Raw genomic sequence first — 144,179 nt, forward strand, 5'->3', positions numbered from 1 at the left:
AGTTATGTTTTATTTGGCGGGATGATTCGAGCCGGGATGACAGCCTCTCAGATCTCTCTCAGGGACTGCTCCCAAGTGGTTGAGGAAGAGCTAGGATATATAGGAGCTTTACAACAAAGACCAGGTTGTTGGAACAATAAAAGATTGCTTGTTATCTAAAGAAAGCCAGGTATCTCAAATTCAATAATTTAGTTCTTTTGTATGTATGGGAGGAAGCAAATATTTGGACTCACAGAATTCATTTTTTAGACAAGCACCTAGCTATCTAGGACCAGTATCCTGTCCTTTCTTATTCTGAGACTGCTCAGAGGACACCATTGTGAGTTGCTGCGGGGGCTGGGCTGCAGGCCTGTCCTAGCTGGGGGGTGGCGGCAGCCTTTAATGACTTGGTTTCAGCATTTTTTGTTTACTGACATGGTTGCAGTATTCTCATTCACATTGTGGTATTTTCATTCACAGACTGATTATGGATAATCTGCAACCTTGGAAAGCAACCAAGATGGAATTACTGCAGGCACCTTCTACATTAATAAGTCTTGTGCAAACATAAAGATGGATGAAGCATGCATTTGGATTTGGTGGTGTAAGGAAGGGTTTCTGCACATTACAGGACAACGCAAGGCAGAATTACTTAAGTCCACCTTTCTTTACTGTAGTGGTTTCTGAGAACAGTTTATGGTCATTAACCAACATTGACAAATGGTGGCACACATTGCATTTAAGAGCTGGCCGGCTGCAAACTTGGGTATTGGACAGGTGGAATTCATAGGCAAGTGGTCGGGTGGATGGGAGAGAGATGGAGCCAAGGCTTGGGCCCAGATTCCAGTTTAAATCGCCATTTCCTCACCATAGGGCTTTGGACTAGAATGTAAACTCTCTTAACCTGTTGGAGAATCTGTGAAATGGGCATGATAATATTCATTTCTTCCTGGGATTGTTGTAAGTTCTAAAGAGTATTATAGCACACATGAAGCACTTAACACACTGGCACTTAGCAGTGTTCACTGTGTGGGGCCACCCCGCTTAGCGTGTGTCAGAGCCGTAAAGGCAGCATTTGTCTGTTGAGGATGCACTGGTAGCCCCTTGAATAGGTTGTGAATTTGGTGATTTCTTTTAATCCTTGTAACTCTGTGTGCCATGGGCAGTTATTTTCATGGACAGATGAGGAATCTCAGAGTAAAGAAGACTGTGTAATTTGCCCAAAGTGAGACCATAATTTTGGGTGCAGGGGCCTCGGTTCAGCATGGGCCCCTGGGCCTTCTGCCCTCTCCGTTCAGCACCAGAGCCAGATGTGGGCTCGGCTGTTTCCCTGCCCAGAATATCCGGCAGGCCGCAAGACACACCTGGCCCTGTGCTTCTTGAGCAAAAACTCAGGAGGGGAGGCAGTTACAAAAGGGATAAACATAAAAACAGACGGCAGCAAACCATGATCAGCTCTGAGAAGGAAAGGAACACGTCTCGCCGTGCAGAGCTGGGAGCTTTCCCTTCGGGGCTGCTCTGGGGGCGTTCATCTCAGCTAAACAAACTCTGCTGCTGCACCAAGGCAGGAAGGCAGGGCGCGTGTGGCCTGGTAGACAGGACCTCATTGATCGTACTCATTCCCCCTTAAGCGGCAGCTGTCACGGGCACTTACCTAGTAAACAGGTGTCGGCCATACTCATCACGCACTTTGCTTGGTAATTTTATTGGCCCCAGCTTTGAGATGAGGTCATTGAAGCTGGGGAGTTTGCTGCATGCCCGTGATTTCCTTGGAAATACTCCATTGGTCTTTCAACCTAGACTGGTGTGGCTGTCATATCCCAGCCCTGTGAAAGGCTTCATGTAGCTTCTCCCAAGAGGCCCAAATGACTGACATTGATATTCTTAATTCGTAGAAAATGGTATGTGACAATAAGAGAAAAAAGTAGTAAGAAATTGTTTAGAAAACTAGAAAAAAACATTTCTTCCCCAGCTGGGGGAGCATACCCTGTGTCACTCACCCCACTCACTGCCTGTCACCTCCTCCCTGCCGACTCTATGACTCCACATTCAGAAGCCACTCTGAGCCTTTGAAGAACATTTTGCCTCATGACACTGTTGACTAGGACCTGCGACATCTCTGTCCCTGGTTAATTCTCTCTACAAAGCCATTTAGGTTTTTTCCAGACTCCTCCGCTAAGATGAAGGAATAGCCTCTTTAAACTTCTTGTTGCAGCTCCTTAATGAAGATGTTGCGAAGGAAACCTAGCCAAACCCTGGGAGGTATGCACATAGTGACTGCAACCTCAGCACTTTGTGAAGTTCAGAATCAGAGGGGTGGGTGACTCAGGAAAGGATTTTTTAAGGTAACAAGGGGAAAGTGAAAGGACGCAGGCTGTGTGAGAAAGAAACATCTCAGTCCCAGCCAGCAAGGCACCTGTGTTCAGGATGGTGTGTGGAGAGTGCAGATTTCTCACAAAGAAAGAAGTGGTGGGATGGGAGGGAGGAGAGTTAGGTATTTATTGGGGAGTAAAAAAGTGGGCTGAACATTTCCTGGTTGAACAAGAGGATTGTGACTTGATGTGCTTGTATTTTGGAGAGAAGGGTTTTGTGGGGACAGGCTTAGGAGAACGCTCACTGGCTGGGGAGTCAGCATGAAAGGGAACCACAGAGAACCGGACAGACCCCAAGGCCCTGCTGGGGGAGAGGTTGCCCGCCAATTGGAGCCCAGGAGGCTGCTTCTGTCCCTTAGATGGGGCCTCAGAGCTCCCTTCACAACCCAGTCCTGTTGATACAAGAAAAAAAACATTGGGCATGAGAAGGGCTGTGTCCCAGTCTTTGGTTGAGCCCCTGGGATGTACCCCACCAGATTTTGTTCCTTGGCTTCATGCAGTAAATAATTGAAGAGCAAGTCAGTGTTGAATAAAGGTAGATTTATTCAGAGAGATACATTGAAAGGCAAGAGAAACGTCACGAGGTGTGGGGGTTTGATGCTCAGATTAAAAGTAGGTACACACTCCATAGACAGAGTGTGGGCCTTCTCCGAAGAGGGAGAGTGGCGACCGCGAGGTGGCGCTGTGTTGCTCGTTTTCTTGGACTTGGTGGTTTCATATGCTAATAAGTAGAAGGACCAGCCTTAGGGCAAGGGGCTGGGATTCCCAGGGAGTTGGCCATTTCCCACCCTGTGACCTTTTGTGGCTAGCCTTGGGACTGCAATGTTGCCTGGGGGCATGTTATTCACATTGTTACTATTACAATGGGTGATTAATGAAGCTCAAGATCTGCTAGAAGTTAAATCTCTTCATCCTGAGCCTCAAGGCCTATTGGGGGTTGAATCCTTCACCATTTTGATGTTAATTGCTGTGGACTTCCTTGAATGACTGTGCTCTGCCCCCTTCCATCTTGTCTCACTGTGATGAAACAGAGAGAGCAAAGGCTGGGCCCTGCCTGTGCTCCTGCATTTAACAGCGGGAGGTGTGGGGTGGGCTGAGGATGACTCTGAGTGGTGAGAAGGATGTTTCAGATTTTCCCACGTGAGACATGTGGACCTTCCAGCAGCCACCGCAGATTTATCTTACGGGCATTATCGCTTGTGTTATTACTGAAACAACAGGCCAGCCAAGAAACAAGCACTGAGATTTAATAAGCCGGCTGGCTCAGAGGGGCTCCTGTTCCGAAGCTCTGAGCACCTCCAAGACGTGCACATGTGGTTTTATAGGGTTAATTACAAGTATGGGGCTACTAGCCAATAAAGCTTAAACAAAAACAAGCAAGGAATCAGTACACTGAAGCTTATCAATTTGGAACATATCACGTTACTGACAATTGTTGACCTTGGATTTATGAGTTAGCTTATTAGCCCAGTAAACTGACACTAAACTTCAGGTTTACCACGTAGCCCAGCAAAACTTAGATCAGTAAACTGACACTTATCACACTTAGATTTGTGACTTAGCTTGTTAGCCCAGCTGGGCTTTTCCTTCACAGTGTCACTTAACTTTTCTATTTTTTTTTCTTTTTTTAAGTATTTAATCCAAATTTAATATCAGGGTTTTTTGGGAAAGAAATTTCTCTTTTTCTTTTCTTTGGGGCTCTTTTGGGGGTGTAGGTAATTAGGTGTATTTATCTGTTAATGGAGGCCCTGGGGCTTAAACCCAGGACCCCGTGCACGCTAAGCACTCGCTCTACCACCCGCCCCATCATCTTTTTCTTTTTGCTTTAGCTGCCAAGAATCTTACACCTGAATTTCTAGTCAGCCTTTAACACTTGCCCTGACTTCGTGGAATCCATTTTTATGACTTTATCTTGCCCTGGTTTCATTTAAGTTTTGAATCTCCATTTTCTCTTCACTCTCAATTTTGCCTTTTTGTTGTTATTGTTGTTAAGCTGTGTTTAAAAAAAATTGTTTAAATTCTCTTTTAGCAAGAGGCTGAATGTAAATAAATATGTAAACAAACAGCACAATTAAATGCTTTTATACATTCTAAGCTGTTTAGTAGTTACTTAAAAACCGAATTGAATATTAAAGTGATAACATTTTTAAATTATTTTTAATTTTTTATAAAGACATAGCTGATTTAAAATATGATATAAGATTGAGGTGTACAATAGATGCTCCATTCATAGTTACTGTAAAACATTGGCTGTATTCCCTGTGTTGTAAGATACATCCCTCTAGCGTGTTTACATTACATGTTGCAGTTTGTATAAGAAATTCGGGTAATGCAGAGTCTGGGACGTGGCTGTGGCTGACCCAGATTCACGCTTACCCTGCCTGTCAGAGCTCAGGCCCTCACTCCTGTCTGCAGGGGAGCCAGTGGAGGCAGCTCTCATCAGCGCTGGGACCACCCTCTGAGTGGCAGTGACAGCAGTGACTGTATGTGGAAGTGCAAAATGTTGTTCCAAGAGCTTAACATGCATTTCTGCATTTAATAATTAAAGCCCTCCTGTGAGGAAGAGTTTTATGTTTTTAATGAATAATACATTTTATTTTGATATTGATAGACTTTAAACCTCCGGAAACTTTACTGGAGTAGTACAATAAACGCTTAGATACAGTTCACCTTAAAGGGCACTATTTGGCCTTTTGTGTCTGGCTTATTTTAGCATAAAGTTTCAAGGTTCATCCATATTGTAGCCTGAATCAGTACTTTATTCTTTTTTTTTTTTTTGATAATATCCTTTTTCTTTTTTTTCGTTTTTGGTCTATTTAAAAATATTTTCATTGAAGTCTAGTCAGTTTATAATGTTGTGTCAGTTTCTTGTGTACAGCACAACACTTCAGTTAAATAGGAACATACCTGTATTCATTTTCATACTCTTTTTAGCATAAGTTACTATAAGATATTAAATATACTCTCCTGTGCTATACAGTATAAACTTGCTGTTTATTCTTTACATACTCAGTATCTGCAAATCTTGAACTCCCAATTTATTCCTTCCCACACCCTCTCCTCTCAGGTAACCATAGTTTGGTTTCTATGTCTCTGTGTCTGTTTCTGTTCTGTAGATAAGTTTATCTTTTTGTTTCTTTGTTTTTTGTTTGTTTGTTTGTTTGTTTTTTAAGATTCCACTTGTGAGCGATCTCATATTGTATTTTAATTTCTCTTTCTGTCTTACTTCACTTAGAATAACATTCTCCAGGTCCATTGATGTTGCTGCAAATGGCATTATTTTATTATTATTTTATGGCTGAATAGTAGTCTAGTGGATAAAAATGCTATAACCTTTTTATCCAGTCATCTGTCAGTGGACATTTAGGTTGTTTCCATGTCTTGCTATTTTAAATAGTGCTGCTGCGAACATTGGGGTGAAAGTGTCTTTTTGAATTACGGATCCTTCTGGATATATGCCCAGGAGTGGGATTGCTGGGTCATATGGGTGGTCAATTTTTTGTCTTTAGAGGAACCTCTATAGAGTTTTCTACAATGGCTCCACCAAACTGCATTCCCACCACAGTGTAGGAGTGTTCCCAATTCTCCGCAGCCTCTCCAGTATTTATTGTCTGTGAATTTCTGAATGATGGCTATTCTGACGGGTGAGAGGTAATACTTGATTGCAGTTTTGATTTGCATTTCTCTGATAATGGTATTGAACATTTTTTCATGTGCCTATTGGCCATTAGTATGTCTTCGTTGGAGAAATGTTTCTTTAGGACGTCTGCCCATTTTTGAATTGAATTGTTTGTTTTTCTTTCTTATGGAGTGTAAAAGCTGTTTAAGTATTCTGGGAATTAAGCCCTTATCAGTTTCATTTACTGCAAATATTTTCTCCCATTCCATAGGTTGGTTGTCTTTTTGTTTTGCTTTCTGTTTCCTTAGCTGTGCAGAAGCTTGTAAGTTTAATTAGATCCAACTTGTATATTTTTTGTTGTATTTCTATTGCTTGAGTAGACTGCTCTAGGAAAACATTGCTGAGATATATGTCAGATGTTTTGCCTATGGTTGCTTCTAAAAGGTTTATAGTGTCTTGTCTACATGTCTAAGTCTTTAAGCCATTTTGAATTCATTTTTGTGTATGCTGTGAGGGAGTAGTCTAACTTCAATGACTTACATGCAGCTGTTCAGTTTTCCCTACACCATTTGCTGAAGAGACTGTCTTTACTCCATTGTATGTTCTCACCTCCTTTGTCAAAGATTCAATGACCAAAAGTTTGTCGGACAATTCTTGGTAATTTTGTTTATCCGTTCATTGATGGATGGATATTGTTAGTAACTTTTGGCTACTCTAAATGATACTGCTATGACTATTGATGTGAAAGTTTTTGTGAGAATATGTTTTAATTCTGTTGGCTGTACAGTTGGCCCGCCATATCTGTAGTTTCCACTACATGGATCTAGATGGCTGATTGTAAAGGAACTCGAACATCCTTGGATTATGGTATCCAGGGTGGGGGGTTCCTGAAACCAACCCCCCGAGGATACTGAGGGATGACTCTACATGTAGGAGTAGAATTGCTGAGCAATATAACTCTAAGCTTTTGAGGAAATACCAGACTTCTGCAAAGAAGCTGCACCATTGTCCCTTTCCACTGGCCGCATAAGAGGTTTCTCTGCCTCCTGACTGACACTTGTTATTGTCCATGTTTTGATTATAACCATCCTAGTGGGTGTAAAATGAGATCTCATTTTGATTTTGATTTGGTTAGTGATGCTGAGCATCATTTCATATGCTTATTGGCCATTTCTATATCTATTTAAATTCGTGGTAAATTTAAAAATTGGGTCTATTTTCTTGTATTGTTCAGTTGTAAGCATTTGTTATATATCCTGGATACTACTCTTTTATTAGATACATGCTTTGCAAAATTTTTCTTCTATTCTGCACATTGTCCTTTCACTATAGTTTTTTTAAACATTAAAACAATTTCTTTACAGAGGAGGTAATTAGATGTATTGATTTATTTTATTTTTCTTGCTAAGCACACACTCTCACTTGAGATACCCATTTCCCCTGTCATTTCACTTTCTTGATGATGTCCTTTGTAAGAAAAAGGTTTTAATTTTGATGAATTCCAGGTTATCTGCTTTTTTCTTCTATGTCTTCTTTTAGAAAGTTTATAGGTTTAGTTTTTACGTTTCTGTCTGTGATCCATTTTGAATTAATCTTTATTTGTTATATAAAATACGGGGGTCCAGATTCCAGATTCATTCTTTTGCCTGCAGATACCCAGCTGTCCCTGCCCCATTTGTTGAATAGACTATACTTTCAATGGAGAGTTGTTGGCCCCCTTGTGGAAAACTGTCTGTAAATGTAAGTTTTTTCCCCCTGGGTTTTTATTGTGTCTCATAGATTTATTTATCCAAACTTATGCCAGTACCATACTGACTTGTGTACTATAGCTTTTTAGTACCCTTTAAAGTGAGTCCTCCAACTTTACTCTTCTTTTTCAAGGTTGTTTTGGCTGTCCTGGGTCCCTTGCACGTCCATATTAATTTTGGGATCAGTTTTTCAATTTTTGCAAAGAAGTCAGCTGGAATTTTGATAGGGATTCCACTGAATATGTAGATCACTTTGGGGAGTCTTAACATTTTTAATAATATTGTCTATCATTCCATGAAAATGGGATGTCTTCCATATATGTAGATTTTTAAAATTTATTTTGGTGATACTTCATAATGTTCAATGTACAAATCTTGTAAATTTTTGTTAAATGTATCTCTCATTTTATTTTTAATGCTGTTGTAAATGGAAAGGCTGAGTTTCTTATTGGTGGGAATATATATCAATCTTCTTATTTCTTGAATTCCTTCACAGCAAATACCCTAGGTTTATATTTGCTACATAAATCTATCCACAACTATTCCCCGCCCCGTGTTATAAGAAACCAAGTCCCAAGTTAAGCTACCTGAACACCTATGTGGAAGTGAGAAATGAGACCCTTGGGTGGGGCTTTGTGCAGATGATACTGGAGCTTATTCAGGATGGCTTCATCTTAATTTCTTTTAAACAACCCTTTCAGTGTATTTAGTCAGATACATTAAGAACATGCCCTTTTGATGTGCAGAGGAGCTAAGATTATCATTTTAAAATAATTTCTAGTGAGAGTGTTGTACTTGAAACCTAATTTACATCTATCTTTGAAGATTTATGTTTCAGGAGCTTTGAATAAAGAACACCTGTCTTTATTCAATAATGACAACTAAATGCTCAAGCAACATGTAAGAGTTTGAGCAAACTGCCCCCGCCCCGTAGTGCTGGGTGGCTGCAGCTGTAACTGGAGTCAGCGCTTACCTCCCCCAGTACGCTTGTGGTGATCTGCTCAAAGGGGTTCGTCCAACAGTTTGTCAGTAGTCTGTTGGACAAAGTCATAAAACATTGATTGAAGGTTGCTGGAATGGAATCTATTCTTATTAATATTAAGTAAGCACATATTGAGTGCTTACTGTATGATGGAATTGTCCCTCAGCCTCACATGAATATTATTTCTCTTAAAACCTCACATATTTCCTTGTTATTCTCACTTTACAGATAAGGAGACTGAGAATTAGGTCTTCTCTCTTTTGGAGGGAGCTCATTATCAATGACAGGAAGTTGTAAGGAAAAAGATATTGATTCATCCTGAGAAAACATTTTTCTGAGAGTCAGCAATGAAGAAGATGAACACTGAAGAAGGTGATCATTGTTCGAGTGAGACGAGCCCTGGGTTGTGCAGAGTCAGCATCCCTGTCCTGGACACGGCACGTGAAGCGCTGCGTGGTGGGGGAGGCGGCGCGGCCACGCAGGGAACCCGGATGCCAGGTCATTGGGCTGTGCTCAGGCCCGGTTGGGCTTTCTCCTACGGGCAGTGGACCGTCATTGACAGATTTTAAGTAGGGGAGTGGGATGTCCTAGTAGTTCACTTTTGTCTTGTAGAATGCTTGGAAACATTTAGAAGGCTTGGCAGGAGGTGATGTGATGAGTCAGAGTAGGGTGGCTGCGAGGTGTAGCAGTGTTCAATTTTCAAGTGGTTTTCAGTCCCAGGCTTGTGGCTCAGTTGCCATGTCACTCTGGATGACGCACTGAAGGAAGTGCAACAATTTATCTAATCAATTGAAGCAGTGATGTACCCAATTCCCAGGACTGTTGTGGAGATCCAGTGAGATAACGTGTGCACAGTGTGCAGCATGGTCTCCAGCACAGAATCAGTGCTGAGTGAGTGCCAGTGAGTACTTGGTAGGTCAGGTTTGGGTGGTGGGATTCGGTGACTGAGAATATCTGGGCCCTGAAGGAGGGGTCCATTCACAACTGTGAGTGATGGGACTGAGTTGGGAGAGGCAGGGAGACCTTACCCCCCGACCAGGTGCCCTGGGCAGGACGGCTATGGGAGGAGAACCGTGAAGTCAGCTCTTTGCAGGTGGAGTTGGAGGTGCTCTTGAGACATCTAATTGCAATGTCACGAGCTCAAAGAGGAGGTCTGGGCCCGGGCTGTGCATTTTCCTATAATCTCAACACCTGAGGACGCCGAAGTATTTATCACTGAACGTGAAGGCATACTTTACAGGACAAATGAATAGTAGTATCATCTCTGTCATCAAAGCTCACATCTCTTTATTCATCACTCACTTTGCTAATAGGGTACTTACAGAGCTCACTTCACCGTCCTCCCCTGGGCTCAGGCTCCACAGAAAAGGGCTGGTGAGTCTCCCTCTTTTCCAGAAGAAGACACATTTAGTTGGTAGCTTTCTGTACCTCGCCAGACTTAGGATACTAGTTTGTTGATTTAATTCTATTTTCTGTTGGCCATGTCCTGACAGGAGAGACATTTTACCTCATGGTCATGTTTCAATTAGCTGTTACTGAGAATTGCTGATCTGATACATAGTGTATGTATTATATTAACTTTGTAGAGTAGTTATCATTTTTCTGTCTTTGCCCTTTAATTTTGTTTGCCCCTTCAATGTTCTATCCTATTTGGGGCCTTATTTTTTTTTAATTAAAAAATGTCTGTTAACAGTTAACAAAACAAAAGCAAAGAAAAAATAGACATGATAGCTAAATTTAGAAAATATCTAGTGTGTTTTTTGTCTCGGCAATGGAGGGTTCTAGAAACTCGTGAAAACCTTCATTACACAAGTTTCTTAAAATGCTGATTAAGAAATAAAACCTCCCTTCCTCATCTTTCAAGCTGCACAGCTAATTGTCAAGAAAGTGAGGGGAAATCCTCAGAAGCCAAGATAAACGAGAAAGCAGGGATTCTGGGAGACACACGAGCCTTAGAAGCCCTGGGATGCTGGTTGGCTCCCGAACTGATTTTCAGTTGCCTTGACAAGAGTGCAGAAGATGAGCCCCAGGCCTCTCACACTGGGAGTTGGATGGCTGATCATATTATCGGCCAAGCCCATCCTGAGAATCTTGGTTTACTAAAGGGTGAAATAGGAAAAAAAAAATTCCTCAAGGCAAGAAAGTAAGGAAAGTCAATTTTGTTGGAAGAGGGGAAAAATAACAAATCCAAAGTAAGGATATAGTTTAAAGCTGTTCTGACATGAGAGTGACCACAAACTTCTGGCAGAAACGCACAGCTACTCCTTAATTGAGAAGTTGTGTTATGAATGAATCAGTGAACAGCGATTCCAAAAAAGGCCTCCAGAGTCTTGTGGATCAAGATGCTGAACCGCAAACACCTGTCTTCCAAGGTCTCATTCAAATAACCAGAAAGGTTTTAAAGGAAAGTAGTCACAATCATAGTTTTATTTATTGACATTTCTATATGCTAGGAATTCAGAGGTGACTATGTAGCTGTCTCCTCTTTTATGGACCTTACTTTCTCTTTGGGGAGACAAAATGACATAGTTGGGTAGCTTGGTGGAGGGTGGTGTTAGTCTGTTGCAATTAGCCAGGAGAGGAGATTAAGAAAACAGTGAAGGGTGGGTGACATTTTTAGCTGAGAACAGTCTTGTTCACTTGGTTTTTAATTGCAGGCTCAATGAGCTGTCACTGGAGGGAATAGATATTACGGAGGATGGACTTAGCTCAGGCCTCTTTGGAATGCACAAGTGAACCTGGAGAAAGACAGTCAAATCTGTGCAGACATTAAATTTCACTTGAACGTGCTCCATCCCTGAGCCAAAGATAGGACAAATATGCAGCACTTCTTGAGGACAGAGGAGTGGTTTTAAAGGTTCTCCAAGAATGAATCCCAGGGAACCGAGATGGCCAGTTGTCAAACTGTGACTTTGCTTTTTGGACGGTGTACCCAGCAAGGGTATTGGCCTTTTGTAGGTTTCCATTTCTCTTTAATACATGTCTGTTCATGAGGACGTGGGCACAAGTGTTTGACACCTTGTCGAGGCGACTTTGGGTACCTGCCTAGAAGCGCGGGCACAGCTACGGATGCGTCATATATCTTGCAGCCCATCCCGTTCCCAGGCTCCATGATCACGGCAGAGTGGTTCCTTGTTGACCTGTCCATCTCCTCTGTGACATCATAACCCATGAAAAGACCGGCTTTAACTTGGCTTTGTTAAATTCAAAGGAACAGATCAAATATGGAGTCAGATTTGCTGTTTCCTATTTCAGTAGTGCCATGGAGAAGGCAGTTTGGGCAGCTTTTGTAGTTTCCTGGAGGCTTTCTCTCTCAGTTTCTGGGCTCCTCTATTGAAAACCCTTCATAGCTGTCTGGGCTGCTGGAAAAGCACTCTGCCTGTTTTGCCCTGAAGATGTGTTCTGTTTATAACTCATCTCTACTCCTTGGAAAACAACTCAATAAAAACTCAGTTGGTTTTCCACCAGCCATGGGCAGGGGTGAGGTATACCATGTTATTATTTCATAAAATAATAATAATAATAGTAATAATAGTAAAAATAGTAATAATAGTAGTAATAGTAGTAGTAGTAGTAGTAGTAGTAATAATAATAATAATAATAATAATAATAATAATAATAATAATAATAATAATAATAAAAGAAGTCTTAAAACAGCGTTGAGCACATTGGAGAGAGTCGATAAATGCTTTCTGGCTTAAATCAAAAGTGATGACTCAGTGATTCCATGGCTGCTGTATTTGCTAAGCTAGTTAATCCTTTGCTCCATTACACATTTTTTTAACTGAAAAAGAAATACAAGCAAATGGTTAAAAAAAAAAACTCAAACAGAGCACAAAAATACACAAGTGAAAGAAGTTTTCCCTCATCCTCTGTTCATTCAGCCCTCCCTGGAGATGCCACTGTTTACTATCCTTTGGGTGCTTTTCCAGATATGCTTTGTACATTCCCACCTATGTATGTAAATTCCTTTATCGTTTTAGTTATTTTTAACTAAAGGGATTTAAATCCTCAAATGGTTTCTGCCCGGATAATAGAACAGAACAAGTCTGACTCCATATTAGATCTGTTCCTTTGACTTTAACCATATGCTCTGTCTCCTAGGCTTCATTTTGCTTGTAAAACACTGTTGCTTAGAGCCTGAAATATACAGGAGAGCCTATTCTGAAGGCTCTGACCTTTGAGGATATTTAACACTTTTTGATTCATAAAAAGATAACAAATTGCAGAATAGAAAATAACGTTTGTTTTGTTGGAGGTTTACAAGGATCTGACACAGGCAGATAGCTGCAAGAACAAAGGATTCTAACAAGAAGGAATTCCTACACCAAGATGTTGGCAACAACCAAGCACATAGGAAAGGAGCCTGAATTGTGACTTAGGGAGATGGTTTTCCAGGACATTAGTTTGCCATCTAGGTCTACAGAAACTTACTATTCCATGCCCCAACATCTGGTCTCCCAACTTATTGGCCTGTCCTGCATTGAGGAGAATGAATTTGGAATTGGTAACACTCCTATCTACCTAGAAAGCTTGGCACTGGAGCTGAGTGTTATGGAAACAGGCCAGCCAAGAAACAAGCACCAATCAGAGTGTTGGAGTACTCAGATTTATTATGCTGGCAGGCTCAGAGGGGCTTCTGCTCCGAAGTTCTGAGCACGTCCAAGACGTGCACATGAGGTTTTAAAGGCTTAATTACAAGTAAGGGGGTATTAGCCAATAAGACTCAAAGAACAAAAAGCAAGGAATCAGTACACTGGAGCTTATCAATTTGTAATAGATCACGTTACTGACACTTGTTGAGCTTGGATTTACGAGTTAGCTTGTTATCCCAATAAACTGACACTAAACTTCACATTTACAAGATAGCCCAGCAGAATTTAGATCAGTAAATCGACACTTATCACACTTAGATTTGTGACTTAGCTTGTTAGCCCAGCTGGACTTTTCCTTCACATGAGGACGGCTCTCCCACACCCAGGGAACTACTGTGAGCTCTTGATGTTTACACTAGGGTGGGGTGTGGTTTACCCAGGAGGGATGGGGACTATGCACCAACACTCAGGCAGTCTGCTCTGTCTGGGGCTCTGATCTTGTACCTCCCGCTCCCCGCCAGCCCAACACCTGGGACAGTGGAGCTAAGGCAGAGATCGTGCCTGCCTGTTTCCCGGCGTGTAAAAGGGGAATATATACTCTTCCCAAGGTAGTTCTGAGCGACAACACCTGTGGGTGCTTCGTTCTCAGAGCAACAGAAAACCCAGCTCCGCGTGGGGGCAACGGGTGTGATCCCCGTAGGGTTTCAGCAGAAGCATCGGATGGAGGGCTGGATCAGGGAGGTAAAACTTAAGCTGCAGGCCTTGAAGGGTTACAGAAGGGTACAGAGGCAGGTCTGCCGCCTCCTTCGGGGTGCACCCAGAGGTAAAGCTTTTTCTCTCCATCTCCGCTACGACCCTCCCTTCTCTCTGCTACTCTTGTACATCTGTCTCCCTCCACTTTTCTCCTCCTCTACACCCGCTCCCATCTCCTTCCGTCGCTGCCCCACCTTCTCTCGCAGAACCCAGAGGATCGCTGGCCCTCCTGCGCATGCGCAGTCGGTGCCAGGTGGTCCGCTGGTTGGAAGCTCCGTCTCCGAGCCTGGGATCGGCACAAAGGCTTCTGAGCTCTGTCGTCCAGTAGGCCTTTGGCTCCTGCCTGGGGCCGGGGCCTCTGGCTGTGGAAGTGCAAGGTGGGGGGCTCCCGGGAAAGGGATCAGCCAGCTGCAGGAGGGCGGTCGGCCTGTCACAGCCCCCTAGGGCTCCAGTCAGCGTGTGTTCAGCTGAATTGCTCAGGCCAGACCCCTCTGCCTGCGCCACCTTCCCCGGCGCCCCGGCCACAGCTGCCCAGGGCCAGGTGTGCACCTGCCACCTCTCGCCCCCGCCCGGCTACCCTCAGTCCGCAGCTGGCGTCCCCTTCCCCTCTCCCGCCCGCAAGTCCTCTCCTCCCGGGCTGCCTCTCCTTGGCCGCCGGCCCGTCCCCGCCTCTGGGCGGGCTGTGTCCCGGGCGGGCGGGGTCTGAGGACCCGGACGGGCCGGGCGGCTGGGGCTGGGGCTGGCCTCTGAGCGGGGCTGCAGCCCGCGTCCCCAACCCCCCGCTTTCCCTGCCCCACGACCCCGGGGCTGCGCTGTTCTCCCTTTCCCGCTCCCTGAGGACCAGCTCAGCGGTGTGAGCGCTGCTCTCCCGGCTGAGAACCTCCGGCTGTAACGCCCAGCTTCTCCTGGTGGAGTCCGTAAAAGGGAGCGCCAGTGCTGAGGGAGCTTCTGTCTCCTCCCTCAGTGTTTCTGCCCCAGGTAAGTACCTTGAACACTTTCAGGTGTTATGATGGCGGTGCTTGTTGTCACATGTTTTTATAGTGCGAGGGATTACAGTGGTGAAAGCAAGGCTTGGTTCAGTTAAAAATGAGCTGAAGGCATGAGGCTGTGACATCCTCCTTCCTTCCCTCTCCCAGGGTGAAACGTGTGACCGTCGATTTTAAAAAGATAGTTGCAGTCTCTAACTAGCCCAGCCCAGCTAGTGTGTGTTAACAGGAACAGCACCACCAGAGACGTTGGAGACCCAGAGACATTGCAGTCCTAAAGAGCTCCTGGCACAGTTTGGTTTGTTGTGGTTTTTTGTTTTTCTTAAATTGTGGGGCAGACTAGTTGTATAGAGGGAAAAAATTTGTCAAGAAATATTTTTTCATATAACAGCTTTATTGTGATATTGTTCACACACCATGTAGTCTATCCATTTAAATGGTACAATTCAGCAGCTTTTAGCGTATTCACAGTTGTGCAACCATTATTATTCCAGAACGTTTTCATCACTTCAGAAAGACCAGTGGAAATGAATGACGTATCCAACCCTCCCCAGTGGTGGTTCTAAAGAATTTTCTTGGTTGTTCCTGACCATAAATTAACTTGTTATGTGAAGGAAAACCCCAGCTGGGATAACAAGCTAACTCATAAATCTAAGTGTGATAAGTGTCGGTTTACTGATATAAGTTCTGCCGGGCTTACTCGTAAATCTGAAGTTTAGTGTCAGTTTACTGGGCTAACAAGCTAACACATAAATCCAAGCTCAACAAGCGTCAGTAACGTGATCTGTTCTGAATTGATAAGCTTCAGTGTACTGATTCCTTGCTTTTTGTTTTTTGAGCCTTATTGGCTAATAGCCCATACTTGTAATTAACCCTATAAAACCTCATGTGTACCTCTTGGAGATGCTCAGAGCTTTGGAGCAGAAACCCCTCTGAGCCCTCCGGCCTAATAAATCTGAGTACTCCAACCCCACGAGTGGTGCTTTTTTCTTGGCTGCCCTGTCATTTCTGTAACAGTTACATTCCATGAAAAATCTGGTAGGAATTCTCATCAGAATTCCATTGAATTTGTCTATCAAAGCAGGAAGAATTAATGTCTTTATGGCATAAGCTTCTTCTACCTATGAATATATTTGGCACCCTATCTTTTCATCTGTCCAGAGCCTGGCCCATGGGAAGTCCTCACTAATTTTTGGAATTGTGAATGATGAGATTCTATACATCGCTAGTTGCAACTGTAGCCTTTCATAGAAGAGAAAAGTAACCTCAGTGAAGCCAAGTGACTCTCTGATCATCAGAAAGAGTGACAGTCAATGCTGGAGATATCCAGTGGACTTCATGTTTGCAACCAGAATTCTCCACCACCTAAATATAAGGGGATTAGAGTGTTCTTTTATTTTTTCTTAATGGCATTACTTTTATTTTTACTTACTTTTTTAAATTATTTTTTATTGAAGTGTAGTCAATTTACAATGTTAGTTTCAGGTGTACAGCAGAGATTCAGTTATAAACATATGCATATGTATATACATATGTTTTAGATTGTTTTTAGTACAACTCATTACAAGAAATTGAAAATAGTTCCCTGTGCTATATAGTAGGTCTTGTCATTTATTTTATATTTATTAATGTGTATCCGTTAATCCTCCCTTTCCTGCCTGCTAACCACAGTTTGCTTTCTATGTCCATGAGTCCATTTCTAGGAGCACCGTTTTTCCTAGTAATATATGCTGCTTGGCTGCTTTCAGCTTCAGTAATTCCATCGTATCTGTGGGTGCTTTTCTTCTGATGGCCTTTATGTGGTTTGCACACGTGGTAATAGAGATCTGTATTTGGGAGAACTCCAGGCCTCGTGTAGTCCCTGGAACAGAGCGCCCACTGAGCTGATGCTTGAACTGGGAAAAAAGCACTGTAAATATTGGAATTTCATCTATGGTTGAGACTTTCAGGTTTCTATAACCTGTTTAGCCCACCTTAATATTGGCAGCACCCATACTGGGTAATTTGGTGGAATTTCATGGTATGGTGGTGTAGAGACAGGGCCTTATATGCTTCTTCTCTTTCCTTTTTCTAACATTCATTCTCCTGGGCCTCCCAGATCCTCCCCAAGAAGGGCCGAGGGCTGGCTTGGTGCTGCACTGAGGCAATATTTGTCAATAAGGCCCTTTCCTCCTCTCTTTTGAGCCTCCGTTTCCTTCTCTGCACAATGCGGGCTTAGACTAGATAAATGCTTTTCAGTTTCTTTTAAAGCCATGTTTCCTTTGAGAAACAGAAAATGCAAATCTCTCCTCCCATCCCAACCCTGTAGATTTTGACACATCCTCCAAGGAGTGACATAGCTCTTTGTGGAAAATTGATGTGATTGTGATTTCAGGTGGCACAGAAAAGACTCTTCAGAGATTTATTGCAGCGAGAGGGCAGGAAAGGGGCAGTATGTCACACTTTCTAGTGTGAGCACTGGAGGAGGGGCTTGGGTTTAAATAGGGTGTCTGACGTGACCTCTCTCTAATCTTGCACAATGTGATAAATCTGTCTCCCTCAGTCTCTTAATGTGTCAAGTTGGGGTGATAATATTTTAGGGCTTTTGTGAAACATTATACACATAAGCCATTTGTGTCTCGGTAGAAACAAGACCTGCTAGGGAGTCAGGGATTTCTTTAAAAAAAGAAAAAATCTTGTTCATAGCACTCTGTCTGTGTGTATTTTGAAGTTCCTGGAGGGTGAGGGTTGAGTCTAAAGTCCATCGTGGGACAGGTGGCCCATAGTTCTCTTTGCCCCAGATTGCCCCCTCCTCCCCAGTCCTCTTCATCAGTTCAGGATGAAGTTCCCTAGTAGATTTACACAGAGGTCTTGTGGAAATGGCTTTTCATTTTATTGTTTCAACAAGAAGGGCTGCCATCATGATCTCTGTTGTCAGGTTTTGGTGATTTGAACACTATGCAATTGGGGGTTTCTATTTAATAAAAAGAAAAAATTTACAAATACAAAATTAGACCTAGGGTGGTGACAGGGGCTCTTGGAAGTGGGGACCATTAGCTTTGTTAGCTTCAGGTGCAATGGCCTCTGGCCACGAGGACCCATCCTCATGTTCTGAAGTTGGAGGGAACAGTGGGTTCAGTGGGAATGTTTACTGAGTGTATCTCATGGGCTGGGCATTGTCCTATTTGTACTGTGTGTGCCTTATTTGAGACAGTGAGCCCATTTAACCTCAATAGCCTCTTTAAAAAGTTAGAATTTTTATTTTGAGATGTAATATAGATTCCCATGTAGTTGTAAGAGATAATATGGAGAGGGTCTATGGACTCTTGCCCAATTTTCCTTAATGGTTCCATCTTGCAAAGTTGGGGTACAATTCATTACTGACTCACTAACCCTTTGAGGTTTGTTATTGGCCTCATTTCTATTCATGATTAAGCTGGGGCTTAGAGAAGCACACAGGCCTGCCCAGATCACCCACATGGTTAGTGCAGAATCGGGTGGAACGTGGGCTTGGGATTTCCAGGCAGTACCATTATGATGGTCTGTGGCAGGGAGCAGCATTCACTTTGCTTGTTTATTCATTCATTCAACAAACATTTATTGAGTAACCTCTATGGGTCAGATGCTTTCATAGGGTTACCTGATTCTTCAGCAGTACTGAGAATAAGGTAATGTTTATTTCTTTTTAATCTGAGAAAATTAGCTCTGAGAGGTTATAACCCCCCCAAAGGAAATATAGCTCATAAAGGAGCGATACTAAATTTGCACAGTCCCCCTTTTTATGCAGGTGGTTCCCTAGGCATTTTACATATACAGACTTCTGTAATCCAGATATATTCTTGTAAGGCAAAGATTTTTTTTTTTAATTGAAGTATAGTCAAGTTTACAATGTTGTGTCAATTGCAAGGTGTTTTTTGAATTTTGAATTAAAAAATATTTTTTGAGGAGGGTAATTAGGTTTATTTATTTGTTTCAGTTCTTAAAATGGGGTACTGGGGAATGAACCCAGGACCTCGTACATGCTAAGCACGTGCTCTACCAATGAACTGTACCCTCCTCCCCAAGGCAAGTTTTCTTATCCATTATTCTGCAGCTTAGGAGTTCAAATAAATTGGAGTTGAGATCCAGATCTTTTGATCCCACTGTGGTTCTTTTCTTTATATTCTGCTGAAGGGGGTTGGGGAAAGCAGTTCCTTTGTTCATTTCTTTATTCAGCAGTTTTGAACACTGACTTTGCATCAGTGTCTGGCTAGGTGCTTGGAAACAGAAAACAAGAAATGACCCTTCTCTGCAGGGACAGGAAGCCTAGACCAAAAGCTGAGTAATGTGATCCGACCTACGGTAGCCATGTGGAGACTCTGACTACAAACTGTACCCCGGATTTGCTTTGGCTTCCCTTGCCTTCTGGCTGGTACACACCAGGTCACCGCAACCCAGGTGGGCCCGCAGCACACAGCAGAGTATGTACCTCGATCTCCTCCCCTCTCAGCAGGGCCTGCAACATGACAATCCCTGACTACATGCAGTGTGCTGAGGACCACCAGACTCTCCCCGTTGTGGTCCAACCCGTGGGGATCATCTCAAAGGAGAATTTCTTTTGCATCAATAAGCGAATCTCCTTGGTGAACCAGATCAGCCCGTGCGGCTCCCAGTGGGCACTCTGTATCCACTACAGGCACCACTATGCGCCCGAGAATGGGTGGAGTGGCTTCCAGACCAACCGCAAGGTCATGGGCCTTGTCACCATTACCGACTGCCTCTCTGCAAAGGCCATTGAGAAGCTCCATGTGCAGAGGAGCTGTATGGCACCGCGCTTAATGACTCTCAGCTCTTTGTCTTTGTGCTGCATGAGGAGGTGGCCGAGCAGCCGCGCACCGACGTGTCCTTCAATCTACGAGGACTGCAGGGTGGTGGAGAAGAGGATCGAGGACTTCACTGAGTCACTCTTCATCTTGTTCAAGTCCAAGTGGCTGGATGGGGCCCCCGACAAGTCTGGGGAGAAGATCCCTGTCCTCTGCATCCTGTTTGAGAAGGATGACTTCATGGGACTGGACACAGACAGCAGGTAAGTCTACCTGGATTCCCGTCTGCCCTGGCTCTGTGTCAGGTTGCTTCCCTACATCCAGAAAGGGATCAGCAAGGAAGAGGGCTGTCTTGTAGCCAAGGGGGGAGGGAGGTGCAGCCCGCCAGTTTACAGACATTTCAAAGTGAATCCGCCTTTGTTTCAGAGAGATCCTTTTAGGTTTCTTGTGGACACTTACTCCCGCTTTTGAGCCAGGACCATGGTGGGACCCCTGGATTAGCTGTCCAATAGAGTAGCCACAGCCACTGATGCTAGGAGCGCTGGCGAGGAGGCTGCTCTGAGCTGAGTTGTGCTGTAGGTCAAATGCACATCAGATGCTGAGACTTGTCTAGTAAAAAGAATATAAACTATCCTGTTACTTTATATATTGACTACATGTCATAATGGTAGTATTTTACATACAGTAGATTAAGTAAGATCTGTTCTTAAAGTCAGTTTCTAGTATTTGTTTTTTGTTTGTTGGTTTGTTTCTTTGTTTACAGTTTTAAATGTAGCAACTGGGAAACTTTCTTTACATGGCTCTCATTTCATTTCTGTTGGGCAGCCTGTCCTGGGACAGTCTCATCCCTTTGCTTATAGATGAGATGCTGAATCCAGAGATGCAGAAAAGGTGCTGGTTGAGCTGGGGGTGGAGCCGGTGTCTCCTGCCTCCCAGGCCCAGCACCTGTTCGGCTCAGGCCCTCTCTTCCTGCCCAACAGCCACCATGCCAAGGTAGGACATCAGAAACACCGCCAGGGAATTCCGAATGAACTCCTTATGCAGGGAAAGGCGTATCACGGAGTATGGGACAGAGCAGGGAAATGGTCATCCTCACGTTGTCCCTGCGATTAGGTCAACGGCCCCACTTTGCCTCAAAAGTACAGACGAGCTCTTCTGCGCTGCCTACCCCCCCAACTTCTGCTGTGTTTCCCCTTGTATCCATCGTGCTGTCCCTCGGGCAGAAGAGGGTGAGATGCCTTTGCTGAGAGTTGGTCCCTCTTTACTGGGGAGAGTGAGGGAATCTGTGTCCCCCTGGCCTATGGCCTCGGGCCTTGAGTCTGGAGAGCGCTGATGGCGGTCCCACAGGTGACGGTCAGAGGACATGGCATGTGCTGCCAGGCCCGCTGTGGAGGCGGTGCTCTGTGATTCTTGAACTTACCTAAGATCAGATCCTACTTTCTGGTTGTTGGTAAGTTGGAGTAGAAGATGCCAGAGAATTGATAAAAAGAAAGTCCAGAGCAGTCCTGTGAGTGACAGGCACAGGGGACCCGAGTCCCACCTGCGTGTGGTGCCTGGCGGGCTCTGGATGAATTTTCAGTTCCTCCCCATTCATGCCTCTATGGCTTAAGGAAGTGGCAAGTCATGTCATGGTCATGATCTGTACTTGTCCTCACAGGGCCCTGTGATCTAACTCCCACACTCCCCTTCATCTCCTTAGAGATGAGGTGGCAGTTTTAGGAGCCTGGGCACTGCTGAGGGCACAGCTGCCAGCACAGTGCTACACCGAGGCTGGCTCCATTCACCTCACCTGTCACCTCCTGCTGAGCCCGCAGGCATTAGTCAAGGTAGGAGCATCAGTTCAACGTAAACAGGGACCAACTTCTCCCCCTGGACAGACTGGTGGGTGAGCAGTGGAAGCCTGGAGCCCTGCCCCAGCCCCAGGCCAGTGCTTCCTCTTTTGTCATAGGAGGCACTGGTGAAATTTTTGCTCAGCAACTGCTTGGCTCTGAGTCTGCAGACCCACCAGAGAATGCCAACTTGTTTTTGCCTTTTGAAGTCTGTCCTTGGGATTTGGCGGAGTAGCTGGATGTGTGCTTAGCCCATAGTGGTTGACACTGTCACCATTATTTACCCAGAACCTCGTGTACCAGGCTTGGCTCCCGGCATCAAAATACAGCAGCGTATTAAACCTCCCTCCTGGTGGGTCTCTCTGTTCTGGTACCATAAGGGCTCAGCCAGCATCTGAACGTCAGTTAGATAATGTGGCCAGTGAGCTCGGGTCAAGCACGTTCTCCTCCAGTCACTTTTACTCCATTGTTGCTTTTACAATTCCACAGTCATTAATTTTTAAAACAATGCTTTGGTGCAGGAGCGGAGGCTAATTCTCCCCTGTTTCTCTTGGTGGGAGTGAGTAAAATTGTCCAGCTTGAAATGCGACCACATTTTGTAGCTCAAAAGCTGTTTACACGCATCTAGGTGAAGTTTTGGTTTGGGGCGCTGACCACGTTGGGGTTCCCCGGCATCGCCGCTCCCCTCAGGCCCCTGCCTTCCCTGGAGCAGGAGATGAGGGTGTGTCTCACCGTCCCCGCGTCCCTGCCTCAATCACACACACGTAAATTCTTGTAAATACTGTCACATATTGTTGTTCTCGTGTGTTTCTAATTTTTGCTGTTCCTCTTTTTCTTATTCTATTTCCCTTTTTCTCTTGTACCGCCCTGTGAGCATGTTGTTGGGTCTGAAAAGGTGGGCTTTGCACACCCTGCATTGGAAATAGCTAGATCGCCCTCCGTGCTGTCTCCATCGCTTTAAAAAGCAAAAACTTAACAGCTGACTTGATCCATATATTATCTTAGTCATCTTTTTATTTTCTAGTTTTTTTGGAATTTTTGCTGTTAGCACATCATCCACTGGTGTTTGATACCTGTTAAAATCCTTGCTTTGAGGAACCTGTTTGGTCCTCCTTATAGTTGGTGACAAATGCGCCCTTATTAATTTTGTGTATTTGTTTTGAGGAGTGAGATGCGAATTGATTTCGGCGGCTGCTGATTGATTTTTTTCATGGGGTATTTAAACTTCGAAAGTCAAAATCTGCAGCACCTTGCTTGATTCTGGCTTTTACACAAACGTGCTCGGTACGCGGTTCCTGGCTGTCGCTGTGTGACGTGCGTGACGGCGCTTCCTGGCCGGCGGTCACTGGTGAGGACGTGGCCGGCTCGGGGGTGAGCAGCTGCAGGGGACGATGTTGGAGGAAGCAGTCACCGGTTTTTTGTTTTTTGTTTTTTGTTTTGCATTCACCATTCCGGTGCCATTTACTTTACTTTGCATTCATAGAGGGGCAGGAGCGGGTCTAAAATCCATGCCACTCATTTTTTCCCTTTACTACGCTGGATTTTCTGAGTATCAGGACAAAATGACCTCCTCCTAAGTTGCTGGCTCACCTGGATATGGTGGACACAGGGACCGCTAAAGGGGACCGTAGTTTCCTCTCTGCTTCAGCCAGTGGGCATTCAGAGCCGGGTATGTGATTTGCCTCAGCAGCCGTGCAGGCCTCCCTGCACCGGCTTTTTCTTTTAACCCACATTGGCAGTAAATCGCCGACTCTTTGTCTGTTGCAGCGGACGTCCAACACTGACGGCCGTGTCGTTAGTTTGCGGTAGTGAGTCTCCAACACCCCTGTCAGCCGTGAAGGGACCTTGCATTTTCACCCCCACCCTGGTTCATCTCACCCAGGGGAAGGGTTTGGCCACCACCGTCATTCTGGCCATGAGACCTTGTTTCTCCATTCATGCTCTGGTCCAAATGTGAACACTTCATCTTTCACTGACATGGTCTCGCTTGAGACAGGCCAGAATTTCTGAAACAGTCCATCACGTTCTGGGAGGGGATCAGAACATAAGTAAGCGTCGCAAGTAGGAGTCTACGCTATCTGGGTTGGCAAATGCAGGCTGAGATCTGTGATGGCCGGGCTTTCCCGCAGACCCAGAGAGACCAGGGGTTGGAGTGAAAACAGCCTTGCCTGGGTTCCTCCATCCTCATCTGCTCACTGGCAGTTGTGTCTGCTAACTAGAAGCTCCCCCAGACCTCGAGCCCTTTAAAGTTCATACCACGGGAGAATCTTGAGTCCCTTCTCCTGGTCCTTCTTTGTGAGAATCCAGTGCCTTATGAGGTGACCAGCGGCAGGAGATGCCTCCCCCTCCAGAGAGCTCTCTTCGGAGGACAGTGACTCACTGCACCTTGCTGTGAGCTTGTGGGGTTTCGCCCGTGGTCCTTGCAGAACCAGACTTGAGACTGGCTTAGCTACAGAAATTTCAAGACTGATTCCAGGGCAGGGATGGAGGGAGGGATCAGGGGAAATTGAATGTGACCTCAAATACCTAGGTGTGTGCTTGGTATGTTACTAAAATGGGGAGCCTGGGAGGTGCCTACCAGGAATCGAACTCTAGAGTAAATAGTGGACATTAGGCATTTTTAAGATGCCATTTGTCATCCAAGTTAGGACTTCAAAGAGGCACCAGGTTCTATGACCCTGGGGCTCAGGTGAAGGAGCCGGACTACAGATACACGTTGGGAGTCGTCATTCTTAGGTGGTGTTCACAGCCGTGCAGGTGGATGAGCTCATCTCGAGAGCTGTAGACTGAGGCTGAGGGAGGGCAGGGCTGTGCCTGTGTTGGAGGAAAGCCCAGACCGTGCAGCTTTGGTGTGTCAGTCAGCGGCGTTTGCGATTTTCAGAGCAATGGCATTTATCCTTAAGGGTCTTGCGGGTGGGCAGGGCTAGCCAGGAAGAAATCTGAAGGGAGGGTTGTGGCCACGTGTGAGCATCTTGGGATGATGCAGAGGCTGCAGGGTCTGGGAGGGGAACCTCCTCAGAAGCTGGAGTCGGAGTGGGGAGTGGGGAGAAGGTAGTCACACTCACCTGTGAGGGTGGGAGGGAGGCCTAGGGAGTTCGCACCCTAGCGGACTCAATTTCCCAAGAACAAAAGGCTATCAGACAGAAGATTTGATGTGAGAAGGGATGGGCGCTGGGAGAGGAGCCAAAGTGGAGAATGGTGGTTGGACAGTTCTGAAATAGTCTCCCTGCAACATAGTTTAAAAAACCCAGACTCTTAAGAACATTGATAGTGACTGGGGAGGAGATAGTTCTTTTTCTGGCCTCCTAAGGGTAAGGCATGTATCCGGGGATACACAGAAGAATCGGGCAGTCTGGTCCGGGGGCTTGACCCTTACCAGGGGGAACAGTGCAAGTTTAAAGGGGGAGAAGGGCAGCGGAGGGAAACTAGCCAGGCCTCGTTTCAGGTACCTGTCAGCCGCCCTACTTGCGTGTTGTATTCACATCCATGACTCCCAGGTGGGCGGTGGCAGCCCCGTTTTGCGTATTGCGAAGCCTTCTCAGAGGGGTTAAGGAATTGGTCGGTTTAGCGGCTAGTAGATGCTGTAGCAGTATGCAAGCAGGGCCTTGTCAGACTTCACGGGCATGTTCACTCTACTAATTCCGGTACCTCCCTGTTGTACCTGGAATGGTGAAATGGGTCAATTTTGGAGCCTTTCAGAAAAAGTGCGATTTATGTACCTCAGGACTGTTTCACAAAGCTCAGTGTTCTTTGATGGTTCGGAAGCAACGCAGTGCTTTTCGTCCCACAGCTGTTAGGTCTTACTCCTTTGACGATGACGTGGTTGTAGATGACATACAGTTGCAAAACCAGACTTAGCAGCTTCTGAAGGGAAACTCTCCAGTTCTCCCTTGATGGGCTTTCTTCCGCGGGATGTAACCTGCTGCAGTGTAGGCCTGAGGTTTCCCTATGGAGTGAGGGTTTGATATCCAAAGTTAGCAAAGAAGGGTCAGATGGAGAAAATCGATGTAACAATTTATTTTGGGGTTTCATTAGACAAGATGCACTATCGCTTAATGGCCCATATAACGTATGAAATTGAGTGCAGAACATTGCATTTCTTAATTTCTACTGAGAGCTGTCTTGCAACGTAAGGTTGTCTGCTTTGAAACTTCAGCTCAGCCACAGCACAGCCACTAGGGCGCCTGTCAGTGTGTTGGTGTGATTGTATTTACACAGTGCATGTAATTTTGGCTTCCTCAGCCCCAAACACTCCAGTGCAGAATCATAGGCTGTAGCCATCACTTAGTTATACAAATATTTCTAAAACTATATGATACCCAAAAAAATAAATAAAAATAAAAAGAGGGAGATTGCCTTTATCAAAGTTCCTTTGGATTTTAACTGCAAACCGTTGTTGAGCAGCTCTGTTTTCCTTTGGAAATGAATATATACATTTCTTAGCATGTAACTTGGAATATAGACTAGAACACCAAGCTCTTGCTTTCCATGAGCCACAAAAATCATAGCCAAATGACATACGTATTAAACATTTTATTCTTTTCTTCTGAGACAATATCCTTGAATTTGGGACTTGGGCTATGATTTTACTTTTTGCTCTTCCCACGCCTCTTGTCATCTCAATCCTTTTTCCCACGTGGCCTCCAAGAGGTCATGGTCTCATAGGAGCAGGTGGACAAACACCAGTTGGTTGCCAAGCAGTCTTGCTGTAGATGGAGCCCAGCCAAGAGCTAAAGGACATCATCAGAGAGGACTTCCTGGAAGAAATTGGCTCTACATTCAGTTCTGAGGACAGAGTAAGAGTCAGCCAGGAGAAGGGATCAAGAGGGTGACTCAGGTGGCAGGAGCAGCACAGGCAGAGGCCTGGAGGCTTGTGGGGTGGGGACTTGGGGAGAGTGACATGTGTGGTCCAGGGTGGTGGGTGCCCCTGCTGGGAAGGACACTGGAGAGGGCCTGGTGTGGAGGGCTTTGGAGGAGCTTGGTTTTTACTAGAACTGACTCAGAGGAGGCAGTGAAGTGTGTCAGCAGGAAGTGACCCTCAGGAGAGGTTCTCCTGGTTATGCTCCTGATGTTCTACAGAAACAAGGGGTCGGGATGGGGGAGAGCAACTCTGCCTGTCCCTTTGAGACCCATCCCATCATTCGTTTATTCATAACACATGCAATTCTGAGTGTCTAGGGGAAAGGGTGTTGACTCACAGTAGTAAGAAAATGTACTTGCTTCTTGAGAGCTTAGCAGTGTCAGAAGTTGTCTTAGCGTAGAATGTTCTAGGAACACAGCAGTGGCACCTAACCCAAAGTGCGGAGGTTGGAAGGAAGGAAAGCTTCCTTACAAATAGTCAAAATGAGCCTGGAGGCAAGTGGGAAGTAGCAGCATGTCAGGGGGCGCCTGAGGTCACTGGGGACCTGGGTACTGAGGTAATGCTGGGTGAGCCGGGTCGGGGGTGGGGCTAGAAATCTACCAGGGAGCCCCTGAAGGGTTTGAAGTGGGTTGATGTTATCAAATTTGTGCTTAGGGAAGGCGCTGCCCTGGCTCCGTGTGCGTGTGTTTAGCAGGGAAGAGGGGGAGGTTGCCACCAACTGGGAGGGTCATTAGAAGACCATTCACAGGTTGGGAGGCCACCAGTGGGAGAGGGGCGTCGGGGCTGCTTGGGGACTGCAGGGGCAGTGTGGATGCCGAATTTCCTTATGGGGAGGGCTTGTTAGCGAGGTCGCTCTAGCAGCGCCTTGTGGCTGGAAGAAAACAGATGCAGCCAGGTGGACTTTCCTCTTCTCTCCTTCCCTGCCTTGTGTGATGATCTTAGCTCAGCCAACATTCGGAACAGAAAAGCTAAGTTCCAGGGTAGCCCAGCACTTTGTTGAGCTCCTTCGAGTGAGATCTGATAGGATTTAGGCTTGTGTTGAGATCTGCATGTTCACTTAGCTAGAAACGTCCCGTATTTTGGATTTCCATAGGGGTATTTATTCTTCATAAACATTGCTTCCTTGGTGAGAGGAAATTTAATACAGCTGTTGTCTTTCTAAAAAAAAAATCTTATCTCTTAAGAAATTTAATATTCAAAAGAATAGGAAAATTTAAAAAGATAAAGTTAGACTTTGGTGTAGTTTCTTTGGTTTCTGAGTTAATGTAGAGTAAGAACCTTTGCATTACTTAATAGCACATCCTTGTCAGTATTTAAAGAGCTGTTAGTGAGCACCCCAGGCCCCACTTCTCAAAGCATCATTAAAGCTTGCACTGAAATAGTGAAGTCATAAAGGTCTTGTTTGCAGAATCCAAACAGTTGGTTTATAATCTGCAGCATAGCTCCCTTTATAAAATAATGGTTCAAAATTAAGAAAGTGGAAGATAATTGATCTTTTTTAAGCTGAAACGTAAACTTTCTTGTGCTAATGTTGCAACTGGAAATTTCGAAGAGAAAAATCCTACTGTAATATCATCTACGTGAAATACATATAGGTCTATCACGTTTGAAATGTAACTGCGCAGTGTTTTTTGAAGTCAGGACCATTCCAGCTGAAATACTGGCAGTGATGGTGGCTGGTTTTCAGTAGAAGACCCTAAATTTGCCTTCTTAGCTTTATTCTTTTCTTTTCTGTTCCCTCTCTCTCCCTTTTTTTTTTTCTTCTTTTTTGTAATGAGAGGGCTGAGTAGTGCTTTGCTGCCATCATGATTTTGGGGCAGTTTTGTGGCAGATATCATGCACCAGCAGTGAGATATTTCCATGCATTTTACTTTCCGGACATCACCAGGGCACATGTGTGTTTTGTGCCTGCAGGCTGGGATGCTGCAGGACTCCCTGGTCCATCACCATTATGTCTTGGAGCTGCTCCAGTCAGTGAATGACTTTCTGTGGCTTGGAGGTAAGGTGATCTGATGCAGATGATCAGATGTGTAACTAAAGTACTGTTACTTGAAATAAGAGAAAACCTAGCAAAAATGGCTTTAAAATACAGGATGAGGGAGGAGAATTGGCTGAGCTGCTTGCAGTGGGGAATATTCTCAGGTGACTCCCTCACTGTGTCTCCTGTCACTCTCCCCCACAGCCATGCAAGGCAGTCATGCTGAAGCAAGCATGCACTTTCTCAGAAATGCGCTGAATTTCCTTGTGCCTCTGTTTGTTGGCTTTTTTTTTTTTTGAAAGCACATCATGCACTTTGCTTAAATGACATCCCTGCCTAGTCACCTCTTACACTCATTCTTCTGGACCTCGTCCATACATAGCTGCTGAATGGATGAACAGAATGTAGTATCTCCATGTAGTGGAATATTATTCAGACATAAGAGTGAATAAAAAAGAAAAAATAAATAATGGGGAATATGGAAAAGGCCACCTGCTCTGGGAAGTCCACCCTGACTGCTCAACCGCACTTTTCCCTTTGAAACCCCACCACTTATGCTCCACTCTATTTGATAGTACTTACCAGCTTCTAATAAACTTTAACGTTTAAAAAAAAAAAAAAGAAACAGAGATGCTGATACCACTTCAAAATGGACAAGCCTTGATAACATCATGTTAAGTGAAAGGAAGCAGACACAAATGGCCACATATTGTTGATTTCAGTTATCTGAAATGCACAGAATAGGCTCATGTAGAGGCAGAGAGCAGGTGATGGTTGGAAGGGGCTGGGTGGAGGGGGATTAGGGAGTGACTGCTAGTGACATAGGGATTCTTTTGGGGTGATGAACTGTTCTGGAAATAGATGGTGGTGAGGGCTGCACAACCGTGAGTGTGCAGAAGACTGCTGAGCGCTGTCTCTGGGAGGGCCTGTTGTTGGGGCGGCTTTATTTTGTTCTCATCCTGCAATGTGAAGAGTCATCTTCTGCTGTGGCCGTTCTACTCCTGTGAGTGGTGAGGGTCAGAGACTTTGCAGAGTCATGTGTTATTTTCCCCCATGCTGAGTGTAGGCAAAAAAGGTTTAAGCCTGAGAAAGTGCTCCATCTGCAGAAATGTTTTTTAGTTTTGCATGGTGTAAAAATCTTGAGAGCTTTTTAATCGTTGAGGGCAGTCTGTGGGGGGAAACAGCCCGTGAAGCCTGGGTGAGACCTGGAAGAGCCGCGCTTCCCTCCCAGACACGGGTGGGGATTTCACCCCCGTTCAGGCAGTGAAGGGCCCAGACCCGTGAGCGGATTTGACACTCGTGAGTATTTACGTGTATCCACTGCTTCATCTTGGATATTAATTTCAAGCTGAGTCAGTTTGTGGTGGCAGCCTCATCCTACATCAGGAATTTATAGTATCTGCTCTTTGAGGTGAATACCAGACAGACTTGATTATTTAACAGTCTGTCTTCAATTGATGTCTCAGATTCCTTTGTCAATAATAAAACAGCAGAAAAACAGATGTCCTTTAATGCCGATGTGACCTGGGGCATGTTTAGTCTCTGTGCCTCAGTGGCCTTATCTGTGGGTGGGGAAGATGATAACAGTGCTTTCCTCAGAGGGGCTGGTGAGGGGAGAGTGAGAAGCACAATGGGAGGACTTACACGAGATGCTCATGAATGACAAAATTTAGTGCTGTCAGCCTGGTGAGGCCTCAGGGGCAGAGATGTCAGAACAGAGCAGTCCTAGCCGGAGCTCGATCGTGTAGGCAGCTATTATGATCAGTATCACCACTGTGGGTTATCAGGCAGTTTTAAGACTTGGTAATATGAATTCATAAATAATGTTAAAAGACTAGACAACTCAGATCCGGTTTACATAGTTTTCAAGATTTCCTCTGAGAAATGGATGTTTTATTCCCCATCTTAAATCTGAGTTGATTCTCTGAAAACTTTCTGTATTCCTCCATCTTTTAACTTTAATTCTCCATTTCTTAAAAAAAAGTTTTTAAATGGAGTTACTGGGGTCTCAAGTGAGGGCCTCATGCATGCTGAGCACATACTCTCACAAGTGACGTAAAATCTCCCCCCTGATTTTTTTTTTAAATTTAGTTTCTTAGTATTCAGAGGTTAGAGGTCTCTAATTCTTTTTCTGGAGACTTGTCCATGAACCTGTAAATCTATAATTAGTGGACAAAATTTGGTTTATTAAAAAAATCAATAGAACATTCTGCAATCTATTCAAAAGTAAAACTTCATTGACATAAAATGTTTCTCCTTTATGGTGATTTCTAATTTTTGGTATGGCTTAACTTATTAACAGTCATCCTCATCATCATAATTACAAAACTCGCTCTGAGTGGACACCTACCTAAGGCTGAAATGCTTTCCTCATGTTTTACTTCATAGCAGGTGTTTGAGGGTAGGTATCAGTGTCTCCTTTTTTGCAGCTGAGGGACTAAGAGATGGGGCAGCTGGTCCCAAATCTCATGCAGCTTGCGGGTGCAGGCTCAGGGCTGGAACCCAGGCTGCACAGGATGCATTCTCAATTGCTCCTCTGATCAGCCCCCATTGAGTGGTTTCCCGAACTCCTGTGACTCCATAAATGGCCAATTTTAGGGATCTCAGGCTGATGAACCCTTCAAAGGAGAGACACCAGTGAGAATGTGAGACAGTGGCATTAATTAAAATTGTACAGGACTTCCGGGCAAGATGGTGGAGTAGAAGGACGCTTGTAAGTCACCCTCTCCCACAAATACACCAAGACCCACATCTACAGACCCACTTACCCAACCAGAGCACCTGCGGAACTCCAACAGATCATCGCCCTCTTCAAAAGATAAAGACGCCAAAAATCTGGTAGGAGAAAAGGAAAAAAGAAAGAACAAAAGGCAAAGCAGCACGGGACGGATCCCGCGGGGAGGGAGCGGCAAAGGAGGACTGGCGCTTGCTCGCTGGGTCTCCCCTCTCCAATTGAGAGGCCAGCGGGACGGAGGGGGAGCCTCCAAGGCTCAGATCTGTACAGAGCAGCCCTTGTCTGACAGAACTAAGTTAAACGGGCACAGAGCGTCCCCCCGACACCGAGCCTGAGACGCGGGCCGGCAGCGGCAGGCAGGGCCAGGCTGTATAAGCCGGGCGGAGGACGGGGGCGGCTGCACGGAGGCAGCCCCGGGGGACTGCAAGCCGGGGCTGTGGGTGTACAGGACAGAACAACCTGGGCCCTCCATAAAACAGCAAGGTTGATGTGCTCTTGGGGGAAGGGTGCATACCCCCATCTCTGAAAACCCACGGAAACTTTTCATGGGAAGAGGGGCGGGGCCCAGGCAGAGCCGCCATATTCTCCGGCGCTTAACACCCAGGCGGGGGCAGAGGCGAAACCTGCGTCCGCACCGAAGGGCTTAGCAGCCTCAAGGGCCAGACTGAGACGGGCCTACATCCCTGGGCAGATAGGATCCTTCCATTCTGGTCCCCCAGAGAACTTGCTCCACAAAGACAAACAAGCAGCTGGGTCTTGGCTCGGAGCAGGGCCGAGGCTGCCCCTAGGTCTTCCCCAAGCCCACCCGCGGAGCGCTACCAGGGCGGAGCACGCAGCCGCACAGAGCAGCGGAGCTACCGGCGGCGCAGGAAGGGGGAGAGCGGCCCCCCGCCTGTCGGGCAGGAACACAACCCCTGACCGAGGTGCTGGGAGGGGGCACGACCCGCCCTCCTGCCTGGCCAGTCTGCAACATCTGACTGCAGCATCCGGAGGGGCAGTGACCCGCCCGCCCGCAGCAGAGGAGAGCTGCATCTGACCCCGTGTTAGGAGAAGGCGCGATCTGCTTGCCGACAGGTGCTGGGAGCAGCACAGAAGAGGGCGCCAACGGAGGGCCTATGAAAACAAGCTGAGCTTCCAAAACAGGATGAAGACAGAAGGACATCACATTAAAAGCACACAGACTCCAGGAGAACACCGACAACCCCCTTTTTTTTTTTTTTGGTTTTGGTTTTGCTTTGTTTTGTTTTTTTGTTTTCTGTTTTTGTTTTTGTTTTGTTTTGTTTTAATCTGTTTTTACCTGTTCTATTTTCAATTACTCTTTTAATTTTTACTTCTTAATTCATTTCTATTTCTCTTGGGTTTTGATGTCCTGTTATTGATTAGACACAGGCTTCAAACACATATATTCATCTCCCCACCCCCTTTATTTTTTTTAAGGGTTTTAAAAGGACGTCTCCACCCGATTAATACTCTGCTTCAACCCGCTCTTCTATTATTCATTATACATTGTTTTCAAACCCTCTTTCTCCCTTCTTTTAAAAATCTTTCTCTCTCTCTCTTATTCTTTTCTCTTTTTTCTTTTTTCTTTTTTCTTTTTTTTCCTAAGTTCTATTCCTAAATAGGCATTAGATAGATAAAATCCTTAAGATCCAAAATAGACAACTGATACTCCATAAACCACAGTGCCAGAGAGGTATGAGCAAGATGAAGAAGCAGAGAAACCTTTCCCAATTAAAAGAACAAGAGGAATCCCCTGAAAGAAAGCTCAATGAAATAGACATCGATAGCCTACTAGATCAAGATTTCAAAAAAGGAGTGATCAAATTGCTGAAGGAATTAAAATAATGCTTAGAGAAATAAAATATGTCAAAAATGAAATTGAAGCTATAAAGAAGAGCCAAGCAAAATGGGAAAACTCAATGACAGAGATGAGGAATGATCTAACAGCTGTGCAAAACCGACTAGTTAATGCAGAGGAACGAATTAGTGATCTAGAAGACAGGGCAACAGAAAGCACCCATTCAGAAGAACTACAAGATAAGCAAATAAAAAATAATGATAATAGCATAAGGGACCTATGGGATAATATAAAGTGTCCCAATATTCACATAATAGGGGTCCCAGAAGGGGAAGAAGGATCAAAGGGAATTGAAAAGGTTTTTGAAGAAATCATGACTGAAAACTTCCCAAACTTAAAGAAGGAATCAGATATACAAGTACAGGAAGCTCAGAGGGTCCCAAACAGGAAGAACCCAAATAGACCCACACCAAGACATATCATAATCAAGATGGCCAGAGTCAAGGATAAAGAAATGATTCTAAAGGCAGCAAGAGAAAAGCAAAGAGTGAACTACAAGGGAACCCCCATAAGGCTCTCAGCTGATTTCTCTACACAAACACTACAGGCCAGAAGGGAGTGGCAAGATATATTCAAAGCCCTGAATGAAAAAAAGATGCAGCCTAGGATACTTTATCCAGCAAGGCTATCCTTTAGGATAGAAGGAGAAATAAAGAGTTTCACAGACAAAAAAAAGCTACAGGAGTTTAGCAACACTAAACCCATGCTAAAAGAAATATTGAAAGGGCTATTCTAAATAGAAAAGCAGCAGGATGCTACAGAAATGAGAAACATACAACTGGAAAGGTGATAACTCATGAATTACAAATAAAGAAAACATGAAATTATAAAAGAAGACATACAAATCACTGAGAGTGGGAGAGGGAGGCAGGGAAATATAGAATTTTTTTCTTTCTTTTTTAAATTTTTTTAACAGTAGGATGGGTTTGAGATCATGTTATTATCAGTTTATTAAAAATGGGTATAGGTTAATAGATTTACAAAAAAGGGTAACCACAAATCAAAAATTTACAAGGGAGTCACAAAAATTAAATAAAATCCATGATAATACAAAGGAAAATTACCAAACCACAAAAGGAAGAAGAAAGGAACAAAGAGGATATACCAATTCAACTGCAAAGATAAGTTCAAAATGGCAATAAACACACATCTATCATTAATTACTGTAAATGTTAATGGACTAAATGCTCCAGTCAATAGACATAGAGTGGCAGAGTGGATAATAAAGCAAGAACCTTCAATATGCTGCATACAAGAGACCCACTTTAGGGAGAAGGACACATATAGATTGAGAGTGAAAGGATGGAAAAGGATATTCCATGCAAATGGAAAAGCCAAAAAAGCAGGTGTTGCAGTACTGATTTCAGACAAAATAGACTTTAAAACAAAGGCCATAAAGAAAGATAAAGAAGGACATTTTATAATGATTAAAGGAGTGATACAAGATGAAGATATTACACTCGTTAATATATATGCACCCAATATAGGAGCACCTAAGTACATACAAGAATTACTAACAGAGATAAAGGGGGATATTGATGGGAATACAATCATAGTTGGAGATTTTAACACTGCATTAACATCACTAGACAGATCTTCCAGACAGAAAATAAACAAGGCAACAGAGAAATTAAATACTACAATAGAAAACTAGATTTGGTGGATATTTTCAGAGCTTTACACCCCCCAAAAATAGAATATACATTCTTTTCAAGTGCACATGGAACATTTTCCAGGATCGATCATGTACTTGGACACAAAAGAAACCTCAACAAATTTAAGAAGATAGAAATTATCTCAAGCATCTTTACTGACCACAATGCCATGGAACTGGAAATCAACAACAGAGAAACAAAGGAGAAAAAAAGAAAAGCATGGAGATTAAACAATATGTTATTGAAAAAACAATGGATCAATGAGGAAATCAAAGCTGAAATTAATCCCACTCCTGGGCTTGTACCCAGAAGGAAATCTACTTCAGGATGACACCTGCACTCCAATGTTCATAGCAGCACTATTTACAATAGCCAAAACATGGAAACAACCTAAATGTCCATCAACAGGTGACTGGATAAAGAAGATGTGGTATATTTATACAATGGAATACTACTCAGCCATAAAAACCAACAACATAGTGCCATTTGCAGCAACATGGATGCTCCTAGAGAATGTCATTCTAAGTGAAGTAAGCCAGAAAGAGAAAGAAAAATACCATATGAGATCGCTCATATGTGGAATCTAAAAAACAAAAACAAACAAACAAAAACAAAGCATAAATACAGGACAGAAATAGACTCATGGACAGAAAATACAGACTTGTGGTTACCGGGGGGGGGGGGGACGGGGTAGAGGGTGGGAAGGGATAGACTGGGATTTCAAAATTGTAGAACAGATAAACAAGATTACACTGTATAGCACAGGGAAATATACACAAAATGTTATGATAAATCACAGAGAAAAAATGTGACAATGAGTGTGTATATGTCCATGTATGACTGAAAAATTGTACTGAACACTGGAATTTGACACAACACTGTAAAATGATTATGAATCAATAAAAATGTAAAAAAAAATTGTACATTTTCACAAATGTTGCATTCTCAGGTAATGACTTAAAAAATTTATATATTTTTATTTTCGTGCTCTGTAAACACTGAAAACAAAACATTAAAAATGATTATAATGCAAAATAGGAGTGGGCTTTGAAAGTCCAACCATTGCTAATGATGTTGCTTGTTTTTCTCTAGTGGTGCTTATTGACAGAAAAACTTACAAAGACTGAATTGGTTTTATGTAGTCTTAGTATGGAGGAAAAGTTTGTCAGTGAATATTGTAAGTAAAATCTTTACTCTTTTCTTTCCTGATGATGAATATGTAAGTTGTTTTCATGGCTCAAGTATATTTCCTCATTTGTGAAATTTGAGTGATGCCGTTTACCTTGTCTGACTGTGAGAGGTAGATGCCTTATATACAAAGCACCCAAGAGCTGCTTAGTAAAACTATGCTATCACAATGACAGATAGTTTAGAAGGATCAAGTCTGAATACTAAAGAGGGTGGCTTGTTTCTGATGCATATTCAATATGGATATACATGAATATATGAATATGGCTTAAATTAACAAGGATTGAGGGATTTGTGTGTGTGTGCAGTATGAAGTTTTAATGAAATCTGTATCATTCTAGTGAGACAGGGCCTAGTAAAATCGCCTTAAGCAGACAGCCTTGAAGATTATTTACACAGAATGTGTATTGTTACAACTCATAATTCATGTTGCCTTGTAACCATCTACTCAGATATTTAAATTCGTAGGAATCTGACCAGAAGCATTAAGTTTAGAAAAATCCACATTGATCATTTTCAGGGAATAAGCTTCTCTCTTTTGTGATTAAAGAAAATTTTGATTTATTTTTCTGCACTCTTAATAGGTTTTAAAATATCAAAACGTTGATTTGACATGTCACTTACTTTAATAGAATAAAGCTCATGCTGTTTTAATGTGCAAATAAATGTTTTTGTATTTCAATACACTTGTATGATTTCCTGGCTCTTTGAGAAGTATTTTGCAAGATACTTAGATTACCTACTGTTGGAAAAATACAGACGGGACTTTTATGAATATAGGCCTAGTACAGGTCTGTTGGTTTTTGCTACAGTGCAAGACATGAGGCCTAGGAGTGCTTTGCTGCCGATGCCAGGAGGACAGATCCCAGATCTCGTTCTCCCCTCCTGTAAAATGAAGTGGCTGGACTGGATTCTTTCCTCTTCTAAGATGAGTTTCCATGAGCCTGTGTCTTTTGTTTATATTCAGGAGTATTAGCAATGTCACATTAAATACTGAATACCCCTCCCTTCCCCGAAGCGAAGTGCAGTATGTGCTACATAAGTTTTTAGTTATATGATTCTCGTTTCTGTTCCTGCAGGCAATTTTTGTGTTGCATCTTTCCCGGCAACCTGGAAGGCCTTTTTAGCCATAGGTGGCGCTGTTGCACCTTCTTACAGTCTTAATATTCCTGTTTGTAAAAGAAGGCTTAAACAACGTTATTTTGTTTTGATTCCTTTGCTTAGTGCTGCAGGATAGCACAATGTCCATTATGTCTGTCTACCTGGAAAAATTATTCTGCTTATATCTTAGTTTAATTCTGTCATCTCTCTGTGAACATTTCAGACGTGCTGTGCAAACAGTGGTAAAATCGGACTTTTCTTCCAGTGTTAGAAACCAGTGAGCCGGAATTTTATAAAACAGCTAGAAGCAGCCTCTGGAGCAACTTAAAGCTAAAAAGTGTGTTGAGTTCCCTGAGTATTGACCCTGCCACTGTGTGTTAATTGTTGGTAGGAGATTTGGTACATATAGGAAGGGGTGTAGTGTTTTGACTTGGGTTTGCTTGCACGCGCTGCCACTGAGCTACGTGAGCCTGAGTCAGTTCGTTCTGAGTTTTTCCCTCGTCTGTGAGATCGGGATGCTCATATCTGCTTTGTAAAATTGTGAGAATTAGAAATTATGTAAAGTGTTTACCGCAGTGGGTATGTCAAGAGGGCTCATAAACTTTAGCTGCTGTTTGGTGTGAAGCCATCATTTTACAGTCTTTGGCAATTACTGATAAACAGGAAAATTAGAAAAGCTGGTTTTATGATGAAAGATATTTGAGTAGGTTCCATAGTTCCTGTGCCCATAATTTAGCATCAGCAGAGTCAGAACTGCTACACAGTCGCCCTGAACCAACGTTAAGCCACAGAATTTTTTGTTACTTCATATATGTTGGGGCCTAAGGGGATCCAATAGTTATACACATGTTGTGTCCAGCAGCCAACTGACAGATGACACAAAAGAGTAGGCAGGCGAAAAATGTCTTCTTTGTTACTGATGAAGCCATGTTCTCCATGAACTTCAGGGCTGTGGGTAAATGAGTGTCATGATACTGTGTCCCAGAAATAGAGACTCACCCTGTCCTAGGTAGCTCTGTGTCACAGTGAGCCTTCCCTTGAGAGAATCTGCCCCATCATGCACAGGGCTGTCCTGCCATGGAGCTAAGCATCCCGGGTGCTTCCCAAGGGTGGCCAACACTGGAGGGAAAGGAAGGATTTCACATGCCCTGCTTGTCTCCCCGGACTCACACCTCACTCTGTTAGTGTGAGGAGGGCTAGCTGTGGGCCAGGTGCCAGGGGTGTGAAGGGAGAAGCACTCTCCATGGCCCAGAGGAGTGGGGAGGAGACATCCCCTCCCTCAGTTTAAACAGGTGGTGGGATGGAACAGAAGGTTGCTCCCCAAGAGTTTATAAAAGGAGAAATAAGGTTTTCCTTGGGGACTTAGTCTAGCCAGGAAACACAGAAGATGATTAGAAAGGAGACTTGTAAACCACTGCAATATTTAGTTCACATTTGTTGAGCACCAAAGATGTGCTACATTCTTTTCTGAGAGTTTTACAGAAATGAATCCTTCAATCTTCTCAACAAGCAAGTAAGGAAGGTTTGATTGTTATCCCAGTTTTATAGTGTGGAAATTGAGGCACACAGAGGGTAAGTTGGCCAAGGTCACAGAACAAGTAAGTGGCAGAGATGGGATTTTAACCCTGGCTGTCTGGTTTTGAGGCTCCCAGAATGGGCTTTGTGTGCTTAGATATATCTGCATCCCTGGATTTCTGTACGTCTTTGCATCAGTTAGCCCAGAAAAGGCAGAGAAAGTAGAATTATACAGGTGCTCACAGTCGTGTCTTGGCCACTATCCATGAAGAGTTCACCGTGATTGGCGTTAATTGTTTTCCAGGCAGTAGATCTGTTGGTATAAAAGAAATTTAGCCCATTGAGTTAATCTAGAAACCCTTCCTGCTCTGCTTCTGTCCACGCTTGCCATGTGACTGCCTGCCCGTGATTGGGCCGTGGAGGAGAACATGTACTCATGGTTAAACTTTGATATTTCAGTCTGGTTCATAGTTTCACGTCTTTTGTTGCATTAAAAAGTTAAATTTCTGGTTTTGTTGCATCAGTGTCTCATGAGTTTGGTTAATGTGAAACCAGTCCATGGGAGCCCAGGGGTAATGACGGTATAATTTCTTAGCATGTTGTGGCACTTCTAGCCGTGCAGACCTGACTGGAGGATGTCCGGCTTCCTCACTGATTTCTCCCAACTGCAGGGTCCTCTCTCACCCCCGGATGTGAGGCTGGGAGCTCTTTGAGTAGGCCAGTCAGAGGCCAAGTCCATCAAACAGAAAATGATGAAGTACCTGGAAGTGGGTTTAATAGATGTAAAGGGCTTCCAGGTAGTCCGATGGGCTGTTCGAGTAATTTGGTGAAAAGCTGTCCACTGTCTGTGGTTGAGCTGCTTCTTTGCTGTTGAAAAGTCTGGATTAGATGAAGGGATTTTAAAAAGCAGAAAGGAGTGATTTCAGGTGGTACAACCACACCGGTGAGAAGTGATGGGTGACTGCCTGTGTGAGGCACAGACAGAGTCTTACAAATGTCATAAAACAGCTTTAAAAGCTCTGCCATCTGAGTGCACTTCATAAGGGGTCCAGTTCATCACTGGTCGCGCTGAGAGGGCAAGTAACTGATGATGGCAGAAAGGACACGGAGGCATCAAAAAGGTCTCAGTCATGTTCCGTATTTAGAAGATGGGGCACAGTGTAATATATTTGAGCTGGTTTTTCACTGAACAATTTTTAGTGTTTTCTGGGACTCCCCAGTGCCCCAAACTTCCGTGCAGCTGGGTGTCCCCTCAGTGCAGCCCTGTCAGCACTTGCCCTGGGCTGACGTGGTGTCAAGGGGAGCAGGACGGTCAGCGTCCCCGGCTCCTCCGAACTCCGTCCCCTCATCCGCAGCGCCTGGTTTCTCATCCGTGTCTTCTTAGTAGGGTTGCTGAGAATCACACGTGATGGTGGTCAGGTGTGATTTGTGGTTGTCTCTGTGATTGGCTTATATTCAATATTTGATAGAAACACTTGGTTTTTTATTGTAATTGTGGCTCCTAGATTGCAGTGGTTTTTAGTCTGCATTTTTTTTTATAACTTTACTCTTAGTTTTAAATATGTACTTATTTGTGTTTATTTTTTTGGAGGTACTGGGGACTGAAGCCAGGACATTGTGCATGCTAAGCAGGTGCTCTACAAATTAGTAACACCCACCTTCCTTGTCTGCACTTAAAAATAAATATTGCAATACACAAGATAGCTCTTAAACACCATCATGGGACCTAGTTTCTGTATAGGCAATAGAACATGTATGGTATTTCAATAAGAATAAATGTTGCTGGGACATACCTTTCTGAATCTGTTAATGTGCTTAAAAACGATCATAGCTAGTGATAAACATGAGACTTGGATCCAGCACTTCTTTGGGTCTGTTTTGCCATCATGGGAAATTACATTCTACAGAGAAGGCTAATTGGGTCTCTTTGATATTTGGATGGGTTAGCAGATGATCAAGGCTTTCAAAAGCTGACAGTTTTGTATTTTAAACTAACTACAAAGTTATCTTCTAGAAGTTTGAATTCCTAAGCTTGTGAAGTGCCCAGTAATCCAGGGGGAATATGTCTGTGTCTCTGTGAACGATTGTGTGTGTGATTTCAGGAAGGTAGAAAGAAGTTCCATATAGACTTCTGATATATTTCTCTTCCAGTTTAAGATGTAGGCATATATTTACACAAATAAATTGATATTCTTTTGTCATTTGGCATATTGGTGAGAATAAGTCGTTCTCATACTTGTTTCAGAAGGGTTGGGAAGCATGAGCTTAGAAAATGGGAGGAGATAGAGGCAGGGAGGCACTTCAAACTTTGTCCAGGTTATGAGAAACAGTAGCTTTTCTTTTCTCTTTTCTTCTAAAGCAAACTGGCACTGAATTGTAACATACTATTACTCAGAATTGCTTTTCTAATCAGATACAATTGGCTCAGATTTTTCAAGGCAACATGAATGATGAAATGTGTTTTAGCAGTTATCTTTAAAAGTAGTTTTATTTTTCAAGTAAAAGGCTGTAGCCTGCTCTTTCTTCCAGCGGTACATGAAGTTCTCATTGATCCAGGTACATAATCTACGTGCTTAGTTTCTTTGGGTTTTTTGGTTTTTTTAAGTGCTTGTTTCATTGTGGTGTGAATGAATGTTTAAATTTCTGGATTTTGATCTTTAGAACATGCTGATTTATCAGAACTGTTTAAAACCTGATTGTTCTTTTGTCTTTGTGTGATGGGGTACCCTATTGATTACTGTTGTCTGTTAAAGAGAGAAATTCTTCCTCTAGCCTGCAGATCATTAAGTGAATGGTTTGCAGTTTGCCTTTAACATTTCATTGAATGCATTGGACATGATTGTCCAGTGAATTTTGAATTGACTCATAGTAATGACTTTGCTTTGTTTCTGTGGCTTTTGTTCCTCTCCACAAGTGTTTGAATTCTGTGTTGCATTTTGTATATGTGTTCTTCACAGGGGAAGAAATTTTGCATTTTTTACACAGGTGGGTTTTCCTAACCCCTCTGAATGCATTCTGTAATTGATACAACAAAGACCTGTTATTGCAGTGCTTAATTATTTCATAAACTAGTTTTTGGCTTAATCAGAAACAATGACAGAGTGATAATAAAAAATAGGAAATCCTTCCTTCCTTTGAAGAATAGAAATCAGGTGGTCAGGCTCACCCATGCTTTGAGCCTGACACACTTACTCTCATGTCATTGTGTATCATGATTCGGAGATGGAGTTGCTTCAGGTTTATACATTTTTGTTTTAACATTTGTGTTGAATTCTTTCTCCAGACTGATGTATCCTGTTGGGTTTGTTGAAAGTGTAGAAGGGAAACAAATGCTTTTCTTTTTTTTTTTTTTTTTTTTTTTTTGGTTTTCCGGAGGCCTGAATTGCTGATGATAAAGAGTTCAGGGTGGGCTAAGGAACAAAGTGACACTCCCTCTACTCCCAGCTGAAATTGATGAAAAATGAAATCAATTAAGTGTATCGGTATTTGACCAATAGAAGTTAGCGAGACCAAACTGGCTAATTATGCCCAAAGAAAGTACTGAATTCACCTGCAGAATTAGGTGCTTTACCAAGAAGTAGCAGCTTAGAGCAATCAGAAAAATCAGTCCTATGATGAGATATAAAATGAATATAATATCTTTTATTTCTGAAACTTTTCTACGTTAAGTTGTGTAGAGCTAAAATTAAGTTTCATGTACCAGGAGTTAAGAGTGTGGGTGGTTCTGTAGGATCGTTATTCAAGGATGTGCCTAGACCCTGCTAGAGTGGCCGAAGCTGGCAGGAAAAGGCCCAGAGCCAGGATTTGTCACCCTAGGGTATCCTCCATAATGGTTCCATGTGGGAGCCCATGATTGGATTAACAAATTGTAACAGACCCCAGCCACCTGTCAACTTTAAGAAGAAAAACTATGCTTAGTAACTGCTTTGCAAGCAAGTGCCTGTGCATCCTCACTCCTGTCTCCTTGCCTTAAAAAGCAGAGACAATGCTTTGCTTGCATAGTTGAGGTTTTAGATAGCACTCTGCTCATTGCAAAGCAATGACCCAGGCCCTCAGCTATAAATGCTGGGCTTGTGTGCTGTTAGATATTCTCTTATCCCCAAAATAAGGACCTAGCTTGTCTGGTGGTCTGCTTTGTAATGAACATATCTAAAGAATGTATCTTGTTCCCCTCACCCCATTACTTCCCTAAAGATACACTAAGCCTTTGTACACATGATGGATTCTACAACCTCTGTCTCATCCCGTCTTTCCCCAAGTTCCTGCTTACTATCACACAACTCTTAAGGACTTTTTCCTTTGATTATACACAGTAAATATGGGAGGATTTGAGAGGCTCGTGGAGTTGGCTCCCTACTCCCTCTCGCTTTCTTGACTTTTTCCACAGAGTCTTGAGTAATTCATTCCCTGTAGGTAAGATTTCTGCCAGCCAGAACCCACAGTTCTGGGTGAGAAGGATGCAGGCTTTATCTCTCCTACCAGAGGGAGAGAGAGAAGAGAATTGAGATATGCTCCTCCGTGGTCCCTTCCTGCCCCAGGGCCACTCCAGTTCACCTGCAGCCTTCTGGCCTCTGCGCTCAAGGCCTCTGTCCCAGGACTGACCGCAGCCTTTTCTTCCTTTGTCAACATTTCCTGTGCCTTTTAGAGGTTGGTCTCTTCTCTGCAGTTCAACCCTGGCAGATGTGATGGTGGTCAGCGTGCTGGTGGGCAGTCACTTGGGGACACCCAGGAGCCATGCTGATTCTCCTGAGTCTCTCATTCGGGGTTACATAGCTGTCAAGAACCGGAGGAAGCCCATTCACGTGAGACCAGCACAGCATTGCATCACTTTCATTTTATTTTTGAATTTTCAGTGGAGAAATTATTTGTAGCTAACTGTTCCTGATTTTCGGCTGCCTGCTTTCCTTATCACCATTTCCTTGTTGGCTCTGGTGCTTGTTTTAAGAACCAGGTTACTTCTCTGGTCATTTGTAGCAGCTGGGCTTGCCGAATCCTTGATCTGCATTTGAAGCAGAATGCTTCTTCATGATGTCAAGCTGATTTTCCTATTTCTGAATATTTCGTGTACACTCAGCAACTGTTTCAAGTGAAATGCTCTTGTCCAATTTCAGTTAACCCACATTTGCTGATCTGCTTTCATGCTCAGGGCAGTTTCTTCTTCCTCTTATAAAAGTTAGCAATTTGCATTTACTATTTGAAGGTACTGGCCCGAGGTGCTTTTGTCCTTAACAGTTTTAATACAATTCACCCAGTAAAATGTACAGCGGTTTTTACTCTATGCCCAGAATTGTGCATCGCAGTCAACCTTAGAATATTTTCATCCCCCAACAGGAAGCCCCGTATGCACAAGCAGTCATTCCCATCTTCCCCATCCTCCCGCAGCCCCAGGCAGCCACTATTCTCTCCCTGTGGATTGGCCTGTGCTGGACATTTCATGTAAAACGAGTCATTTCATGTAAATGGAACCGTCTATTGTGACTGACTTCTTTCACACTGAGAAACGCTTACAGTGTTTGTCCACGTTGTGGCCTGGGTCAGTACTCTATGCTTTGCTATTGCTGAATACTATTCCACTGATGGCTGGGCCCCACTGTTTACCCATTCATCAGGTGATAGGCATTTGGGTTGTTTCTGCTTTTTGGCTGTGATGAGTAGTGTCGCCGTGAATATTCCTGTAGAAGTTTTTATGTGGACATTTGTTTTCAGTTCTCTTACGTGTGTGCCCAGACAGCAGAATTGCTGGGTCATTCAGAAACCAAATGTTCAACTCTCTGAGGACCTGCCAGGCTGTTTTCCAAATTGGCCACCCTGTGTTACGTCCTCACCAGCAAGGGCTGCACGCTCCGCTTCCTCTGTGTCCTCAATAGTGCTTGTTACTCTTTTTTGTACTATAACCTATTGTAGTGAGTGTGAAGCAGTTTCTCCTAGTGGTTTTGACTTCATTTCCCTTACAGCTAATGCTATTGAACATCGTTTCATTGTGCTTATTGGCCATTTGTATATTTTATTTGAAAAATATATTTTCAGATCCTTTATTCACTTTTTAATTGATTTCCCTTTTTATGGTTGAGTTGTAGGAGTTTCTTTTTATTTGGAGATACAAATTCCTAATCAGATAAATGATTTGAAAAAATTTTCTCCTGTCGTTTTTTCACTTTCTGGATGGTGTCCTTTGAAGCAAAGTTTTACATTTCGATGAATTCGAATTTATCACTGTTTTCTTTGTTCCTTGTGCTTTTGGGGTATTATTTAAAATCTGAGGTATTTTATTTAAACTTTTATATATAAAATAACTTAGTTCGTAGGACCGTTCTAGGAGATGGGTGCTGTTGTTGTCCCCAGTCTATGGATCGGAAACTGAGATGCAGAGAATTTGACTGATATATCAGTGTCACAGCTACTCAGTACTGTGGGAGTTCAGACCCTCATGTTTGTCCCCAGCAACTGTGCTCTTCACCACCATGCTCCACTCCTTCCTGGATTCGTTAATGAAAAAGTCTTTCCTTTTTTGATTTCTTGTTAGTTTGTTTTCTCATTGGGGACCTCATCTCCTCATTTTCCTTGCTGAGATCAGTGTGGATTTATTTTAGGTCTCGTGTAGGCAGAAGTATTGCTATTAATTTACTTCTTTATTACTCACTCTCCAGTGATGATTGTTGCTAGTTGACCTAATCATGCTTAAGTCTTTCCTGCTCATGACACTTAAAAGAAAGTCATGACTTACAGAATGCTCAAAGAAGAAAGTACTTGAGTGATTTATTTTTCTAACCAATCAAACCAATCAAAGAAAAACCTCGGTGTTGGCAAAGATTATAAGCCCTCCAGAATAGGGTCACTGTCTCCTTGTGTTACATTTGTTTTGTCACAGTGTCTGGATAGTGTCTTGCTGTCCAGCAGTTTTGTTAAGATAAAGTGTTCGTGAATCATTGTAAGGACAGAATTTTGACAACAGACTGTGTTGTTCATTTCATGAGGGAAAAGATCATATAGAAATACTGCTCAGATCTATTTTAAAATTAAGCTTGGAATTTTGATAAAGTTCAAGAAATCATACAAAGATCTTTTTCACTAATTTTAGATCTATCCTTGGCACATAGCCGAGTAAACTTATCAACTAGATTTGACAAGAGGAGTGTATTATTGATTATTTGTTTTAGTTGAAATTTTCTACCTGGGATAAAGTAATCAGTGCCCATAAGTGAACAAATATGTTTGTATTTCTATGCAACATGGGAGCAGACTTCGTATGTTTCTATATAATATATATGACTGTGTTTTAATCTGACTGTCAGTGTTTTTATAGTTTTTCAGCAATTTTGTAACTTTAGAATTCTTCTAAGAAAATCACCCCCGATTCGAGTGCAGTTTGTACTGTGTATCCTGTCTTATGCATGGGATTCCATTCTCCCCTCAGTGAGGAATTTCCTCTCCTATTGAGTTAGTAGCAGAGTTAAAGGAACTGTGATTTCTAGGCCTTTGCTCTCCATGTGTTTCCAGTTGGCTGTCAATCATGATTTTCCCTTTCTTGAGTTTTCATTTTTCAATTAAAATTTTTGAAAATAACTATTAATATGTTGCATTGGTCTCCTTAGAAACGTGATGTGTTGGTACTTTTCAGTTTTCAATTTATGAAAAATGTAAATGCACTCTTGTTTTTAAGTAGTCCTTTTTCACTAGATATTTGTTTACCTCTTTATAGTTAAAATATTTTTTTCCCAAAAAAATATATTTTTTCCCAATGAATGAATCGGTGTGCATGTTTTAAAAGATATCTTACTATTTATTTTTCTTATTGCAACAGTTATATTCATTGTAGAGAATTTAGAAAATAAGGATAAACACGATAATAACTTAAAAATGGCCTCTAACCTCACCTGGAGATACAGTTGTAAGGTTTGAAATTGAGAATTACAAGTCCTCACAACTTGTTCTTCTTTTTCAAGTACGTTTTGGTTACTGAGACCCTCGAATTCCCTTATGAATTGCAGCAGCAGCTGGTCAGTTTCTGCAGAGGAGCCCGCTGGGATTGTGATCGAGACCACGTTGAGTATACGGATCGCTCTGGGGAGCACTGCCATCCCAAGAGCGCTGTCTTCTGATCCAGGAATGTGCGTGGTGTGTCTGTTCAGGTATTTAGGTCTTCTTTAATTTTTTTCAACAATTCTTTTAGTGTACAGAGTATTATTTTACTTTTTTTTTCTTTGCCTTTATACTGAGGAAAAGTCTGCCGGGTACCGGTATTTGAAATGTATTTGAGCCCCGCCCCTTCCTGCCACCATGGACGCTGCGCTATTGTTTGGCTCTCTGTACAATCTTGCACAAAATAGGACCTCAGTAACTCTCTCTTGAATGAATGATAATATGATTGTTGAATGATGCTTGAGAGTCCTTGTGTTGATGTCTTTTTCCCAGCCTTTCCCCTCTTCTTAACTATGCCCTTTCTCTTCCTTTCCTCCAGCCTGGCTTTCACCCTCCCTGTGGCATTGATTTTCCCTGTCTGTGGACTCTTCCTTTCACTGGTTCACGATAATGTTACATATGGGCTTTGGAAACTTGCTAGATGACAAGAAAGAGCAATTCCATTGCATGCTAGTATTTTTAGAGTGTGGTATTCTTTTATCGATTGAAATTAAATCAGGCTGACCCCCTGAGCCATCCCCTGAGCTCTTTCCGCCTTCCTACAGGTGATACTGCTCTTGTTGCTGTGTGTGCCCTTCCCCCAGCCTTGGTTTTAGAGTTGAGTAAGTCACCATCAATGGAGCCCCCTCTTTAAAAGATGAAGAGAACATTTGCTCCTTCTCCCTGGTTGGGGACTTGGATGAGATGAGGTACCAGATAAAGAATGGAGCCCCACCTCATTCTGAGCCCCGCTCGTTCCGTTCCTTTCTCCAGGGGAAAAGAGTACAATTCAACAATATAAAGATTGTGAGCTAATGAGATAGACAAGACAACCGAACATTTATTAAATATCCTTTCATGCTGGAAACAAATGTATTATACACACAAAAAACACACAAAGCACGGTAGTAATGTGGTTTCAAACGTGGGTCCGAGTTCGAGTCCTGCTCTGGAGTGACCAGTCCTGTGAGATGGAGAACTGGTAGGTCGACTTAGCCTCTCCAGGACTGGTTTTCTGTCCTGCAGAGACGGGGCTCGCTAGGCGTCCCCCCCATAGAGGTGCTGAGGGGTGTAAATGATGCGCGTGGGCAGCCCGAGCACAGCTGCTCGTTCCTCGTAAGTGCAGGATCGCATAGCTTTTGTGGTGACGGTTTTATGACTGCCCCGTGTTGACTCTCTGCTCCGAAGGGATGCGTTGTGGTTTGGAGATGGGATTCTCAGTTCTGTAAGTACCCAATGATTATGTTATTGGGCTCTACTGATTTGAATCTATTCTTTGGAAAGTACATATTGTAGATATATTTTTCAAGCATGTGTGCTTTTTTCTTTTATTATTTATAGTTCTACCCTCTCATCTCTTGGTGTGACTTTTCATGGAATCCAGAAAACAGCCCTAAGCTACCTGACTCTTCACACTTCTCCATGGTGGTTTTCTTCCCTGACTAGAAGAGGATTTTACATAGGAAATTTTCTTTGTTCCCCTTTTCTTGGAGTCTGTCTGTCTGCCCATCTCTCACCTGTCCATCTGTCCATTTCTTTACCCACTCATTCTTCTGATTTGTTCCAAGAAGTACTTCAGTCAGCCTACAGAACAGATACCAAGTAAACAGGTGAGAAAATGGGGCCAAGTTCAGACAGTGAGTCTAGAAGGTAAGCCTGTGTGAGAGTTGCAGGCGTGAGACACAAGCCTCTGCCCTGTGACTTATAAGATTGACAGCAAGAGTGTGCCTGAGGCTCCCAGCAGACACAGGGAGACAGGGTTTGTGGGAGATGCTCACTGGCTGTGAAATAAATAAGTGGCTTAGGAGAAGCCCAGCCTTTCCAGCTACTAAGGCTTAGGAGAATATTTTGAGTGTCTTCCAAAATCAGAGTATTTCATCTTTTATTTTGTCAGAGTTCTACATATACTAGGTTACATTCTATACCTGGAAATTTCTCCAAAACTCCTTCCTACTTGACTCCCATGGCTCGGGAATGGGGTGGTTCTGCTCATTGATGGTGTTTGGACAGAAACAGAAAATGACAGCCTCCAAGGAGCCTGGGATTTCTCAGTTATGTTTTTTCAGTGCTGTAGATTTCAGGGAATGCTTTCACAGTTTCTCTCCATCTGAGGCGGCAGCGTGCTCTCTTAGCAGCATCAGGAGCTCAGTGCCACGGGATGGTGGGGGCTGAATGCACTGCCGTCAAGACAGCTAAGGTAGTCACTGCAGTCGTGGTGCTTTTACGTAGTGCATTTCATATTCTTTAATAGAACGTTTCCACAGGGAGTTAATTAACTGAGTAAATTAACATTTAATAAATATGATGCTTTGTTGAAAAGACAGTTATAGGCAGAATATTGTTTTGAAGGCTTTTAAAACGGTTTCATTAATGAAATTTCAGTAGGGAAGATACACAGTTTACTTATTTATGCCTCTCTTTTAAAGTAACAAAGAAACAAGACAGAAAAAGCAAAGGAAGATTTCTGTTCTTCCTCTCGGCTTGCAGATGCCCCTACCTCCAGTGGCATCCATCCAGACACCAGCACTGACACTGGCCGTGCTCAGAACTGACTCAGCCCTGAAGACACCGCTGACAAATAGAAGGGGGCCACACCCTGTGACAGCAGGTGCTCTCACTTTGTGGGTCCTTATGTAACTGAACGGTGTTAATCAGGATCTCCCGTTCTACATTGTGTGACGCTGCTGCTGTGTCTCCTAATTATTTATTTCTGTCAGTAGTCATATATTTTCTCCAATGTGTGGTACTAGACATCTAAAAATGCTTCTTTCAGATGAAAAATAATGTGTATTTAATATAATAAGTCTGAAAAAAGGGGCAAAAGAGTCTATCCTGGTCCCACTACTCATAATAATTAACACTTTAACATCTATTTTCTGTTCTTTTCATCAATGTGTAATACCTCTGTCATAAAAACCAGCGAGCACTCTGTGCCTGTTTACTGTGTGGAGACCTCCATTTTCCATTCGGCTTTTTATATGTTTTTCTACAATATTCTATCTCCTCTGGCATGATTTTTGATGACCAGTATAGCATTCTGTCTTGTGGAGGCATTGTCCATTTTACTTTGGACTTAAATAAACTTTTAAATTCCAAGTATACTTAACTGAAATACTGAAAAGAGAGCTGCGGTGGTAATGAAAGGCCTCTACCTCCCTTCCCCTTTTGTCCTGAGAGTAAAAGCTGTTGAAAATTTGGTATATATATTTCATGACCTTTATGCCTATGTGTGTGTATGTATGTATGTGTCTGTATATATGCTTTATTGAAAATAAGGCCATATTGTGTGTTTTTGGCAGCTCGCTTTATTCACTCAGGGTTATATCATAGATGTCCTCCCACTCCAGACTCATCCAATCCTTTCAGATAGAGTGGAGGGGTCTCCGGATGTGCAGATATGGTCTCTTGTGCAAGGACACCTTTGGTGGGAGAGTGCTGTGGACAAGGCCCTGGACCACGCCGAAACGCCGGCCCCCTCAGAGCCCACAGCTCGCTGTGATTTACCACTTCATTGTCTTGAAGGTGGACACTTAATTTTTCTCCAATTTGCATTGTCAGAAAGGATGTTTGACTGGCATCTTACTTGTACAAACATTCCTGTGATCTTGTATGAGTATTCCTTTACTTAAGGCTTCTGGAAATTTAGTCCCTGGATGTGATATTTACATACATCACAGGCTCCTTTCAAGTGACTCTAGAAATTCCTTCTCCAGTGGGGAATGAAAAGATGTAGAATAACTTATGTAACCAATTCTCTATCGCTGGATATGATTTCACTTCAGCTTTTCTTCCCACCATTGTAAACAGTGCTGTGTAAATGCTGTGATGAGTACTTCTTTTTGAACTATTTTTTTTTCTAAACAACACGATTCCTAGAAGTGGAGTTCAGTCTGTGTGTACACACGTTTTTTAGAGTTTACATATCCGTTGACATGTCGTTCTCCAAAAAGTTTGCTCACAGTTTGTTCTCTCACAGATGGACACAAGCTAGAATATCTTTTAAAAATATTTGCCAATATGATGAGCAAAAGTGGTTTTTCAATGTTTTAGTTTGCATTTGATGACCAGTGAGGTATTGAGCATTTTTGACTTATTAGTCATCTGACTTTTAAAAAGTGAATGATCCCTTTTGTCCTTTGCACACATTTAAGTGACGGAGCTTCATGTTGCTTTGTGACAGCTCTATGTGTGTTATGAACATTAACCCCTTGTCTTCATCAACATGTATCACAGAGCTTTTTCTTGTCATTTCTTGCCTTTCATTTTGTTCAGTAGGTTTATTTTTGTTGTGGCCCAAAATATTCTTAAGATAGTAAATGTCTTCCTTTTCGGTTTTATCTTTGGTATTATTCTTAGAAATACTTTCTTATAATGATATAAATCTCTTCTGTAGGTTTTTTAATCTCTAAGATGGAGATGATAATGGTACTTGTTATACTGAGGAGAAGTTGAATTTATATGAGCAAAGGGTTGTATTTGCTGTTATTAGTACTTTTTAACATTTACATCACTATCTGTAATTTTTCTTGTGGTCATTATGACTGGAATAGAATTTGTTCTCTCCAGGTGATTCTCTGATTATCCCAGGATAATTATTGAATTCATACTTTGCTCTTTGATTTGAAATCCCACCTGTACAATATACTTACATACACTAGAGTCTCTTTTTGAGCTCATGGTTTATTTCTGTCAATCTTACTTTCTTCCTCCAGTGCTATATCTAACATATTGTAAAAATTTAATGTCTGACAGTGCGATTTTTTGATTCTTTCTTCCATCCCTAATTTCCTTGGCTAGTATTATGTCTTTATTATTCCTGAAGAATTCTAAAATACTTTGTTCAAATTTTAAAAAAAAATTAAGGTAAGTTTTCATGGGATTTTTTAGTAAGTTTTGAATTATCTTTAGGAGAACTTATAACTTTACAAAACTGCTTTCTTCCATGGAATATGTTGATGTCTCTACATTCACACCTCTTACTTTACCCCTCATACTGTCCTGTAGTTTTCTCCATGTAGAACATGGGCATTAATTTTGAGTTTATTCCAGACTATTGATGTTTTTGTTAATTTTGTAAGTGAGAATTTTTTCTATTATATTTTTTAACTGTTTAAACTGACACCTAGGAAGGCAGATTCGGTTTGTAAATACTCACTTTGTAACTTGTCATTTAAAATTGTAAGTATTAAGTACTTGTTCCAGAATCCTTTCTTTTCTGTTTTTAAAAATGTGTTTCCAAGATTCTCAAAATGGTCATTGCTAAGTAGTATAGGTGGGGAGACAGACAGAAAGAGGTAGTGTGGCTCATGTACAAACTCTGAGCAGTTTCATGGCTGCCTTTAGGCTGGAGAAGCCACAGAAGAGCCCCGTTTAGACCAGGGATGGCTTTGTATGCACTTGAAAGCCAGATTTCCTGCCATTATGGTGAAGTCTGTTGGGCGTGGCAGGTAGATGATCAAGGTCCGATGGAGGTTATTGGCTGCACAGAGGGTTGTGTCTGTGAGAACTGGAGACCATCGCCATGGGAAATGCTTGGTGCCAGGAACACTGCAGGGGAGCTGGGGAGCCTGTGTGTTAAGGATTTTCCAGCCCTGGGAGTGGGAAGATCAGACTCTGCATTCAGATCTGAGTTTGAATTAGTCCCCTTTAGTTTACTGGTCCTCTGACTTTTGTCAAGTTATATACACTCTTTGAACTCCTGTTTTCTTGTCTCTCGAAACAGGAGAATTACAGCCTGCTGCTAGAGTGTTTGATCAGGGCAAATGATTTGTGTCTATAAGATGCCACGTACAGTCACAAGCTCAGTGAAAAATGGGCTGTCGCCTCTTCTTCTGCAACTCGGTGCTTGACAAGACATGGGGGAAAGCCAGTCCCTAATTTGTGTGTGATGCAAGTGGGAACAAAATTAATGTCTTGCCTTTCCCTAGCAGTATTCTTACTACTTTGCTTCATTTACTTCTTTCCTCCTTCCCTTTCCCCTTTCCCCTCCTCCACCAAAAGAACCTGAGATTCTCTGAGAACAATAGATACAAATTATTTTAAAGGTTGCCTCATCCTCATGAAATGACAGTAACATAAAAAAAATCTGTACACATCCCAGAATTCATTGTATATGATTTACACACACGCGTGCGCACACGCACACAAACACACACACACAACCAGCCTACCACCCACTTCCTGAGGGAGAAGGACCACTTTTTCTGAGTTTTCATTAACTGAGCGTGAGAGCAAAGTCTCTTATGCAGACTTTCACCTGACTTCCTGCATGGTGTTTTTAATTGTATTTCTGCTTTGTGCCCATAGAAATATTCTCCTAATAGACGAGAGGAATTGGAGACGTAGACATTCTGCTGAGATATTGGTGTCATCATATTTGAGTTGGAAAGGACTGAAGACAGCATTGAGTCGTAACTTTTTATGGGTGAGAATCCATGATAGTGTAACTTGGACAAGAACCTGGGTCTTGTGCCATCGTGTCCACACGTGAAGAGGAAACTGAGCGGGGGATGGCAGAGATCCTTCTTGCTTGAGTTCCAGGGTCTTGTTAGTTTTCATTGCTCAGCTGCCTTTAGTTTATGTCCATGTGGCCTCTCATGGGAAGGTCACTCTGTCTTGATAGACTGAGTTTCTAGTCAGCAAAAAGCTCTGGATGCACTCATATTTCCCAGAGTTTTCTGCTGACCTGCTGACACTTTATTTAAATGAGACCTAAGAAACTACTGGATATAAAATCCTTATTGTTATCATTTGCCCTCGAGTTCCATAGGAATGGGGTGCTGTCTCAGGCTATCTAAGGCTAGATCTGAACAAAGATAGGGTGATAGGCTGTGCTGCTGGACCCTCCCCACTCGAATGGGATTTCCACCTTAGTTTTTAGAATCAGGCAGATGAGCTCAAAGCTTGCCTTTACCAGTTATTAGCTTTGTGACCTTGGGGAAGAAACTGTACATTTTTGTGTCCAACTTTCTTTGTCTGTAAGTAAGTTCAGTATTTATTCTAAGGTTTTTGTTTTAGAATTGAATGAGCTAATTCCCTCATTTATACCTAAAATACTGATCGCGTGGTTCTATGCTGGTTCCTTGATAGTTGATTACTAAGGGACTCGGTAGTGAGAATGGGGGTGGGGGACCCCTGGATCATAGAGCATTTATTACAGGATATGCTTGTAAAAGACTGTATGTGCAGTGGATTTTTTAGTAAATATCCATTCCTTTCCTAATGCACATTGATTGTGCATATATCTGTATACTAATATGTGATCAATTTTTATTACAATTTAAATCTCTTTGTAGTACTTAAATTATGTAGCTATAACAAAAATACGTGAAATAAAATGATTTCACTTTTATTTCCTTTTCAATAAGCAAAACAAAATAAAATAGAAAAGAAAAAAGGTTTTGAAGGAGTAGAAATAATTTTATTTCCGTGGAATCAATTCCCTATGATAGGTTTTTTGGTTGTGTTGTTAAACAGCATATAAAACTGATAGGTTGTGACATACTGGAAATGAGGAAACAGTGGAGACATAGTACCTCCAATGCAGTCATTTTGTTACCAAGTCCAAACTCGTTCTGCTTGCTGAATGACAGGCCAATAAATCAGGAGATGAGATGTTAGAGCAAACAATAGTGACTTTATTTGAAAAGCTGGCAGACCCAGAAGATGGCATACTGCTATCCTGGTGAACCCTCTTCCCCAAGTCAGAATTCAGTCTCCTTTTATACTAAAAAGGGGCGGGGGTGTGGTTGGTTGCTGCAAACTTCTTGCTGTAAGAATTGTTTGTCCTTGGAATCCTTTCTTCTTGTAGCTGTCCATGTGGGTCAAATAATGGTGCCCCTGTAAAACCTCCAAAAAAAAAACAAAGGTTATCCTCTATTTTGCAACTTGCCATCTCTACATAAGTGCAGAAGACCTAACATCTTTAAAGATCAGAGCCCGGAGAATAGGCTCTTCTGGATATTTCAGGCTAAAGGCAACATTCTTTTACAAAAGGTGCAGAGCTAGCAAGTTTGAGACTAGAAAACTGGGCACAGATTTAAACCCAAAGGAACACATCTAACATGGAGTCAAATTTGTTCTTTTGTATTACAATTTTTTTCCACCTCATAAATAGTTTTAGTAAGAAACCTTACCATTTTTTTTTATTTTTGCTTCTTAATAACGGATAAGTGGGCCAACTACAGTACTGTGAGCAGGGATGCTGTGTGTGCCTTGGGGTCACAGCAAACTCTTGTTGGGGGTGGTCGACCCTGCAACATGCCTGATACCCCTTGGGTATTGGTGAGAGTCCCCCTAGCCAGGGGCTCTCTTCAGGAACCAGCATATGGGCATTGACATCCGGAGACCTCTTTTTCAGCTGCAGGAAATTTTTTCAGATATTGTGATTGAAAAATCACTCCAGCTGGGGATAATCAGGGAATAAAGGAAGAGGAAAAGGGCTTGGTGTAGAGTCAAAGAGAAGGACAGAAGATCAGGGAGCCCGGGGGCTTGGCAGCAGGGCCTCTGAAGAGAGAGGAGCAGAGGTATGGAGGGGCTCGGCTCCACAACCAGCTCCTGCACCTGTCCCTGCACCCAAGCCACACAGCTTTTAATTGTCCCAGGACACTCTCCTGTCTGGATGTCACCCTGCACAGAAACTTGAGAATTGAAGGTAAGGCATGGGCAACACTCACCTGGGGGTCACTAAGGACTTTGGTCAAGTCCACAGTGCCTTTTCTGGTCATGTGTCTTCTCTTCCCCTTTATCTTAGGATCTGAGAAGCAGGAGCAAGGAACTCAGGGAGAGATCCAGGAAGACATCTGACTGTGTTAAGAGACGACAGTCACAGCGACACGGGGAGCGAAGACACTTGCAGCAAAGTAAAATAACTTCACAACTGTTGCATCAGAGCTGCAGGTGTGAGAGAGCCTAAGCCTGTCTCAGAGTGCAGGGGATAAGAGGAAAGGAATGGTAAAATTAACACTGACAATAGAAATTTTGTTAAAAAGCCTGCTACTGTTGGTTGTATCACTTGAATGAATGCAGGCATATTTCTGTGGGCATTTATACGTTCACTCAACCCCACCAGACCCTCTTGCCCCCATCGGGGATGGGCTTTCTCAAGCACAGTGCCCCTCCTGCTTGGGGGGGCCACGCTGCGGGTCCTCGCCTGGGGCCGGGCTGCTGCAGGGCACTGAGTCCCCGAGGCTCGGCCTGTGAGACACGACAGGAAAATCTCTGCTCTTGACTGAGAGCCTCCGTTTCCCCCTGCAGTGTAAGAATGCCGGTGACTCAGTTAGAAGCACGATTTGAAGCTGTCCATGTCCTTGCCATCCAGAAGCGGAGCCTGGAAGCTTCCGAATTTCTCCTGAATGCGGTTTACTTTCACCTTCAACAGCTGAGTGTGTGTCTTTTTACAAGTGGAGGAATTAGTGCAGTTTTCCTGGAACTTACTCACCACTAGTCCATCTGATTTTTCTGTGCTAGGATTCAGTATGGCATGATAAAAATTCTGGAGTCAGATCTTGAAACCCTGATGAAGCGGATTATTTATTTTATTTCTTTATATGATAGTATTTTACTTTCAATATTTAGAGTTTCTGGTTCTTTGAGGAATTTTTCCTGGGGTTGGAGAAACAACTTTGCTCTTACCATCTTTGTGACTTGTTGCTATATGCCTCTCACCTGTCTTCTGTCACTTGTGAGGCGGTTCCATTTGTGACCCTGTCCGGGTTGTTCATGTTATAAAACATAAAGTCTGTAAAAGTACAGTCCCTTTTACTCCAAAGACATTCCACAAATACTCCTTAAATTTGGGTGTGGTTTTAAGAAGACAGAATCATTAGAACATGTCCTTGCAGGTTGCTAGTGCAAAATCCCCAAATCAATAGTCTAGCTCAACATCTAAAATCTTTCTAATCTACCTTGGATTTGCATGGATACGTGAAGCAGTTTGCTAAGAACTCAACACTAGGTTTAGAATACAGGCTGGTGTAGCTCAGCAGCTCCTCCCAAGCTGATGCTCTGCCAGAGGGTGGGGCCGAGGGGAGAGGGCGGGTCCTGCCCTCCCTGAGCTGACAGTTTCATGGCAAAGGCCTTCACCACGTGAAGAACTGGGAGTTTCTTCTAAGAACAGTGGGTTTGAAAAGAGTCCAAAAAGCGCGGGAGTGACACAATCCCATTTGTCTCAAGTAGGGGAGAGTGGCTGTGGGGCCACTTGGGAGACTCATGAGTCCAGGCGGGCAGTGTTGGTGGCTTCCACTTGAGCGGTGGGACGGTCAGTGTGTAAAAGCGAACAGATTGAAGGCATGTTAAGATGGTAAAAAGGAAAGAATGAATGCTGTCTCTGAAGGTAGGATGGAGTAAGGCCCAGGTTTCTGTGTGGATTAATGAGGTAAATGATGGTCCTGCTTTGCTGTGAGGAGGGAAAGCTGCAAAGGGAGTTCTGGGGAAAATCTGATGAGTTCAGCTGTGGGTAAAGTGAAAGGCTGTTAGATGTGTGGTCTGGGAGCTCTGGTGAGAGCCAGTAGTGAGTAGGGGGAGGGGAGAGAGACTTTAAAATAATTTTGTCTTGTGAACATACAAATAAGTATGAGTAATGACACACTTAACACCTTTATATTCTGGATTTAAAGCCCTGTAACATTTTGCTATTCTGACTGCAGAGGTTCTTAATTTTTTTAGTAGAAATAAAATAAATAGTAACAAAATAGTGGAGTTAATGAACATCTTAGAGTTTATGTGTGTCCTTGTATGTATTTTGATACCTCATCTGTTTATAACCATAATCTACAAAAAGTTAGCTTGCTTAGCATAAGAGGTAAACAGAGGGACGTGACACACAGTGTTGGGGGTTGAAGCTGATCTTCTTGGGCAAATTATGTCGCCTCTCTGTGCCTTAGTTGCAACTTCTGTGACTGCGGCCAGGCCCCTCATCACAGCTGATTTCCTAGACTAGATATTGGGAGGGAGGCTGCTGAAGGGAGTAAGAAGTGGTAACTGCTAGGGACACAAGAGAGAGACGAAGACAGATTAAAGCCAATAAACTGAGTAGAAATACCCTCAAAAGAGAAGGAATCCTGCAGTGTTTTGAGCCACTTAGCGCAAGGGAAACAAAATCACGTGGACCCAAAGCTCTTGAGCATATGAGTATTGTGGGTGGGAGGGTGTCATCATAAAAGTGTTGAGAAAAGGCCTTTTGGTTTCCCTTGACTTTTCCAGTAAGGATGGGGAGCAGAAGCGAAAACCCCCTGCTTCACATTTGAAGCTGCTGTTTTGTGCAAAACTGACCAAAGTTTGGAAATCAGTCATCAGCGATGCTGGCAAATGAAGAGGCTTCTGGATTGGGTGGGGCACTTGCTGTGACTTCCAGGTGAGCTTCTGGCTGGGGGCTGTGAGGCGGGCAGTAGGTTTACAGGGTGGCCCGTGCATAATCCCTGGCTCTGAGGCTGCTGGTCTGATTAGCAGACCTGGGCACCCGCAGTCCTAATGGGGCAGCTCGGGATGTGGCCTGGGACACCTGCCGTGCTGAGGGCGAGAGGAGGGCTCCCCTGAGGGATTGTCCCTGCGGAGAGTGGAAACGTCCTCCTGCAGGGGAGGAAGAGCCTCTGAGCAGGGGGCCAGATGCACAGGCAAGACCAGCCTGAGCACGGAGTGTTTGGGGAGCTGGAAGTCATACAGTGGCCCGAGCAGCCTTGTTCCTGAGAGACTGGAGGGAAAAGATGCTTAAAAGGCAGGCTAGGGTCACACCCTGTGGTGGGTCATGAGTGATGGGAAAGGACTGTTCAGGCAGGCAAGAGAGAACCCTGTGGGCATCCCAGCTGGGGCGTCATGACAGAGGGAGGAGCAGACTTAGACTTTGCCACTTATTAGCTGTGTGACTTTGAGCAAGATCACCCCACATCTCTCTATATATCTTCATCTGTAAAGTGACAGTGACAAGCTCGTGTCATCAGAAGGCTTAGTTTAGCTCTGATCCTCTTTGTCCAGTCCTGTCAGTGCTGCCCAGCAAGGTTCTGCAGCGGCTGCTCTTACCCTGAGATGAGAGGGCGTAGAGGGACATTGTAGCACCCGAGGGCAGGAAGGGGTTGCTTTAAAAGCAGACATTTAACCGCCTGCAGCTGCAGACCTACAGGCAGTTTGGTTGACAGTCCTTGAGAGGACTTTGTAGGCCTTAGCGTCGTCTTAAGACTTGTTTTCCCTTGGGGACCGGATTTGCCTTTGCAGATGAATGTTGAAGATTTGGGCTTCTGGCAAAGCTGTTTTCAGAGATGGGTATATACGTAACATATCGTATAAAATAAAATGTTTTTATTTAATGTGTGGGACTTTGCAGCTGTTGGGCACAGCTCTGTTGACCTAGTCTCCATGGAGGGCACTAGGGGTTGGCAGAGTGTGCAGGAGGGCAGGCAGCCCGCAGTGCTTCTGCAGGGGGGTTCTCCCCAGCAAGGCAGTCTGTTGAGTTGACTCTTCTCTGTGAAGGAAAAGCCGGGCTGTTCTCACAAGATAACTCACAAGTCTAGGAATGTGAAGGAGAGGCTGGGCTGCGCTAACAAGTTAACTCACAAATCTAAGTGTTGGAATACTGATCTGAGTTCTGCTAGACTAACTTGTAAATCTAAGTTAATTAGTGTTGGTTTGCTGTTTATGTTTTTTGCTAACCAGCTGGGTTTTCAAAGATACATATCTGGCTTTGGAATGTTGGTTTGCTGCCTCCCCGCCTCTACTTTTGTGATGATAATGTTGCTAAAGCTGTTTCATGCCTATTGGCTGAATACCCCAAGCTTGTACTTTACCCTATAAAACCTCATGTGCACGTCTTGGAGGTGCTCAGAGCTTCGGAGCAGAAGCCCCTCTGAGGCCGCTGGTGTAATACATCTGAGTACACCAACCCTCCGAATGGTACTTGTTTCTTGACTGGCCTGTCGTTTCCATAACATAAGCATTACACCAGAATGCAGTGAGCATCTCAGGCAGTCAGCTAAGAGATTGCAAAGGCAAAAAGAAATGTCACTGTTCTATATAGCCAAGCAGATACAACCCATTATATCAAAAAATTTAAAGTAAACAATAACTAGTTTTCAAGTCAGAGGAATTGGCAACACCATTTGTCACACATTATTCATACTAATTTTACCTGGTAACTGTGCGAACCATTTGTGTTAGCTAATTAGCTTTATCTAAAAAATAACAAACTTTTCATTATTACAACAAGAGATAGTTTTGCATCTTGGAGCAAGATGGCCACCAAGAAATTAGGCTCCTACTCTCCCACAAAAACTGAGAGATCAGGAGTCCTATCTCCCTTGATACTAGCATTTCCAGGAGATGGCTCATAGGTTCTTGAGAAAAACTATCCTGGGGCATAAAGCTGACAAAAGGCGAACTAACAAAAGGCATATTTAACCTTCAAAAGGATGATAAGAAACTACTACAATTACAAGCTTCCTGTGAATGAAAATACTGCAACCACATCAGTAAAGACTGCTGAAATCAGGTCATCAGCAGCTGCCACCACCCCCCATCGAGGACAGGCCTGCAGCCCAGCCTCTGCAGCCCAGCCTCTGCAGCCACTCACAATGGTGCCCTCTGAGTGGACTCAGAATAAGAAAGGACAAAATAAAACACCCTAGATAGCTAGAGGCTTGTCAGAGGAATGAATACAATGAGCCCAAATATTTGCTTCCTCCCATACACAGAAAAGCACTCCATTCTTGAAATTGGGATGCCTGGCTTTCTTTAGATAACAAGCAATCTTTTATCATTCCCACTACCTGGCCTTTGTTGTAAAGCACCTGTATATCCTAGCTTCTCCCTTACCTCTTCGGAGCAGCCCTTCAGAGTTTTTCTGCCAGATGAAACAGAACTCTCAACTTTCAGGCTGTGCATTTATTTCAGTCAACAACACCAATTAGGTCTCAGAGATCCTGGACTTAATAGGATTCCCAGGATTGGATGTTTCCCAGTTTAGTATGCCTTGCTGATCAAAGTGGGATCAAAGGGTAAACTTTCCATCACTAATCAGATCTGAAGAAATATTAGATATTGACACGTTATTTCCATTCACATTATTGATAAAATGGTAACTCAGGTTATTTAATTGACTTTCCCACAGATTAGAACATGACTAGTAACTTTTTTTTTTAAGTAACTGTCTTTTTAGCTGACCAGTGATTCCCTATTATGGTGCATGGCACATTCATAAAATCCCACTCCTAATAATTTATCTTTGTCTTTACCCCTTATATACCCTAAAATGAAACCAAAAGTTTAAGGCTCAATATGATTAATATGATTCTGTAAAGCTGAATACTGTCTTTGTATCTTCTGATAGAATTGTCTAAGAATTTCAACACTTTTCCTTTTCTTAGAATTCCACAGTAGCCATAACTCAATTCCTAGAATTTCCCTCAAGAATATATTATTCTTTTGGGGTTTTTTTTTTTAATAATTTATAATGAAGTCAGAATCCATGGCCTCTTAATGTATATGCAGACTGTCTAGCACTCTGATTTTAGGTATATTTAAAATTATATCATTATATATGCATATATATAATATATAGGCATGTGTGTATTTATATAAAGTATCACTGGAAATAACAGAATATCAGTGGTGATTTATGTGGCTAAGAAGAGAGCTGAAAGGATAAAAAAAGATAGGAAAAAATTAAAATGTTCAATGTAACATTATTCCTCAGAGTCTTGTAATAAATAGTGCACCCGTGGGCCATAGCTGGTCATGGTGCCTAAGTGAGGGCACAATATGGACTTGCTAAGTGTGCTTTACTTTGAAATGGAGGCTCTTCATTCCCTGGTTATTGATGGTATCTTTTGTAACATTATTTTTATTCAACCATGAACAATGGAAAATTAAAACGACTTTGATCACTTTGGAAATTCTCGGCATGGCTTTTCATTTGTAACTATCAATTATTTAAAGAATAGTTTTAAATGGCTCTTAGAGCCCTTTTGGGGGGAAAATTACAGTATTTTAGGTAGCAAATGTAAATGGTCTAAGTTTTTAGTTCCATATGGAATGAAAATGCCTTATAAAAGAGTCAAACTGCCACCTACTGACAACTTTTTGTAAAAGAACCAGCATTTTCTCATTAGCCTAACTGTGCACTATTTAATGATCTATTACTTGGCATGTGGCTGTATGAAAAAAGGGGTAAAAAAGTGTATCCATTGCTCAGTGCATCTACTTGAAATAATCTCACCATTCACAGAGGGCGTTACAAGCTATTCAGTTTTTAACTTTTACATACTGCAATTAGATACTTTTTTTCAGATACATTTATTAACGGCATTACTGCATAGTATTTCATAACTGATAAAACTGTTTTCAGGAAAGTGACTGCAGAGTGTATGTTAATAAATCTGCCCTGCATGTATAGTACGTAGAGATTTGCTGATAGGATTTTCATAATAACAGCATTCATCTCCCAGCATATTGTATAGTACCAACCACTATGTAACAGTAGTGTTGTTATTACATTATGTGAAAAATAGGATTTGTTCTAAGGACATGTGTTATAACCTGAACCACGAAAGTACAATGGTAGTTGAAGCACCTATGCACTAAACCATTTTCATTCCTATCCTTTTCTACCTTTGCCAGAGTTGATATAAGAAAAACATCCATTGCTATTATAAATAGATCAAAGATTCATATCAGTATTTCCCATGAACTAGGAGCTCAGGAGTGTAGCATCCTGCTGTACAGTGACTATGATGCTGCAGATAGCAAGAATCAACTCCTCCCAATTAGTAGCAATCATCATCAAATTGAATGTATTCCTCAGCTGATTTCCATGGAATCATGTTACTGATTTCTCTTTCTGCCATGTTCCAAGATGTGGAATTTCTCTCCAAGTTAAAGTTTAAATTCAAAGCATTATTTTTCACAAGGGAGAATTCATGAGTACTTTTATCAGTTTTTCAGATAACCACATGCTGTGCATATTTTAAAACAAATGCAAAAGAAAAACAATGCAAGCTTGGCCAAACTCATAATCCCTTACAAAATAATTCATACACAAAACCCGAGCTCTGAGCCCCATGTAACAATAGCCAAGTACTTCAGTTGTTCATAATCCTCACAAACAAAAAGAAACAATTTTCAACCTAAAACTGCTTAAAATAGCTTAAATGTAGATAAAAATCAATCAGAGGACATACCATCATCCTACTGTTTTACATGTTTGTTGCCTGAAGTCAATGAAAGGAGAATACACAATACTGCAGAGCTGAAAGCCATGCACTATTCAGGTAGAGCACATGATTGCATATATTGTCTTAACTGGCTTTCCTAAGATTTATTATGAAACACAGTGAATTAAAGGCTCTCTTGAATGGGGACCCAACAAAGCATAACATTCTGCTCTCAGAACTCCAGCTCAGTTTGAATAAGAAATCACTCAAGAAGATATGAAAGGCCTAGATTTTCATGCCACCTTTTAACTAGGTATAAATAAATGTTAAAGATTCTTGCTACATTTTTTTGCTTTACAAAATAGAGCATTTGCAAATGATAATCCAGTTATAGCCACTATAAAGAGTATCATGACTGAAAGATATCTACGTTTTCTTTTCCCTCAACAAAACACATTTAAAAGACTACAGAAAAATGCATATAGAATATGGAACATTTCCATTAATAGCACTGTTATTTTATAGAAACTTGACAATGAAATATTTATAGTTGAACTATTTTTCACTTTATTTTGCTTGTTTCAGATCATTTTGCGCCACATAGTAAATTAGGATTTATATTTATCTTCAGCTCTGTCTTTTGATTTTTTGTTTTAAATTAGCTGGATACTCTAATAATGGCTGAACCCTTATTAATTCTAGAATTCTAGAATCATAACGCTGAATCAGAAAGACCTTAGAGTTTCAACCCTCTCCCTTAACAGGCAAAGAAAATGCTCCTGGGGTTACAGGGATAATGCCAGCTGAAAATATTCTGGGGAAAATGCAAATTAGAAATGTTAGAGTAATCTACCACACTGCAAAAAAGAAATTTCTTTTTGCTGAATTTAGATCTGATATAGAAATGAGATTTACATCTACGGAAACCCCTTGTGGTGAATTTCAACTTTAAAGTCAAAACAAAGCCAAGATGTTTTATATGGAAAGAGAGGAGGAAGGCATTTTCTGTCTTTTTAATTGCAGAAACATATCTAGCCGGCTAGTACAGAGGATATTTAGAAGATTGAACAGTCATGGTTCAGCCCTGGATCTCAGATCCCTGAGAAAGTTTAAGCCACTAATTATGACCCTTTTTAATGGTAAAGTGTCCAGTGTTTATTTTCCTCAAAATGACCCTTCCACCCCCAAATCTGCAGTTTTGTTTTTATTGATTCTGAGCCAAATACTCCAATGTGTGCTGATCTAAGGGAACAGTGTCTACATGTCCTGGGTTGCCCTGACAATCCCAAATTCTGCTTGTTACCCAGAAGTAGATAATAATAGTGGCTCTTTTATGGTTGATAAGTTCCATTTTAAGTTATTCACGCCAATTCTAATCCAAGTGCATCTGTGACTGCCAGCTTTTGCCTCCTCAGTGGAATTTTGTGGGTGGTCTTATTGTGAGTTGGTGGTCTTACTGTGAGTGGGTGATCTTATTGTGAGTGGGTGGGTATAGCCTGAAACATCAGTGGACCCTCAGGCTCTAGCTCCATCCCCCCAGGAGGGCTTCAGGGCTTTTAGGCAGAAGGAACAGCGTGTTTGGAATGACTGTCAGTCCTGGTCTTTTCCAACACGTTTTCCTGAAACAAGGTGGATGCATGTGGGTAGGAGGAAGCGTCCAGGGAAGAAGAAAATAGTACAGCTCATGCTGAAAGAAACTCAAGACTCATTATTTTCTTCTGTATTTGTTTGGAGAACATTTAATGAGGATGTGTGTTAGATACTGGGAAAGTAGGATGACATAGTCCCTACTATGAGGGACTCTGTTCAGAGAGAGAAAAGGTCAAGTCAAGTAACAGTGGATACACAGGGACATTTAATCACTCAGCTTGAGGATCTGGGGACATGAGTCACAGAGAGATTTAGGGAGGGCAGTCACTTTAACTACAATTTGGAGGACATAATATGAGTTAACCAGGCTGGGGTGGAAGGGATGGGAAAGGACCTCTGGGTAGAGGGAATAGGACCTGCAGAGGCATAGTGTATGTTTTGTACCAGTTAACTTTTGCTGTGTAACAAGCCATCCCCCTCAATTAAATAAAAAAACACCATTATTTAGTTTACCCTTCTGTGGGCTGGCTGTGTTGCCAGAGAGTAGGTTCTTGCACAGGAAAGGATTCAAGAGTGAGCCATAGTAAAGTGAAAGCAAGCTGACTTAGAGAGGTACACATTCGATAAGCAGAATGTGTCCATCTCAGAAGAGATACTGACCACGAGGTCTGGGGGTTGTTGGTGTTTATGGGCTGGGTAATTTCATATGCTAACAAGTGGGAGGATTATTCCAACTATTTGGGGGAAAGAGTAGGGATTCCCAGGAATTGGGCCATCACCCTCTTTTTGACCTTTTATGGTCAGCCTTGAAACTGTCATGGCACCTGTGGGAGTGCCATCTAGCGTGCTAACATATTACAGTGAGCATATAATGAGGCTCAGGGTCTACTGGAAGTTGAATCTTCTGCCATCTTGGTGCTAATTGGGTCTAACCAGTTTATGTCCTATCTTCAATGGCTGTGTCATTCTTTTAGTGGTTGCACCCTGTCCTCTTCCCTCTTGTCTCAACCTGAGGTCCTTCTTGCAGAGCCAGCTTGGTTGATATCTTCTGGGCTGGGTTGTGTGTCTACAGATAACTAATTTGATTTTCTTCTCCTTCACCTTGAAAGGATGCCACATGGATTTGTCTGTAGGAATTGATGTCTCCACCCCCAGGAGGCAAATTCAGCAGTCACTTGAAGGGTTACTGCCAGAGCTGATGCAAGAGCTAGCCTTGCTTTCCAACATCAGCTGTAGCCTTCCTGGTCAGACCAACGTGATGTTCTGCTACGTGGTTCCTGGCTCAAGTGGCCAGCTCATCTTTGACTCAGGTTTTGAAAAGTACAGTGATGGGAGAATTCAGAATTTCTTGATTCTGCAGGCTGCCAATAGCAACCACATGGATGTGGATATTTTGCAGTCCCTGGGATATAGTGCTCTCCGTCTCTCTTCTGCTAAAGTGAAGGTAACAAATGCTGAGAACCCACATTATCGAAACCTTAGGCATGGGGAGGGATAAGGCTTTTGGGACTAAGGACAAATAAACTGTTCTTCACTAAGGATCTTGCATAGAGGAAAACTAGTCTTATTCAGTCAAGATTGACAAGAGATGTGTTTTCATTCAATCAACAAGTATTTACTAAGTGCTAGAGGCTCTTTGCTGAATGTCATTAGAGGTAAAAGGTTAAAGTCACTGCCCTTGGGTTGCCCACAGCTTAGCGATCCAGGTTTTCCATGACATAAATTCCTTCCAAAGACAGCTTGGAAGATGTTAGCTCCTCATGGTCACTCATTGTAAGAACCCATTATTTCTCTCTTTCTTTCACACTCTCTCTTTCATGATTTTATTTATTTATTTGTTTGTTTATTTATTTATTTATTTTAATTGACATATAGTCAGTTTCCAATGTTGGGTCAGTTTCTGGTGTACAGCATCATGTTTCATATGCATACATCTATTCCTTTTCATATTCTTTTTTTGTCATCAGTTACTACAAGATATTTAATACAGCTTCCTATGCTATATAGTAGAACCATGTTGTTTGTCTTTTTTATATATAGCAGTTAGTATCTGCTGATCTCAAACTCCCAATTTATCCCTTCTCAACCCCTTCCCTACTCTGGTAACCATAAGTTTGTAGGACACATTGTTTTTGTAATCAGCCCCCTGAACCATCTTTAGTGACAGTTAATGGCTTGTTAGCATAACCCCCCTCCTCCCTTTTCTGCTGCCCCAGAACCATGCACCCACAGAAGTCACAGGGGTAAAAAGATCTCATATGACATCTATTAGGAAAAGACCTCTCCAAACTTTGAAAGTTACATTGATTTTTTCCTTCCATCATGCATCCGATGGATTTATTTCTTTAAAAATGTAATTCACTTTTTAAATTCAATTTTTCTATGAGTAAAGGTAACAGAGGTAAAGAACATTGTAAGACAATTTTTGGACGATATCTTTAAGTGAACACATTAAGCTGCTTCAAATTCTTTTTCAGCGGTGGGGGTGTGTGTGGGAGGACATGGAGGACAAGTGAGTGTGTAATAAAGTAATAAATGAATGGGTAAAATGGAATAGAACAGGGTGAAAGGCTGGTTATAGCTTACCCTTGCATTTTTTAAGAAATGTGCAATTTACAGCATCCATCTTTTCCATTGCCCCTCCCCTCTGTCCTCCCTTCTTCTTCCTTCTCCCTGGTCCCTCTGTTCCGGCATCTCCCATACCCCCCTCTCATAAACAACAGGTCCTTTTAGTGTTTACAGATGTATTGGATGATGATTTAGAGAGACTGAAGGAAACGTCCCAGCTTCTCCGGAGCAAAGGTAAGTGCATGATGTTGTTCCTCCCACAGGGGCAGAGACGGTCTTTCAGATTCCGGAGGGCCCAGGGATCTCTGAGCCCCTGAAGGCTAAGCCAGGTAATTGGAGATCAGTGCCCACGAGGCTGCTGCCCAGTTTCTGGCTTAGTATGAATCAGGGGGCTATTGAGGGCTGAGAGACCCCTGGGTCTCTCTGACTGAGACAGGGCTGACCAGTTACCAGTCCAGCATCTGGTTCAGAAGGTTGTGGGTGCAACCCCTGCTTCGTGGGAAGTGGGTGCTCTCTGCTCTTTTCAGCTACCCAGGGGTCCAACCGTCTCTCTTTCCTAAACTCTAAAATCACCCTAAAGCTGCGTCTTACTTTTTCTACTGTCCTTCCTCCCTGATTCTTCTTTACCCATCTCCAAGGGCTGCTGCATACATACGTGTATATGTACATATATATGTATATAATCAAAGTATAGTTGGTTTGCATTATTGTATTAGTTTCAGGTGTCCAACATAGTGATTTGATATTTTTGCAAATTATACTCCATTTAAATTTATTATAAAATATTGGTTATATTCCCTGTGCTGTACAATATATCCATGTAGCCTATTTATTTTATACATAATAGTTTGTATTTCTTAATTCCCTCCCCCAATTTGCCACTCCCCTCTTTCTCTCCGCACTGGTAACCACTAGTGTGTTCTCTTTATGTTAGTCTCTTTCTGTTTTGTTATATTCATTTGTTTGTTTTATTTTTTAGGTTCCCCACATAAGTGATAAATAACATAGTCTTATCTTTATCTGATTTATTTCACTAAAAGTGATTCCCTCCAGGTCCGACTATGTTGTTGCAAATGGCAAGATTTCATTCTTTCTATGACTGAGTAGTATACCTTTGAAAATACAGTTGACCCTTGAACAACCGGGGGTTAGGGGCACCAACCCTGAGTACAGTTGAAGACTCATGTATAACTATATTATTGCAGAAAAATGTGTGACAGCTCAGTGGTACAGCTCAGTGTTATGGCTCAGTGCTACAGCTCAGTTGTGACAGCAGCCTGGATCCGGGTGAGAGACCAAGCAGCACTCGGAGAGTAGGAGAACTCAGGTTATGCCAGCGGGCCCAGAGGAGTTAACACTCCAAGCTCTGGACCCCGTCTGTAGGTTTACACAGGCTTTTAATAGGCTGCCAGTTTACACTTTGCAACATCACATGCAAATAAGATATAACAATAGTTGTCTAATTAGGACCAATCAGGAGGGAGAGAAATAACCAATCAGGTGTAAGCTCCATGCAAATGAAGTACTACAAATGGACCAATCAGAAGTTAGGGAAATGGACCAATCAGGAATGAAGGAAATAACCAATCAGGAGTGAGCTCAGGGAACAAATAGAATTTTAGGGGTAAGTTCCACTTTCCTAGAAGTAAGCTGTTTCAGAGGCAAAAAGTGAGATAGAGCCACTGGGCCAGGGAACTGGATGGTGCTGGCAGGAGAGTAGTGGCCGTGCCTGGGGGTCCTGCCGGTTTTTTTATGGGGCTTCCCACCTCAATATAACCTCTGTATCCACAATTCATCCATAGTTGAATCCACAGATTCAATCAGCCACGCATCATGTAGGACTATAGTGGTTATATATTGAAAAAAATCCGCATGTTAGTGGACCCACGCAGTTCAAAGCCATGTTGTTCATAGGTCAACTGTATATACCACATCTTCTTTATCCATTCCTCTATTGATGGACATTTAGGTTGCTTCCATATCTTGGCTATTTAAAAAACTGCTTCTATGAACACTGGGTGCATGTATCTTTTTGAGTTAGTGCCTTCATTTTTGTTGGAAACATACCGAGGAGTGGAATTTCTGGATCATTTGTTAGTTCTGTATCTAGTTTTTTGAGAAACCTCCATATTATTTTCCATTGTGGCTGCATCAATTTACACTTCCACCAACAGTGTACAAAAGTTTCATTTTCTCTACATCCTTGCCAGTATGTTGTTTGTAGACTTTTTGATGATAGCCATTCTGACAGGTGTGAGGTTTTATTTTACTGTCATTTTCATTTGCATTTCTCTGATGATTAAGGATATTGAGCATCTTTCCCTGTGCCTGTTGGCCATCTGTATGTCTTCTTCGTAAAAAGGTCTATTCAAGTCTTCTGCCCATTTTTTGATTGAGTTGTATGTTTTTTCAATATTGAGTTTATGAGATGCTTATATATTTTGAGTATTGACCCTTTATTGGTCATATCATTTGCAAATATTTCTCCCATTCAGTAGATTGCCTTGGTTTTGTTGATGGTTTCATTGATGGTTTCCTTTGCTGTGCAAAGCTTTTAAATTTAATTAGATCATATTGTTTTTGCTTTTGTTTTCTTGCCAGATCCAAAAAATTATTGCTACAATTTATGTCAAAGAGTGTTTTGCCTGTTGTTTTTTGAAGTGTTTTATGGTTTTTGGTCTTACATTTAGGTCTTTAATCCATTTTGAGTTTATTTTTGAGGTTTATATGATGTGAGAAAATGTTCTAATTTCATTGTTTTACATGTAGCTGTTCAGTTTTCCCAGCACCACTTATTGAAGAGACTGTCTTTTCTCCATTGTATGTTTTTGCCTCCTTTGTCATAGATTAGTTGACCTTAGGTGTGTGGGTTTATTTATAATCTCTGTATTCTGTTTCATTGATCTCTGTGTCTGCTTTTGTGCCAGTATGTGTCTGTTTTGATTACTGTAGCTTTGTAATATAGTCTGAAGTCAGGGAGCATGTTACCTCCAGCTTTGTTATTTTTCTCTTAAGATTGCTTTAGCAAATCAGGGTCTTTCATGGTTCCATATAAATTTTAGGATCATTTGTTCTAGTTCTGTGAAAACTGTCATGGGTACTTTACTAAGGATTGCATTAAGTGGAATATTTTCTGACAATTTGCTTTCAACTAAATTTACTGCATAGATTTCCACTGAAAGTTTAAAACATTGCAACTTTTCTGGAAGGGAACTGGGAGTTCATGACAAAGGACTGCAAACTTTGCCTACGAGCTAGATCAGCAATTCCATTTCCAAGAATTTATTTTGAGGAGTAATTAAGAATTTGTATACAACTTTTAACCACAGGATTTTAAAGCAGTTTGTTTACCATAGCCAAGAGCTGATGTGTGTGCATGTGTGTGTGAATTTACTGTTTAAGTATTAACGGTAATATTTGTTTGGAAATTCTTCTTGACTTCTGGCCAGATTTGAGAAATGTTCTTGTCACTATGTTTTCTGTTACATGGAAAAACCCAGATGATCTCTCAGGGTCTGCATCAGTAGGAGACAGTTTTTATTCTGCAATGACCACCTTCAAATCTCAGTGGCTTAAACTAGCAAGATTGTCTCCATCTTGTACTTCGTGCCCTTTCATCCATGCCTCTTTCTCATCAGTTGAGGACCCAGGCTGAAGGAGGGATCTGTTTCTGTGGGAGGGGAAAGAAAATGGGCTGAAGTGTGCACTTCTCTTAAAATTTCTGCCAGGGAGTGACCAGTGTCACCTCTGCTCATATTTCATTGGTCAGAGCCAGCCGTGCGGACAGTTGTAAATTTCATGAGATAATATTTTTGCAGGTAAAGAATTGGGGCTTAATGAGAGCTTATAATTTCCCCCAAAAAGTGAAGTCTTACCTCGTCCTCTTCAGTAGAGGAACCAGAATATTTGTGAACAGCCCGCAAGATGGTCACAGAGTAAACCACAAGTCTACTTCAAGCATGGGGTTAAAGGATGTAACTTCATACTGTAACAGAGGAAAACTCTCTTTCAAATAGAAAACTGGGGCTATAAGAGCCCTGAGGGTCCTTTGTGGTTCCATCTAACTGTTTGACTTTCAGCTGCAGGGATTGAAAGATGTCAGACCAATTCTTCAAGAAGGCATGTCATGAGCTAGCTTTGATTTTAAAAGAAATGCAGTTTGAGACAAGATTGATGAGGCTGTAGGAGCAGTGATGGAAAATGGGGCCCAAAGACAGACCATTCAAAAGATGTGCAAGGAAATCCCCCACCTGTTGGTGTTTTGAAGGATTCTCTGGACTCCTTACTATTGGCCTGGAAGGTGTGTATAAATTGGAAGAGGTCCAGGAGCTAGAATTTGGCAGAGGATTTGTGTATCATCAACCTCTCAGCATCACACTGCCATCCCTCCTGAGCATCTTACAGAAGCAACTTGTAAGTTGTTTTTAGATTTTAAATTAATTAATTACTTTTTTATTGAAGTATAGTCAGTTTACAATGTTGTGTCAATTTCTGGTGGGTGGTTGTTTTGACACCATCCTTCACCAGATCTGTACATTCTAATAACTTTAAAAACCTTGAGGGAATTTTGTTTCTTTAGTGTGTCATGTGACATAGGTTCATACAGATGAAAAAAAAAATTGTACATGATGTGGATTCTGTTTTCAGGACGCAATTGTAGAAAGAACGTGCTGCAATACATGTGCAAAGTGTTTTGGAGACGACAGGCACAGAGGTGATGGTTGGAGCCCTGGGAGGAAGGTGAGGATTTGTTGGGGGGGTGTGTGGGAGAGAGATGACATTTCGTATCCACTGCACACCAGCCTGTGTTATGCCTTTAACATGCCTTTTTTAGTTCTGTGCTCTTTACAACCTATTTTACAGGTGTGAAATCGAGACTCAGAGAGGGAACACCACTTTCCCCAAAGTTGCATGGTTGCCAAGAGATATTTTGGGATTTAAGCCCCTATGTCTCCCTGACTTCAAGGCGTACTTCCTGTCCACCCTATTGTGCTGTCTACTTATATTTATTTTACAGACACTTTCCCTAACTGTAGGACTGAGTGGTAGGAAAAAGATCACTTCATGCTTTTCAGGGAGAATCTTGTTAGAAATTGTCCTCAGCTATCCAGGGACACAGGTTTCCATTCTCACGGGACAACAGCTTTAAGATGGGGGTATAATCACCAATTCACATGTAAGGTTGAATCACACCCATGGGCTTTCATGTTCTCTTGTTGTAAGGTTTCCCATGAGGTGGTTGAAATGAGCTCTTCCTGCCTTTGCAGATCAATCTTAATTTTGAACACTGTGTAATTACTTTTTGAAAAATAAATTATAATTATGCCCCAGCACTAGAATCTTCTTCCCTCTTGTTTTTCTTAAATATGGGATTGGAGGTTCAGAAAATCAAGCCTGGGAATCTCTTGACATGTTTTTTGGCAACTTGAGGACCATGCCTCAAAGGCCAAAGACGGGAGTGTCCTGAATTCTTGACTTCTCTGCTCAGAATTCAGTGCTTGGTCATGTTACTTTCATATCTTTGTTAATTACAAGGAGACTATGGCTCCCACATCTTGTTGACCAGGTTTTAGACTAAATAAACACCTCTGGCTATAAAATGTTAAGCCAAACTTCCTTGACAGGAAATGGTTTGTGGGTTTAGTTATCTAAGAAGAGTAAAAAAAAAGAGAGGCTAAACAGTTTAGTCACACAGAAATAAGCAACCATTTCTCACAAGTAATGCAGGCTGTAACACCTTTGTTTACTGATGTTTTGTAAAACCAGCTCAAAGCCCCCTTTAAAGTAATAGTCTTCCTGAAATGTTTAATTAGAAACTAGTTTTGGCTTTGGTTTTCACAATAGCATGGCTTAAAAGATATTTTAGAAAAATAAAAATAGGCTGGGGTCCCGGACTATAAAGACAAACAGGTATGCAAGTTTCACTCTAAGACAGGCCAACAGTGTCTCTACGTCTCTGTGTGTTACACTCCACATTTAGTAGAATCTCAGTAAAACGTCAACTCAGTGAAACAAGGGTATCTATTAGTAACCATTTTTATTTCACATAGATTTGAGAAATGAAGGATTAGTAGTCCAAAATATTTATTTTGATTTTTTCTCAGGGAGAGAGGGGTTTTGATGGATTACCTGGTCACCCTGGTGAAGAAGGTGGTCCTGTAAGTACTGAATCTGCTTTACTCTTTGAGGGAATATGGTAAATGGGTCATCTATTAGGAATACTTTATTGCATTAAGCCATCAAAGTTTTTCACATCCATGCCATTTAAGATGGATTTAAAATATCTATATAAAAATAATCATCTGTTACAACAAATGTTTGGTGGACTGAGTTTGTAAAGATATAATCTCCAGAAGGTGTTTGGTGATGAAGTATGGTCATTTTGGTTTTCAGTCAGTGATTCTTGGACAACTGAAAATGTGCTCTGTGTCTGAAAGGCATACATTGAAGAGCAGTTCTTAATCATGAGCTGAATAACAGGTAGCTTGTTACCATTAAGGAGACAGCCATGCTTGTAAGTGGTTTAACAGAATCAATTAAAGAACTAAGGCTGTTCTTACAACAAGATCACTCAGATGCCTTCCTGAGTGACTGAAAAGGTGATGGAGTTGTCATCACCTGCTGACAATTTGTATGTAACCTTGGATACATCCCTGGGCAAAGAAAAGTTACCAGGTGATTGGCTGTGGAGAACAATGCGTGTTACAGAGACAGTTGTTAGCTTGGGGACTGGAATGTGGTTGGGACCATCTTTATTACATCATATAAATACTGAAAGGAATTTAAAACCCCATCATTTTCAGTTAATTTTAAATAATGGGAAACCACTCACCCACAGGGGTCAATTTTAAAGCTGACTTGTATATACTACTGATTCTTACACTTTTTGGTCTCAAGATAGCTTTGCATTCTAAAAGATTATGGAGCTCAAAGAGCTTTTGTTGGTGTGGTTTCTAGCTAATGATATTTACCATTTTAGAAATTAAAATCAAAGTAATATAAAATCATTTATTTTCTTTCAAAATAATAAAAATAAACCCATAACATAAATCACATATTCCTTTATGAAAAACAACTATTTTCCCAAACAAAATACATTAGTGAGAAGAGTGGCATTGTTTTATGTGTTTTCAAATGTCTTTAATGTCTAGCTTTTTAGAAGGCAGCTGGATTGGTATATCTGCTTCTGTATTGAGTCTGTTGTGATATCGCTTGCTTTGTGATCTCTTAAAAACTACTGTACACAGACATAGAGAACAAACTTATGGTTACCAAGGGGTAGAAGGGGTGGGAAGGGATAAATTTGTAGTTCAAAAATTGCATCTCTTGGGGAGCGATGGAAGTGTTAGCTGTCTTGATTGTGGTGATGGTTTCATGGGTGTACACATCTATCAAAATTCATCAAATTGTACATCTGAAATATGTGTAGTTTACTGTACAGAAATTATACCACAATAAAGTTTTTTTAAAACTCTGCTGCACATTTGGGAAAGAATATGAATGAAAAAGGAAAAGATAGCATTTTAGTGTAATTGGGAAAAAAGGTTTAACTTTGTGAGCATCCCCTCTGAAAGGGTCTTGGGGGCCTGGGGGGGTCTTTGGGCCAAACTTTTCACACTCCTGGTATACACAAGCATTAGTGTTTTAATTGCCCCAGTTAGAGTAGTCTGTTGATTATTAGAATCTTTAGGTTGCCTGAGCTTGGAAAGGAAGCAGAAATTAGAGAAAAATACAGCCACTGAGATTTGTGTAAGGCCACCCTTTTCTTTGGTGTTGTTTGTGGGAGAATCGCTCCACTTTCCTCTTTATTTTGCTTCAGTAAGGGTAGTCTCAGATGTTAGAAATACGTTCAGAAATGTGAATTGTGAGCTTCCATGATTTTGCTGAGCAGTAGTGAAATTATTTCTTCCTGTTTTTACGATGTTTTAAAATGTCTTTTAAGTGTTATTTTTTCTGCTTGGCCTCTGGTTTCATAATATGCCCGATCAAAGTTAAGAGAATAACTTAAGGTCTGACCAGCCCATTAGGACCACTGACGCCAATTTCAGACAACTTGGATAAGCCAGCAATGCCTGTCTAGGGTGGAGGATGATTTTGTCCCCTTTCTCTGCTGTGTCAACATCTCAAAACCAACATATTTTATAAAGACCGTCTAGTACAGAGCTAGAAATAGAATGTGAGTGACCTATGTAATTTTATATAATGAAAAAGTTTTTAGTAGCGAACTTAAAGTTAAAAAAGAAACAGACAAAGTTAACTTTATTAGCATATTTTATTTAACCCAGTATATCCAAGATGTAATCATTTCAACATGTAATTAATATAAATATTGATGAGATAATTAACTTTTAAAAATATGCTACTTTGTAATCCAGTGTGTATCTGCATTTAGAGCTCAATTGGACTAGACACATTTTAAGGTCTCAGCAGCCACCTGTGGTTACTGATTGTGACACTGCCTTCTGTAGGACTCATTCTCTTTTTCATTTCTCACAAGAGAGGTGACTTCAAACTACATCACCCTCTGAGTGGCTTTTTTTTAAAAATTGAAGTATAGTCAGTTACATTGTGTCAATTTCTGGTGTACAGCATGTTTCAGTCATACATATACATACATATATTCATTTTCATACTCTTTTTCATTATAGGTTACCACAAGATAGTAACTACAGTTCCCTGTGCTGTCAGTAGAAACTTGTTGCTTATTTTATATATAGTATCTACAAATTTTGAACTCCCAATGAATAGCTTTTTAAAAAATTGCAGTATAATAGGTTTACAATGTTGTGTTAATTTCTGGTGTATAGCATACTGATTTGGTTATACACATACATATATATTATTTTTCACATTCTTTTTCACTATAGGCTATGACAATGTATTGAATATAGCTCTATGTACTATACAGTAGGACTTTGTTGTTTATCTATTTTATGTATAGTAGTTGGTATCTGCAAATCCTGAACTCCCAATTTATCTGCCCTCACTCCCATTCCCCTGGGTAACCATAAGTTTGTTTTCTGTGCCTGTGAGTCTGCCTCTGTTTTGTAGATAAGTTCATATGTGTCATTTGTAAAAGATTCCACATATAAGTGATATCATGTGGTATTTCTCTTTCTCTTCCAGGCTTACTTCACCTAGTATAACAATGGCTTTTAATGTCACTTCTCCGCAAAGCCGATCAGGCTGGTCTCCTCTATGGCAGAGACAGCTCTTGCTGGTGGACAGGTTTCAGAATCTGCCCAGAATTCGTAGGTTCAAGAACGTTCAAAGTGTAGGAAGACAGATAATAAACTCATTGTTCCTATTATCTTTCCATCCCTGTTCCCACTTCCCAAATAGCAACAACAACAAACCCAGACACAACCCTTAGTGTTGCAGAATGGCAGTCACCCTCTAGGGCTCTGTGGATGGGGAAGCTGAGAGCAGAATGGTGGGCAGTCCTATGCTGGGTTTGTAGGGTCTCAGCTGGGCTGGAGGACCCGAGGTGACTTCCTTTCCCTGCCCTGGTGAGCTTCAGATGCGAAAGGGCAGGTAGAGGTGGTCCTGCAAGGCTGCTGGGTCTCACAGGGAGGGGCGGACTTGAGAGGGAGCAATCAAGGGATCGGCCTGAAGCCACCGGGCTCTGAGCATGCTCAGAAGTCAGGCGGTAAATTGCCGGCCACAGTCTGCTGGGTCCAAGGGCGTCACTAAGTCCCGACCAGATTCAAGAGAAGGTGGGCGATCAGAACCCTCGTCTTGAGACGGGAGTGCAAGGTCACGTGCATGGCAGGAGAGCTCAGAGCTTTTGGTGTGGCCATCCTTGGAAAGCACAGTTGGTCAGAATCACGGATTCAATGTATTTTCAAAATTTACCTACTGTGAGATGGTGGCTTAAATATGAACTGGTCACACATGAAGGCTTCATTAGATAGTACAAAAGTCAGGTTATCTACGGTCACAAAAAATATTTACGTAAGAAAACCGGCATGCCGCGAGGCAAGGCATGCCTTCTCACGAGAAACTGGCACCTGTATCTTGGCATCTGCCCGCCCTTCCACAGGCATTGCCCTCTTCCTCTTGGAACTTCAGCTTCCTGCCTCTTGAAGTGTACGGACTGTGTTGTTTCCTCATCTGTGTGGAAGGATAGCCCTACCTGCCTCCTAGGTGTGCGGACTAAATGAGCCAAGGTGGGAAACACACTTGGAACAGCGTCCAGCAGGGAGCAAACGATGTTACTGTTGGTGGTGCTTTTCCGGCTGCTCTCTGACTTGAACGTCCAACCCTGCGACCAGGACGCATCCTCTGAGTGAGCGCGGGGCTCGTCCAACTGGCCTTTCCTCTGAGCAAGCTTCCTCCAGGGCCGGCACCAGGACACCTTGCTGCAGCCCATTGGCCACGGATGGGGGAGGATTGGTCACCGCACCCGGGGGAGAACATCATTAAGACACACAACAAGGGGCTCAGATAGTGGGGTGAGCATCCCTGGGACCAGCAGTGCCGCTGGAAACCAACTAAAAGCTCTAACAGTAAACAGCATTTATGACTTTTAACGGCAGCAAGAAGCATCACAGACAACATGGCAGTAAATGACTAAAAGCAGGCGTGAACGTGATGAAAGTTTAATGGAAAACACAAAGGAGACTGGGTAATGGGGCCAAATGGAGTCACCCACCATCTTCGTGGATGGGAGATTCAGCGTGGGAGAGTCCAGGCTCTGTCAGGCGGAACTGCAGTTCAGTGCGGTGCCAGTATGGAGTCAGTGGGCGTGACTTGGTCCTGCTGTTGGGCTGAGCCATGCTGGTGTGTTGGGGAGCCTGCCTCACAGATCACGGGGACAGCCCTTAGCGTGGTGTTTAAAAACAGAGCAAGGGCTCTAAGAAAGGACTTCAGTGCATATGAAGATTAGTGTGACATAGGATTAATACCTGGCGCGGGACAAGTGGTCCTTCATGGGGTGTAAGAGGAGAGAGCACTTCACCCCACACAGACCAGAGTTGCTGCAGATGCAAGAGCCAACCGTGAGTGTTTAGTCATGAAAGTTCGAGTAGTAACAGAAGTCATATGGAAACAACACATAGTTTGTTACTGTTTTTATTGAAGTACTGTCAGTGATAATGTGTCAATTTCTGGTGTAGAGCACAATGTTCCAGTCATGCATACATACATAGATTTGTTTTCATACTCTCTTTCATTAAAGGTTATTATAAAGATATTGAATAGTTTCCTGCACTATACAGAAGAAACTTGTTTTTCAATCTATTTATATATATTAGTTAATATTTGCAAATCTCAAACTTGCAAATTTATCCCTTCCCACTCCCTTTTCCTGGTAACCATAAGATTATTTACTGTATCTGTGAGTCTTTCTGTTTTGTAGATGAGTTTATAGTGTCCTCTTTTTTCTTTTTTTTAGATTCCACATATAAGTGATATCATATGGTATTTTTATTTCTCTTTCTGTCTTACTTCACTTAGAATGACAATCTCTAGATCCATCCATGTTGCAGCAAATGGCATTATTTTATTTTTTATGGTTAAGTAGTATTTCATTGTATAAATATACCATAGCTTCTTTATCCAGCCCTCTGTCAATGGACATTTAAGTTGCTTCCAAGTCTTGGCAACAATTGATAGTTTTGACTCCAAATTTAAGAGTTGCATTTAAGGACAGACACCATGGATAAAGTTAGAAGGATGAGCATCACATATGGAGAGAAATGTACCAGTTAAACACTGCAAATATATCTGGAACACACAGAAATGTTCTATCAATTAGTAACAGGTAGAAATTCAGTAGAAAGTGGGCAATGGATAAACTAGTAATTTGCAGAAAAAGATATGCAAATGGAAAATAAGTACCCAAGAAGATGTTTGACTTTGTAAATATACAGGAAAATGAAAATAAGAACATATTCTATTTATGCTAGCCTGATTGAAAAAATGTAAAACATTGATAATATCTGGGGCAGGGAAGTGGCCAGTCTCATCACTGTTGATTGCAAGACACTTGTTTTTTTGCAGGATAATTTGGAAGAATTTATCAAAAATTAAACTATGCCTGTTTTTTGACCAGCAAACCCACTATTAAAAAGCCATGTATAGCTCTCCAAGACTTCAGACAATACTATAGAGCTACAGTCATCAAGACAGCATGATATTGGTACAAAAACATACATATGGACCAATGGAACAGAATAGAGAGCCCAGAAATGAACCCACAAACTTTTGGTCAACTAATCTTTGACAAAGGAGGCAAGAATATACAATGGAATAAAGACAGTCTCTTCAGCAAATGGTGTTGGGAAAACTGGACAGCAGCATGTAAAGCAATTAAGCTAGAACACTCCCTTATACCATACACAAAAATCAACTCAAAATGGATCAAAGACTTAAACATAAGACAAGATATAGTAAACCTCCTAGAAGAAAATATAGGCAAAACATTATCTGACATACATCTCAAAAATGTTCTCCTAGAACAGTTTACTCAAGCAATAGAAATAAAAGCAAGAATAAACAAATGGGACCTAATGAAACTTACAAGCTTCTGCATAGCAAAGGAAACCATAAGTAAAACAAAACGAATGGGAGAAAATTTTTGCAAATGATGAAACCAACAAAGGCTTGATCTCCAGAATATATAAGCAGCTCATACAACATACTAAGAAAAAAGCAAACAACTCAATCCAAAAATGGGCAAAAGACTTAAACAAGCAATTCTCCAAGGAATACATACAAATGATCAATAGGCACATGAAAAAATGTTCAATATCACTAATTATCAGAGAAATACAAATCAAATCTACAATGAGGTATCACCTCACACCAGTCAGAATGGCCATCATTCAAAAGTTCACGAATGACAAATGCTGGAGAGGCTGTGGAGGAAAGGGAACCCTCCTACACTGCTGGTGGGAATGCAGTTTGGTGCAGCCACTGTGGAAAACAGTGTGGAGATTCCTCAAAAGACTAGGAATAGACTCACCATATGACCCAGGAATCCCACTCCTGGGCATATATCCAGAAGGAACCCTACTTCAGGATGACACCTGCACCCCAATGTTCATAGCAGCACTATTTACAATAGCAAAGACATGGAGACAGCCTAAATGTCCATCAGCAGATGACTGGATAAAGAAGAAGTGGTATATTTATACAGTGGAATACTACTCAGCCATAAAAACTGACAACATAACACCATTTGTAGCGACACAGATGTCCCTGGAGAATGTCATTCTAAGTGAAGTAAGCCAGAAATAAAGAAAAATACCATATGAGATCACTCATATATAGAACCTCCCCCAAAGAACATAAATACAAAACAGAAACAGACTCATTGACATAGAATACAAACTTGTGGTTGCCAAGAGGGTGAGGGGTGGGAAGGGACAGACTGGGAGTTCAAAATCTGTAGATACTGACAGGCATATGCAGAATAGATAAACAAGATTATACTGTATAGCACAGGGAAATATACACAAGCTCTTGTGGTAGCTCACACACAAAAAATGTGACAATGAATATATGTATGTTCATGTAGAACTGAAATATTGTGTTCTACACTGGAATTTGACACAACATTGTAAAATGACTATAACTCAAAAAAATGTTAAAAAAAAAAGCATGTATAGTGGCTATTGGGGTAAGTGGAACAAGTCATGCAGAGAAAGACAAATACTGCTTTAGCTCACTTATATGTGGAATCTAAAGAAAGAGAGAAGGAAAGAAAAAGAATGAACTAAACTCATAGAAAAAGAGATGAGACTTGGTTACCAGCGGGGTGGGGGAAGGGGACCTGGAGGAAGGTGGCCAAAAGGTACAAACTGCCAGGTGTGAGGTAAGTGCATGCTAGGGGAATAATGAGCCACGTGTGACTCCCGTTACCACTGCTGTGTGATCCACGGGAAAGTTGTCAAGAGAGTCAACGTTGAGTTCTCATCACAAGGCAATGAGTGTGTTCCCTTATCTTTTGTATTTGTGTCTGTATGGGAAGGTGGGTGTTGACTGAGCCCTCCTTTCACAGCGGGTGGAAGTCAGAAACCTGCATCTGCTGCGTGGGGGTGGGCTGGGAAAGCAGATAGGGAAGAAATAAGAAAATCCATGTGTGAAGATGTGTGTACTAGTGTGATTACTTACCAGCAAACAGTGGGGAGCAGTCTAGACCTTTCCTCCTGGAGACCTGGATACGGAAGTTGTGGTGCCTGGAAGCCAGCTTTTTGGCTGGCAGTGAAATGTCAGGATTACACCAAGTGTACATGTTATATAGAAGTTCCTTATAGGGCCTTAATGTTTAGACTCTCCCTGCCCATAGAGGATGGAAGCCGTGGTCAGGGTGGGGAGAGAACGCAGTCTGAAGCCGACGGAAGGAGAACCAAGAACCCGGGGAAGCACCTCGGGGGAGAAGCGCCCTGAGAGCGGGAGGAAACGCGCCTGGAACGCGGCACTCCTCCCGCTCCCGGCGCGCACGCCCTGCCCTCTCGCCTGGACTGTTGCGGGAGCACCCCCACCACGCACAGCGGTCAGAAGGGACCAGATGGGATCTGTCTGGTGGTGCCCCTCGCCCCTCCCCTGCTCAGGGATGCTGGTTTCACCTCGAGGAGAAGGAAACCTGGTGAGGCCCCTCCGGGGCCTCACCGGGGGACCGCACCCCACCCTCGGGCTCCGACGGCCTCAGCCCACCGGGCTGTTCTGGGACGACACAGGCTTCTCCCGCCTCGTGGGCCGGGCCGGGCCGGCTGTCCCTCTGCCTGGACGGCTCCTTCCTCACCTCCTTCAAGCCTGTTCTCCGACGTCACTGCCCACAAGAGGCCTCCAGGTGACAGTCTGCACCGCCCTTCACGTCCGGGAGCCCTGCGTCCTGTCTCTGCAACTCTTATAAATCTAAAATTATTTCAAAGTAAAACATTTAAAACACACACACACACACACACATACACACACACACAACCAGCTCACGTTTGTTGGGAGCTTTGTATGTGTGAGTTGCATGGCTACACGTGCGTATGTTTTCTCTTCTTATCTCATCCACAAAATAATTTGCTTTTCTTCGTCTTATTCCCTTTTCTCATAGAATAACTTGCACCAGCCCAGCATTAGAAAAGCTTTGTTGATGTAATTCTCTCCACTATCCTGATTTTAATCAATAGCTTTAAGCAGCCCCTGTGAGCAATCGATCATCGATTTTTAAATGCAGTAGAACTTAATTCCTAATGAGAAACACAGGGAGCCCAAATTGCCCTCTCAAAACAATTTAGCCTATTGCCCATCATAAAGCAATTTCCATTTCTTATGAGAACATCCTGGAGCTGTTCTGCCCAATTAGAAAACAGGATCTATTAGGGATGCAGGTGAATTGAACAACTATTTACTTACAATATTTAACTTAGTTACAGCTGAGGTTCCATGGTACCCAGGGTCCATCCTGGGAAAGGGTCCTGATTCAGCCTGTCCTGGGTTCTGCCACTTACCTGTATCAATTTGGGGGATGAGTCTACTCTCCAGGGCTCAGTCTCTCTATCTGGAAAATGGGCACAGTGTAAGCCCCTCCATGTAGGGATATTGTGAAGGTTGGTGAAGTGACACATAAGAAGCCTATGTGCACTGGGCACTCCAGTGGCCCCTGCTGGGTTTCTGATTTCCCCTGAGACGCCTCCTGTGGGCCGGATCCACAGCTGGAGGAAGGATGAGGCCCAGCCCTGGAAATTCTTTTTTTACCTCATATTTTATAAAGCCATTTTTTTCAAAACTCTTCCCATGTAATTTCTTTCTTAATTTATTGAAGTATATTTATTCTTTTTTTATTGAAGTATAGTTGATGTACAATATTATATGTTACAGGTGTACAATATAGTGATTCATAATTTTTAAAAGTTATGCTCCATTTATAGTTACTATAAAATATTGACTATATTCCCTGTTTTGTGCAACATATCTTTGTAGCTCATTCCATGTAATTTCTATATTTCTTTGGCATTCCTGGAGCCACTTTCTGGAAGCATCGCACCAGGTTTTCTAGAGTATATTGTGTTCACTTCTAAATGTTTTTCAGATAAACCACTTTTAAGTCTATTTATGAAATCTGTCACTGCAAATTTTACTTCTGGCTTCAAAAACCTGTTGCCTCATTTTTCTTGTGAGAGTATTTTTAGGCACTCAGGAATGTAATTACAAATTCTGCTGTTTGTAAAAGTGATTTTTAAAAGTCCTGTTTCATGATCTAACATTTGAAATTGTGAGGTCTCACCCTCAAATATAATAAATAATCTCTGTCAGATTTCTTTATCTCCTTTCTTCTTTAACTGATCTGGTAGGTGACTTCCATAAACATCCCATAAATATCTCAAATTACCTCTGACTGGGTGTCAATCCTACGCTGTTCAAAGCCAAGTAATGGAGAGAGGGCTCTGAAATACGGGAGACTTTGTGAAGACTCAAATTAAGGATACTCTTTTTTTCCCTGAGGACTGATTTTGAAAAAACGCATACCTAATCATGTAGATACAACAACTGGAACTTTAGAAATTATAAATAGAAGTCATAGGATTGGGTTTTTTCCTTTTTCAGCACGTTTCTTTTTAATTTTTAAGTGTAGTAAAACACAGGTAACGTAAACTTGATGGTCCTAACTGCTTCTAAGTGTGACGCTCAGTGACGTCAGGTACATTCACGTTGTTGTGCGGCCCCTCCCCCCACCCATCTCCAGAACTCTTCCATCTTGCAAACTGGAACTCCGTATCCATTAACACTACCTCCCCGTTCCCCTCTCCCCCAGCCCCTAGCCACCACTGTTCTACTTTCTGTCTCTATGAATTTGACTACTCCACATGTCTCTTTAAGTAGAATCACACCGTATTTGTCTTTTTGGCTTATTTCACTCAGCATAATGTCCTCAAGTTTCATCCATGTTGTAGCATGCCAGAATCTCCTTCCTTTTCAAGGCTGAATAATATTCCTTGGTATCTGTATGTCCCCTTTTGCGTCTCCATCCATCCATCAATGGACACTTGGGTTGCTTCCAACTTTTGGCTGTTGTGAATGATTACTGTGTATGTGGGTGTGCAGAGATCTCTTTGAGACTCAGCTTTCAATTCTTTAGGGGTGTATATTCCAAAAGTGGAATTGTTGGCTTAAGTGGTAATTCTGTTTTTACTTTTTTTTTGAGAAACTACAATACTGTTTTCCATAGCAGCTATATTCTTTTCTATTTCCACCCCATATGCATTGGGGTTCCAACTTCTTCACATCCTTGCCAACATTTGTTTTTGTTTGTTTCTTGCTAATAGCCATCCTGAGTGAGTTTTTAGAAATTTTTTTATTTTTTATTTTTTATTTCCAAGATTAACTTACTTACTTACTTTATTTATTTATTCATTTTATTGATGTAGAGTTGATTTACAATGTTGTGTTAGTTTCTAGTGCACAGCATAGTGATACACCTATATATATATATATATATATATATATATATATATATATATATATATATATATGTTCTTTTTGGTATTCTTTTTCATTAGAGGTTATTACAAAGTATTGAATAAAGTTCCCTGGGTTATTCAGTAGGACATTATTGTTTGTTTATTTTATAGATAGTAGTTTATATCTGCTAATCCCAAACTCCTAATTTATCCTTCCCCCCTTTCCCCTTTGATAACAGTAAGTTTGTTTTCTATGTCTATGAGTCTCTTTCTGTTTTGTAAGTAAGTTCATTTGTATCATTTTTTTAAAGATTCTGAATGGGTTTATTTTTAACGTTTTGTTAAAAATAAAACTAAGAATTTTTCCTCAGTGTCCTTGCTTTATTAGGGATGTTTGTTTTATATATAACAATTATTTTCTAATAAAGATGACAACCATTTATTCATGATTGATGACACTGGATAGTGCAATGTAAACCAGCAGATCTGTGAGGGTTACATTTTCCAGATGAAGCTTAAACACCATATATTGAATGTAAAAATTCTTATAGGCTAGGAAGAAAGAGGAGAACAGACATTTATTTGGCACCTACTGTGTGTTAGGCTCTGCATTAGGCACTTTGTGTATATTTTGACACAACCTTCATCACAACTCTACTGATATGTGTTAATAATTTCATTATATATATTCAGAAATAGAAACTCAGAGAGAGTAAGTGACTTGCTAAGGTCAGGTAGACACCATTGCAGTTGTGTCCAAACCCATGTCTTTTTGTTTGTTTGTTTTTATGAAGGGGAGGTAATGAGGTTTATTCATTTATTTCTATTTGGAGGAGGTACTAGAAATTGAACCTGGGACCTCGTGCATGCTAAGCATGCACTCTGCCATTTGAGCTATACCCTCCCCACCAAACCCATGTCTTGTGTTGTGCTCTGCTATCACTTACAGTCTGTTAGGCATAAAGCACCTCATTTGTCCAATCCATGTGGTTTGTGACGTCCTTTCAATACAATAGCTCATGCGTTCAATACAACAATCCTATGAGTGGTTAGAATCCATGTTATCCAGATCCATATTTTTTCTTTTTGCCAGTGGAGGAAATTGTAATTCACAGAGTCATGTGCTCACAAAACTTGCTGGAGGCAGAGCTGGGACTCAAACCCAGGTCCTTTCATTCCAGATCCGGAGGACCTCTCACTTTACCATGATCCCTTTTGCTGTCCTGGGCAGCTCACACAGGGAAGACATACAGCCTTGTTAAGAGAAAGTTAGATATTACATTTTGTAGACCCTCTTTTTGATGAAAGGTCTTGGGATGTACAGTGCTTTCTAATTTATATTTGATCAACTTAGTAAAAGGCCTGACATTTCCCATTCCATTCCTTATTCAATACCTAGGTCAAAAGGTTATGTTCATTAACATAATTCAGGGAATCATTCTTCAAATCCTGATTGGATGTTACTGTGTGCAAGATGCTGTACTTAGGGCTGGAAATCCAGGGATAAATAAATGAGACATTGTCCTTGTCTCCAGGAAGCTCACAATATACCAGGAATATAACACAAAAACATAATAACAAGCAATATAACAGTAAAAGCTTCTCAGGAGAGGACGTATGACATATGATCTACACCTTAGACAGAGGCTGGATTTCATCTAGAAAAGAAAGAGTTAAATAGTGTTTTATTCTTTGTGGAGCCATGAGGAAACCTTCATCCAGTTTTAGCTGCCTGAAGGAAATGTTCAGACACAACTTCTGTTTGATTTGAATGCTTAAGTTTTTGCCCATGTGGCTTGACTGAATTGATTGAACATAGAGAGGGTTCAGATTCGTGTGATTTGGAGTCATCAGCGTGAGCAGTTGATGGGTGAATATTCTGATTGCCTTGCAGGTCATCCAACCACGTCTTTGAGGATGTAAAAGTGATTGCAAGGACCATGTTGTTATTTTACCCGTTCTGACAGTTGCTCATTGCTGGCTGGAATTGGTCGGATGGGGACAGAGGTTGTTGCTTGACTGTCTCCATGTGTATCTTTACTCCACAGGGAGAAAGAGGTCCCCGAGGTCTTCCTGGACTCTGAGGTGAGGACGGATGCTGGGGCAGGAGAGGACCCAAGGTGAGTGTGGCCTCAAGCTGTGGAGGTCTTTCCCTGTCTCTGGAGTTTGAGGAAAATCTTAATTCTTCAGCATAGTTCTGGTGTTTTAGCTCTTTCTCAGACTGAGGGAGTGGAGCAGTGGAGCCCGAGGAAAGGCATCCAGTGCAAAATCTAGTGTTTATTTGAGGGGTGGGGGTGGGGGTCACAGTAAACCCAAGTAGGGGAGTAGAGAAGTTAGACAGAAGGGAAGGTGGCCTAAAAAGAGTGCATTATTATTTGATTACACTGTGGGTGGATAGAGCTTAATCCTGCTGAGAAGCAGTGGGGGCAGTGAGCGCAACTCACCCCCAGGGGGAGGGAACGGGGGTATGTGTGCACCAGATCCCATCAGGCATTAGTTGAGAGCTGCTCCCAGGGGACACTGGTGCCCCAGCACTTCTGGCCGGTCTCATGTGTAGACAGACATCCGATACCAGGAAAAGCCCTCAGGAGGAGACCCACAGAGGTGGCAGTTGGAAGCTGGGCTTGAGAACAATGAGATTTTAAAGGCTCAGTGGTAGACTTTGTGCTTAACAAGCACAAGGTCCTGGGTTCAATCCCCAGTGCTTCCATTAAAACAGACAAACAAACAAGCAAACAAACAAACAAAAAATTAAAAGCCAAATTTAGGGATCATGAGTGGGAAACCCTTTTTTAGTGGTTGCTTTAAATGTCTCTTAACCTTCTAGGATTAGAGAATGTCCTTTAATAAGGCCAGAGAATTATTTTTACAGCCAGCTTCAGAGTCCTCTGGAGTTTTTCTGATCACAGTGACCATATTCTGTATCTTCTACCAAGTTTGTCTTTCAATTACTTTGTCTTATGGTTCCCGGAAGCCTTTGCATGTTTGTGACTCTGTATTCCCATTTGTGTTTGGAAGAGTATGATTGTTGTCATAAATGACAGGTTACTGCTGCTTCTGGCTCTCCCCCTACTGTGGGAGGAGTTACAAGGTGCACTTTTCTCCACAGCACAGTGCAGGGGAGTGGTAGTAATCAGTGATGTCCATATGGTCACTAGAGAAGAAATCTCCATTTTGATCCAAAACTTGCAGTTTCTTTTTTTAAAATTTTATTCTCAATTGAAGTGTAGTTGATTTACAGTGTTAATTTCAGCTGTACAGCAAAGTGATTCAGTCATACATACATACATATATATATATTTCAGATTCTTTTCCACTGTGTGTTATTACAAGAAATTGACTATAGTTCCCTGTGCTAGACAGTAGTTTCTTGTTGTTTACCTATTTTATATATAGTAATGTGTGTATCAAAATTGCAGTTTCTTGAAATTAGGCAACATATGGTTTCCTAAATGAAACAGTGGCTTAAAAGTGTCATTCAAGCTCAGTTGTTTTTATTTGTTTTGAATTTTAGGGAGCAAGAGGATTTTCTGGAGAAAAGGTGAGTGGTCTTCCTTATTCTCAAACTGGGGAGTGGCTTCTTTGGGAAACACAACATCAAGTTCACTGATTTTTTCCTTTACTTGAGTAAGGTGGGGCTTAATACTTGAGGATAGATGTGTCAGGTGTTGTTAACAGCCAAACTGTCACGCTAATGAATGGCTGTCTGTAAGGTAAGTATTTCAGGTTTGAATCTGGATCTATAATAATTTTCAAGCCTTGCTGACTACAATGATGGAGCCACAAGATTATCATGTTTATCTGAAAGAGCTGGTTCTGAATTCAAGGTGTGTTCAGGAGGGTTTGGTCACGTGAGGTGTCATGTGGGAGAGGGATGCAGGACAGGGCTGGTAAGGTGCTGGTGCAGCAGGGAGTGGCTTTACATCCAGATTCAGAAGCCAAGTACCCATTTGCCCATTCATTCATTCATTCAACAAACATGTATTAGGTACCTGCTCTGTAACCCGCATTATCCTAGGGAATGAATACCAAGTGATGAATGGATCAGACAAGGGCTGATGGATCTCATTTACCAGGTCTCCTGGGACCACTATGTCCTGTGACAAACGTAGCATGTGATTGTAGTCCTAGAGTTTCCTATGCATATTTTCATTCACTAAAATCAGCTGTCCTTTGGCTAAAACAAAAATGCCTGAAACTTGATTTCCTCGTGTGGCCAATAGGAGTACATCGACCACCCCACGTGTGTAAAATGTATTTTATTCTGCTTGCAACACTCTGGATCTTTTTGTTTTTTCTTCAGAAGATGGTTTATAATAAATAGATTCTCTGTCCTTTTGAGTTGGTTGGTAAAACAACGAGCCCGTGATTTGAAAGCGATGGAAAGCTTGATGGGGTAGCACAATGCCGCGGCCAGTTATTACTCTTATTGTAGTCAGTCCCAGCTTTTCAGCTCTTCTCTAAAGAAGTCATTTTTTCTTTTTTTAAGTCATAAGTCTTTCCAAATGCACACACATCCAAACACACTCATTTAATTCCTGCTTAATCTGTGATCTTTGGAGTTTCAATTATGCAGATGAATTCAGGCATGTTTACCAGTCTTTTTATTTACTTATTTATTTTGTTGGGGGAAGATAATTAGGGGTGTTTATTTATTCATTTATTTTTCTAATGAAGGTACTGGGATTGAACCCAGGACCTCGTGCATGCTGGGCATGCCCTCTACCACTGAGCTATACCCTCCTCTCTTTGCCAGTCTTTTTACATTAAAAAAAAAAAGGTCAATGACACAAGGACCATCATAGACAACCAGTGAGAAATGTTTCATTCAGTCCGGTGAGAGTTACCGTGCTTGTCCCAGTGTAAAAGTTTAAAAGGAAGTCTTTCTATCCATTCAAAATCTGAATTTCTTTTTTTCTTCTATTTTTCTTTAGCATCTGAAACTGTCAGGAAAAACAGTATATATTGCTAATATCCATTTCAGGAAGAAAATAATCACTGCTTTTTACAGCAAGCTTTATTTTTATTTATTTATTTTTAACATTTTTTTTAATACTTGAATGCCGAATATAAGTGTTGTTTGGAAGACCTAGATTCTTCTACCTTCTGAGAATAATATTAGCAAGGAAATTAACATGCAAGCAGTAACCAGGGACACCTGGTCCCCTGGTCCCTAATGTCCTCATCTTCCTTTGCTCCACAGGGCAGCCCTGGTGAGGAGGGTCTTGACGGCTTGGATGGAGAACAGGTACAGACAGTTTCTCATTCTATGTCCCCAGCTCTCCCCACCCTCATGAGTTTGACATTAATACTCTCCATATTTCTCACAACTAGTCTGGAAATTTAAATAAACACACGTGCTCATCAATGTCTAAAGTTAATTTATGTGTTTGTCCTTGTGTTCAAAATACAAGGAGCCTATAAAACTTAGCTCTCATATCACATGTTATTGTCGGAGTTTTATTTTCACCTTTTACTTTTGTTAATTCTAGTAACTAGACATTGTTATAATAATTGCTTTATTTATTCAGTACTTACCTAGCTTTACCATCGTATTTATTAGTCACTGATGCCTTCAAAGGAACATGAAAAGATCAGATTCTTTTGCCTAAAATACAACTTGTAGATTTTTTTCTTTGATGAAGGCTGTAAATGCTCCTGGTTGTTTTTTTCTCTGACAATTTCATGATTTCACCATTTTTCTTGAAAGATCACTCTTGGGTATACAATTATTTTCTCTCGGCACTTTGGAAATGTAATTCCATCCTCTCCTGGCTGACTTTCATCTTTGCTCTTAAGAAGTTATCCATCAAGGAATTGTTGTCCCTTTGTTGTCAGGCTACTTTACAGCTTTCCTTTGTTTCTCGTTTTCTGCAGTTTCAATATGTTCCAGGCATGAATTTCTTTTCACTTATCCTATTTGGGACTTAGTAAGCTTTTGAATTGGAGCATTTGTGTCTCCAGGTTTTGGAAAATACTTAGCAGATGATCATTATGAAATTTTAATCTTTCCCACTTTCTCTCATATCTCCTTCTGGAAGTCTAATTAGACATTTGTAGACCTTCTCACTTTATCTTCAATGTCTCTTAGCCTTTCTTTCATATTTTCTATTTCTTTATCTTTCTGTGCCACATTCAGAATAACTTCTTCAGTTTCTAGTTCACCAATCCTTATGTTAAATGTTTAATGTACCATTAACCTGCTGATTGGAGTTTTGATTTCATTTATTCTAATTTCACTTCAAGAAGTTCTGTTTGATTCTTTCTCAAATCTGCTTGCCCCCTACCCTTTTTTAAAATATAGATGCTTTTTTTTCTTAGCTCATTTTTTGGGTTATTTAAATGATTAAAGATATTTATTTTACATTGTGATAATTCCAACATCTATAGTCATTATAAGTCTAATTTGTTGTCTGTTGGATCTGCTGGCTTCTCCCTCATGGTGTCTACCTCCTATGTGTTGTAATTTTTGATTGACACTCATTTTTGATGGAACTTTATCTGTGAGAAGCCACTGAGTGGAGGTTGTTTGCTTCTGCCACATACTTGGTGGCACTACCTCCTGTGACCACTTTAAAATAAGTGATCACTTTGTGGGTTTTCACACCACACATGTCCAGAGTGATCAGGAGTCCTCCGGCAGCCAATAGCTGTCACTCTTCTAGATTCCTGCTTTCTCTTTGTCTAAACTCTAAGCATCTGTCTTTTTCTTTATCAGCTCATGGATGCATGTAAGATGTATTTTAATTTGTTATTTGGATTTTAAATTGTTTTTTGAAGGGAAGATTGTTCAGGGCATCTAGTCTGCCACATAGTCAGATTTAGAACTTTCTACTCTTGGCTAGAATGTGAAACTATGTGAAAAAATTTCCTGGTGTGTGTGACTTACGTAATACAGATTCTTTTTGTATTTCTTTGTCTTTTTCTAGGGTGATCGTGGAGTCCCAGGGTCATCTGGAGAAAAAGGAAACAGGGGAAATTGGGTAAAGTGTGAGAAGATTCTTCTCCCACATCTCTCAGATTCTTGCTGCAGAAACTGACCTGGACAGCTTATTTCTAAGCTCTGGGAAAGCGTCATCTGGTAGCACTAGTACTGGGTTGGGAGTGAAAGGGTGATAAATATTAGATTAGTCTTTGGAACTTCTACTTAAGGCCTGACTCTGCTGATAGTGAAATGGGTCTTGGGAACCAGCTTACTTAACCTTTTGTGCTTTATCATGGGTGTCATTCCCTTTTGCACAAGCTTTTCATGGCTTCCTGTCACCAGTGATGTAGTCTGACACGCAAGGCCTTTCAACCACATTCTTCACTAATCTCAGTCCAAAAGTGTCCTTCCCAGTCAAACTGGGCTCCTCACTGTCCCCTGGAGATTCCTTCTGCAACACCGAGCTCTGTTTCTCACCCTCACTCAGTACTTCATCCTGGAACGCCTTTTACCTGCATCCATCTTCAGTGTTTACTTGAACCTCACCTTTCCTTCAGTTTCCACCTCCTCTCTTTCATCCTAATGATGCCCTCCTTGACCATGTCGGTCTGTAGTGACCTCCCCCTTCTCTGCATCTCCCAGTGTCCATTGTTTGGACTATCTGCTTGACTGCAACTATGCACTGTGCTGGTCACTCTCTCCATGTGAGGGAGGGCAGGTACCTGGCATATGTACTGCAACTCCCCCTTCCTGTGCCCAGGCAGACATTACTAATCAATTTCCCTTCCCATGCCCATGCAGACATTACTAACCAATGATGGATTCCAGCCTGAAGGATACAACTTGACACAGCACTGTAATCAGCTTCTGTTGATTCACTGGATTAGATAAAGGGGGTTAAATTTATTTACTTATGTTTCTATTACCCCTATGGAATTAGAGCAATACTTTTACCCTTAGGCGTGGATTGATTTCCTGATACATGAAACAGAGAGTCGCAAGACATGACTCTTTATTGAGGTTTAATTTCCAACCTGCAGTTTGTGGATCAGATTTTGGAGAAGGTGGCATACACTACATTCCCTTCAAGACTGGAGAGCCTTCAGTTTCCACCAAAATTAGTTGAACTCAGTAAATGCCTGTCAAGTGCTTCCTACCTGTAGGGCATTTTGGCGGACACAGAGAAGGGTTCAGAAGTAAATGAGTCAAGGTTATGACCAATAAAGAGCTGGTTTGCTGGTGCAGGAGATAAGATTTGTACAGGAATAACTCTAATACAAGATAGGATAAGAAAAAGGCTGTAAGAATGGTACAAATAAAGAATCAATGGGAGCCCAGTGACGTGGAGAGGAATCTCAGGTAGAGTGGCCTTTCTCCATCCAATCAGTCAACAAAATTCACTGAGCATCTATTGTAATTTAGGGAAGACTGTAGAATGGGGACCAAAATAGGCATGAGTTCTGTTTCTCAGGATTTGCCTCTATGGGGTGAAACAGATATTAATGAAATAATCATGGAAATAGGTGTAAGATTACTGCTGAGATAAGTACATGAAAGGCAGGGAAATGGCACAGGGATCTGATCCAGCCTGTGCAGTCAGGAAGGCTTCAGTGAGGGAGTAACGATGGAATGAAATTTAAAAGATGGTGAGGGAGGAGGAAGGGGACGTGAGGCCAGCCTTCCCTACTGAGGCCCTGTGGCATTTGAGAATGTGCTCAGGGTGGAGAAGACTCAGGCATTCCCAGGGAACACAGGAAATCAAGACATTCTCCACTGAGACTTCTGTGAGAGACACACACACACACACAGTATTCCAGGTTAAGAAAAAGAAAAGGCTTAGATTAAAAGAACTCAGAGTGGTTTTGGACAAACAAAGATTACACTTCAACAGAAGTGGAGGGTGAGATCAAAAGTATAAAGAGTGGGAGGACAGTCTGGAAGGGCAAGTCGGAGCCAGTTTAATGCCATGTTTTAAGGGTTTTGTTCTTTTCTGCTGAGTCACCAGGTGCTGTTGAAAGTTTCTAAGCAAGGAAGACATGTGTTCAAAGCTACAGGTTTGGAAGATTACTCTGGAAGCCAGTGTCTGGGTCAGAAAAAGGAAGGACTATATGTTGGACAAAACATAATAGGCACCATATGTCAGGCCCTGTACTCAGCATTTTAATTTACTATTCTGTTGAATCCCTGTAACAGCCCTATATGATAAGTATGTCTATTTCACCAATGAGAAAATTGTTTTGAACTGAGAAGTCAAAGAAATTTGCCTTGGTTGTCAATTAAGCAGCAGGATTAGAATTTAGAATTAACTAATTCCTTCTTACCATTGTATCAGACCAGGGAAGACGTGAAGAAAGGTCTCCAGTGACATTATGAGGTGGCTTCTTGTGGAACCCAGAGAACATCCCATTTCCTGTGTGTCTGAGAGTCAGATTTCAGAGGGGGCCCCACTTTACTATTCTCAGGGTGTGGTGTGTACCCTCCAGAACCAGGTACATAACATCATCCGAGGAAGGCTCCTGCGCGGGGGTCTCTGCCCAATTCTGTGATTCTGTAGGAACTATGGCACAGAGGTGGTACCACTAACAGCAAGGTTTAACAAATTTTTTTTTTATTGAAGTGTAGTTGACTTACAATGTTAGCTTCAAGAGTACAGCAAAGTGATTCAGTTGTACATATACATACACATATATTTTTTTCTTTTTATATTCTTTTCCATTATATGTTATTACAGGGTATTGAATGTAGTTTCCTGTGCTATACAGTAGGACCTTGTGTTTATCTATTTTAGATACAGTCATGTGTATCTAACAGCAGGTTTTAAGAGAAGCAACCATTTGCTTTTCATGTCATAGTCTTATGGCAAGTTCCTCCACCTCTCTGGTTCCCTGCCTGTAGCAGTCAGGAGCTCCAGAAGCATTTCTCTCTCTTTTCTTCTCTTTTTCATAAGATCTTGCGCTGCTAGTACTGATGGAGAAAGCCTTCTTTTCCTTACATGTATTTCTGTGTAGGAGCATCAGGAAGTTGTGAAAAGATCCAGGGTATTGGTGGTAGGGGGACAGTGTCTGACGTCTCTGAGCCTCAGTTTCCTCATATGTAGCAGGTTAATTCTTGAATTGTGAGGCAATGCACATATAGGGCCAAGTGTATCCCAGATTTCCAATAAAAGTATGTTCTTTTCTGTGTCTCACCCTCACCTCTTTGGCAGCTAATGCTTTAAAGTTCATGTACTACATTGCCCTTTTAATTTGAATCTCATTTGCCATTTCCCTTTAGGCAATAGATGATTTTAAAAAGTGACACTTTTTAAAAATTTGATTTAAGGGCTTGCCTGGACCACCTGGATGACCTGGCGAGTGTGGAGAGCCTGGACTGAGGGGAGATTTTGTGAGTAGTGGGGCTTCAGGGATTTCTGCTGCTCTAATCCAGGGACTGTGAATTGTTTGCTTGGGCACAAAGGCAGAGGACAATGAATAATTCATTAATGAGGCATCTGTTCAGCCTGTCTTAGTATTGCGACCAATAGGAGATTTGAAAGGAAGTCCATCTTATACAACATTTGGGCTCTTAAAGAGTTTAGAATTTTAACTGCACTGGGTATTTGGAATACTGAGCAGGCTCAGACAACTGAAAGTGTCCACTTTGGTGTCTTTTCTTTTTTAATAATCATAATTTTCCTACCCATTTGAGCTAAGCAACCTTTAATTTTCCCAGGGAGATCCTGGAATTGATAGATTCACCCAAGGCCCCAAGGGGGTAAAAGGGAGGTGTGGACACCAGGTAAGATGGTCTCCCTCCCTTTGGGGCTACTGGTGCCCTGGGAGCAGATGCTGGCTGGGGCAGGAGTTGTGGGCATTCAGGTTGGATCAGCAGAGAAAACCACAGTGAAAATGTATGGTCTCCACTGTCCATGGGGACAGGAGCTCTGAATGCTAATCTCTACTTATATCCTTGTCCTAGCATCTTTGTCTACTGGTTTATTATTATTTTTTTGTACAGATCTTACCTCCCACAGCATTAGTAATTTAAGTTACTTTACCTCTTTTGTCCTTGGTTTCCTCATCTCCAAATTGAAAATATGGGACTCAATGATGCCTAAGCCCTTTCAGCTTTAAAATTCTCCAATTTTATAATGATGCCTCGATTTAAAAAATGCTTAGGGTCATCACCCCGCTGGCTTGCTTTCTGTCATGGCAACTGTCAATTGATGTGTATAGGGTACCATCCATTTTTAAAGATAAGATCTTTGTCTAGTTCTAAATACTAGAAGCATTGTGATAAGAGTCATCACAGAAGGAAAAAGACTTGCTATCTTGACAGAGACCAATTTGTTGAAAGGTATTTTTATTTTTATTTTTATTTTTTTAACATTTTTTACTGATTCATAATCATTTTACAGTGTTGTGTCAAATTCCAGTGTTCAGCACAATTTTTCAGACATTCATGGACATATACACACTCATTGTCACATTTTTTTCTCTGTGATTTATCATAACATTTTGTGTATATTTCCCTGTGCTATACAGTGTAATCATGTTTATCTATTCTACAATTTTGAAACCCCAGTCTATCCCTTCCCACCCTCTACCCCGCCCCCCACCCCGGTAACCACAAGTCTGTATTCTCTGTCCATGAGTCTATTTCTGTCCTGTATTTATGCTTTGTTTTTGTTTGTTTGTTTGTTTTTGTTTTTTAGATTCCACATATGAGCGATCTCATATGGTATTTTTTTTCTCTTTCTGGCTTACTTCACTTAGAATGACATTCTCTAGGAGCATCCATGTTGCTGCAAATGGCATTATGTTGTCGGTTTTTATGGCTGAGTAGTATTCCATTGTATAAACATACCACAGCTTCTTTATCCAGTCACCTGTTGATGGACATTTAGGTTGTTTCCATGTTTTGGCTATTGTAAATAGTGCTGCTATGAACATTGGGGTGCAGGTGTCGTCCTGAAGTAGATTTCCTTCTGGGTACAAGCCCAGGAGTGGGATTCCTGGGTCCTATGGTAAGTCTGTTCCTAGTCTTTTGAGGAATCTCCACACTGTTTTCCATAGTGGCTGCACCAAACTGCATTCCCACCAGCAGTGTAGGAGGGTTCCCCTTTCTCCACAGCCTCTCCAGCATTTGTCATTTTTGGATTTTTGAATGACGGCCATTCTGACTGGTGTGAGGTGATACCTCATTGTAGTTTTGACTTGCATTTCTCTGATAATTAGTGATATTGAACATTTTTTCATGTGTTTTTTGATCATTTGTATGTCTTCCTTGGAGAATTGCTTGTTTAGGTCTTCTGCCCATTTTTGGATTGGGTTGTTTATTTTTTTTCTTATTGAGTCGTATGAGCTGCTTATATATTTTGGAGATCAAGCCTTTGTCGGTTTCACTTGCAAAAATTTTCTCCCATTCCGTAGGTTTTCTTCTTGTTTTATTCCTGGTTTCCTTTGCTCTGCAGAAGCTTGTAAGTTTCATTAGGTCCCATTTGTTTATTCTTGCTCTTATTTCTTCTAGGAGAAAATTTTTGAAATGTATGTCAGATAATGTTTTGCCTATGTTTTCCTCTAGGAGGTTTATTGTATCTTGTCTTATGTTTAAGTCTTTAATCCATTTTGAGTTGATTTTTGTATATGGTGTAAGGGTGTGTTCTAGCTTCATTGTTTTACATGCTGCTGTCCAGTTTTCCCAACACCATTTGTTGAAGTGACTGTCTTTATTCCATTGTATATTCTTGCCTCCTTTGTCGAAGATGAGTTGACCAAAAGTTTGTGGGTTCATTTCTGGGCTCTCTATTCTGTTCCATTGGTCTATATGTCTGTTTTGGTACCAATACCATGCTGTCTTGATGATTGTAGCTCTATAGTATTGTCTGAAGTCTGGGAGAGTTATTCCTCCAGCCTCTTTCTTTCTCTTCAGTAATGCTTTAGCAATTCTAGGTCTTTGATGGTTCCATATAAATTTTATTATGATTTGTTCTAGTTCTGTGAAATATGTCCTGGGTAATTGGATAGGGATTGCATTAAATCTGTAGATTGCCTTGGGCAGTGTGACCATTTTAACAATATTGATTCTTCCAATCCAAGAGCATGGAATATCTTTCCATTTTTTAAAGTCTTCTTTAATTTCCTTCATCAATGGTTTATAGTTTTCTGTGTAAAATTCTTTCGCCTCCTTGGTTAGATTTATTCCCAGATATTTTATTACTTTGGGTGCTATTTTAAAGGGGAGTGTTTCTTTACTTTCTTTTTCTGTTGATTTATCGTTAGTGTAAAGAAAGGCAACTGATTTTTGAACATTAATTTTGTAACCTGCTACCTTGCTGAATTCTTCAATCAGCTCTAGTAGCTTTTGTGTGGACCTTTTAGGGTTTTCTATATATAGTAACATGTCGTCAGCATATAATGACACTTTTACCTCTTCTTTTCCAATTTGGATCCCTTTTATTTCTTTCTCTTGCCTGATTGCTGTGGCTAGGACTTCCAGGACTATATTGAATAGGAGTGGTGATAGTGGGCATCCTTGTCTTGTCCCAGATTTTAGTGGGAAGCTTTTGAGTTTTTCACCGTTGAGAACTATGCTGGCTGTAGGTTTGTCATATATAGCTTTTATTATGTTGAGATATGTTTCCTCTATACCCACTTTGGTGAGAGTTTTTATCATAAATGGGTGTTGAATTTTATCAAATGCTTTTTCTGCATCGATTGAGATGATCATGTGGTTTTTGTCCTTTCTCTTGTTGATGTGATGTATTACACTGATTGATTTGCGTATGTTGAACCAGCCACTAGACAGATCTTCCAGACAGAAAATAAACAAGGCAACAGAGAAATTAAATACTACAATAGAAAAACTAGATTTGGTGGATATTTTCAGAGCTTTACACCCCCAAAAAATAGAATATACATTCTTTTCAAGTGCACATGAAAGGTATTTTTAGATTTTTACTCCCAAGACATTAAAATGCAAGATTCTGAATAATGACTGAAATAACCCAGGTACCTCCATCCACAGAGTTCATCCTTTCCAGTTTCCAGGAATGGGGTGTGCATAGCAAAATGCTCACAACTATAGAGGAACTTCCGTTTGCTTCAATTCCTATTTGCATCCTTTGACAAAATCCTTAGGACATCCATTCTCCTCCATGAATTTTGGCTAGTTTGCAACCATTTTATATACGCCCAGGTTCTGAATAAAGTCCAGTTTGTAACAAGATCATTATTACACAGCTATGTGAGAAAATTGTCATGACTTGCTGCAAGAATTTCTCATCCTGTTGTCGATTATAGTTGTTTTGGACCAACTGTGAGGATTTTCTTTGGTGAGTGGAGATCAGAGAGCCGTGTGAATTGCCTCAATCAGCTATGGGATTGAGCTAAGGGAACAGCAGAGCAGCCACCCTGAAACCATCCCGGCCCCAGTTTCCTCATCCGCAGGGTGGGACTACTAGAGAAACCATTTCAAAGTTTCCAGGAGTCAGTGGTTGTCATGGCAAGAAAGGTCTTGATCTGTATCATCTGTGGTTTGCTCATGGTTTCACTGCTGGAAAGGAACTCAGGTCTCTAGACAAACTGTCTGCTGCTGTGTCCGTCTCGGCACCAGGGGGAACCTCCTGCTCACAGCTTTCCGAGGTGTCTGAGGTGTCCATCACTGACTTTAGCTAAAGGGTTAACCTTGAACACTGGATGCCTGAATTATCCGTGCAGGCAAAAAGGTACCTGAAACAGTGCCACGTCATGCTGCATTTTCCTTCCCTGTGCTCGCTACTCCCATGCTGAGCTCAAAGAAGGCTCCTAACTAAGCGTTCTTTGAGTAGATTTGGATGATGGAAGTCACTCCTGCCAGTTACACAAGCCTGCAGCCGGTGCATGCTGACAGCCTAGCCTGTTAGGTGCTTTGAGAAGAGAGCTCTCTAGGGGTCAGTCTTTCCTCAGTTTTACCAAAGAGCAGATTGACTGTAACCTGGATGGAGAAGGGGCCCTGATGAAGCCGTCTTTCAAACCACAGAGGAACTTTATTCTATGCCTAGAATTTGGGGAAGGGATGGGAAACCAGTGATGGCTTCACACTTCCGGGAGAATGAAAAGCAATACGACCTTTATGGAAGGCAATCAGTCAACATATGTCAGTTAGAACGGCTGTTTTTTGTTTGTGTTTTTTAATATGCAAGTGACAGAAAGCATGACTGGTAGGCTTTAGCTGATAAATGTGTTTGATAATCCAGGTGGGGGCAGGTTTGGTACACGAGCTCAGCGATGTATCAAAACCCAGTGATGTCATCAAAACCCAGTGAGGTCATCAGGGACTCAGCTCCTTCTTTTCAGGGTGCCAACTGCAGTGTGGTTCTTGGGCTGGGCATTAAGGATTTCATCTCCACTGTTACATGAAATGGCAGCAGGAGAGGGGCTTGCCTTCATCAGGGCACTCCCAGCAATACTCTGTTTATAGCTCATTTGGCTCATTGGCTGGGTCCTGGGCTCCCCACCCACCCTCACCCCATTTTAAGAGCACCAGAGAAAGCACGTCTCTGACAGAGGAGATGAGATTGTCATGATTGGCTTAGACCTGTTGTAACTCAGCCCTTAGAGTGGGGTGTGTTGTTGCACCAAACAAAACTGAGATTTTTGTCAGAAAGGAAGAAAGGGGAGGGTTTGTTGCATGGTCGCCAACTGTGCCTGCCATGACTTAACATGTGCATGTCCTTTGACCCAGTCTTCCCAGCTCTAAAAATTTATCCAGAAGTGTATCATGGATCAAACAAGGTTTTAACTCCAAAGATGGTCAAGGTGATGATTTTTAATCACTGCAAAGCCTATGTGTTCAATGAAAAGGGATTGTTCGTATAAATGATGGTGTACCAACACGATAAAATATTATTAAGCCATGAAAAATAATTTAGAAGACTATTTCTAACAAGGAAAACATTCATGGTATGATATTAAGTGAAAAAAACCAGATTACAAAACTCTGTATTCCACAAGGGGTCCAAATGGGTAGAAGATATCCGTATCTATTTTTCCTGGAAGGATAAACAGCCAGAAGTGCATTTATTTTCTTTAACCTTGTTCTCTGAATTGTTGAAATAGTATGTGATGAACCTGTTCTATGTTTTATCTCAACTTTTTATTTTGAAAAATTTGAAACCTGCAGAAAAAGTTGTAGTTTCAAGACAAGTGTAACAAACACCAATTGTTACCACTGACCCCGCTTTTCGTCTCTCTGTACAAATACATGGGTAATATATGTACATATCTTGCTGAGTCATTTGAGGACTAATTGGAACAAAGGCATTCTCCTATACAAGCAAAATACAGTCATCACATTTGAAAAATTTTTGTATCAATGCAAAATGTTTTTCTAATATACAGCCCACATTCAGATTTCCACACTTGCCTCAATAATGCCCTTTACAACTATTTTTATTGTTGTCCTGGGACCCAGTCAAGGATTATGTGGTGCATTTCATTGTCTTGGTCACAACCATTGCCCAGTTATTTGTTTGTTCACATGACATTGATGATCTAGACCAGTACACCAGCATCCCTCAATTAGAGTTTACCTGATTGTTTCCTCATGACTAAATTCAGGTTAGCATTTGTGAAAGGAGATTAATCAATGCTGGACCATTCTCAGTCACCAGGTGGGACACTGCCAGTCTCCCTCATTATTGGTGCATTAATTATGTCATTTGATTAAGATGGAGTCCACCAGATTTATCCACTGTGAACATACTTTTCCCTCTGTCCAGTGATTAATTTGAAAGATGACACCCTGAGACTGCATAGTTCTTATTTACCAACCATCTTTTACCCAATGATTCTAGCATCTGCCCAAATAATTTCTTTACTATGCTGGCTGCAAATAAATTACTGTTGAAATGAGAAAATGATAACCATTTTAAGAAAGAATCTTTATTACATCTGGACAAATTGTGAGTGTTTTACCTAAAGCCTTCTCCCTCATAAAATCTACTTCATTGTAAAAATTCTGATTATAAAAGTAACACCACAGATATTTGAGAGTACAGAAATGTAAAATGTAGAGAAAAAAATTCAGGAGTTCCAGTGACTAAGAAATCCATCAGCTTACTAGACGTTCCTAACTTGTTGATGGCAAAGTTACTCTCCCTGAGACATTCAGATGAAGATCCCATGAGCTTATTAAGAAATGTTCTACAACAATATAAAAAATGAGGAATCACCATTTTGTCTTTCTCCTTAACTGGATAAATTATTTACTTACAAAATTTAGCATACTTGGAAAGAACAACATGATAGCACAATTTTTTTCTACTTTATAAACTTCTGCTAAATATAGTTTTTGATTGTTTTTATACAATTACAATAAGCATTTCTACCATAATGTAATTAACACATTTCTCACTTCATGGAATATTTAAATTGTATCAGAATTTGATCTGTTGTAAATAACAGAAGAATAGCTTTGCACAAAGTGTTTTTGTTTCTGTATTAAAATTTTTTTTTTAATTGAAGTACAGTCAGTTACAATGTATTGATTTCTGGTGTACAGCATCATGTCCCAGTCATGTATATATATACACATATATTCACTTTCATATCTCTTTCATTAAAGGTTATTACAAGGTATTGAATACAGTTCCCTGTGCTGTACAGCAGAAACTTGTTTTTTAATCTATTTTCATATATGGTGGTTAACCTTTGCAAATCTCAAACTCCCAAATTTATCCCTTCCCACCCTCTTTCCCCCATTAATCATAAAATTGTTTACTATGTCTGCGAATCTGTTTCTGTTTTGTATGTTTCTGTATTTCATATTCTTTGCCAGTTTATGGATTCTTACTGAGTTAGCATGCAACTTCACTGAGTAATTATCTAAAATATCCCTATTTGGGACCCAAGATGTTTTTTTCCATTCTCCTGAAATGTGGACTCAGTTTGGTTTTCTCTGGACACCACTTATTTTCCCACTTCAGACCTTAAATAGGTGAGAGCTCTAGGAAGTGTCCCCATCATGACTGAATAGCCTCCCCTTGCACCGTCTGGTCTACCCATCACTCCACATGTGCAGAGACCAGTCTTCTGTTTCCTTTTGCACATTTTTCAAATATTAAACCTGGCTTCTTGGCAAGTACATATGACTACTGTCCCAGCATGGTGAACCCTTGCTGGATATTGTTCAGCAAACAATCTGGGGAGAAAATGCCCACAATGTGGATATTTCAGAACACCAAATTAAATCCACTTGCTTCTAGAGGAATGCTGACGAACAAAATTTTCTAGATCACAGAACTGTTCTGTATCTGTGCTGTCCAATATGGTAGCCACCAGCCACCTGTGGTTATTGAACACTTGAAATGTATCTGCTATAACTAAGGAACTAAATTTTAAATTTAACTTACTTTAGATTAATTTAAATTTAAGAGCCACAGTCTAGTTAGTGGTTTCTGTGTGGGACAGCCCATATCTAGAGGGTAAACTCGGAAATGTGTGGATATCTAAACCAATCACTTTACCTCTTTCTTGTCAGGGAAGTTCTAATATTGATGGACCTCACGGGGGAACAGGAAGTGTTGGCCCTCAGGTAGGTATAGCCACTTGTTGGATGTATTTTATCTGCTTTTGTGGGAGAGAGAGAGAGGCTGGGGTGAAAACTGGCTTGTTTCCTTCTCTAAGGTCTCCATTTTCCTTCTATCCTTAGGGTCCAAGAGGGAGACAAGGTCTGCCAGGATTGAAGGTCAGTATTTTCTGGAAAGAGTTACTTCTTATTCCACACATATGGCTTCTGTAAATAGTTCTGTCTGGGGTCAAGGCAGGTGTTGGTTGGGCTGATGGAGGCTGCGTGATCCCTGAGAGGTTTCCATGGAGAAGGGAAAGTTTATATGGTTCCTCTCTGCTCCCTCCCCAACCTGCTGTAACAGTTCATCTAGATTGAAAATAAGCTAACATCTTAAAGAATTGCTTTTACCTCTGAAATAGTGACTTTTTCATTTAAAGAAGTGGGACTTACTACAGGTGCATAAGGGGGTCTCATAGTCACTAAATAAAGAGAAAAGACCAAGTGGTTACAATTTCCGAAGAAGGGTTGGTGGGTGTTATCTGAGGGTGGGGTGGGGCATCTCTGTAGGGGAATCATATTTTACAAAGCATTTGTCTAGCACTTTATTTATATGACCTCATGTAACCTTTCTACAACCCCAGGAGTTATGAGCATCATTGGTTACTTTTTATGGATAAGAGAGGAAATAAAGGTTTAGCAAAGTGAAGTTAGTTGTCAGAGACTACATAGCTAATAAGTGGTGGAGACAGGATTCAAATCCAAAGATCAAGATGCTCTTGGAAATTTTTGTTCAAAACAAGAGTTATGTGGACTCCTCTCTAATGTGGTCTGGTCCTGCTCTGCTGGTATTTTTTTCCTCCTAGCATTTTCAGAATTTAGGAATGGAGGAGAGGTCAGAGACTGACTTATGTCATCTCTGAGCCTGGGAATGGCTTAGTGTATGTGTGTGTGTGTGATGGGTGGGCAGTGACCTCCTCAGCACAGAAGAAGGTGAGACTCCTGTGTCTTCAAACTAAACATGTTGGAAAAGCATGGCTATTGAGAAATTTCAAGTCTCAAAAATGCAAACAAGCTTTGTTGACACCAAGTAAAATATGACTTCTCGTAAAATGTTGAGGCTTGAAATAGATTCTTATGCTTTTAATTCAGTTTGAACATTTGTGAAATAATGTCTTGAACTATCATTTTAGCCTATTGTTTTTAGCCCCCAAAAGGCAGAAAGAAATAGACTACAACTTGACTAGGCTAAGTTCTGGAGAAATTAAATGGCTCAGTGGAAAGAATTTCCTACTCTTGAATTGTTTAATATTTTTACAATCCTGTGTGTGGTTTATCTAACTAGCCATCGGCAGTGGCTCCTCTGCCCAGTTGGGTCTTGGTTATTTTTGGTTTGCTAAACTGAACTCCATCTCCTATGTCTTTCCTTTTTATTTAATTTGAACCAGAGCTCAGCCTGTGCATAAATTTAAAATCAGATTGCTTACTCTTCTATTTCTTTGTTTTCCATTTTGAATGTTTTTCTATTGCATTCTTCTGATGGAGAACAAAGATTTTTCTTAACCTGTCCATCTCTTCCATACACTTCCCCTCAACTCATCCTTATAATACACTTATTTTCTCTACTTTTGGTCAAATCAATTCATCATTCAGATGATGACTGATAAACATCACAATTAGCTGAAGTGATATTTATCCGTCACTTTTGTATTCCTTGAGTCACCCTCTCTCCCCAGGTGCCCATTACTAGTTAATCATAAAGCTTTTCTACAAAACTGCTAACCTCCCAATATATTCTAACATGTGAGGTTTATTTTTCTTAGATTCCTCCTTCCTGAGCCCTCTGTCCTCCTGCTCTAATCCGGGCTGATTGCTCTCTGGGCCTCTGCACTGTTGTCTTCTGGGGACAGACTTTGAACAACAATCTTCCATTTTGGGAGCTGGGAAAAATGTGTGACCACAGCCATCTTTAATAGAAAACCTCTCCCTTTAATGCATCATAATCTTGATGAATCCCTGTACTTTTTGCTCTTTTCAAGAATCACTGTAGTTGTTTGTTGTTGTTTCTATTCAAGTTTGAGTTTTTAATAAGAGGAAAATTTATAATTACTTGCAGGTTCCAGAGTGAACTAGGTTTATCCAACAAGTCAGTGGTTTGCTAGTTAACCCAGTGTTGGAGCCTTGGTCATAGGACTCATTTAAGTTTTGAGGCTGTAACTTGCTAAAGATCAGTCAGTATTATTGGGAAAATGTGGCTTAAAGAGGTGCTGAACTCCAGATTACAGTATCCCTTGACCTTGGGAGATTATTGGGTATAAATTAGATGTGCTGGTTTTTGCAAGGTGCATAATAAAACGAAATTTTAAATAAGATTTTATTTATGGAAAAAATTGTACTATGGCAAACAAATCAATGCACAGATTATTTGGCAATAAGGGAAAACTTTTTGTTACTTAAGATAAAATTAAGAATATCATTAATTTTTTAAATGTGCACAAACCCACCGCCCTCCTGCAATTATTTTCCTGTTTGTATGTTTCCTTTATTTGCATACATAATAAAGAGCTGTTTTTAATGTATATACTAGTTTATATTCTGCTTTTCTATGTTTCCAAATCTTACTAGTATCACTTTAATGCATTATATCCTACTCTGTTGAAGAACAGTGATTTACTAAACCATTCTAATGTTGAACATTTAGATAATTTCTATTTGTTTAAATATGACAGTGATGAAAAGAAAAAGCTGTATTACAGGGCTTTTGTTCTGTTCTTGCTTTTCTTTGCTGTAATGATTTCCCTAGTATAAATGTGAAAGAGTCTGACCTTTGCTGTACAGAGCCGCATCATTTTCCAATCTGTTGTACTACAAATGTCACTATTGTGATGAGCAAATTGGCCCACATCTTCCAAACGATTTCAAAATGTCTAGCTACATGCCTTTTAAAATGTGACTCACACTTACGAATCTAGAAATCAACTCTTGAAGAATAGAACAATTTAACAGGAATGATTAGTAGAAGAGCTTCCCATTTATCTGAATGGTTTAAAAAACTTAAGAAGCACAAGTCATTGATACACGTATTGATTCCTTCTGAGCTTAGGGTTTCTTGTCTTTGCAAATCTATGACTAAACAGTAACCCGGTCAACAGTGAGCAGTGTGAAAAAGAAGGCAGCACTGGTCACAAAACGGGTATTATACTCAATCTTGGAATATGTATCTTCTCTGTAGAAGTGGAAATATTAATTTGAGGGAGGAATTAAATCAGTTACCAGATGAATTATTTTAATAGCTCACCCTGTGCCTAGAGAGCTAGCTCAGTGCTGTAAGGATCTGTAGGGTTTTAAAGCCAGTTTTCTGCTATTTCTTTGTGTGCTGTGTGTGCCTTTGTCCCCAAATGCCACACTTGCTGCTGTGCTCGACATTCTGAGTTTCCTCACAGGGGATAAAGGTCCTTAACACCAGGGACCATCTAGCCCTTAAAAGGGATGGATGGGCTTTTAGGAACTGTTATTGTGTAAATTGGGGGTTTGGGTTATTTAAATGAAGTGCTTTTATATTTAAACAACTAGCTGTTTGGAAGGAGACTGGAAAAGACAATAAGAATGTCCTAAGCAAATAACTGGGATCCCCTCACACACCTCCTCCCTGATTCTGTGTCCTAAGAGGACTGAGCGCAGACCTTCAGATTATTTTGCCTTTCTCTTGTGGCTTTCAAGTGACCTCTTGCAGGGAAGGCTGCCTTCAACAGGAACACTGAAGATGCCTGGAGAACTCACTGAGTTTTCTTCCTTTCGACAGGGTATGGGGTGGAGAATCCAGCAAACAAGGTTACCCAGGAGAGCTTGGCCATCCAGGCTCACAGGTTCTATCAGTGAACTTGCTTTTAGTGCTCAGCAATATTCATTTGAAATTTTACCATCTCTGATAGGAATTTAACATGTATTGAAATGTTCTTTGATGCTCCCTGCCAGGGCCTCCCTAAGCAAAATATGTAGCGTCTTTTCTGGGGAGGTTAAACGCCGATGGCTAATATTTATTGAGCTTTTTTTGTGTCCTAGATACGGCCCTAGGCACTTGTCTTAACTCATTTAAGCCTTCAGTGGGGAGGTTTTATCATCCTCATTTTAGAGAGGAGAAATGGTGGGGGAGGGGGGCGGGCTGGAAAAATGAGGTAAACTGGCCAAGCTCACACAGCTAGGAAGTGATGGAGGCCGGGTCCAGTCGCAGGCAGTCTAGTTATGAAGCCTGTGCTCTGAATTACTGCCTCTGAAGCTGTGAGTGCAAATTACTCAAATCGGATTTAATTCTTTAAAATTGGGATCAATTTGGCAGGAAAAATCAGCAGAGTATTTACTGAGTAGCCAGTATACTCAGGGCACTTTGCAAACAGGCTGGGTCATTTAGGCCATGAAGGCCAGGGTCTCACCCTGAAGGATTCAGTCCAGTGGGGCCTTGTAAACTATGGAGTGATAACCAGAAATTAAACTTCCAACCAGTTCCTTTGAAATCTCCTAAGCATAACCCAAATCTGTCATTCTGTAAACCATTCTGGGACACTTTCTACATTTTTTTTTAAACCACATTATTTCCAAGTACCCTTAAAAGGAAAAACTTTGCAACAATAAATTTTACTAACGCATTTAATCATTCTCCGTAACGTTAAAAATCCTATGAGTGTCAGATGGTCATTTAAGAAAGTTTCTGCTGTTTTGGCACTTGACAAAGGTACTGAAGAAAGAGCTGGATCAAATCAGAGTGTAATTAGAGATGTGATTGTATTTATTTTGTGGTAGAAAATAGTGTCCACAACCTAGGGGAAAAGAGCTGAGAGATACTTACGGCTTTCCTCTTGAACACTGGCTCAATTCAAATTCAACTGTGGACCCCACCACCACTGTTGTGTCCTGGGCTTCTCCTTTGGGTTCACTTTATTGTATGGCTGAACACAGGAGAGCAAGTCATGTCATGAGCCATGAGGGAGATAATCGGTAAAAGCTCCCCTGGATTCTCACCTTCCCACTGCGGATGGTATGGGATGGTGATTAAAAAACCTCACCCAGGGATGGAGAAGCCCGGTCAATCCTTCACAGAGGAAAGCATCTCTCAGAAAAGTGGGAGAAAATCTAAAGTGGCAGAAAAAATCAGTAAAGTAAGTAAAGTAAAATAGATCGGGGAGAAAATGAACACCCCCTAGCAAGGTGCACAGTGAGATTAGCCCACTTTTCCATGTGTTTGGGCTCTTGATAATATCAGAATGTAAACGCTTGTCCTTAGCCTTTATGTGGAGAAAGAAAAGGTTGATTTTTCAAAGGAGATCAATTTCCTGACAGCTCTTCTCAGTCCCCTTTTAGGATTTAAAATTAGTTGGGTGAATTAAAACACGGAAGCAATTGTTAGTGTTTGTCAGATTCAGCTGGAGAGGAGGTTAAAAATACAGATACTGAGGACTCGCGTCCTGATGGAGGGAGTTTGGAGGGAGTGGGTGCTTCAGGGTGATGAGGCTGCTTGATTCAAGTGTGATGAATGAGATCGTGGTGGGTCAGAGCACCTTCATTTGTGCCTCCATCGGCATCCAAGATGGTCTTGTGGGTACATGGAAAAGAAATAGCTCAATAAAAATTGGTTGAATTTAAATTTCATCTGTGGACCAGGGACCAAGAGGAAGGCAAGGACCGCCAGGAACTTTGGGAGAAAAAGGCTCACCAGGTGCTCAGGTAGGTTTGAGAGACTGACAGCTACAACATAGCTGCTCATTACCAAGGGCCGGTTCATGCACCTGCGTGTTCCTGGGCAAACAACATAAGGCTGCCCCATTTGTTCTGGGATCTGTGGGCATCAGGAATTTCTAGAAAGAGCTATTTCAAGGAAGTAGCCCTTGATCACCAGCTCCGTCCCCCTGTGTTTGGGGGATATACTGACTAATGAGATTGGGCTTGAGGCTCAAAGGTGTGTGACACAGGCTTATCCTTATGTAGAGTGCAAGAGAAAAACAGTAGTATAAAGGGGTGTAAATGACTAACGTCTTCCTCACAATCATATAAGGAAGCATTACTTAAAATCACCCTACTTTTATAGAGATGAGGAAACTGAGGCTCAAAGAGATGAAATGACTTTTCATCTGGATCGTTTAAGTGGCTGGACTTGGCCTCCAATTCGGGTCTTTCTTTCTGGAGCCTGATGAGAGCCTCGCCCACTCCGTCTCCTGGGGCTCGTGGAAGGGTCAGATCAGATTGAGGCAGGCTATCAGGCGCGGCAAAGGAGTATTTGAGACAGCTTGAAACACCTGAACAGCATGATGTAAGTCAGGGGTTAGAGTACCTGGAGACTCAAACAGCAGCCCCAAGAAGGCCTGAGCCACCTCTCTCTTGTTCGGGAAACGTCTAGCCTCATAACCGATGGTATTGTTTTCATTCTCATTTGATCGTATTTTTAATTCAGAGTGACTAAAAGTCCAGGCATTTGTCTTCCTAATCTCTTAACCAGATGGTGTTCTTCCCCTCTGGTAGCCAGATCCTCCCTCCCGTTCTTGATATGTGGGGGAGGTGACTTCTTGCTCAGAACACTCTGCTCCTCCGCCCCAAGCCCCCAGCTCAGAGGCTACATGTGTATATGATGCACTTTGGAAGATGAAATTAATTGTCTAAAACATTACAGATAATTTGGGTTGTGGTGTCATTACAGGGGAATGCTGGGCTTCCAGGGCCAAATGGTTCCAAAGGAAAAGACGGACCAAGAGGAATGAAGGTAAGTGTCACAAAACACACCTTTCCTTGACTGCAGCTTGGGGTCTCTTCTATGAATTATGAGATCATTTCTGGCATGAGTGTCTGATGTCATTGGTAACGATACTGACTGTCCATTACCTCACAGCTGGATAGGCGGATATAGACAAGGGAAGATGTATAGACAAGACATACAGAAAGATGGACAGATAGAGGCTTACATAGATTAGTAGACAAGGACACATCAATAGATAGATAAACATAAGGACTCAAATATAGAGTCATACACGCACCCCTAGAGAAAGCCATGGTAATGTGAAATTTTGTAACTGGCACTGCATACCTGGGCTTGCTAATTTTCAGCACCAAAATCTTTCCTAGATTTGCTAGTTACCTGTATTTAACAAAGTCTAGAGGAAGATACTGACCTTAGACTGTAGGATGATGCCAATAGGACTTGAAAAGAGTGACTGCAACATATCCGAGGAAAATGACATAACATTGCATGAACTCACAGCAGAAAATTAATTTTGTGTTTACCTTTCATCATGCAAGGGAGAACGTGGTGTTCCAGGAGAAAGAGGACCACTGGGTCAACAAGGACCAAGAGGGCAACCTGTAAGTCTTGAGTCTCTGTTTTGGATTCCTGATCGAATTTTTTGTTGTTTGTTCTTGCTTCACACAAAATTCTAATATTCTTGATGAATATTTGGGGTTACAAATATGTGATCATCACTAGAGGTGTTGTGAATCCACTCAGTCCAGAGACTCCCAAACTCCTCAGATTAATAAAGAATCCAAAGATGCTTTGGAATTTATCCTGCCTTCTTGCATGTTGTTGAAAAGGGAAGTTCCAAGGACCCTCTTCTCTTTGGAAGACCAAGATGTCTTAGGAGCATTTGAGCCTTTAGGAATACAGTCATGTTCAAGGAAACAATATTTTTCCCCCAGAGAAATAAATAAGACAGCCAATCAGAGTTGCAGACTTAAATTTTTAGAGTCTTTGGAGACCAAGGATGGTCTGCAGGCTATGCATTTTTACCTTAGTCATCTCTCCAAACACGAGAGTATGTTAGTTATTTCGTGACTCTTTCCAATTCGCTGCCTCACGGGAATTAGCTTTATGATAGGGCATAATGTTGTCTTTCCTGCAGCTCACATTTCTGAGATTTCTTTCATCAGGGAGGACCTGCTGTTGTTCCGCACTCAGCACTGAAATTGCATCTGTTGTTAGCAATGAGAGGAAACAAAAAACAGGCCTAAGAAACTTAAGCTTTAATGCAGAAAGGGAAAGAAAAGAATGAAAGAATGGGATTACTATCAAGTGTGGCAAATAACGTTTAGCATCTATACTCAACTCAGATGATGACCTTAATACTGTTAAACTTTATAAAGAACCCTGATTTAAAACAATGCAAACTTTTGTGTCCTGACCTCTCCCTGGGCCAGACAAACTGAGCAGCAATGCCTTTCTTGAAGGCATCACATCAGAGGGGACATCTCCAAAATGCTCGGTGTGGGCACCTGGGGCTGCCAGTGCTGGTGACATGGCATGTCCGTCTGCAGAGAGAAGCTGGAATAACAGCAACTGAATCTCATTTGCATCCTTTCCCCCCTGCAAATAATTTATTTTGGGCCATTTTCTTTATCTTGTTTTCTTTCTTTTCTAATACTTCACATTTTCCTCCTTAAGTTATAGCACTGATTTTTATGGCTTAAAATTTTAAAATCTTTCTTCTCAGTTGATCTACTTGATGCAGGTACCATCTTTGTACATTTGGCAAAAAATATCTCAAAGCTTTCTGAATTCACTCTTTATTATGGAATGCTCACTGTCTGTATGTTCGGATGCTAAGATCCCAGCAGTATGATCAATGTTTTAATAATTATGAACATCGCCACATTGACTTCCCTCCCCACTGCCTCCACTGTCAACAACACCATCATCACCATCACCACTACCACCGTGAACCATCTGCACCTCCACCACCACCATCACCACCACCATTAACCCCCCACCAGCATCACTGTTACTATGGCCACTGTGAGCAGCAGAATCAGGGCCACTTAACAAGTACTGTCTGTGTGCCTGGCATCATGCTTTCCATGCACAATCTCACTTAATCTTTCCCCAAACCCTGATACTTAGATGATATTATTATCCCCAATTAACAGATGAGGACACTGAAACTTACAGTGGTTGAGTAACTTGCCCAAGGTCACTTCTGTAATCAGTGTTGGAAGTGGAATAAAAATTCAGGTCTGTCTGGGTTTATATCATAAGCACTTATTCACTAAATGACATTACCTCTATCCTTTCCCCTCCAAATTTGTCTTCATACCTAGAGATCTATCAGTTTGGGAGCTTCTTCCTTTGTTACTTTATCCTACAAAGAAAGCAGGTTTAGCTCGAGGGGAACTTTTGTGCAATGATTTGGCTTCCTGCAACCAAGGTAGCCTCTTGCTGAGGTCAGAATCTTGCTGAAGATGGGGTTAAAAATTAAAGCACACACCCACACAAGCTTACTTATCTCATGGTCTTTCAAAGTTTTAAACCCTTATCACCTCCTAACCCTAGGAAGGCAGTCTAAAGTTTATCCTACAAAGGTGGGATAAACCTCCGCCAAGCCCATTCTGCCTCCCCTGCCTCTTTGCGCTGCTGATTTATCTGTGTTCAGATGATTTTATTGACCAATTATTGATCTGGATGACTCTACGATTCATTGTGTATTATTTTCTTAGGGTCTTTCTGGCCCAGATGGATATGGACGTCCAGGAAGAAAAGGAACAAAGGTGAGGGTTACCTTTCAGAGAATTCTCAACCAAGGACCAGAATTTTTATTTTATTTTACTAGAATAAGGGTTATTACCCAAGCATATGCCGGAAATCATTTCTATAGGTTGTTTATGACATTTCATAGCTGCCACAGTTCCCTCCTTAAAAAATAAAAGCTGATTTTATTTCTCCCTTATTTAAAAACCAAACTCCTTACCTCATCTTCCATCTGTGCCGGATGGTCCCACCCCAGCTCCTGGTGTGCCAGACCTTTTGTCCGTGTCTTACCTTTGCAAATACTCTTGCTTCTCTTTGAGATGTCCCTCCCCATTTCCCTCTTCTGGACAATTTGTACTCCTTTTCTGAGACCACCGTCTTCTCCATGTGGATGCCCCACTGAGTTTCCCCAGACAGAATGCATGGTGCTCCTAAATGCACAATGCAGTGTTCCTAAATAAAGCACCTCGCTCCTTCATCTCAGGGAGTGGAGACTCCATCCTGCCAGTTACTCAAGACAGATGCTTCTGTCGTCTTAAATAAGTCTCTTTCTCTTACACGCTGCACTTAATCCATCAACAAACAATGGTGAGTATGTCTTCACAGTCTGTCCAGCATTGCACCACATCTCACCACCACCGTTGCCACCCTCTGGGCCAAGCCAATGTGATTTTCCACCTGGATTAAGGCAACAGCCATCGACCTTTTCCCCCTGCTTCTGCCCCCACCTCCTCTGGTGAGCTCTCCTTGCAGGAACCAGAGCCATCATTTAAACACATGTCAGATCCTGTCACTCTTTTACTCGAAGCCTGGCTGTGGCTTCTGATGTCACTCAGAGTTGCCCCACTGTTAGATGGCCTACAAGACTCCACGTCAGCTGGCCCCTCCGTGAGCTCTCCGACTTCATCGCCTCCTGCCGCACGCCCACCCCTCATTCTGCTTCTCTGCTCCTCCAGCACAGCACACACTCGCACCCTTGTTCACGGTCTTCACATCCTCTCTCCTTCCCTGGGATGCTTTTCTCCCCAGATATCTGCTTGGCTTGTTTCCTCAGTTCATGCTGGTCTTTACCCAAATGCCACCTTTACAAAAAGCTTTTACCTGAACTCCTTATATAAAATAGTTATCCCCCTTGCCCCTACCTATGTCATTCTTTATTCCTTAGTCCTTCTTCCTAAATAGCATTGAGGTCCCCCTGACAGACTGTGCATCTCTTCCTCACTAGCAGGTCGGTTCCCTGATAGCAGGGTCTTTGGTCTGTTCACCACTGACTTCCTGGTGCCTAGAGGAGTGTCTGGCACAGAGTAGGTGCTAAGTGAATATTTGTTGAGTGAATACTTGCTTTGTAGTCCGTCTTTGGTCTGACAGTGAGCACCTGCCTCCCAGCAATCGGTGTGGTGGCCCTTCCCTTCCCTTTGGTTTCCATTGGATCATCCATCTGGTTATTTAAACCTATAGATTAAAAAATGCTTAAGAGGAAAGTTTCATTATCAAGGAGGGAGGAAGAATTTGTAAAACTCAATTACATTGGATAATTGAAATACAATATGTCCATTTGGGAGTAACTCAAGAAAACAATTGTGTGATAGTTTTTTTTTTTTTCTGGTGCCTATTTTGAGTCTATTTCCAATGATAATTTCTTCTCCCCCCCCCCCACCAAGGAATGTCAAAGAAAGATCTTAATCACATGACACTAAATAAGACCTTATCTCATTTCTGACACTAGGGTGAACCTGGGTTTCCTGGCTACCCTGGTGCACAAGTAAGAAGATATCTTTAAGCACCTGGCACTCCGGTATGCAGAATGTGTCATTTGTTTGCACTTGTTATTTTTTTTACACTCAAGGTCCTACCTTTGATTCTTTTACGGGAGAAGATGGTGATCCAGGCCCCCAAGGAGAAAAGGGGACAAAAGGAATCAGAGGGAAGAGGGTAAGAACCAAGGGAATGTCCCCAAATCCACAGAAGGTCATATCATGACACTTTCCTCACAGGAATGTACTTGCACTGGGTTAATGGACTTCTTAGCAGGAAGCCCGTGTCCTCCTCAGGATATCCTGCACCTTCCTTGGTCACTCCCTACTTAGTCCTGCTGTCCTTCATCTTCTGAATGCAAATGCAGCTCACCAAACCATAACGACAGGAAATTGAAGTTGGAGGTTCAGTTATGCAATATCAACCTTAAAAAACCAAAGTTGGGGGCACCGCTGTCTTTGGTAAATCTGAACATCATTTGGAAGGGTATTGCTTTAACTGCAAGGCAAGCATTACCATTTCTGTAAGATTCTTCCAAGGATTAGACTCTTCCAGGTTAGACTGTCAAGAATGTGGCTGCCATCTTGGTGGACTCTGAGTCATGTTTTCACTGTGCTTTTTAGAGAATCTACCAGGAAAAGCCCATTCTGTTAGGTTCAGAAGAGTCAGTCTTCAAGAGCTGCAATCATTAGCAGCCCTTTTTGGGAAGGGTAACCCTGTGGATATCTAGAACTTTGGTTGTTTAGCTGATAAACATTAGAGAGGAAGGCCTTCTGGGAAAAGGCCATGGACTAGTGTTCAGGGCAGAAAAGGGGAATGGAAAGAGGATGTGTACCCTCTGGGCACTCAGTAATTGATGTTTTTATACCCTGGCAAGGACATAAAGAAAAATCTGATCTACGCCTAACTTGGCTTGCTGCTGGCTAGGATTATCCTGCTCCCTGCTCGGAAGGACTTCTCTCTCTTGTTTAAAATTAAAAAAGATAAAGTACCAATTACATGCAGATCACACTGTATCCATTCAAATACCTGTAAGACGGGCAGTGAGTCGGTGGTTACCATATACTTTTTCTTAGACACTGAAGACCTGAAGGTAATTGGGGAGTTTCTTTTCTCCTGATGCCTGGCCCTCAATACACATTTCCTGCATTCCTTTAATTACATGACCTGGAGCCACAGCGGAGTATTGAGAAGTGATTTAAAACTCTGTTCGGATGTGTGTGTGTGCGTGCGTGTGTGTACTCCTGTTGCCAGGGGTCAGGTATGTAGGGGGATTGAGAAGGTTCCCTCAAAGAGACCTCCTTCTCTTTCTAGCCTCTGAGTCTCACTCCAATGATCACGGTTCATAAACTGGCTGGTCCATAGCAGCCTCGCTGGACCTTAGATATATGACACCTTGGAATCCCAGAGCAGGTCTGTTGGTTTTAATCACGTTGTGTTCACGGTGGGGGCAGCGGCTTATTCCTCTGATTTTGCTCCTTTTTAGGGGAATGCTGGACTTCCTGGGTTTGTTGGACCTCCAGGAGACCCAGGCCCTCCAGAACCAGTGGTAACGTGGACTTCTCCTTTCATTTATTTTCAACCTTTCTGTAAGAACAAATAAGGATTTGACAAGAGGCATCTCTAAGAAGAAATGAACGTTTCAAATGCACAGTTGGAGCTACATAGGGGGTGGGTCAGATTTGCTTTAGAGGACACTAGCCTCAAGTCCTTACACAGTATGGTACTTATTAAATATAGATATTTTGACTTAATGTGGGGAAGATTTTAGAGTGGCTGGAGATTTATTTATTTTTAAATTTATTGAATTACAGTTGATTTACACTGTTGGGTGGAGATTTATGAATCTGTCTAAATACACAAAAAACAATTTGTAAAACTCACCAGAGAGTGAGTTTATCCATGTAATCCAGATGCATAACAATAATTATGCAAAAACCAGAAAGAACTCCTAACAAAATCTGACATTTATATAATCTTACCTGAACAGATGATGTTGCAAGCCCACAGAGCTTTCTAAAATTCCCTGGGAGGTACTTGGTCTGAAAGGAAAGTCTCAAGGCTGTTGTTGTTTCACCCCATATCTCGTCCTAAGAGTCTAGGCCATCATTCGTGGAGGATGGGACGGTGAGGCAGCCGGGGGCTGGACCAGGTGGTTTCACTGCAGTTTGGGGTTTACCGGAGGAGTGCAGCTGAAATCTTAAAAGTAGAATAAAAACATCTTAAAAGCAGAAGGACCACTCATGCCCATTTCACAGATGAGGAAAGAAAAGCTGAGAAGATTTTAATGAGTGGCTGGAAGTCACAGATGACTACCTTTCAGAGTCCAAATAAGAACAAAAATCTTAAGACTCCCAGAGTGGCTGGGGTCAGGCAGCTCTGTTGTGAAGGCTTGTGCGACACTAGGGAGTAGATAGAGTGGTGGGGGGTGGCCGGAGGAGAAAGGATGGGAGGACTGGGGTCTACCTGAGAGCTGCCTACAAATGGTCCTGGGGTTTTGAATGGTCCCTTCCTGAATTTGTCCCAGACTGTGGCTTGGTCTCTAAATGAATAATCTTCTAGGAGTCTTTATGTACCATCTCCCTGGGCATCCTGCACTCCAGGGTTTGGGACTCATCCCCTACACACTCTGACTCCTTCCTTCAGGAGTCAGACAGAACTCCAGGCCCAGGGGTGATGCAGAAGGTGTTCTGTGTAACACGGTGAACCTTCTCAAACTCTCTTGCCAACTTTTTTTTTAACACCTTTATTGTGGTATGGTTCCTGTACAGTAAACTGCACACATTTCAGATGTACAGTTTGATGAATTTTGATAGATGTATACACCCAAGAAACCACAACCACAATCAAGGTAGCTAACATTTCCATCACTTTCCAAGAGGTGCAATTTTTGAATTCTCAATTTGTCTCTTCCCACCCTCTTTACCTGCTGGTAACCATAAGTTTGATTTCTATGTCCATAAATCTGTTCTTGTTTTGTAGATAAGTTCATTTGTATCTTTTTTTTTTTTAAGATTCCACATACTAGCTTTATCACATGGCATTTTTCTTTTTCTTTCTGGCTTACTTTACTTGGTATGATGATCTCCATGTCCATCCATGTTGCTACAAATGGCATTATTTTATTCTTTTTTATGGCTGAGTAGTATTTCATTGTATACCACATACCACAGCTTCTTTATCCAGTCATCTGTCAATGGACATTTGGGTTGTTTCCATGTCTTGGGTATTGTAAATAGTGCTGCTATGAACATTGGGGTGCAGGTGTCTTTTTGAGAGTTATATTTTTCTCCGGATATGTACCCAGAAGTGGGACTGCTGGATCATATGGTAGGTCTATTTTTAGTTTTTTAAGAAATCTCCATACTGTTTTCCATAGTGGCTGCAATAGTTTACATTCCCACCAACAGTGTAGGAGGGTTCCTTTTTCTCCACAGCCTCTCCAGTATTTATCATTTGTAGACTTCTTAATGATGGCCATTCTGACAGGTGTGAGGTGACACCTCATTGTAGTTTTGATTTGCATTTCTCTAACAATTAGTGATGTTGAGCATCTTTTCATGTGCTTGTTGACCATCTGGATGTTTTCTTTGGAGAGATGTCTATTAGGTCTTCTGCCCATTTTTGGATTGGGTTGCTTGTTTCTTTGATATTAAGGTGTATGAGCTGTTTGTGTATTTTGGAAATTAGTCCCTTGTCGGTCACATCATTTGCAAATATTCTCTCCCATTCTGTAGGTTGTCATTTAGTTTTGTTGACGGGCTCCTTAGCTGTGCAAAAGCTTTTAAATTTAATTGGATCCCATCTTCAGCATAATGTATTGGAATGCCAGAATCTTGCATTTTTTTTTAACCCATTTCTGTTCCTTCCACAGCATCAAGGGCCCCCAAGGTTTGGCAGATATGACGGTATGTGAAGATTTTAATTCTAGACTTGATTATTTTCAGAACACAGAGTTTTCCACTTACACAAAATGGAACTCTGTAAAGGTTCCTTAGTTTCTTCTTTCACAAGTTCTTAGTTATGACCAAATCAAATAAAAGGAGCAGAATAATATTTTAAATGCTGAAATAATATCTTAAATAATTTAAAGTGTAGAATAAGAGTCTAAATCTATTTTAAAGTAACAATAGTTGACGTAAAATGAAAGACTTTGAGGCTACTAGCCCTGTGCAAAAAAAAAGAAAGAAAGCCTTTTTGTAAGTTCAAAAATTGTATATAAAGTATTTATAAGTCAACATGTAGTGTAGTACAGACCACTCTGTCTTATGGTCCACCTGGAACCAATCTCAAAAGTTACGATGATTTTTCATCTCCCAGGAGCAAGGTACCTATGGGGGAGGCGGGGGCAGATCTCGGGGCACTTGAGAAGCCAGAAGTGGTGAGGTCGAGGGAAGAACAGGATTGAGAGCATGAAGCAGAATTCTAGGTGAGGTGTTGGGGTTGGAGGGTCTTGGCCGCCATTCTAAAGAAGTGTCACAGAAATCACTAATACACAGCTCCAAGACTTGAAGGCATTCCTCTGCCTTCTGTGCTGAGATTCCTGGAACTCAACTTCTTCAAAAGCAGATTTGATTCCTTCAAGGGAAAAAAAAAGAGGTCCCCTCATCTGCCTGTCTCTAATCATATGGGCACCCTATTGTATATAAAATGCTACAAATATTTTAAAATATCCACTGGATCTAGAATGATGACTTCTGGAGAGTTCCATCTGCTGCAAGAACTTTTGGGTTTCCTTTTGTGGATTCAGAAGCTTAAGATAGGCACTGATAACATCCATATGGCATTTCTAAGTCATGAGGATGAGGAGAGATATGCTTCAAATTAAATACCATTTCCTCTCTTCCTCCATCTTTCTCACAGCCTTGCGAAATCATCCATATTGCTCGAGAAAACTGCCGTAAGTTGTGTGGGAAAGGCTCCAAAGGAGCCAGTGGTGTGAAGTGGGGATGGATCATGGGCTGGGGACAGAAGTCATCTGGGGATTTGACTGAGGTGGTCCATCATAAAAGGCTATTATAAATTAACATTCAGCTCAGTCCCAGCCTTGGGTAAGTCATCGTCCCCAGTGTGGTCTCAGAAATGAAGTGGGTGAAAGGCAGGAAGAAAAATTCCACCACGATATGGCACCTCATGCAACACACTGACAATTATGCACCTGTGTGTCTGAAGGTCAGTGCTTCTTTATCACAAGACTGGCAGAGAGGAGCTCTGTTCTTTTATTTCCTCTGTTTAAAGTAGAGGGATAATGGAGAGCCTTTAGTAATGAACGTGACCTTTTGCATATCTTTTTTTTTACATTTTTTATTGAGTAATAGTTATTTTACAATGTTGTGTCAAATTCTAGTGTAGAGCACAATTTTTCAGTCATACATGAACATGTATATATTCATTGTCACATTTTTTTCACTATGTGCTACCACAAGATCTTATATATTTTTCCCTGTGCTACACAGTATAATCTTGTTTATCTATTCTGCAAAATGTGATCTTTTGAATTAACATTTGTTTTAAAAATGGAAATATGAATCACTGAATTCTAAGTAATGCCTTGTCACGTTCCCAGATTGGAATTCCTTTACTGTCCTTAATGTTTTCTGGGATATTTGCATCCTATAATATGCAGATTTCTCTGCTCACTGGCAACAGGGAGAGAATGCTGATCTGGCAAATTGCTTAGCTGGATTTTCTCCACTATCATCCTGCCCTGTAAGATGCTAACTCTTCCACGTTCTGTCCATTCCCATCCAGTTGCTGTTCAAGGATATCTGGAACCTTTTTTCCTTGAAATCATAAAGAATAATACCATCATCTTGACCACCAAGGGAAAGTGTCTCAGAGTTGGCTGTATAAAAAGTTAAACCCCTTTTGCATTCAAGAGCACTGTATAGTCAAAAACAAACAGAAAAAAGGGGAAAAAATATGCACTACAAGCCATGAACCTAGGCAAAGGTCCTAACTTCTTTACCCTATCATGTTGAAATATGTAAACTTGCTGCTACTCAACTATTTTCATCTACAAACATGGAGATTTCATATTTGCTAAACCTAAATGTAAAAAGGTCTTTTAGACTGAAAACAGGCCAAAGACATGAATGAGGATTCAGAAAAGAAAAAATACAATAAACCTGCCATTGTTTGACCTCACGAGAAGTCAAAAAATACAAATTAAAATGAGATACTCTTTTGTGGCTCAAATTGGAAAGATTTTTAAAATGAAGGGAAAAAAAATCCCTATCCAAAGCTGAGAAATGTAGGCACGTCCATTGGCACAAATTTTCTGAAGAGCCATTGGGCAATGCACATCAGCATTATCAGAACCTATATGGGGCTGTAATTGGACAGATATGCACAGATGCATGTTCCAGTAAGGGATGCTGGCGGAAGAAGTTATGAGATGTCCATGTTACGCCAGATGACTTTGCTCTCAATTTATTGTTGGAAAGAATAGATGTTTATCACACAATAAGGGGGGAAAACCTGAGCTCCAAGTTTTATAAAATAAAACAACAAAGTATATCTGTGCATATGTGCACATACATAAGATAAATTAAGGGTTATTTTAATTTTTTTGCTTTCTGCTATTTTCCATGAAAATAACTTGTGTACACACACTCACACATAATATAATTAATGTATTTTGTATTATATATATGTACTTTAAGGTGTGTGTGTATATGTATGTGGGTATGTGTAGATACAGTTGCAGAGTAGCTCAGGGTATTAGGTTGAAGGTGAGCACAGTGTGAGCTCAGTGCCCAGATGCACAGACACAAATGTAGTTCCCAAGTCGGAGCCTGGACGGGGCCAGTCAGAGCTGCTGGAACTCCACGGTGCTCAGAGAGGCAGGCTCTTTGCATTCTCTTGCTCTGCCATTGGGGCGAGGATGCTATTTCCCAGTCACCTTGTGGTCCAAGATGTCTATCAAGCTTCAGCCAGCAGGGAAAGGAAAGAAAAGGGGAAGAACGTTGTGCCCGCCAGGTTTCTGATTCTATTATCCAGAACTAAGTAAGTTGGCTACCCACCCCAGGAAATATTGTTTTTGTTCCAGGCAGCCAGACCCCTGGCCAGAGACTGGGGTTCTGTTCTGGAAAAAAGGGAGAGTGGGCATTGGGGAGCAAGTTGATGTCTCTGCCACACTCAGGCAGGAGGCAGGGAGGCTCGAGTGTCTCAGAGGAGATGGTTTTCAACCAAAGCCCTCACGTGTCAAACACGCTGTTGCCCGTGGTAACTAACAGTGTCTTCTCTTCTCTCCCAAATCACCCCCCTTCCAGCTTGTTCAATAGGTAAATAGCATTTCTTCTTATTCACGCCCGCCTTCCCCTGTTGAGAGGCTTTACAGACAATCCCAAATCTGCGTGTCCATGTGTCTAGGTGTCTCCAGATGCCCAGTGTTCCCGACTGACCTGGTCTTCCCCTTGGACACATCAAATGACGTCTCCCAGCTGGAGTTTGAGAGGAGGAGAGACATTGTTGCCTCTCTGCTGATGAAGATGGACATAAGTGGGGGTAACTGCCCCACAGGGGCCCGGGTGGCCGTGGTCTCGTACAACAGCAGAACAGACCACCTGGTTCGCTTCTCCGACTACCAGGGCAGGCCTGCGCTCCTGCGGGCGCTCGGGGAGGCAGCCCTGGCAGTGCCCTCCGGCAGCAGGAGCCTCGTGGGCGCCACGAGGTTTGTGGCAAGACACCTGTTCAAGCGCATGCGCTCGGGCCTTCTGCTCAGGAAGGTGGCCGTGTTCTTCCAGGCGGGCTGGGCACAGGATGCCGACACCATCAGCACCGCCACGCTGGAGCTCAGCGCCCTGGGCATCACCTCTGCCATCATCACCTTCACAGAGGGGCACAACCTCCCGGAGGCTCTGCTAGTACGTGGGGGCCGTGGCCAGGCGGGGGGGCCCACGGTGAGTGCCATGTGCCTCATGAACACCGTCTTACTGAATTCTTCCCTGGACTCTACAAGGTAGGTGTTACCATGCATCTCCCTTCCAGAGAGAAGAAATCCAATGCTTAGAGAGGTTAAGTCTGTCATCAAAGGTCAGATATCTTATTAGGGGTGGACTGATTTGACCTGCCTTCAGAGCCTGTGCTGAAGCACTGTGCTAACCGGTATCATGAGGTCGGTAGAATGGACTTTTCTTTCTTCTTTTTCACTCGGGCTATAAAATCCTCACCCAGGTAACGTGCGGAGACCGCGCACCTATCCCGTCTACGGCTGGGTGGATGTTGACATAGGGTTAAACCCTGCAACCAAGACATGGTTCAAGACATTGAGCACCTTCAGCATTTCATAAGTTTTCTCTCGTCTCTTTCTGAACCATAAGATGCTCCTGGCTTCTGTCACAGTCAGATAGTTTCACCTGTTCGGGGTCTTCATGCACACTGAGTCCTGAATTTTAAATGCCTATGCTTGCCTGGTTCCTCAAAATGCTTTTCAGAACAGCTTTACCCTTTAACTATTTCAGTCATTAATGAGCTAATAAATATTTGAAAAGCATGCACTTGGTATTTGGATGTAGCAAATATTTTAACTTGAGAAAATTATGATTTGATATCTAGAAAATGGAAGCAATATTTTGTAAGAAAATTTATTTATAGATAAGTTTTTAATTTCTATACCCTCTATACCCCTAAATACTTTCCTTGAAAAGTATTTTGTGACTCTGTAATGAGAAAGATGTCTTTCTTATCTTATAAAAATAAATGTTAGCTATTGTAACTTTCACTCTTGAAAAATATCAAAAGAAATATATATATTAGCTTAGAAATCATTTATATATCATCATGGTCTTATAAGAAGGCACATCCTTGGGAGTCAGAGAGGAAGAGCATAGGTATGGAAATCTCTGTGGCATATTAATATGGCTTGTATTGCATCATGCATCCTTTAATATCTAGTAAAAATAAAATTGACTTTGAATTATTTATCTATATTTGAACATTTTGAAATCATTTCATTTCTCTTTTTTTTTCTTTTTCAAATGGAGGTACTGTGAATTGAACCAAGTACCTCATGCATGCTCAGCATGCTCTCTACCAACTGAGCTATACCCTCACCCCCATTTTGAAATCATTTGGTTAATTATCTGCCATCCATCCAAAGGAACCTAATGTCTGTTACTCTGTTATTTCCTGTTGTACTTTAAATGAATTAATTGACATCTTCTAGCTGTTCCAGAACAGAGTTTTCATTCCCTCCTTGGTTTTTCAAATTAGAAAGACGGGAAGTTTAAATTTTATTCTTTACAATAAAGGGGAATCAAGTTTTCAGGAAATAAAAATGGCAGTGGTAGTGAAAAAAAAGAGTTATAAGATAGCATTCACTTTATCATGTACATTTTAATGTGAAGAGGATAAACTATCAGATGGACCTCAAGAAAAATGTACTCTATATGTTTTTATTTTCTAAAGAATATCTGAACCCTTCACTTCTCAGGCATTACAACTGTTGGGTGTCTATTGAAATGGATTTATGATATTCAGTTTAAAATTTATGAGTCACATGATTAATTAAAAAGCTGTTACATAATTTCACTCCTGATACTTCAGTAACTACTTCAATACTGAGGACACAGTGCAGAAGGCACAGTATAGACCAGTGACTAGGGTATGAAGTTACTATGCAAAAATCATGTCTGGTTCTTATTTCAGGATGGACCAGTATAAAATCCTATTGGCTAAAAATTAAACCACTAGTAAAACCAAAAATAAACTCAGAGCAGAGAAATGGGATGTGGTCACCTTTATAGATGTATATTGAACATTTGCTTCTATTTGGTCATAAGTAGATACAAGTCAGACACCGTAAGACACTCAACTAAGGTTCCTAGTCTTTTCATGTTCTGTGCATTTATCCTCATAATGCCAGAGGCTCCTTTGATTTTGATAAAATATTAAATAAAAGTCAGAGGAGAAGGAATTTCCCCTTTGCTGTAATGAATTTGTTGGCATACAAATTGTAGAAAACATTGGTCAGCAAAATGGGCCATGTTTCAGAATCAGAAACAAGACAAAAGTAAAATATCTCTTCAGCAGAGCATCAGTGTCAATATCAGCAAAATCTCTCTCCAGTCCTGCCACTGCCTGTAAGTGGTGACCAGATTGGAACTAAAGGCCCACATGGCAATTGTTGAAGTGACAGGGAGGGTAAACTGTTTCCAGCTGCAGTCAATCCTAGAAGACCATTTTTTGAAGGTCATATATTTGCTCTACATTCTATTTCAATAACTTATACTTACAGTATTATATTTGAATTATAATCATTTGCATGTCCTCTTTTGTCAAAATGAATATCAGATTCTAGATAGGAAAAACAAAATTGCTTGCTGTGAAAAAAACAAATCCTTAGTATTTAATTAGATATATAATGATAATATCTGTAAAACTAATAGCAAAATCCAAATATGCTTCATTGAACAGTTCTTTAGCACTCTCTCTTATCATCTCTCATTTCCTCTGATGTACTAGGCCTAAATTGCCGCTTATAATATGTGATGAAATACAAAATCCTACATGTTGCCTTTTGTTTTATCTGGGAGCAAGTAGATTGTACAAATAAGCTTGATTGCTCTGTGAAAGAAAATGTGACCATCTGTAGCAATTCATATTGTGAACTTGTTACATAGATAATTATTATGATTAGTGTTACAATTCAGCAATCAGAAGTCTGTACAGGATCCAAAGGAACACAGCAGGATGATACTCCATCTAAATGGGCTCAGGAAAAATGCAATGTATTTGACACGCTCTACAAGAGAGGCAGAATCAATTTGACATACCGTACAGTCATTTTTCTCTCCCTCAGTAGCTTGGCGCAGGAGCAGCATCATGCATAGAAGGGAGCTTCCTATACAGAACTGAGGTTATTGTATTTGCGTAAGAATAGATCCACCCTTGGGTACATTCAAGATATTACTAGAGTTCCCTTTCTCCCAACAGGACAGATTTCTCTAAAGACATACTGCTTACATTACATAGGACTCAGGAAACTAAACTTCCCCATGTCTCTAACTCTAAGTGGGTTCAAATGCAGCCATTACATTTAGATTGGACTATGTATATTACAAGAAAAAAACACTCCCCTCCTTAAAGCTCTTTGTAGCTGTCAGTATGAATTATTCTTTGAAAAATCAGGGAATCTTAATGTGAGAAATGTAAACTTATTTAAATGTTTTCTAGCACCCAATGGTTTTCTGAGTTTGAAAGATAAAACTTTTTATTACCATGCTGATAAAATCTGTAATTATTCAATTTTTTAAAAGCTGTTGTATATCTCTAGTTAATCCACATCCACTACATCAAGTAAGATATGACAGAAGGGGACTTGGTGGGAGGTGGAGAGGGAGAAGGCAAAGGAGTCCTACAGACGTGCAGGTGGAAAGTTGTTCTCCTAAACATCTGGACCTATTTACTAGGTAGTTGCTATTCTGGGATAGATCCATCTCATATTTATAAACTCCCATGGTGGAATACAAATAATATAAAAAATGGAATGCCTTTACTGCATAAAATATCAAAACTTGAAAATGTTAATTTTCAGGATAATCAATTATTAAATCACTAAGATGGAGCATCATTTGTTTCTATTGAATAGAACATTTAAAAAGTAGGTAAGTGTCCAGCAAAAGTTTTTCAAGAGATACTAATTTCAACTTTTAAGCTATATATTTCATAATGGAATACCGTAAGATGGAAGGTGATAAGTTCATTATATGACATTTCCTTCAAGGTATCCCACACGTACTTATGGTCTATTTTGTGCCTGTATTTCAGGCAACATTTCATTGAAACTGTGTATATATTCTGGAGGGGCATGATTATATAACATCATAGTCTCTGTGTTTTTTTCCCTTTATATATCATATGATTAATTTTTGAATAGATTATATATACACATGGCATACTTATTTTACAGGTATAAAATAATTGACAAATTAAAAAAACAACTGTTCCATGGCCATTCATTCATTTCCTTTCTTCACTAGGAACTACTTCATTTTCAGAAGTATTCTACCTATTGTTTCTTTGATTCTTATTTTTAGCAAAATTAGACCACTTATTGTTGAAAGAGTTTGATAGCTCTATGAATCTTGCACCAAAACAGGTATTTTGTTCTGCTCTCCCATACTTCAGATTGTAAACCCCAGATACCATACTCCATTTAACATTTCAGCTGTTCCTTCTGTTAGTTACTCCATTTTCTGAATCACATGGGTATCCTATTCTTTCTTAATTATTCAGTCATAAGCAGTATCTATGGACCTGCCAAAATGGAAAACACAGGAGAAAAATTGAGCTTTCTTATGCTGCCCTCTCTCTGCAAGAGCATGTATTTACAGCCACATGTATAAGCATATACCTATGTACACATACACACACACAACGTTTCTTCCAAAAAAATTACATAAATCAGATTCTTAGTGTTTAGCAGTTAACTCAATAGTCAATATTTGCATTATGTGACTATGTAAATAGTATTCATAGCAAAGCCACATAGAATATGCCATGTAGTATATTAACATTGTATTTCATATTCTGCCCAATTTATTGTTGCTCTAGGGTTACTTTTTTCGTTTGGTCACCTCTCAGTGTGACCATCACAAGTTCATCCTCAAACAATCTTTAAATGTCTCCTCAAAGGACCTAAACACATTCCTACTCAGTTTTACTCTTTCTTGGAGGTCTTCCTCCTGAAGTCCTTTGTCCTCCAGCTCCAGTCTGAATCATTTGCTCTCCAGACTTCCTGCTGGTGGTCATCTTGGGACTTCCTTCTCTTGCCTGTCAGCTTTCACTCCTCTTCTGTGGGAAAGCTCTTTCCAGTGTATCCGTTCTTCCACTTTCTCTGTGCAGAGCACAAACTCCAGTCAGCTCCTTGAGGATGAATATGTGCATCAAGAATTTGAATATCTGAAAATCCTTTAGACAACCTTCATACGTGATTGGTGGTCTGGCTGGATCCACACCATCTTGTCTCAGAAATTTGAAAACATCATTCCACCTTCTCCTAGTTTCCAATGAGAAGGCTAAGGATGTTCTGTATCATGATCCTGTGGAGGGTCCTGTTTTCTTTTCTCTCCCTCTGTAAGAGTTTAGACTCTTCACTTCATATCCACTGTTGTGAAATTTTAGGGTGACTGGTTTTGGTATAGGTGTTTTTCTGGTCATTGCTATGGGGGCTTTTCTGATTCTTCTGGAAACTATTATTCAGTTATGGGACATTTGCATAATAGTTAAATATAAATGTTCACTTCCATATTTTCTGTTATGTTTTTTGGAACTCTTATTATTAGCTATTGATACTTCTGGACTGGTTCCCTAACTGATATATTTTTCTTATATATTCCCATGCCTTTTGTTTTTAAAACTGGACATTTTTATCAACTGTATCTTTATATATATAGTTATACATACACACTTTATACACACGGAGTTAACTCTATTCTTTAAATACTTTTTATTATAGGATTCTATTTTTTTCATACATATAATCATTCTAAATTTTCTCTCTGAGATTTCTGTTTATAAAATGTTCTCTATTTCCTCCAAATTCCCATTTCCCCCTTTCTTTGTTAAGACTTTTTTATGTTAGAGGCTTTCTTCAGACACCTGATAGTTTTTTTCATTTGTTTATATGTGATCGTGAAATGCTAAAATTCTGAGTATGTAAGCTGAGATTTTCAACTACTCTTACTTGTAAATTCTGAAATTAAGTGAAATGAACATATTTTGACCACCTGGTGAACATCTTGCCTTCTGAAACTGTTTGTGGAAAGTAGGTAACTCAGTGTTTTTTTTTTTTTTCTGGCATGAAGAGAGAACCCTTATGGAGAAAACAGAAGCATGTGTAATTAACAACCACATGAGGTCAGATGAAATAAATAAATTCTTATTTTTGTTTTTGTTTTTGTTTTTTACTTCTCAGTTGAAAGCTACTTAGGTGTTAATCTGGAGTGCAGGATTTTTTCTGGCTTCTGAATATTTTTTAAGAAACCATCTCAGAAGCCTGTATTTTCATGTTAAGATTTATGCATAACATATGATGACTCTTTATATGTGAATAATGGAAGAGTGTATGATTAAGGTGATTTTTGTGGTTGACTTTCCAACATCCTTTCCACTCTACATGACTTACCTTGGTCAATATGGCAATCCTATGCCCCTCGGCAGTGATTTACATACAAGCCTATCCTGGCAAATGATTTGTGAGCAAAAGTTTTACAATGACTTTCAGTTCTCCTTAGAGAACACGGAAAGAGATAGTCCTTTTCTTCACCTGCATATTTTCATATCTTACTATTTCATCTGAGTCAACTACAGTCTTGCAGCCATGAACATAAAGTCAAACTGAACATGGTGGAAAAGAAAGGTAAAAAGAACCTCCTGTCTTTGAGAGCAGCATTGGACCAATGTGTCTAACAGTCCTAGACTGACTCTATACCATTGTTATATTAGATAATAAATATTCTTTTTCAGTCAGGTTGAGTCATGTATTCAGTTACAAACATCTCAACTGATACAATAAATTGCTTTATATTTAATACACAGGTTATAGTTCTTGTAAGATGATGTACTGTATGAGCATACTTACTTTCAAAATAAATGTAAAAAAATCTGCTCACACTTTGTGGTACAATAAAATTAGTTTAGCTAATTGAAAGGAAGAGAGATTTCAGGCTATGGTAGTATTTCAGATTATATGTAAATTTGAAAATGGACAACTGAATGAGTTTCTTTCAGGAGAATTTGAAAGTGCAATCCTGTATGTAAAATCTGGGAGGGAGGATTTCTTGCTGTCAGGATTATTAAAGATGTACTACATTATACTAATGTTTTAAAAATAGAGCAATTTTCTGTGGCATTTGCTATGTCACAAATACCCTTTAGAATACCACTGAGACATGGATTACTTTTGTCAAATGTTTATGTGATTGCATTTTTGTAATTTGAAGTTAATACAAAAATAATAGTTATTAAAATGTATTGTTTATTTTCCAAATAGTGCTTGTGGATATTACATATTTAATCTGAACAACAGCTCTGCAGTGAAGCTTAGGAAATAATATAGTAAATGATATTATATAGATTTACAAAATGAATGCAGAAGGAAATTAAGATACTTGTACTAACAGGTGGACCTCCCATGTCTCAAGCCAGCTTATCTGGTAATGATCTACTCTAAAGCTTGATAAACTTCAATGATACAATGATACACTCAGCAATCTTTAATGATTCTCACTGAAACATTCTTCATACACAATAGTATGCCCTCTGTTTGCTTCCCCATCCCCTTTCAGGTTTAGATTAATTTTGAGAGGGAAGCTGAAGGTGGAAGTAATCCAGTGAATCTGAAGGTGGAAATAATCCAGTGAAAATCATTTAGAAGGGCACTAGCTTTGATTGCAGTAAATAAATTTTCTTTAAAAATCTACGTTATTGTTAGCAACAAAATCACAAATATATAGAAGACTAGAAAGGATGATTCTATATTCAGGAACAGGTCATTCTGAGGGATTAAACCATGATGAACTTTAATGCCAACCAATTTGGGATTTTACTTAATATCTTCTTATTCTGGAGGGCAGAACAGTTTTGTGAGGAAATGGCCTGGAGCATGCCTTTGTGTATCTCAATATAAAGTCTGTCAGTGCAGTAGTACTTCTGTTTGCTTCAACTACACAAAACTGTCAGAATCTGACCACTCAGGACCTACAAAATGGCAATTTGATCAGGTTCAACTTAGCACACTTGGGCCTTTGTTTTTGCTAAAAAAAAATCTGAGAAGATGAAAGAATAGATTAGATTATCAGCTTAAATTGTACTGACAACTCTTTAAAAAATAATTCTTATATATATAAAGCTTTACTTAATTTGGCATATTTAGTTTATACACTTTTTTGTGACTAAAATATTCATAACAGAATCATAACTTTAAGTAACAAATGCTTGCTCAAGCATTTTCATCTGTGTAGATGACAAGGTCTGTATGAGAATGTCAAATCAAAAGCGTTTTTTGAAATTTAGGGTATAATATTAGCATCTAAATTTAAGAATACAGATATTTACTTTATGCTATAATGTCAGAAAATCCATAAATAGCATCATTTCTAATTCAACGGCTCATTGTGAAAAGAACCCAAGAAAATAACAAAAATTAATTCAGGAAAAAAATATTCCAATTAAAATCCAGGTATTAAAATTTTCTTTGATTTTGAAGGCAGAGACTTTGTGCTAGTCATCAGCATGTTCCTAGCCTTCTCCTAGCACGTGTACTTTGTGTTTAATATGCACTTCATGGAGTTCTTGTATTATGTTTTGTATAAAAATGTCATTATGCTCAGTGATTCATGATAAATGGAACTTAGAGAGGGAAAAAGCCTAGATAATAGACAAATATTTTAACAGTATATTTGACATTTTACAAATCGTAAACTTATACCTATTTACTTACTATAGCAATGAGATCCTTTTTGATAATGCTTATGTTTTCCTAGGACTTCAATTTACATTATTTGATTTAGTTTTATTTTAAGGTTTTACTTGCACTTAATTCAGAACTATACCAAAATCAGTTTTAAGAAAGCATTCCAAAATTCTGCGTAGAAAAAGTAACTACTAAAAAATTTTCCTTTACTGTTCTTAAATTTAACCAGTAAAGTTGAAAATTATATATATTAGGTATAAAATATTCTTATTTATACATGCAACATTAAAGATGCTTCAAATTTTAAATAGTTTAAAAAATAACTTTATTAAGATTAGTTCACCTGCCTTAAAATTCATCCTTTTAATGTTTACAAATCAGTGGTTTTTAGTGTATTCACAGAGTTGTGTGGCCATTCCTACTGTCCAATTTCAGAACATTTTCATCATCCCCAAAGAAATCCTGCACCCATTAGCAGTTTAAGATTATAATTATTTTCAAAGAATAAAACGAACTACACATACTTTTTCCTGAACACAATACTAACACAAAAACTAAGACAATTTTCATCTCCTAATAGAAAGCAATTATTAGTGAAAGTGGTGGTTTCCCCTTAGGTATGCTGCTACACAAACTGCTCTTGGCAGCTTTGACTTCATGCTTGGGAGAAGACTTCCAAGGGATAATATTATAATAAAAATATTTTCTGAAAATTTTTAGTCAATTTGGACTTGTAGTTTCTATTTCTTTAAATGTGTTCCTCCTGTGTGCACAAAAAATATGATGACAGGGTGCATCAATGACCTTCACCCTTCCTCTAACCAGGGACTTTGCCATGTAACTTTGTAGTGCCCTCCCTCTCAGCTCTTGAATGTCACATTGTTTGCTTTGGCCAACATGACTTTTAGCTGATACAATACAGACAGAAGCATGAAGTGAGCTTGAACTTTTGGGAAATTTCCTCTTGCCATCTGCCATTGCTGTAATTATTTTTTAAGTAAGCCAAGGATAACCTGTAGTTCCTAGGAGATGAGACACGTGGATCAGTGGGAGCCAGTTCAACTGAGAGACCCAGCTGCCCAGCCACAGTCAGCCTAGATTGGTCAATAGCCAACTGATGCCACCTGTGAAAAAGCTCAGCCAAAATCAGCAGTCTCCTAACCCAACCAGTTCAGAGATGTGAGCAATGGATGTTTATTGCTGTATTTGTCTCTAGCTTCAGTAGTTGTTTGTTACCAAGTATTATGTTGATAGTAAGTAACTGATGAGAAATGCAAAGAATACGACATCAGTTTAGTAAGTTAGTAATTTCTCAAGTGATGGACAGGGGTATATGGATAGAATTATCTTTAATCACCATAACCAAATCCTTTCTTGACATATCTGCAACACTAGTTAACTCTGCCCCTGGCCCAGATAGAGTGAGTTGGTTAAAGGAGGAATTCCCTTAGTCGTTGGTTTAATAGGACACAATATTCCCCCTCAATCACAAAATAGGATCAATGGAGAGTATTGTCTTTTGGAGCTGAAAATATTTTATACAGGAAGTAATCAACACAGAATCAGGAAAGAATTGAAATAAATGAATACTGACATCGTAATTATTTTTAAAAATTTCCAACCAAACATGCAGAGTGCTTCAAATGGTTTGACTGCACTGACTGACTACACTTCTGGGGGCTCCAATTCCAGCCACATGGGATGAAAGAGTGTTCCTGGTGCCAGCCCACATTGTCAGGGTTTGGGTTCAGAGGAATCAGAGCATGGACACACCTCAGGCAACAGAAAAACTAAAGGGCCATTTAACACTAAGTTCCTAAGAGCATGGAGCCTCAAGCTGAGGACACAAGATCAGTCAAAGAGGCAAAAAAACTTGCAAGAATGAAAGTAGGAGCCCAAAACCAGAGTCATGGGCTGAGGAGACCTGAAACCAAAGAACAGCAGTGTCTGGAGTAACAAGATATCATGAGCTATTCACACAAAAAGGACTGAAAATTGCATGGCTTTCATTCACACAACTCTGCATACTTAATATATGCTGGTTTAAAGCTGCAGTCACTGCTATTTCTTCAAGTGACATTCCAGTCTCAGTAATTTTCACTTGTGCATGTAAATATGACCATTTGGAAGGCCATAATTCCCACTTCTAGATTGGTCTGATACACATTTTAGAACCATCCTGACATGAAGAAATGAAAAATAAAGCTAAGAAATATTACTCAATATGGGCATATTTCTGGAAACTATTTGCCACAGAAATCAGAAGAATATTAGACTGACCTACCAATTTATGTTAAAAGACCATGGAATTTCTAGCACTTGTGGTCAGAACATCTTAAAAATAGTCTGGAATGGAAGGAGTGCTGGTTGAGAGAGGAGGCAGAATACAGGAGACCAGGAATGGCTGAAGTAAGATGACAGCAGGTAGCAAGAGATGGACCATCTGAAAAGAGGGGTGGAAGGAATCTTGAGAACAACCTAAAAACTACTCTTTGAAACAGAAAACTAAAGATTAAAAGAAACCAGATGTAGAATATGTGTATATAGGACAGAGAAAATAAATCCAAACTGGAAATAAACTAGATGTGACCTGGTCAGTTAGGACAAAAGCTCCACACAGATTTACACTAGATGAAACCTTCTTCTCCCAAATAAAAGAAAGTGTGATTTTCTAGGTCAAAATGACTGACATTAGATCAGTCACATGAATTCTAACTTTTGTTAAATATGATAGACTAAGCACATATTTCTGCTCATAAAGAGCCACTGAAATAATAGACTCGAGAAAGAGAAACAGCAAAGAGGGGACAAACCTGCCCAAGGGCTGGAAGCTGGGAAAGGGCAATCATCAGACATGCCAAGGACCTGGAACATGAGGCAGAATGGACAGAATAGTTGGAAATGAGCTGGAGAAATCAAAACATGAGTTCTAAGAGTCATCCCAGGGCAGCCTCAGAGAAGCAAAACATCTAAGTCAGCAGCACCTCGGAGATTCTTTATTTTCTCAGGTTTCCACTGGATCATATATTGCCCTGATTATTTACTATAAAGTGAAAATTCTTTAACATGAATTAAAACAAAATGTCCTACACTTTGTACCTTGAAACTCCTTCTCTGGGAGTTCTCACACAGACTCCAGGCCTGTGTACATTTCAATCCTGCAGGCAATTTTGAAGGACATTTCTGGTTTCAAGCCACTGCCTTCCTGAGTGGCTGCAGGTGCTGACCCCTGGGCTTCTTGAATTAAACCAATTAGTGATTTGCTGAGTAATGTGTGAGTTTAGGTCATGGGCTAAATATTTTTATTTGACAAGTTGCTTTATGTTGTGTATAGTTCTAAAAAAAAATTTAATTATGTAGTGCAAAATAGTTTGTATTTAAAGATTTTTACAAGAAAACACATTACAGTTTTGTAGGGTTAGCTACAAGCATTCCAATTTTCATTCTAACTTCATTACATATACATAAAATTGTATATGTAAATTTTGTAAATATGTAATATTACATAATATATAAATATACACTCTAATTAGATATAGTGTCTATAATATAATGTAGTTAGTTATAGAATGTGCACTATATAAATGTATATTTATATATAAATATAAAGATAGATAGAAATACTGTAGTTAGAGGTCACTATGCCAGATGCTCTGGAGAACAGTTTGGTGATATAGAGATTTATGGTGCTTTTTTTTTTTTCAAATTGTGCTTCACAGATATTACAGTTTTGCCAAATTCAAGTTTTGTGGCAAACCAATCAATTGGCACTATTTTTCCAACAGCATTTTCTCATTTCATGTCTCTGCATCACATTTTGGTAATTCTCAGAATATTTCAAAGTTCCTTTTATTATTGTATTTGTTATGGTGATCCAAACCAGTGACTATGACTAGCTAAAGGCTCGGGTGCTGGTTAGCATTTTTTAGCAAGAAAGTATTTTTTAATTAAGGCATATACATTTTTTAGACATAATGCTATTGCACACTTGACTACAGTGTAGTATAAACATAACATTTATATGCACCAGGGAACCAAAAAATTTGTTTGACTCCCTCTATTGCCATATCTGCTTTATTGCAATGATCTGGAACAGAACCTTCAGTATCTATAAGGTGTCTCTATCTATCTATATCTACAACTATTTCATGTGAGAATCAAATACTTTCTCAATAATCAATTTACCAATAAACAAAATACTAAATCTGTAAATATAGTGACTTAATATTAAAAATATACAAATAATGAAACTTACTTTGACACTTATCAAATTAAAATTAAAACAAGGAACAGTTGGAAAATCTTTATTTTAAAAAGTTCTAAAAATAAGCTTATATATAAATGAATTATTATTAAATATATAACATCATTACACAAATATTGATGGAATCGGGTATTTGTGGGATAATAAGTTGATAATAGCTTGAGTCTGCCTCATAAAGGGCAAAGAGAGGGATAAGTTTAAACTCCTTCTCTGCCCACATAACACACACACACTATATCAAAAAAAAGTAAAGACAGATCCAAGGTGATTAATCCATTTTAAACCATAAGGGAGAAATTGGGGGTTATGGCTGGGACATAAAAGTTCTATGCATCGTTGTTTTCTATTCACTCTCAGTAGGAGTTAGAGTCCTCCAAATGAACAGAACTTCAGGTTGCATTTACACATTAGGAGCTCCTTACCTTCTAACTGCAGTTCACAGGATTCAAGCAAGGAAAGCTCTTTATAGTGGTGTTACTGATATGTATTTCATAGTTGGGTGGGAAATTCTAAAATAGCCAATGCTTCATTTTGCTTTAGAATTGGAAGCTAATGGGTCATGTTTACATCTACATATGAACAACTCAAAGAACTAATTATCAGAACTTATTGAGAGCAAATCATATAAATTCCTGGTTTTTCCAGTTCCCCAAAGTGTCCCCCTGCAACTGGCTTTTTATGCTTGAGTTACAAAACTTAAGATTTGGGTTTAATTCACTAAGCCAAAAAAAAAAGCTGTTTAAGCCTTTGCTTTGGAAGTCTTATAGGATGTAAGTTTTATTGATAAATTCCTCAACATCTAAGATTTGAGAAGTATGAGGATGCCCCCCTTAACAGTGCATTGCTCTCAGCAATGGTGGTTTACTAGGGTCTTGTTTCTCGATCGCAAGCATCGATCTGAATCAGTTGGAGGGCTGGTTAAAGCCCATAGTGCTCACCCAGATCCTGTGACTTTGTAATCCAGTAGATCTGGGGCGGGGCTTGTACAATTTGCATGTGTAACAAGTTTCAGGTGCTGTTATGCAATTAGCACAAGGGCAAAACCCTAAGAACCGCTGGCTTACAACATGTGTTCATTAATTTCTCAGCTAAAATCACATATATCTGACACATGAAAAGTAACTTGTGCCGATTTTACCTATGTTTAGGTCTCCAAAGAGTCTCCAAAGAGACATATGTTCCCGTATACCTTTACACAATAGATAAAGACATTTTACTTCTAGTAGCAAGTTTTAAGTTGTTAATACCTCTTGTGTAATCTGAAGGGAACCTGTGACTATTATGAATGCTGTTGTACACAAACTAGGACAATATTTTAGATTAGTAAATTGCTAGTTTTTAGCTTTTCATGCATTTAAAACTTCAAACAAAAACCTTACCTAAAATGATCTCCTGGGGTTTTCCATTGACAGCATTTAAAGTGATTCATTTGCTGAAGGAGTGCACAGGTTAATCATTTTAATTCCTAATCAGCTCTCCCCGTATTCCAGAGGGAATAATCAATATGATCATAATTGTAAATAATTGCAGGATGTAGTTGAAGGGGAGCAGAATAAGTCACCCTAAAAAAATGCCTTTTTGTCATAAGTATTATTTCAGGCTGATTATTTTTAAGAAACAGCAGACACAGAAAAAAACTCTGAAAACCGAGTAGAAATTACCATTTCATAAGAGAAATTTTCACTTATAAGGGAAATTTCCATTTGTAAGGGTGTCTAGCTTTCTGTACCATGAAAAGGAGGGTAACTAAACCTCTAGCAACTCTATCAATGAAAAGACATGGACTTAAATCTTCATAACAACCATACATTTGTTTACTATGCTTTGCCTGAAAACCAGGCTCTCCTCACCAAATGCCTTTTTTTGTCTTTAGCTGGAAACAGTATTTAAGGTGGGAGGTTGGGTCATTCTGGGGAGTTACTCAGTTTTCCTGGGTATCTCCCATGTATAAGGAAGGTATACCAGTTATTAAATTTCTATTTGTTTTTCTCCTGTTAATATGTTTTTTATTACAGAAGGGTCTTAGCCATGAACCTGGAAGTGTAGAGAGAAAATAATTTTTCCTCCCCCACGTAGTCCTTGCTTAAAAGACAACTTAAAATCTACTTAGGGAGGTAAGGTATATAATCCAAAATGTTAATGACATATAGTAAAGTGTAGATTGCAACACAGAGACAATGCATCCATTTATTCAATCAACAAATAAATATTATCTACCTGCTATGGATCATATACTATTCTAGGCCCTAGGAAAATGACAGCCTAGAATGGAAGCCACATTCTAGTGGATAGTAATGTGAGTAAAATATGTGTAATACAAATATAATCTTTAAAAAGACTATCATCATCAGTAACATGTTTCAGGTAATGGCATGTTAAATCCTAATTCTCTGAAGCAAAGAATATAATGAGACTACACAGCAAGAGGATGCTGTTAGTCCAAAAATGCTGTCAATGGAAAAACCCTCTAGTGTTCATATGACCTCTCTGATGACAAAAGGGGTGGGAAATCATTCTCCCTCCTTGCACGATGAACACAATGTCACTCAGCACATATTCTATGCACATATTCTTAGAATATATTCTATATCCTAGGGGTATCAGATTCTATGGCTCTGCTCTGGCACTCGAATATCAGCAGGCTGTGTACTGGCAGCTCTGTCTACAAGGAGGGAGCTTGGCTGAAAATCCTGGAGGCAGAGCCAAGGCTCCTTCACTGGACTATGTGACTATGTAGGCATCGAAGGTATCCACCACAGATAGGAAAACCACAGGGGGCTAAAACAGAAAAGCAAACAGATGGAGGATATCATTTGGTGACTGACAGCACTTTGTAAGTACATGTGAAATATCAGCTGGGAACTCTCAAACCAATTGGGAAGACTTTGCAAAGAGGTGGAAACACTGCAGTGGGTGGAGATGTAGGTGAGGAAATCAAAAGTATTACATATTATTCCCTTGCCTTTTAATGAGAGAAATTCCTGATAATTGGCAGGTATGCTGCTTGCTAAGTCAGTTTTTAGAGGCAGCTATGAAAGTTAGAAAGAGCTGAAACAGAATTAATTTGTTCTATTTAAGAAAGGAGAGAAAGGAGTCAAGGAAAGATCTGGAAATGGAGGACTGGAACTAGAGAGGTTTAGAGAAGAGTCAAAAGAGAGAGAAAACATGTGGCTCTGTGGTTGTGAGGAACTTGAGAAGATAGATCAAGTCTGCAGGTTTGGTGAGAAGTGGTGTTTCCTGTCCTGTGAGATAAAAATCCCTCTTATTGTTTTCAGTAAAATATATGCTTGGGGGCAGGTGGCTTCTTTAGAGTGAATGAGAAAAATCATTGGCCCCTGCTCCATGTGTGGGAATAACTACCTTCTGGGCTCCTTAGACTGTTGATGTGAACACAAAGTCACTTACTTCATGTCGGTCTTCCACACTAGGTGAGAGCCTCCCTTGGGCTGGGGCTGTGCAAGCCATTGGTCACTCTGTCTCCTCTTCCTGGCACATAGGAGGCAACTGACAAGTATTTGTGATTCAGCTGTCTGGCTGACTCACTCACCTTTATCCTTGATGAAGAGATCTAAAGACAGGAAAGTATTATTCTCTCTTGGAGGTTTCCACGTGCTGATCTTGCCTAGGTCCCAAAACCTCACTTTCTGGAGAGACATGTAAGAGACTCAGAGTCCACACATTTCAAAGCAAATCCCAGAAGTGGCAGCGGAACAGAATCTAACATTCCCAGCCACTCACGAACATTGTTGTGGTGGAAGAACCATTCAAGAAATGCTGCAGAAATACTTTTCAGGGTGAGGTTACTTGTTAATTCCACAGTGGAGGTAACCTCTACAAGAACCCAAGTTAGAAAAGTAAACAAGCAGCTGGAGAAGGTACCCAGCACACGTGCAGATGCCAGCACTCCCTTCCCACCAGGATGGAGGAAGATTTCCACTGGAGACCCGGTGCAATGAGATTTTATTACAGGAAAACACATATAGACCACTTTGCATCTTCTGTTTCCTTTGCTTTTTTCCCTACATTAAGCCTTAATCCCTAGAGGAGAGAAAAACACAATGGCTTCTCAGCCCTAACTTTTCCAAATTCAAGAAAAAATATCTAATTTACATGTTCTCCAAAACTCAGAATTAGTATCTATTTGAAAGAAATGGCTGGAATCCCCATTTGAAGACTCTTGCATCCAGTAGCACTTGAGTGGTGGCTAATCCTTGTAGCCAAAGCTGATATGTGCCCCTCATTGAGCAGTGGCTTGAAAATACAGAACTTTCTGTGATTTTGCATTTGTGGTTAGAAATATGTGACAACCTGTTGTCAGAGATGGGGAGGCGGGGGGTGGATCAATCACAAATATTGCAAACTCAGATAAAAATATGGAAATAGGATCCCTGAATTTTTCTAAAATCTACCATTTTTTGATTTTTACTCTTGTATTCATACTCTGTGTTAATCTAATTTTTTCTCTTTCCCCCTGCCAGGATGGATGAACTGTTCTATGGTGGTTAAGGTGGGGGGAAGATTGCTTTCTTTTTGTTTTTATTTCTTATTTATGCCATTAAACAAGCTTGGATTACATTGGACAAGACATTCAATTGTTCTAAGTTCAGTGTCCTCATCCATAAAATGAGGGTGATAATATAGTGCCACTTATATAAGGGAGATGTGAAGATTAAATGAGATAATAAATATGGAGTGCTGAGCAAAGTGTCCAGAGCATATCAAGTGCTCTAAATATTCATTCTTGTTGTCTTTAAATGTGAGTTCTCTTTCTTGTGCGCTACCTCTAAACTTGTTTAACTGAATTTTATGACTTAACTCTATTCCCGATCAATTCTTAATTGTTTAAAATCACTACTGAGCCTCTTGAAAATAAGAATATTTAAGAAGTACATTTTAATGTAGGAAGGTAATCATGTTCACAATGGTAGTTCACTTAAACAGCTCTGGTTTCCTTGAGGGCAGGGACTTCAGTGGTTTTCCTCACTGCTACAAACAGTGAGTGCCTGACACATCAAAGGTGCTCAATAAATATTTGTTGAGCAAATGAAACAAGTTGAAAACAATTTAGTAAAATATATATATATATATACAACTTCACAGAGACAATAGTAAGGCAGACATATAAACCAGTCACATTTGGTAGTACGATGAGAATATTATTCCCTGGAAACCATGGTAGCAATGTGGATGCCATTTATGGCTTCATCACCATGACTTGTTCTCTGACTCATTTCTGGCCAATTCAACTTAGAAGACCTTATTTTCAAGAGCTTCTTTTATGCCTGGACTTGTGGCATATATCACTCCATTCTGTTTCCTGGATTGGGGAGATAAAGTAGCCAGTTTTTGCTTCTGATAAAAAAGAATTGAAACACTCTACTATTAATCTTACATGAAACATACAGCTTGGCATGACTTGCACATAAGCAAAGAAAACTTATTTTATTTATTTTTTTTCCAGTACTAATTTTGCCTCCCTTCAGGATCCAATAAGATTAAGAATCTGGCCATTAAATTACAAAATAAATTCTAGTGCTACATAAAACATGTGAAAATATAGTGGCTTGAGCCAGGCTCTTACTTCATAAATTGACAAGAAAGTCTGGTCATATTAATGGCCATCTTAAATGAAGTACCCATTAATCCAAAAATTTACACTATCTTTTTCACTGAATATGTGTGTTGGTTCTTTCCTCTTTATCTTTCTTTTATAATTAGTAAAATCTTTAAAGGGGAGAATTGCAACAAGTAAAGGGAAGCTGGTATAGAAGATAACCATACATGAATGAAAAATTAGAAAAGACTGTCATAGCCATTTCATTCTCTACAACTAAATGTTCCCCTACTTGTGATATATATAGATGGATCATTTTTAGCTCCTAAGGCACTAAACAGCCTGCATATTTTACAACACGTTTCCTGAATTTGTATCACATTCACCTTCACTGTATTTATCAAAACTGCATACATGCCCCTTATACTATTGTTCACCTAATATTTCCTTACCTCAAATTTTAAGCTTTCTATGTATCTTAGATTTGCTTTAAACAAGAGTATCTGGGAAAACAAGCATGTGTGCTTTTTCCTAATGTATATTAAACACTGAATATTAAAATAAGTGCCTGTCCATTCACCACCCATCAAATATTTCATAGCCCCCTTGGAATGTGTACCAAACTTTAGGAAACATGACTGAGTGCTATCAGCAGCAGAGTCATCCTTTCCTGCAAACTGAATGAAGAAACACCTCCTGTTAATATATTTGTGGAAAAGACTATTGTAGATGCTGCAGTGCTTCAAGATCAGTTGGCATCACATCCAGAGCATCTGGGGATGGTTTCCATTCTGTAATCAAATTAAAATTACAAAAAACAAAAAAGCTTTTGAATAGAGGTGTCTGCACTTACACTGCCAGAGAGCATGTGAAGGACTTCCCTACATCCCAACCAGGAAGCCACAGAGGGGGACTGGCAGCCCTGTTTGTAATGCTGTCCACTGACAGAAGTGCCCAAGTGAGGGTCTGAAAAGGAAACTAATGGTTGACCAAGAGTTTCAACATCTCTTCTCTTGATTCTCGCAATGGAAATAATAGTGAAGTTATTTACTGTCTGAAGAGTAACTCTTCACTCCTTCTCAGCCTTGCATTTAGAAGAGTGTTGAAGAAACAGTAAACAAATTTCTTCTCCAGAGTTGCATTCCCCATGGGGAATTTACATTCCTTCCTGACATACCTCAAAGAACTATAAAAACACATCAGCTCAAAGAGGAAAATGAGAGTTAATATTTAAAGGAGCAGTTAGGAATCAACTACCCCTCAGATTAATAATAGTTAACATTTATTGAGTACCTAAGACATGCCCAGGACTGTCTAATCACTGCATTTCATTATCTGTTCTGTTACAATCACAGTAACTCAATGTGTAGGAACTCTTATTACCATCACTTTACAGAGGAAAACAAACTTAGAGAAGTTTCAGACAGAACTCAAACCCTGGGTTTTCTGACTCCAGAGATGAAGCTTTTACCCACTACATACAACCAGTAAATACCCTCAGTCAGTTCTTTGAGAGCTTCAGCTGAACTCCCAAATTAATTATCTTCTTGATTTTTAACATACATTTCCTTATTTGTTAACCAATAAGAAGAACAGAATTTGACAGCCAGTTAGAATAAAGGAAAGTTGTGATAGTTGGAAATGAAAGCTATCAAGAAAAGTTAAAGATTCTATTTATTGTATGTCAATCACTTTATATATGTTATCAAATTTAACACTTAAAACAAGCATATCATACCCATTTCACAGATGAAGAAAGCAGAGATTTAAAAAATAAGGAACTGTAAGGTACTGGGTTCAATCCCCAGTGCATCCGTTAACAAAAAGAAAAAAATAAGAAATTTGACCAAAGTTACATAGAAGAAGGGGCAGTTTTAATCAGGCCTTCTGACTGCAAGGCCCATCATCTTAATTAATATGCTAAAGGAAATTCTTCAAAATAGGTAAAAAGAATAATTTTCAAGGTATTTATATGGAGGACTTTGGCCAGTACTCATCGTCACTGAGAGAAAAGGACATTAATTCATTGTCCTCAAAATTGGATCCTGGGCTAGCAGCATCAGCATCATTGGGGATCTTGTTCATCACGTAAAATGTCAGGTCCCACCCAGAACCACTGAATCAGAATCCAAAGTGTGGGACCCAGTTTCTTTTTAACAAGTCTTATAGAGAAATCTGATGCTCATCCAAGTTTGAGAACCACTGGCTTGAATCATTACTCCCTCACCCTGGTAGCATCTTAGGATCACTTGAGAATTTTATTTAAATAAGATGCTTGGGCTTGTTCCTAAAGATTCTGATTCAGTTGATCTGGGTGGCAGCATAGACAAAGGTATTTTAGGAAATATACTAGGTGGTTCTAACATGCAGCATGGTTGGGAAAGCAATGGCTTCAAATTGAAAGAGCTAACCAGGAAGAAAGGCTGTGAAAAGAGCTGGATTGGTTCTGTACAAAGAAAGAGTAAACTTACTTGGATAAGCCTAAAAACATTTCTGGAGAGTTATTTAGTTCTAGGATTAGAAAACAATGACTTTAGTGACTTTAAAGTGTTATATATTTAATTTCTAAAGCATTTAAGGACAAAAAGATGACTACATATTAAATAAACTGAACCCAAGAGATTAAGCATCTCCATGGTTCACATTGTTTTATTGTTGAAGAACTTTATCTCCTATTTTATGTTTTTGAAGCCTTTAAAGAATAAAATATTTATGTCTTGATCACTTATGAGAACAATGTTGACTCTCATCTAATAATTTACAATTGCTTTTATGATGACATTTTGTCTCTGATCTCATAAAGTGTCCTTATTTTTTCTCCCAAAATAAGCAGTCAGTGCCTGTGTTATCTCTAAGTGCTCTAATATTTGATTCACCTGGGATGAATGAATGACTAAGAAAACCACAGTGACAGGTCATCTTTCCCAAGTAAATGACAAAAGCTTAGAGTTGCTGGTTGTAACCCACCATACATAACCCACATGGATTCTACACCTTCCGCAAGGAAAGCATGAACTATTTTCTTGTATTAAATTGCCACCACATGTCTATAGCAAGACTATTCACAATAGCCAAAAGGTGGAAACAACCCAATTGTCCATCAACAGGTGAAAAGATAGATGAATCATGGTGCAACCTTATAATAGAATATTATTCAGTCACAAAAGGAATGAAGTACTGATATATTCAACAACATGGATGAACCTTGAAAACATTATGCCAAGTGAAAGAAGCATGTGACAAAGGTCATATATTGTATGATTTCACTTATATGAAATATCCAGAGCAGGTAAATCCATAGTAGAGATCGCAAGTAGATGACTGGCTTTCCAGGGGCTGCAGGTAGCGGGGAGTAGATAGCGGTAGTGAGTGCTTAATGAGTACAGGGTCTCCTTTCAGGCTGATGAAGAGATTTGGACCTAGATAGTGATGATGATTGCACAGCTTTGTGTACTTAAAAGCCCCTGAGCTGTATGTTTAAAATAGTTATTTTTTTAATGTTATGTGATTTCCCCTCAATAAAAATGTTTTCAAAATAAGTGGCACTACATCTCTAAAAAGCATATTTGGCATCTGTATTTTCTTTAGATAACCATGATGCACTGAAATAAAACATGTATTTTTTTTACTTTTATTTTAAAATATAGATTAAGCAGGAAACTGCAAAAGTAGTAATCAGGAGGACCCCTGTACCCTTCACTCTGTTTCCCCACTGGCTGCATCTTACATAATTATAGTATAATATTATAATCAGGAATTGGACATTAGTACTATGTGCATGGATAGTTCTGTGTCATTTTTATTGTGATATTCACTTTATTGTGGTAGTCTGGAATCAAACCCACAATGTCTTCAAGGCATGCTCATATTTCTTTCCTCCAGGTGGGACAA

General features: G+C 40.8%; 1 protein-coding gene across 1 annotated transcript; it reads left to right on the plus strand.

Moving 5' to 3' along the window:
• Positions 1-19,840: 19,840 nt before the first annotated feature.
• Positions 19,841-102,807, plus strand: LOC107035128 (uncharacterized). Its single transcript, XM_072945935.1, has 9 exons — positions 19,841-20,078; positions 20,641-20,808; positions 46,523-46,663; positions 86,394-86,465; positions 87,860-87,886; positions 89,549-89,593; positions 91,275-91,328; positions 94,592-94,654; positions 102,770-102,807. The coding sequence occupies exons 1-8, from the start codon at positions 19,861-19,863 to the stop codon at positions 94,641-94,643; spliced, it is 777 nt and encodes a 258-aa protein (XP_072802036.1). The 5' UTR covers positions 19,841-19,860; the 3' UTR covers positions 94,644-94,654; positions 102,770-102,807.
• Positions 102,808-144,179: the final 41,372 nt, after the last annotated feature.

This window comes from Vicugna pacos, chromosome 21 (genome assembly GCF_048564905.1).
Source record: "Vicugna pacos chromosome 21, VicPac4, whole genome shotgun sequence".
NCBI classification, from domain to species: domain Eukaryota; kingdom Metazoa; phylum Chordata; class Mammalia; order Artiodactyla; family Camelidae; genus Vicugna; species Vicugna pacos.

Bases quoted from the DNA above. Each gene is read 5' to 3' on its own strand.
- LOC107035128 (XM_072945935.1), top strand. From the start codon at position 19,861: ATGAGGAGGTGGCCGAGCAGCCGCGCACCGACGTGTCCTTCAATCTAC. The intron at 20,079-20,640 runs GTAAGTCTACCT...TCTGTTGGGCAG, and splicing joins GGACTGGACACAGACAGCAG to CCTGTCCTGGGACAGTCTCA. The intron at 89,594-91,274 runs GTACAGACAGTT...GTCTTTTTCTAG, and splicing joins ACGGCTTGGATGGAGAACAG to GGTGATCGTGGAGTCCCAGG.